This window comes from Erpetoichthys calabaricus, chromosome 11, assembly GCF_900747795.2.
Source record: "Erpetoichthys calabaricus chromosome 11, fErpCal1.3, whole genome shotgun sequence".
Taxonomy (NCBI): Eukaryota; Metazoa; Chordata; class Cladistia; order Polypteriformes; family Polypteridae; genus Erpetoichthys; species Erpetoichthys calabaricus.
Window position 1 is genome coordinate 85,119,938 of NC_041404.2, and position 137,883 is coordinate 85,257,820.

The window sequence follows — 137,883 nt, forward strand, 5'->3', positions numbered from 1 at the left end:
ACTGCTGCTCACTAATCATGACCTCACTTCTTAACCTTGCTTCCACTACTCTTTCCCATAACTTCATGCTGTGGCTCATCAATTTTATTCCCCTGTAGTTACTGCAGTCCTGCACATCCCCCTTATTCTTAAATATTGGCACCAGTACACTTCTTCTCCACTCCTCAGGCATCCTCTCACTTTCCAAGATTCCATTAAACAATCTGGTTAAAAACTCCACTGCCATCTCTCTTAAACACCTCCATGCTTCCATAGGTATGTCATCTGGACCAACGGCCTTTTCAATTTTTCATCCTCTTCATAGCTGTCCTTACTTGTTGTCCTCCTTGCTAATCCATTGCACTTCCTGATTCACAATCTCCACATCATCCAACCTCTTCTCTCTTTCGTTCTCTTCATTCATAAGCCTTTCAAAGTACTCTTTCCATCTGCTCAACACACTCTCCTCGCTTGTGAGTATATTTCCATCTTTATCCTTTATCACCCTAACCTGCTGCACATCTTTCCCAGCTCGGTCCCTCTGTCTAGTGAATTGGTACAGGTTCTTTTCTCCCTCCTTAGTGTCCAACCTCTCATACAACTCATCATACGCCTTTTCTTTAGCCTTCGCCACCTCTCTCTTCACCTTGCACCTTATCTCCTTGCACTCTTGTCTACTTTCTGCATCTCTCTGACTATCCCACTTCTTCTTTGCCATCCTCTTCCTCTGTATACTCCCCTGTATTTCCTCATTCCACCACCAGGTTTCCTTTTCCTCCTTCCTCTTTCCAGATGTCACACCAAGCACCCTTCTTGCTGTCATCCTTACTATATCTGCTGTAGTTTCCCAGCTGTCTGGTAACTCTTCACTAGGGATGGGAATCGAAAACCGGTTCTTGTTGAGAACCGGTTCCCACTGTTTCAATTCCTTGGAATTGTTTGCTATTTTTGCAAACGATTCCCCTATCGCAGGGGTAGGCAACGTCGGTCCTGGTGAGCCGCAGTGGCTACAGGTTTTCATTCCAATCCAATTGCTTAATTAGAAACCAATCATTGCCAATCTCAGACCTTATTTAATTTTATGGCTTGTTAGTCTGTGCAATGTAAGGCTCTTATATCGTAGATTTTTTTCCTTTCCAAGGATATCATCCAAATGATATGAAGCCTAAAACAGATCATTTTCAGTCTGTCACATTTTTCTATTAAATGTTTTATTAAATCAAACAGTGCATGATGAACACACACAGATGTAATTGGAAAAAAGCTAGCTGGAGAACTGCTGGCTGCTTTGTCTTTTACATCTTATTGCTAATAAGGAGCAATTAAAACACTGAATGCAGCAGTTTAAGATTGAAATAAGCAATTAAGGTTGGAGAACCTTAACAAGCGAGACCACTAAAATGAAGCATCAAAATGTCACTTAAGCAATATGTGCTTCATCAGCAATAATTGAGTTCTCGTTAAGGAACTGGGTTGGAACAAAAACCTGCACATACTGTGGCACTCCAGGACCGACGTTGCCTACCCCTGCCCTATCGATTCCAGTCGCCTCGAATGACGTCACCGTGTTGCGTAGCGTCATTTACCCAGCAGGAAACATGGCGCCTAAACGGCACAAATGCTGAAAGGTTTGGTTATACTTTACGAGAAAGGTTGACAGCAGGGCAACTTGCAAAGTAGATATTTCATCAAAGGGAGGAAACACTTCGAATATGCAAAAGCATTTGCACACAAAACACGCGATAACCTTAAATGAATGTTGTGTTCTTGATCCGCTCCGGACTAGTGAATCTCAACCCAGCAGCAGCGGTAACGTTTGCAGGTCCTCTCCAGTTAATACGGCAGGTAACTAATCAACTAACATTGCATATTATGTTAGCGCGATTTGCCTTATTGCAAAACCTGCTATTACTGTGCATTGCATTTAGATGACCATGACGAGAGAGACAGACAGAGTCTGGCTGTCTCAGATGCTGGCAGTTCTCGCTGCAGTCTACCGGTAGCTTCTCCTTTCACAGAGGCGGGGAAAAGTAAAATGACACAGGCTAGGATAGACGAATGTCACCGAGAAGTGACTAAGTTTGTGGTAAAAGGCTTGCACCCATTTGCCACAGTAGATGCCCCCGATTTTTGGTAAGTGAATGTGTTTAATTGTAGGCTAAGTCAGGGAATGTCAAATTTGCGTGTTCTCCTCTTACCAGATGTTTCATCTGTTTCCATTTCTGAGCTGAAACGTGTTGAAGGCAGCCGTCACTGCAGATGGATGGGCAAGTTTTAGTCAAGATCATTACCTCACAGTAACGCTGCATTATGTCAGGAATGGCCAGGCTCAAGAAAAAGTCCTCAAAACCAAACCAGTGTACCAGGCACAGACAGGGACAGCTGTAGCAGAGGAGACTGATGAGATCTTGGAGGAGTATGGTATCAAAGACAAGGTTGTGGCAGCCACTGTTGATAATGCGGCCAACATGGATGTAGCTGTCAAAATAGTTGATGGTTGCAGAATTGCACTGTGCACAGTTCCATTGGACTTGAGTTGATTGTATTTGTTGCTGGCTGATGTAGTTTTATTTTTGAGTGCTCAGCTCATATATACTTTTAAAAAGGAGAGTGTAAATGTTACTGGACATTCTTGTGTAATTGCCACAGAATAATTTATGTTATACTTTGTTATTGCTACAGAAGAATATTTATTTTATTATTATTTTACATTTACACATTTTTTTCTGGGGACCCCGTGGCACCCCATCGAGGAGCCGTAGGCTGTGGATCTCTTAAGATCTCACTGTTGGGTTTGTAAGGTCATGCTACTCCTAAATTTCTATCATGTTCAAAGATAAGATATAAAACAAAGTTCTAAGTTAATCGACCTGTGTGTTCTCCTTTTTTAAAAATAAGAATCGATAGGAGAATCGATAAAGAATCGAATTGTTAAACAGAATCAAAAATGGAATCGGAATCGTGAAAATCTTATCAATTCCCATCCCTACTCTTCACTGCCACCCAGTGCCTGTCTCATCTCCTCCCTAAACTCAACCTTGCAGTCTTCCTTTTTCAACTTCCACCATTTGATCCTTGGCTCTGCCCTCACTCTTCCTCTTCTTGATCTCCAACATCATCCTACAGACCACCATCTTATGCTGCTTAACTTCACTTTCCCCTGCCACCACTTTGCAGTCTTCAGTCTTCTTCAGATCAACTCTTCTGCATAGGATGTAATCTACTTGTGTGCATCTTCCTTCACTCTTGTACGTAACCGTATGTTCCTCCCTCTTCTTAAAATTCATATTCACCACTGCCATGTCCATCCTTTTGGAAAAATCCACTATCCTTTGACCTTCTTCATTGCTCTCCTTGACACCATACCTACCCATCACCTCCTCGTCTCCACTGTTCCCTTCACCAACATACCCACTGAAATCCTCTCCAATCACCACTTTCTGTCCCTTGGGTACACTGCTCATCACTTCATCCAACTCACTCCAAAAATCTTCTCTCTCACCCATTGCACACCCAACTTGCGGTGCATATGCACTAACAACATTCATCATCACACCTCCAATTTTCAACTTCATAATCATTACTCTGCCCGACACTCTGTTCACCTCCAGAACACTCTTGACATACTGTTCCTTCAGAATAATCCCTAACCCATTTCTCCTCCTATCCACACCATGATAGAATAATTTGAATCCACCTGGCCTTACTCCCCTTCCATTTAGTCTCTTGCACGCACAATATATCATCCTTCCTTCTCTCCATTATATCTGCTAACTCTCTCCCCTTACCAGTCACACTGCCAATATTCAAAGTTCCTATCGTCAGTTCCACTCTCTTTACTTTCCCCCTCTCCTCCTGCCTCCGGACACGTCTCCCCCCCATCTTCTCCTTCTTCTTCGGCCTACAGTAGCCCAATTTCCGCCAGCACCCTGTTGGCTAACAGTACTGGTGGTGGTCACTGTTAACTCGGGGCTCGACCGATCCGGTATGGAAATTTGTATTGTTGTCTGCATATTGATTTGGCATAATTTTACACCGGATGCCGTTCCTGATGTAACCCTCCCCATTTATCCAGGTTTGGGACCGGCACGAAGAAACACACTGGTTTGTGCATCCCCTGTGGCTGGGTTTGTTATATAATACTATACTGGTAAAAATAACGCATGCTATTTAGATGTTTGTGACAAGTGGTGGGCAGGTATATCCTCTTACCTATTAACAAATGGTTTGGCAGTCAATTTATCATTACTGTTTTAAGTGGTTTTTAATTGGTGTTTTAAAAAAATTTTAACTAGACGTGAGATTTTTAAATGAATGTATATTTAGCATAAATAAAAATAACATGGGTGGCATGGTGGCACAGTGGTAGCGCTGCTGCCTCGCAGTAAGGAGACCTGGATTCGCTTCCCGGGTCCTCCCTACGTGGAGTTTGCATGTTCTCCCTGTGTCTGCGTGGGTTTCCTCCGGGTGCTCCTGTTTCCTCCCACTGTCCAAAGACATGCAGGTTAGGTGCATTGGCGATCCTAAATTGTCCCTAGTATGTGCTTGGTGTGTGTGTGTGTGTGTGTGTGTGTGCGTGCTGGCGCCCAGCCGTCTGGATTTGTCCCTGCCTTGCGTCCTGTGCTGGCTGGAATTGGCTCCAGCAGACCCCCGTGACCTTGTGTTAGGATATGGCAGGTTATAGCATGACTGACTGACTAAAAATAACATTAGATCCTCTCCTGAGGCAGCTTAGAACATTCCAGGGTTAATGGAGGTTCCTCGCCTCTAGCACCCGCCACAAAGACAATTTCACATACTACAAAAAGTAATATTTTTCTAGATAAGAGCATATGATGGAAAATTGGAAAAAAATGATCAAAATGCCAAAGTTGAGGGTTACAAAAACATTACAATGTAATGAGGGAAGCGTATTAATTATTTTGCATAACATCTGGAGGGGCTGTGCCCCAACTGCTCTTAAAGCAGTAAAGCCACTGATTAAGAAAAAGAATGAATTATCCTTTAATTAAGAACATTTTGACTCATTTTACAATACCAATTTTTAGCAGTCAGAATTCCTTGTTAACTTCGCTATTTACTGGGACTCAATGGGTAAGTAAAGTTGCACTCGAGGGTCGCAACAGCCTGGTATTAACCCAAATATCTCTACTGCCTCAGAATGTCAGATGCCCCACTGCAGATGTTTCCTTGGCGGTGGTCTAAAGCGGCGTGAAGAGCGTTTGGAGCAGCAGAATGTCGTTCGCTTGTATTGGTAACTTTTTTGATGGAAAATATGATGCGAAAGCAAAAAGATTCATGCTTATTGTCTAATGTATTTACAGTAACAGCTTCACCAGCTTGCCTCTTTAGTTTATTTAAAACAAATCTTTTGCTTTACGCACAAGAAATCGATAAGGCGAATGCAGTTACAGGAAAGCATCAAATCCGAGCATGGCGAGCCAAGGCCACGCCCCGGTTACCCGAGAGACTGAGTGTAAACAGAAGGAAGTGGGGAGCAGCATGGCCGTCAGTTTTAACGCGAACCAGGTGTGTAATATAATACGGATTTAATTGTGATCGCTTTCATCTGTCATGATTTAAGACACGTAAATATATTGGGGCAGTTGAATGTTACAGATATATGTTTATTATTTAACAGGAATACAATTAGCAACCCATTTCTGCGGTGCAGTTCTGCAAAGCAACTGCACAGCCTGTGTGTGAAGTAGATCTGCAACTTGTATCTCTTGGGCTTATGAATCGTTAGATTTTATTCAGAGCGGAACGGCAGACCAGTGATTAGGCACTGTGATTCATGGACAGATTGTGTATATTTTAACTGTTATTTTTGGTCACTCCTGTGGGGGTGTTCATTCCTGTACCCTGTGGATGGCGCGTTGTTACTACGGTTTCAGAAAACGTTGGACAAATAAACCTCATTTCGACTTTGATTGGGGGATCTTTCATTTTGGCACTGCTGTCCAATTTGATCATTGACACTTAAGAAACATTAGCAACACCACTTGAGCCCATCTGTCTATTAATTTTCTAACGGCTGTGCTCAGTTTGGGTTGGTGCCGAACTAAAGTCTATTCGAGCACCCATACCCATCATGGGATAATTTAGCGTTTGCAAACAACAGAAAAACGTGCATTCAGAACGTAGTAGGAATCTTAGGGCTAATGGGAACGGGGGTGGGAGTCAGCATGAAAACTCCATGCTGAAGGCAGCTGGCGCTGCTTCCACTCGAATTCCTGTACATTACGTTAACATGTGTTTTGCTTATTTCCAGTTTGAACATGCCTTCAGTCCCCGGAAACTCCAGAACTGGACAATACCGAGGCGTCACAAGGAGGTAAAGGTACTGGGTACAACGCGGATCTCGAGGTGCGCATGTGCACTATGCAGCCAGCTTTCGGCGATTTCCGTATTGCGCACCTTTTGAGATTAATAGCTCATTAGTGGAACTGTCCAATTTAATTAAGCGTGCTTCAACCGTCTGTAAGGTATATTTTTCCTATTGTTTGCCTCAATGTCTGAACTCATCCTGATTTTTCTCACCTAGAACCCGGCCACTCTGGATGGGCACACCCAGTTCATTGCCGATGACCGCGGTCATTTGTTGCCAGGCTTAAGAGGAAAGGTCAGTGCCGGTTCTTTTAATATTACTCAATAGGGGGTCGGAGAGCAGGACATTTTTTCCTGCAGTCACTGTATTACTGTTACTAGATAAAGTTTATTGCATGTAATACAATTTTTACTAGTGACAGTGATGAAACACAAACAAAAAGACACACACAAAAGCATGTAACAAATAAATATATATATATATATATATATATATACACACACACACCCACGCATACGTTCTACTGTATGTACACTCTTAAAAATAAACGTGCCAGAGTGTTTTTTCATTGCGATGCAATTGGTTGCAGGAAAACAAAACAAAACATCAGTTTGTTGGGATCCATAATAGGCTCCATACATAAATGGCCATGAACAGATGGTAACAGATTTGTGAAATCCCAGTGGGTCGCTGAATTTAAAAAGACTCTTGCTGCATATGTACAGTAACACATGCTAAATTCAGGTTTTCTTAAGCTTTTAGTGTCCTGCTGGGTAGCCCACCACACATTAAATGTTTTTTCCTACATATTACAAAGTTTTTCAAAGCAGGAAGAACCAACTCCTTGTGCAAAGAATCCTCTCCAGAATGAAATGGTGTTTTGTGAAGCAGTGGTTCTACAAAGAACCAGAAAACCCAGTAAAGAACCATAAAGTACCATTGAAGAACCATTATTATTAAGTATGTACACTGTGTGCATGTGTGAATATGAAATATATATATTATACACACACACACACACACACACACAGAGTTAGGTCCATAAATATTTGGAGAGAGAACTTTTTTTCTAATTTTGGTTCCGTACATTACCACAATGAATTTTAAATGAAACAACTCAGATGCAGTTGAAGTGCAGACTTTCAGCTTTAATTCAGTGGAGTGAACAAAACGATTGCATAAAAATGTGAGGCAACTAAAGCATTTTTTAATACAATCCCTTCATTTCAAGGGCTCAAAAGTAATTGGACAAATAAATAACTGGAAATAAAATGTTCATTTCTAATACTTGGTTGAAAAATCTTTGCTGGCAATGACAGCCTGAAGTCTTGAACTCATGGACATCACCAGATGCTGGGTTTCCTCCTTTTTAATGCTCTGCCAGGCCTTTACTCCAGCGGCTTTCAGTTGCTGTTTGTTTGTGGGCCTTTCTGTCTGAAGTTTAGTCTTCAACAAGTGAAATGCATGCTCAATTGGGTTAAGATCAGGTGACAGACTTGGCCATTCAAGAATTTTCCACTTCTTTGCTTTAATAAACTCCTGGGTTGCTTTGGCTGTATGTTTTGGGTCATTGGGTGGCGTTTCATGATACAGATGGACAATCAATTTGACTGCATTTAGCTGGATTTGAGCAGACAGTATGTCTCTGAACACTTCAGAATTCATTTGGCTGCTTCTGTCCTGTGTCACATCATCAATAAACACTAGTGTCCCAGTGCCACTGGCAGCCATGCACGCCCAACCCATCACACTGCCTCCACCGTGTTTTACAGATGATGTGGTATGCTTTGGATAATGAGCTGTTCCATGCCTTCTCCATACTTTTTTCTTGCCATCATTCTGGTAGAGGTTGATCTTGGTTTCATCTGTCCAAAGAATGTTTTTCCAGAGCTGTGCTGGCTTTTTTAGATGTTCTTTAGCAAAGTCCAATCTAGCCTTTTTATTCTTGAGGCTTATGAGTGGCTTGCACCTTGCAGTGCACCCTCCTGTATTTACTTTCATGCAGACTTCTCTTTATGGTAGACTTGCAGTTGGGAGATCTGGGGACCTGGGTTCGATTCCCGGGTCCTCCCTGCGTGGAGTTTGCATGTTCTCCCCGTGTCTGCGTGGGTTTCCTCCGGGCGCTCCGGTTTCCTCCCACATTCCAAAGACATGCAGGTTAGGTGGATTGGCGATTCTAAATTGGCCCTAGTGTGTGCTTGGTGTGTTTGTGTGTGTCCTGCGGTGGGTTGGCACCCTGCCCAGGATTGTTTCCTGCCTTGTGCCCTGTGTTGGCTGGGATTGGCTCCAGCAGACCCCCGTGACCCTGTGTTCGGATTCAGCGGGTTGGAAAATGGATGGATGGATGGATGGATATTGATATGCCTATCCCCTGGAGAGTGTTGTTCACTTGGTTGGCTGTTGTGAAGGGGTTTCTCTTCACCATGGAAATGATTCTGCGATCATCCACCACTGTTGTCTTCTCTGGACATCAAGGTCTTTTTGCGTTGCTGAGTTCACCAGTGTTTGCTTTCTTTCTCAGGATGTACCAAACTGTAGATTTTGCCACTCGTAATATTGTAGCAATTTCTCGGATGGGTTTTTTCTGTTTTCGCAGCTTAAGGATGGCTTCTTTCACCTGCATGGAGAGCTCCTTTGACCGTATGCTGTCTGTTCACAGCAAAATCTTCCACATGCAAGCACCACACCGCAAATCAACTCCAGGCCTTTTATCTGCTTAATTGATAATGACATAACGATGGAATTGCCCACACCTGCCCAGTGAAATAGCCTTTGAGTCCATTGTCCAATTACTTTTGAGCCCCTGAAATGAAGGGATTGTGTTTTTTTTAAAAAAAAAAAAAAGCTTTAGTTGCCTCACATTTTTATGCAATCGTTTTGTTCACCCCACTGAATTAAAGCTGAAAATCTGAACTTCAACTGAATCTGAGTTTTTTCTTTTAAAATTCATTGTGGTAATGTACAGAACCAAAATTAGAAAAAAGTTGTCTCTGTCCAAATGCTTATGGACCTAACTCTGTGTGTGTGTGTGTGTGTGTGTGTGTGTGTGTGTGTGTATATATATATATATATATATATATATGAATCTGTACAGTATTTATCATCGGTAACGGTAGAACCAACAAAGTTCTTCAGTGAAAATGCACACCATTGGCCATCTTAAAATGCATCATATTCAACACTTTAGAGGTTTAATATGTTTGTCATGTTAACATACATTATAATAATGGCTCAATGATATGAATTATTCATCTCACCAAGCTGTTATTATATTAATGTGTTTTAGCAGTCATAAAGAAATGCAAGATAAGGCTTACTTTATTAAAGCTCATCTGACATCAATCATGAAAAGCAGATAAGAAAACTCTTTAGATGTTTAAGATCAGTGATAGTTTACAGTTGTCAAATATGTGGGAGTACTGGTCGTTGGAATTATTGGACTGTATTCGGCTAAGAGCCCTTTGAATGTTTACTATAATACCTTCTCCATTCCGAACTTTATTGTGCTTAAGTGGCATTTCTCAAACACTCCTATTGCTGGGATGAACCTATCGGGCAGGTTTAGGAGGAGGATAAATGACTCTCTATGGTGTGTTACGCTGTGTTTAGTTTACTTCAGATGCTGAATGTTGGATTTGGGAATGACATCACACCTGAGTTGATTGTTTGTTTGTTTTTCAGTAAAACATTAAGAAAAACAATTTGGACACGGCCATGAAAACATTCGCTGTTTATTCCATCTGAATAAATTTGCATATCTAAAACACAACAACAACATGACCACAGATAGAAGTTGGACAGCACTGTGTGAATGACTGATTTAATGAGACACAAATAGACAGAAGTGCTAATAGACCGTATAATACTACAGCCTTCACTTAAGTGTGTAGCGTACGTCTCAAATTTTGAATTGATGTCATGATCTGAAGTTGGACAAACTCGAGTTTAATAGACCAGCTGGGAGTTTCTGAATTTGAAAATTGGACCTAAGGGGCTGTTTCAGTTGAACATTTAGACTAGGAAATCGGAAATTCCTACTTACCACTTCAAATGGAATGCAGCATTAGATGATGCCTGGTAAAACAAGAAAAGGAAATTAACTCGACCAGCTTTTGGTCTTACATGTAAAGTCCTTGCTAAAGATTTTGGTTTGGAAGATATTTTTACTAAGTATAAAGCAGTAATGGCTAGACCTCAATGGTTGATGGTGCATCCATCCGTGGATTTACAACTGATATATAATTATTTACCTGTGAATTTAAAAATATGAGAAAGCAAGACACGCGAACTAACAATGAACAAGGGTCAACGGTGCTGACTTCTTAAGCGAAACTGATAATGTAATCTGTTTAAATGACAGAATAAAACAGAAAGCCAGGGGAAAATTCATCAGACATCAAAAGATGTTAATATGCTTGCAGACAGTGAGAAAAGCACTATATAAATGAAAAGAATTATAAATAAAATACATGACCATTTAAATACAAAAGATGAAAAAGAGAATTGTGTGAAAATCAACATTTTTAGAACAATGTGAGACCATACGTTTTGTATGATGAAACACTTATAGTCATTTTTTGGTTTTTGAAAGTAGTATTGAATATTCATTCTTCTGCATAGATTTTTGTGTATGAACCAAATAAAATTAAGATAAAAAAAGGATAACAATGGAAGTCGAAACAGGATGCTGCAAATTTGAAGTCAGATATGCTATCAACTAGTATTGTACAAAATGGCAGACTGGCACTAAAATTGTCCTCCTGCCTATTAAATGTAAAACATCCTGTGATTTTTCTGCTGGTTTTTTTTCCTCCTGGTTAACTTTTTAGTGAAGCTGGATGATCCTGAACATGAGAATTCCATTATTGTAAGCTGCAAATGACCAACAACGTTTTGTCAATCAGGGACATGTTTACATAATATGTTATGTGTATTTACAAAGGAGTTATTTTTGCATTATAATGGCACCATTTTCTCTTTTTTTGGTAAATCTGCTTGAATATAGGTGTCTGGTAGAAAAAAAAAGTAATAATATTTAATGATTGGACCGGAAACTGAACCCAGGTCCAGGAAGTTGTAGGTCAGCAGCTCTAATCTCTAGGTCACTTAATTAAATAAACCAGTATGGCACTGAGTTCAGTTCTACTGCCAATCAAACCAAGCTAGATACCATCTGCCATAAGTGTCCATTAGCATGTGTATATGAATAATGAAGGAAACTGTGATAACTACTATATCATCTATTACAGCTATTTCAAACTTAACACTTAAGTTTAAGTATAATGTTGTTTATGTTACAATTTCTAATGTTAAGATCTCAAAAGAAGTCACATCATCTAAACTTTCTTTAGATGCTTAACCTCCATGGCATTAACCCTGAGCTTCTCTGAGGCTCTCAGGATATAGCTGCTATGATCCAATATACAAGTGTTAAGCCCAAATCATGCTTGGGATGGTATTCTGCTGCCATCGAGTGGTTAAAATAACATTATGCTGCAAAACAAAATCAAATGCGTTTTGCCACTCTAAAAGGTAACTCACCAATATTCAAGATTTGGTGGATGCTTCAGCCAAAACAAAATGGCATGTAAACGTGAAGATGTAAAACTGATGTCACTATGGCTCGATTCAACTAATGGTTCAATGTGAATTGGTCATCTGACATTGATACAACCGAACCACCACGATATGCCTGAGGAGTTCAGTTGCCGAAAGTTTAATCGTGGCGCAAGTAGGTGCATGGCAAAATGGCACAATAACTGCATACAAGTGGAAGAACAGGAAAGATGTTGGCCCCTAAACACTGTCCACAATGCAGCAACTTTCAATGTTTGTGTGATGGGAAATGTGGAATTCACTAAGCCTTACACGGTGGCAGCCTAAAACATCACAAAGGGCATGTTAGTCATATGGATCAGACACTGACATTCCACCTTCTCATCCACAAGCAAGAGAAAAATGTAAGAAAAGTGTGCAAAGAAACATGATTCTTCTGTCACAATTGTGACATGGGGCTGTGTGTTTCAAAACATACAAGTATACCAAACCTGCATCAGTAAAGCAGTGGATACGAGACATTATATATATATATATATATATATATAAATACAGTAGGAACAGTGACTTTTTGGTATTTGTATTTGTTACACACATTTTTCCAGGGGTAAACATAGCGCTAAGGAGGTTAAATCTCATTTTTGATGCATCATTCAATGTGTGCTTTCTTAATCTGATGTGTGGAATTTATGGAAGAAGGGCAAGCTTTCAGGTGAAGCCTTAACTAAATTTTAGAAAGAAAATAGATGCGTTGTTGCTCTTGGCAAATAAACTGTAATTAACCATAAATGTTTTATTTCCTAATAAATTGATGTTTTAATGTGAAGGAATTACTTCTGTATGCTACACACTTAAAAGTGAATTCTTGTTTATGTAGGCATTTCAACTGGATGACCTGTGAAATCTAATTTTGGTTTATCTATGGAGCCAAAACCATGTTGTGTTGTTGCTTCTGAGCAAAAACTAAGAGGACAAAATTCTGATATAAACATAAATCTTATATTACAAACTGTATTTTATGTGACCTAGATGGTGTTCTGAACATTAAACATTTTAGTTGCTGTATTTTGGGATATAAATCTTTCTCCAAGTCTAGAGCAGGGGTGGGCAATGTCAGTCCTAGAGAGCCACAGTGGCTACAGGTTTTCATTCCAACCCAATTGCCTAATTAGAAACCAATACTTGCCAATTTCGGACCTTATTTCATTTTATGGCTTGTTAATCTGCAATGTAAATTAAAAATTTTTTTTTTAATTTTATTGTAATCATTCCATACAAATAGATCAATTTTTACAAATGGAGAAGAAAAAGAAATAGGAAGAGAATCTGCTTCCTCAGTGGTTTAAGGGCTTATTCTAAAATATAATTGATTAGATCCTGCCAGGTTTTGAAAATGTTCTGCACAGATCCTCCAAGTGAGAATTTGATTTTTTTCCAATTTCAAATAATATAAAACATCAGTTACCCATTGGCTTAAAAGAGGAGAGTTAGGATTCTTCCAGTTTAGCAAAACAAGTCTGTGTGCCAAAAGTGTAGTAAAGGCAATCACAGTTTGTCCTTCTCCACTTTAAGCCCACTTGGGAGTACACCAAACACAGCTGTTAATGGGTTAGAAGGGATTGTGACACCAAGGCTGTCTGAAAGGCATTAAAACATTTTTGTCCAGAATGATGTTAATTTGGTGCAGGCCCAAAACATGTGACCCAGTGAGGCTGGAGCTTGACTGCAGCATTTGCAGGGTGGATCTTGCAATGTAAGGTTCTTATATCATAGATTTTTTCCTTTGCAAGGATGTGATCCAAATTATTTAAAGCCTAAAACATTAGATTTTTCAGTCTGTCACATTCTTCTATTAAGTGTTTTATTAAATCAAACAGATGTAAATGGAAACAAGTTAGATGGAGAACTGCTGGCTGCTTTGTCCTTTACATCTTATTGCTAATAAGGAGCCATTAAACAGTGAATTTAGCTCTTTAAGATTGAAATAAGCAATTAAGGGTGGGGAACCTCAACAAACAAGACCACTAAAATGAATCATTAAAATGTCACTTAAGCAATTACTGCTTCATCAGCAATAATTGACTTGTCATAAAGAAACTGGGTTGGAACAAAAACCGGCAGCCACTTCTTTACCACTCAAATGTACAAAAAGAGTGTAGGACTGGGAAGCCTGAAAGACATGATATTCTTTGATTATGCTCATATTTTTGAATCTCTCAACTTTTTTTTTAATATTACAAACTGTAGTTAACTGCTATAGATGGTGTAAAATCTACAACAATAGTGACATTCTTATAAATGGCAGATCGAGTAATGAACTGACCAATAATTTCAATTAAATTTATCTTCCTCACAAAACCTTCTATAGGATCTATAAAACATTTTGAAGTTTTTACTTTATATTACTCTTTCCAGATAGAACAATCAAAGGCACTCAAAGAAGTATGCAGTAAAAGTAGCAGTTTTTAAGATGATCATAAATTTACTATTGATTTATCTCAGATACTTGTTGAACAACTGCTCGTCTCTCTCTCTCTCTCTCTCTCTCCCTGTCTCACTCCAACAATCCCCATACCATTTACAGAGTACAGCTTGGGGCTCATTTTCAGGCACATGGGATATGCCTTGTTGTATCCCACCTTCCCACATCAATTACACAGCCCGATCAGAGGATGCAATCATCAAGCTGAAAAAAAGAACTGAAGAAAACACACTGATCTGCAAAAGGAATGGACACAGTGGAGTGAAGAGAAATCCGGTAGGAAATGTATATATAAAGAGTATTTATTATTATTCGGTGTGCTTTTAGACCAACATTGACTCAATGTGTCCACTATTGTTGGGATTGACTCCACCTCTACAAAACCATCATAAGTGAGGACTGGTTGTTGGGAAGATTTTCGAAAATTGAGAGTAATGGAGTTTAATGTGATGTTCCACCTTCACACATGAGAACTTAATCAAGTAATCCAGTTTCAACCTGAAACAAATACAGTAGTCTGATTAAAAAGGTTAAAATCTTCCATAACAGGGCACACTCACATAACATGGGCTAACGTAGTTTCCAATGCAGCCCAGCAGTCACATCTTTGATGCAGGACAGTGGGGATTTTGGACCAAATCTCTGACAGAATTGTTACTGCAGAATGTTACATTTCAGACAAAAATAAACTGCTCAAAAAAATTAAAAGAACACTTTGAAAACACATCAGATCAGAAAAAAAAATCATGCTGGAGATTTATACTGATATGGACTAGGTAATGTGTTAGGAACAAAAGGATGCCACACCGTTTGATGGAAATTAAAATTATCAACCTACAGAGGCCTGAATTCAAAGACACGCCAAAAAGCAAAGTGAAAAAATAACACAGCAGGCTAGTCCATTTTGCTGAAATTTCATTGCAGCAACTCAAAATCGTACTCAGTAGTGTGTATGGCCCCCACGTGCTTGTATGCATGCCTGACAACTTAGGTGCATGTTCCTAATGAGATGACAGATGGTGTCCTGGGGGATCTCCTCCCAGATCTGGACCAGGCCATCACTGAGCTCCTGGACAGTCTGAGGTGGAACCTGGCAACATTGGATGGGCTGAAACAATGTCCCAGAGATGTTTTATTGGATTTAGGTCCAGCGAGTGTGGGGACCAGTCAATGGTATCAATTCCTTCATCCTCCTGGATCTGCCTACATACGCTCGCCACATGAGGCCGGACATTTTTGTGCACCAGGAGGAACCCAGGACCCACAACACCAGCATAGGGTCTGACAATGGGTCTAAGGATTTCATCCCGATACCTAATGGCAGTCAAGATCAATATCCCAGAAGTTTCACTGATTTGATGCTATACTCCAATTAAAAAGGATTCCTTTAATTTTGAGCAGTATTTATCAGTTAAGTGCAAAATGAAACAGATCTAATAATCCATTTGTCCCTGCTCTTTATTTAGAGAACACCCATGAGGACTGAAAGCCAGCAGCCACAAGCTTCATCTGTGCTGCCGGATGCAAACAAACCGGACCTCAACCCTCAGTCAAACTTGGAGCTAAAGACACCATCTGCACAGCCACCAAACTTGAACTCTGCCAATTGAAATGGTAATAATGAATGTCTTTTTCAGAAATGTTATAGTAAAGGAAATAAGAAATAGGTCTTCACACCATATGCTCCCTGTTGGAAATGCAGAATATTTTCAGTGTATATTCTAATATTTTAAAAGTTTATGCTATTATCCATTCTCTATAGATGACAAAATACCAATCTACTGAGACGGACATTCAAACATTAAAAACCTTCCTTAGAGGTATATTTAGACTGTGTCCACATTTCTGGAAAAAAAAACAATCTTAACTACTCATGATTTTGTAATGTCACTATGTCAAATATAATGTTAATTTGATATATTCTATGGTTTGCACTTGTTTCAATGCATTTTTTTTTATGAGTTCTTAAAAATAATAAAGATCACTTTACTGTATAAGAACCTACAGATTCCTGTTCTTTTTAATGCAACTTGTATTTTTCATGGCTGTTCAGTTTCACGTTAGAAAGTCATTTATTTAACACTGAGTGCACTATGGGGGACCCTAGTGCCATTTATATCCAAAGACCTCCAATGTAGTGTGTCCTGTCTGGTGTTCATCCTTACCCCGAGTACCTGCAAGATAACTCCAGGGGTCAGTTAACATGCTGCGAAACTTAAGGCAACTAATTACAGTAGTTGAGTATACTATAACAGAGGGAAGGATAGATAGAAATATTTCAGTTTTTATTAAATGTCATATAAATTCCATAGCGCAATTTAATAGGGAGATATAATGAGAACAATAAGGCAAAACTCTTAACATTTTAACATTTCCATTGGTTTGGGGGCAATTTTAGGTTTAAGGGTTTTAGAAGGAATGGAATGATGACCTGGATATCTTACATTTTTCTGAAATGGTAATAAAGTCTGTAAATAAAATGACCTTTTCTGCACAACAGAAAAAATAAACTTTATTAAATTGTTATTACTCCTTTGAAAGGATACCATATGTCTTGGCAATTAAACAAAATTATCACCAACTGTATACAGACTAACTGATTACTGAGTTTACATCCAGCCAGTAATACACAATACAAAAAAGAAAATTCTGGAAAATGCACAGCTGTGCTATGGAAGTGTTCATTTATGTCAGAATTCCTTCAGTGTGGATGAGCCCTATGTTACCCACTGATCTGAAGAGAAATAAATATGCACGAGAAGAAGAAAAAGTATTTTTTAAAGGATGGAGGAAAACATTTTAGAACTTGTTTGAACTGCCAATATTCACATAATTTTTGTGGATTAAATGGGTATATATCATAACTGTAGTGTGCCTGCAACAGAATAACTTAAAGGATACTTGTCGACCAATGACAGCTAAGGTACAGAACAATGAAAAGATAAGAAAAAAAAGACGGCAAGACAATCAATCATTCCCATCGGAGGATACTGCCTTGGTAAGGACACATTTTATAATGAACTTACATGAATTAAAAGACTTGTTGGGGTTGAAATTTGAAAGGTGCTGCAGGAGAACAGACAAAAAAAAGCACACATACACACAAAGTATGAACATTTACAATTTGATTGTGTGCCAACTATAATTAATACAAAGGGGTTTTCAAGTGCAGTTTTATTTTCAATTGTCATTACAATGTAACTCAAATAGTAAAATGAATAAAGTTCTATAGGTTTTAAAATACCTAATTAAGGTATTAACCATTTATCTTCTGCTGTCATACCATCTCAAACAACCAAATTAATATAATTTCATAATAGAGCAATATCCTTAAATAATAAGATGGCTCATTCCAATCACTTGGGAAGAGACGTTTTTTTCCCCATTTGATTTCCCAGATTTACTGTTTTCTGAATACTGTGCCTCTCAAAACAAAGTAACCATTATTGAAATTCATTGCACATGTCAGAGAGAAACCATTCTCAAGTTTAAACTGTGTCAGTATAGGCTGAAGGAGGGAAAAACAAACAAAACAAAAATCAAAAGACTTGGTTTCAACTCTAGTTCACATGGCAAATGTATTAATAAAAGAAGCAGCAAAGAAGGCTGATTCTGTGGCCAGAGGTAATTTTTATGGATAGCCCCCTCCCACCCCAAACAGAAATCAAGGTGCACTGATGAGGTTCAAAAAAGTCTCTGTGAACTGAAGATACAGTCTCTTGGTTGGTTTAATCTCATTTATCTTTTTTTTTTTCTTGAAACAGTTTTAAAAGAAAACTTGCTGTTTACTTTTTATATACTCCACTGAGTATAAAAGGTTCATCTATTCAAACAGAGCACAATACCGTCTTGAATGTTCTCAACCTCACTCAGAGAAAATGGGTTTTTTCTTTTATTATTCAATAGACTTGAAATTCTGTTTATTAAACAAACCTTATGCCAGGTCCTTAATTCCCGAACCACCAATGATTAAATTACGTAGCAACTTTCTTCGCCCTGCCTGATAATCTTCTTCATCAACATTTACTAGCAGTTTAATAGCTTCATGGCCCACAGCTTGTTTTAAAGAATCTGTTATGAAAACACCTTTAAGAGCTTCTAGCAATGAACCATTGATGTAATCCCTCCAAAATGCATCTAAATAGGTCAACTCAGAAAATTTGATATCACAGATGATAGAGCCGAGGTCACGTGATTTCAAGATGGTGTTGGCTTGGTTAAATCTCTCAAACTGTCTTTCCAAGGCCTCTTGCTTATTGGAAAACACATTTCCTTGCAGGGCTGACTCATGCTGGCAGTATTCAGCACGTACCCGCAAACGAATATCTGAAATGAGAAACAGTGAAAATTGTCAGATATGATCGTGAACAGCATCTGCTGTATAATATTATACACAACATATAAAGGGGATGAAATTGTAAAACATTCATCAGCGGTTCCCAAACGTTTTCTGTTCACGGCACACTTAATTTTTCACAGTGCCCCAAGTTAAACCATAGAATAGTTTACAGTTCTATAATACATACCTGACAGTTGCAGTGTGTAGCTGACTAGGATGACTGACCGTTTCAAATTAAATATTGATGTTTTTGTATGTTGTAATTTACTCAAACTAATTTATATTCTTTTTAAACTTAATTGTTAAGAACCAGCAATAATCTTTTATTTGAAAAGATTCAAAAACAAATCACTAAAATCAGTTTATTAATGGGAATAATTAGTAAGACAGATGAGCCTGTTGTTCCTACATATCTTTTCAAATCTCGGAATCATACTGGAAACAGTCACCCTCATTTCCCGATCTATGTTGACTTTTGCACGATATTTTCTTTTTATTACAGCAACTGCCGAAAATCCAGCTTCACATAAATATGATGTCGCAAAAGAAATTAAGATTTGATGAGCTTTACTACTTAGCAGCAGATATTCAAAATTCAGTAAGATCCATGCTGCCACATTTTACCTTGAGAATATTGTCACAAGACAGCTCAATAAGATTTTCTTCTTTTGCAGAAGTAAATTCAGATCCATATGTATCTACAATTGTTGCCTGACATCTGGATGACTTCATTTGGGTCCGTTCTCAAAATGATACTGTTTGGTCTCCTCAGTGGCACATCTTTTATTACGAATAAACTGATCACAGCACTGGAGAAACATTTAACTTAGAAAAAGTGTTGGAAATTGGTATTATTTCTATATATTTTAAATTTATTTTTGGATTTGTTACGATTGAAAAAGACGTCCAATATTGGAATATTTCATAGCACCCCTGTAGGCCAGTATATAGGCGCACAGTTTGGGAACCACTGTTCTACATTACTTCATAAACAGGAATTCATGTGCTGTATTTATTCCTGGGATTTCAAACCACAAACATACACAGTAGTTCAAAATGCCTGAAGAAATGGATCAAATACTAAATTTGCTACTTCTTCTAATGACTAGCAATGTTGTTCTACCACCATCAAGACATTGCGGGCTACAGCACTTCCACTCGTATTTGAGTGGGAGATGCTGATGAGTACCAAAAGATTAATTAGGAATCCACTGACCAAACTACTATTTATTCACACACAGTACTGCTGGTACTGCAAAGAAAAAAGGCATTTAATGTAAAAAGTAAAACCAGAAAAGCAGCAAATGGTGCAGCAGGTAAAATGTGGTACGCATTTCTCAGTAATGATGCATTTATTTCCACCTTCTTGCAATAACCTCTAGATCAAGATTGAGATGGGTTGGTAGTGGGGCTTATTTCAACAGCTGTAGTGTACTCGGCACAAATAAAGTGAATACCACAACTAAGAGGAGGTGCAAATCTTTTCCAAAAAGTGGAGGTGGGAGAGGTAACGTATTGCTGTAGCAATGAACATGACTTCGAAAAGTTGTAAGGCATTTCCTGACTTATTTGCAAAAGAGTTAAATGCTTTTTGGGAAATCAAGACATACAATTTACAAAGGTTTCAAAGGTTCAAAATGTTTCATATATTATCAAAAGGCTGCACTTTCAGTTCTTGTTAAAGTGAGTCAATTGTTTAATCTGTATGACTGCCCAGGAAAGCACATTGTATATATAAATATAAAAAAAAAATTTCTGGGACATTACTGTCTAAAATAAACAATGATTGTTACATGGTTTGATATTGCTTGTATAAGGTACAGTTTGCAGGTTTATGTTCTATATAAGACACTTCTCAAACTGCTCTAGTCTGATACTCAAGTTAGAATATTTTAATAAGCATATGGAAATAACTGCATTAAAACATGCTTCCTATAGCTAGAACCTCCTCATGGATTAAGTATTCCTGGCACTTCTTTAAAGTTCCACACTCTCCTTTTCTAAGTCACACCATCTGGTTGGAAGCATCCACCTGCTATTAAGAAGGATGGGTGGATCTATATACTGTCAGAGAACACCTTTTTTAATTGCATTTTGCAACATTTTGGTATTGCCATTATAAAAAAATGAATTGGTTCTGAAATTTCTTAGATCAACAGTAAAGCATTAAAAACACAACATTATCAAAATGCCAGCTCTGTAATACAGAATCCCTGTACTTTTCTGATCCCTGAATTCTTTACCTTTACAGAAGAGAAGTGTTCATTCCAAAACAAAATTTGCTTCAAATGATATAGATACACAACAGTTTTTATATTTTAGGTATACAGTAATCCCTCGCTATATCGCGCTTCGCCTTTCGTGGCTTCACTCCATCGCGGATTTTATATGTAAGCATATTTAAATATGTATCGCGGATTTTTCGCTGCTTCGCGGGTTTCTGCGGACAATGGGTCTTTTAATTTCTGGTACATGCTTCCTCAGTTGGTTTGCCCAGTTGATTTCATACAAGGGACGCTATTGGCAGATGGCTGAGAAGCTACCCAGCTTACTTTTCTCTTTCTCTTCTCTAGTTTCTCTGATCCTGACTAGGGGGATTGAGCAGGGGGGCTGTTCGCACACCTAGACGATACGGGATACGGACACTCGTCTAAAAATGCTGAAAGATTATCTTCACGTTGCTATCTTTTGTGCAGCTGCATGTCAGCTCAAAGGGCACGTATTGATTTTTGCTTGAAAAACAAACTCTCTCTCTCTCTTTGTCTGCTCCTGACGGAGGGGGTGTGAGCTGCCGCCTTCAACAGCTTTGTGCCGCGGTGCTTCGCATACTTAAAAGGCAAACAGCCCTATTGATTTGTTTGCTTTTGTCTCTCTCTATCTCTGTGACATGATCTGCTCCTGACACGCACTCATTTGAAGAGGAAGATATGTTTGCATTCTTTTAATTGTGAGACAGAACTGTCATCTCTGTCTTGTCATGGAGCACAGTTTAAACTTTTGAAAAAGAGACAAATGTTTGTTTGCAGTGTTTGAATAATGTTCCTGTCTCTCTACAACCTCCTGTGTTTCTGCGCAAATCTGTGACCCAAGCATGACAATATAAAAATAACCATATAAACATATGGTTTCTACTTCGCGGATTTTCTTATTTCGCGGGTGGCTCTGGAACGCAACCCCCGCGATGGAGGAGGGATTACTGTAATCCAAACTATGATATTAAATAAAGGCTACGATGTACATTAAACCCCTATTTATCCTCTTACTTAGCCCTGCTGTTTCAAAGCATCATTGTCCTTTTTAAAGAATTCTCTAACCACATACAGTAGAAAACAGTACTATATTTATACAGGATTGTGTTATGTAAATTTTATAGCAATGTGTTCCTAATAAAGAGGTACACCTTGCTAATACTGGACTGGGCCCCCTTTTGCCTTCAGAACTACAATAATTCTTTGTGGCATTGATTCAACAAAGCGCTGGAAACATTCCTCAGGGATTTTAACCCATACTGACACAACAGAATCATGTAGTTGCTGCAGATATCGGCTGTACATCCAGAACACAAAATCTCCCGTTCCACCATATCCCAAAGGTGCGTTACTGGATTGAGATCTGGGGACTGTGGAGGCCATTTCAATACACTGAACTCATTTTCATGCTCAAGAAACCAGTTGGAGATGATTTGAGCTTTATGACATGGTGTGTTATCCTACTGGGAGTAGCCATAAGAAGATGGGTACACTATGGCCATAAAGCAATGGACATGGTAAGCAACAATACTCTGGTTGTACAGGATGACTCCTTCAATTAATTTTTCTCTGTTTATTACTCCATGTTCTTTAATGTAAAGGCTAATACTGCAATCATCTAGCCCAATCACAGCAAAAACAGATATGCGTTACCTTATGTAATACCTTGCATAAGAACACTGCAACTAAATTACTGTGACTGGCCAATTACTGTGACTGGCCAATTTACCAAGACTTTTGCAGCAAACATCATCCAATATAGGTCAGTGACCAATCGATCGGTTATATGCATGATTTTTTTTTTTTTTTCTTTAGAAGCCTCAACTTACAAATTACAAAAACTTTTTCAATAGATAACTGTACAGTGCTTCACTGTATGAAAGGATTTTGACCACTTACTAACGTTGTCTTTCGTTCAGCATTTTCGGTACTTCATTATACTGTACAGAATCATATTTTTTTAGGGGGTATTTAAGTATATAAAAAATATTTTATATTTATATATTTTTTTTCCTTTTCAAAACCAGTTTAAAACATCCAGTACTCTGTAAACTATTAGTTTCCCTTCTTTTCTAGCATTGTTTTCATCAAAATGAGGGAACAATTATGGGTCAAGGGCAGTGCTCAAAAGCATATATGGTAACCGAGATGGCTATGGTTGTCTCATCTGTTTTACTACAATAAGGTTATCTATTTTTTTATTCTCTCTCAGCCTCATATTTTTATATTAGACCTGAAGCCCTTCCAAGTCTTATTAGTTACTAATTTTTGTATTATAAACATACATATTGGGGTACAGCTTAATTTCTTTACAAAAAATATAAAGGTTACCATATAGATGGAGCTCCATCCACAGCTTATATCAAACTTAAAAGATTTTTTTTATTCTAGAATTCTCTCTCAAAGAATGTACTTTTTCAAAAATACTTGATACACAGTGAAATTAATAAAACTGGCACAATAATACAATAGCAAGTCCGTCTGTTTCGATTGCATTTCTTTGTGTATCATGCTGCCTTTGTTCAACAGACATTATATCCCTTACATCTGTATTTCTTTGGTTTTTTTTTTTTTTTTACCTTTGTTCATTGAACATTCCTGTCCTCCACTGGACAACATTATGCCTGGACACAGACAGAGGACATTTTGTTGTTTTATTTATAAATATTATATAGACAGAGGTGGACAGATAATATAAATATATATAAATTATATAAATATAATTTTTTTTTTTGCAACACTGAATTTTAAAGACCATAAACATCAGCACCACATCATCTAATAAAAGGTATATATGTTACAAATTCCAACCGACAGGTTTTTTTTTTTTTGCTTGACCACAGGAAAATCACTACAATTAACCAAATACAAGTAACTACTTACCACAAGTTTGTTTTTCCTTGCTGTCAGATGTATTATGCGCTCTTTTTCTTTTCCGACTAGGTGCACTAGGAATCTGCTTCACCCTGCCTGAACAAACTTGGGGTCCCGTTGGAGAACAACATATCAGTGGCTGTGGACCTGACACAAAAATAGAAACACACAAGGAAAGTATCACAATCTGGTCGCAGGCAGAGAATGAACTGAAATATACCTTCTTTTTAAAAGAGTTCAACAGCAGTAAGTCATACATATATTAAAATGTACTCCTGGTCTACTATAAAAAATAGGGTGATTACAGTTGATAACTTGCCTCACACATACACAATATAAAACAAATACAGTACATGAATGAAGTACAAATAGCACATTGAAAAGTCCATCTAAAGGGGTATAGAATTTAATATAAAAACAATGTTTACCCTTTACAAAAAGAATTTATTTATTAAAGAAAAAAACAGTTCTCAATAACCTTTCATTTAGATTAAAACTTTTTGAAAAATGAACCTATTATTTAGCCATCTATGTCAACTTTAAGTAATTAGTATTTTCCAGAGATCATAGCACGAACTTTGTGACTTAAGAGGACCACAAAATAGCAATTCAGACACAAAAAGCACATATGGGGCACTGCGGCAAGCTATTACTAACTTTATCTCATAAGTACACATGTCCCAGCATAGCCAGTGAAAGAATTGTTTTCTCATGGCAAAAGAAACAAAAGAGAGGTTCTCATATGTACACTGACAAGGGACCAACCGATAATATCAGGCACCAATATATAAGGGCTAAATTTGGTCTCTACATATGCATCACTTGAACCTCATTGATAGAATGATGGTGAACCTCTTTGAAGAAAAGCATACAGGCTATTTTTCTAGTATAAAAGTTCTCAGTTTGAAAAGCCCCCTTGACTGACATGCTCATTTTGTTACCATCATTGGGCACGTGCTTCAAAACTAAACTTTACGTGCATTCACTGTCCCCACAACTGACAATAAGACTTTTTTTTACAGAGAATGCATAAAGTCATAGTTTATTTACTGTAACAATTTAAGTTCACAATTTTTCTGTTAAGGTGCTGTGTTCTGTGTCTCCACAGCGCCTTCAAAACCTTTCAAAATGGCCACTGCACAGGTTCCTTCAAGCGTGCATAAGGTGTTCTCTCTGTAACAATGATTGCTGTTGTTTCAAAAGGTCATTTGTTTATCTCGTTTATATATATATATATATATATATATATATATATATATATATATATATATATATATATATATATAAAACTGAAGTTTCGCTTTCAAATAGTTATGCGCTTGCCTCTGTATGCTGCAGCAAACGTTTGGTAGAGAACACATACACTATGAACATTTACCCTATTCAAGTGCCTTTTTTCTTATCAAAGTGATATGCAGGTCATGATTTGGTTTAATTCTGAAATTCCCAGTTTGCCAGAATTCAAAACAGCAGTGATTTCGCTTTCTAAAGCCTATACAACTGCCTATAAGTTGTATTGATTGCACAATAAGACAATCTGTCAGTAAACACATTAACCTTTACTGTAAACTGCAAACTTTGTTTTCAAACTCCTAGCTCTCTCTCAAACCAGGAAACTGAAATCCTTGGCTCTTTTCAAAAGATTCCTTACGTGTTACTCTGGAAGAAATCAATCATTTTTATGCAAATAAACAGCTTTCTAAAGCCACCTAACTGGCTGTGAATGTATTTGAATTTATTTGCATTTCATTGTGTAGATCAAAGAAATCTTCACAAGTAACATCTTTACAAAGGAGTGATGTTTTACTCAGAGCTGTAATAAAATAATGTCTTATTATATAACTTTATAAAATAATGTTTTTTTCTTTGTTACATCCTTTGCGTATTATATGTTCCTCACAGGCACTGTATAAACTACAAGAAATGCTGTCCACTGAATCATGTGTCTCCCTGTATCGAATGGCATTTCGTCTCTTTTCAGTGAATTAAGTCATTTGGCTCAGCTCATGAGGAAAAGGAAGATCTGTTGGCTCACAAACAGATTTTTACTCAGGACAAGTACTGTTCATAAATTTCACTACAATTTTCCAATATTATGACGATATGTTAAAATGCATTCTTATGCTACATTTGCAACAGTCACTCATCTTGTTTTACTGTCTTAGCTTATTTTCCTTCCTGCTGTGAGAAGGAAGTGTCAGTACCTTGACAAGTGGAAGATTTTAACTTTCCAGAAGACTATCAAGTCTACTAATCAGGTACTCTCTTTCAGAATTCATAATATGTGCAAATCAAACTAGTATCTGGTTAAGTCTGTGGCACAAGCACTCCTGGTTGTGTAACAGCAAAAATGTTCATTAAATACTATGATTATATGAAGATACATGATGACAGATAGCTCTCATCTTATTTTGCTTATTGCATTTACATTCTCAGGATATGTATGTGTACATAGACTTATTTATTCATTGATCTGTTAAATTTCTTGCATCATATCATCAGGAGAGTGCTTAATCTGACAACTTTGTCAGTGAAGTTTATTGTTTATATTTAAATCAACATAGGCTATGTTAAATTGATTCTTATGAAGATAATCAGGAACTTGTGCTCACAGCATCTACAGTCTACACTTGGGGTGGGGGTGGGGGGGGAGAGACACGCATCAGACATCTGTGCTTGGGTTCTTAACCCTTTATGTACTAAAGGGTTTTTGGCAATATTGCACCTAAATAACATACCCAAAACTAAACGGCTATTACTCCGCTTATGTATTAAAGGAGCTGAAACACTTAATTTTTTAAAAGAAAGTATTTATATTATTAAAAACCCTTGCTTACACCAATATCAACAAACACAAAACAATTTGGAGCTTTAGGGATTTCTCAGAAAAACTAGATTCTACAGTACATAACCAAGACATTTTATGAAGCACAATCCTGGAATCAATCTCCTTTAGTGCCCCAATCTGTCAGCCATCATTGTAACAAGTTTAGATGTATTATCCCATAGCATTGCAAAGTTATACTGTCTGTCACAAGGTCCTCCCCTTTTTTGGAAAAGTCTCTTGCACCTAAACAATCCATCAAAAAAGTATTGCAGATGTAGTGATACTTTATATTTATCAGAAAAAACAAATCGACAGACACACACACACACACACACTATATGTCACTCTGGAACAAGTAAGCAATTTGTAACTAAATAAATAATTACTCATCTAAACCTTAATTTTCAAATTTATTTTTTGTGTCAGTCCAATTTAACACTAGGTCTTGGTAAAAATACAGATTTTCCGATTAATCATTTTTTTTTTCCCATCAAACAATTCACTATGGATTCTAAAAGTCTGAAGATCAAGCCTGTGCATCTCCATCCTGCTCAATGTACCTTGTGATAATAATTAGACAAAGACATCATAAAGATTTCGGGCAGCCACCCGTATATTGTTTTTCCAGCTGCAAAAGTTTAATTTTAGTAGCGCAATGTGCATAGAACAGAGTCCAAAACAGAACTGCTTATCAGAGACAAAGATGGAGGCTTTAAAGGGCCCCAGCACCAGAAGTGACGTCAGCAAAGGGCCCCAGCACCGGAAGTGATGTCTTCTGATCTGCCGGAACCTTGCAGGATATTCCGGGAAAGGTCTGTAGGGAACTGAGAAAGACAGTCGGCACACTCCGCTGCCCCCTGGTCGGATGTTTTACTACAATTACTCAGGCCCTTTAGCTGCCTCCTACTCGCATGTATGTGACAACCTGTTAAGGCTTTCTACAGAAAAGGCACTTTACTATCTCATTGGCACCTTCAACTGTTGCATTATGTGTGGACTCAGTACAAATTCAAACGGTACATCAGTAAAGAACAAATGGATAAAAGAAAAGCCATACATAAGCTGTGCAACTTATAAGTTAATTATTGTAGTAACACAAAAAATTTGACAAATCGTTTATCCTGATGTCACCCAGAAACAAACTCATTCGACATCCAAACGAGCATATCCAAAACAATCTACACTGAACACAACTGATAGCTCCAAGCTTCCATTTAATTTGGCTAGTGCCCAAAAAGTAATCTATAGCAGTTTTTATCTGCAAAGATACAAAGCCCTGAAAAATTGTTGAAAAGGAGGGCTTTCAACAAATGATAGTTTTTTGAACTGTGGTATGCTATACCAAACAGAAGACAAATGAGTGAAGTTACTGTACCTAGAAATTATGAAGATCCTAACACTAGCAATGCATTGCCACGTCTCTCAGATCAGTGGAAAGAGTAGCTCTAACTTGTAAAAGATAAACATGCTGGGCAGCAGATTCCTTCAATCAGATGTCAGCACATGAAAAACAACTCGGCACCTGTGACAGATATGTTGCAGACAAGTATGATGCATGCCAGTCACACAGGGAGCAACACACAGGGAGCAATGTCGCTCCTTGTATGCAGTGCTTCTGAGATGACTGGCTGTAGCTCCAAAAACATTTCTAGCATTTCCAATGCACTTTTACCACATCACATTGTGTGGTGGCAAGTCCAACAGACATTGCTTCTCTTTAAGCACGTGGCTAGCTGAGCTGCTACAGTGGAAAAAAAGTTTGCACTGCACCTCACCCAGCAAATGCAAGCGGGCAATTGCTGGAATTTCCAGAGCATCCTGCAATATCAAAGTGATTGCGTGTGCAAAACAGCTGATGTAAAGTAGCTCCAAAAGCTGTACCACACAGATCACATTAGCAGTGTTATTGATCATGATAGCCGGATCTTTTTCTTTTATGTTCCATTCATCCAAATCCACTGTCAACAGGCATCAGCACTAGACCCTAATTTTAAAACGCTTTCTTTTATCAAAGGAGGAACTGTGAGGACACATTTTCAAGATTTGCTAGCATGATTGCTACAAGTGAGCAAATGAAGATATGGTTAACGTGTAGAATTACAGAACAACACAAGTCGTCCTGCTGTATCTTTAATTTCGACTAATTCAAGATTTTAAATGTCCAATAGGGGAATAAATTTGGCTAACAGTTTAGTTGAAGAGTCTACATGGAAATTCATAACACACAAATAGGTTATTTAAGATGCAGTATTTGACTATTCTGTAATAATTTTATTCACAAGATGATATAAATGTTTTATAAAGTAGATGCCATTGCATTGTATTAAAACATGAAACCTCCCCCATAATGTATGGACTCTGATGTGGCAACACAAATCATAAATTATGGTGAATTTTGAATGATTACAGTGCTGTGAAAAAGTTTTTTTTATATATATATATATTATATATAATATAGTTGAATAACCTCTTAAAAAGCCAGCACTTCAAATGTATCACTGCACGCTAATTCAGTCAAGATAAAAGTCACTATACATAGTGAAACATTATATTATGTACACTAGATTGGGGATTTTGTGTTGCAATTCAGACATCTTCTCTTGCCTTCTGTTGCAATTGCCCCACAGAAGTTCAGCGTTTTCTTGTTAATTTTTCTTGTTGTTGCCTTTTTTCTTGCATTTCACATCTAGGATAAATTAAGTACTTTCCAACATTCTCATACCTGCTTCTTCCAGTGCTCAGTTATTGGGTGGGGACAATGCCTTTACTGGCAGCCCTAGGCACAGGGCAGGAAACAGATAGCCCTGTGCACAGAACTAGTCATAGACATATATGCCTAACTAGTGTTTCTCAGCCATTTTTGTGTCTCCAGGTTGCGAACAAAAGAGACCCCCACCCCCTCCACCAAATTGTTCAGAGCTGTGAGAAATTTTTAATTTTTTTTTTTAAACTTATTGAATTTATTTAAAGGATGTAACATTCCATACAATCAAGTTAAACTTAAAACTAAATTCAATTCAACCTCCACCCACGAGAAATAGAGCAAGGCCAACAATCAGAGAAAAATGTTTGAGAGTAGTACAGTTGAACCTCGGGTCACGAACGTCTCAGACCACATACAAATCGGGTTACGACCAAAAAGTTTGTCAAACTTTTGCATCTGTTCACGACCACACCCTCGGGTGACAAACAAGCCAGTTTCCCTTCCGGTTCGTACACGCCGATGATTTCCGCACATGTTCAGTCTCTCCCTGTACCTGTACAGTACATTATTCTCAGTCAGACGTGCATCGCGCAGAAGTACTTTACCTCAAAACTGTAATCTCCTCTCCACCCAGTTCCTCCTCACTTCCTTCATGCCAGAACTCGACTCATGCAAGGTTAGTTTTCTTAGTTGTTTATGGTTAGTTTTTGTATAAATTATGGATTTTTCAAATGTTCATTTTTTTCCCTGTTCTTAAAACTCAAAAAAAAAAAAAAAAAAAAAAAAAAAAAAAAAAAAATGTTTACAGCGATCGGTTCGTAAGGCTATTAGTGTGAACTCTTGCAGTGCTAGTTTTCTTTGTTCAAGGTTCTCTCAGTGTCATTCAATGTTTTTACATTTAGTTTACTATTACACTGTGCATTCTATGGTATAATTAACTATTTTTGTGCTTAAAAATCTTTAAATTAAAAAAAAAAAAATTTACATTCAGCTCATACGGTCCGGAACAGATTCATTGTATTTACATACAATCCTATGGGGGGAAATTGCTTCGGGTCATGACCAAATCGGGTGGCGACCAGAGTTTTGGAATGAATTACGGTCGTGACCCAAGGTTCCACTGTATAGAGGGAAAGGAGTCTCTCCCCAATATAAGTGCTTATTTTAAATTATTATTGATTAGATCCTGCCAGGTTTTTAAAAAGTTTTGAACAGATCCTCTAAGAGAGAATTTTATTTTTTCCAATTTCAAATAGTATACAACATCAGTTACTTACTGACTTAACAAAGGTGAGTTAGGATTCTTCCAGTTGAGCAAGATAAGTCTATGTGCTAATAGTGAAGTAAAGGCAATTAAAGTTTGTTTGTCCTTCTCCACTTTAAGTCCATCTGAGAGTACACCAAACACAGCTATTAATGGATTAGAATGATTTTTATCCCATTTCTAACCATACAATGTTCATAATCCCACTCATCCACCAAGGCTACACTTCACTTTTATTTCTTGTTCGTAATTGTTTCCAACTTCCTTTTAGTAGGGTTAGTAGGCAAACAACTGCATGCACAATTGATGCTTTTGATAGGGAATGAGGGTTTGCCGCATGTGTGTGTGTGTGTGTTTGTGTGTGTGTGTGGGAGAGTTCCTCATATGAAACAAGTACGCTAAGAAACACTGCACTCCAAGATGAAACTAAAAAAGCCCTGCTCAGTATACTAACAAGGAGAACATACAGCAGACAGCTTCTGGGTATGGTCGTTAAAGCCATGAAACTTGAACTGAAAAACTGCACTCCGACTATGGCATCAAGTCCTTCATTAAATGCGTCATCCTCAAAGTATTGTGATCAAAACTTGATTCAAGCTTTGTGCGTAACAATAGGTAAAGATGCTGTCACAGAAGTCATTTCTTTTTTTATACACTCAGCTGTGGCATGTAATACGAATAGACAATTATAGACAAAAATACATCACTGGAATAGGCGGAAATTCAGCTACCTAAATGGTAAGACATTCACAGAATATCCTTTGAAGTCGGTGAAATCACTACTAAAAACTGATTCACTTAGTTGGGACATGGTACCTGCTTTAGGGTAAACCTGTGCAAAACATTTTAAAAAAGACAGCAGAATTGGGGTGGGCAATACTGATGGAAAAATATTCCAATATTTTCTGGATTTTGTCTAATAAGTAGACATTATTTTGCACCCTTTAAAAATGTGCTTTTAAAAGTCTTATTTTACTAGCTCCTGTTCACTGTTGTTAACAAGATATATTAACCTTTGCTTACTAATGATATTAATGGAAGCAATATATTTAAGGAAAACATTCTTCATTTACTTAAAACTGAAAAATTCAACTAAAAACAATATAAGAATATTGAAATCACTAAGTATTATTGTGATCAAGCAATTTCTAAGTGGTGAACAGGATTAACTTTGTAAAAACAAAAAAAAAAAACTTATAATAAAAGCAACACATACTTCCCCTTCATGTAAAAAAAAATACATGAATCCAAGGGGAAAAAAAATAGTAGTCAGAACAACAGGGCAATAATAAGCATTCATCTGTTCTGCTTTAGGGTGAATTATGAAGCATCGAAGCACAAACCAAAATGTAACATATTGTACTTTAAGTCACCAAATGCAAACTTCAAGTTCACTCAAATATAACAAAAAAAAAAATAGACTTTGCGCCCTAGGAACCAAGTTACCTGAACTATTCTATAACATTTCAGTAATTATTTACCACTCTGATGATGATCTTTCTGATCATAAAATAGGTCATTACGATAGCAACTGACGAGAAGAACTCAATTAATTGCAGAATTACAGTATTTGAGGGTTCCTCTAGCATGCCTTTTTCTCTTGCATGATTTGGCTCAAAAACTAATCAGCACATTATCTCATAACTGGCTCAAGATTCAAGATCCATCGAAAACCAGAGATCGCAATTTGATGAATCTTAATAATTTGCTCCTCCCACATAGATGACAGGTTATGGTGGGGAGGGTTCAAAGTTAAAATAAAAAAAATCATCCTAATGATAGCATTTAATTTGCACACAAAGTAGTCTAACTAGGTTACATGTAGTCTTACTGTGATAGATGTATAATGTAACCATGTGGAGACAACCATGAGTGGAGAAAACAATTGGATGGCTTGCTGAGTGTTAAATTTCTAAACCAATCCAACATGTCATGAAAGTGGAACTCAAAGTATGGGCAGTGATTTTGAACTGCAAAGAGCAATGGTGCTCTTGTTAATTTGAACCAACAAAGGGCAAACATCTGATTACGATAAACTAAGTTTGTGAAAATATGAATTGCAAAATATGCATTCCATATAAATGATGCATCACATCCTGTCAAATGAAGGTTAAAAGAACTGCCATTAAGAGAGTTGGCAATGAAGAACCATAGGAGATGCAGATTTCGGTACTCAAAACATTCCTTTCAAAAATCTGCCCAATGACAAAAGTCGAAGCACCCAGGAGACTGCACGGCCTCCATGTCTCATGACACGTCTAAACAAATAACTAAAGGAAGTTATCTTCTAATTGGAAATGCAAACATGCCAGGTTATATACTGTAGGCACAGCACTTTTAACACTTCGTATATCTGTAGACCACAATGCTCATCTACAACTCAGTTTGCCATTATAACATCTAGTGATGCAATAGTCAAAATGACAGAAAAATACAGAATCTAATAGAAGCACTTGTTAAATGTGTCTCCTCTATCACAATGCACTACCTAAATAATCATTAGGCTTCAGTTACCTGTGCTACTGAGCCCATGAACTGATAATAGCAATTTTAGCTTTCTGTTTACTCTCAATGTCGAGTCTTTCATTCAGTTTCTTTTGCTTCCACCTTAAACCCGGTAGTTTAAATTTTACTGGTCTGAACGAATTGGGGGTGGGCGTTTAGGAAGAAGTCCTGTGCATGTAGCCTTTGCAAAGCAGGATTTCACAGCTACTCATTATAAACCTTTTAATGGGTTGTCCCAAAATGTATATTCTTGTTTGAGAATCATGTCTAAGCTACATGAGGCAGTGAATGCATGGACTCTGAAGGAGAGTTTTTAAATTGTTTTTTTCAAAGTGAGTGACATACTCCATAACAGCAGCTCAAACATCATTAAAACAATTAGGACATCATCAACGACAATACATATCATATACCCCTACTGCAGATAGAAAAACAGAAACATGATTTATTTTAAAGAAGATACTCTTGGGTATGAAAAAATACCACTATTGCTTTTAATTAACTTGTGGGTTTGTTGAATGTACACAAACAACTTTGAAATATGGCTGTGTCATGCCGGTAGGACACCTCATACTTAAGTGGTTTATAAAAAGAAGAAAAAAAAAAAACCCCTCACATTCATTTAACATGTTAACTTAAAACAAGTACATGACAAAAAATTATACACCTTATCTTCTTCTTCTGTTTTGCGCTAGGAAAACTTTATACTTTAAAACACACCGACAGACTTACAAAAAAAAAAAAAAAAAGTTTCCTATTTATAGCTTACCTTTGGTTCTATAGGCATCTATTAGTTTAATTTGTAGATTCTTAGTTGCTTAGAAAAGGCACTGGTTGTTGAGTGTAACACAATTTTTGAAAAGTTAAAAAAAAAAAAAAAGAAAAGAGGCCCCTGACAATTCCAAACAAGCTGAGCAAGATCAAACTAATGAGTTAACAAGTTCGAAAAACCCAAAGTACCCAAAACTTTTGCAAGTTGTATTTTTTTCCCTGTCTAAGTTGCATTTAGTATTTTGTATAAATATCAACTAAATATGTAATTTGGCTAAGGGAGTCCAAATGTTTGTGTGGAACTGGTGATCCAAAAAAAAAAAAAAACAGCTAACAGCAGCATCACTGCAAAATCAGGTACTATAATTTCTAGATTTTCAAACATTATCCATAATATACTAAAAGTAACATGCAACTTTTATATACAATGTACAATAGCTTGAACTGACTCATACCTGTTCTTCGTTGTTGTGTGGTCCCATTGTTCTCACCATTGCCTCTAGGTGAAACATATCGGACTGATGTTTCCTCCAAATACTGATCTACTGGATCTGGACAAACTAAAGGAATCAAACATTTATGTCAATTTATTTGCTTACCATAAATGCTACATAATATACATTATTAATATGAAAAATTTTAATTTTTTTTAGCATCCATTTCAATAGAAAGGAGAATATCGCCCAACCCCCCAACATTTTTTCAGGATATTTTATTTGCACATTACTTCAATTAACAACCTACTACCATCTATGAAAGAGTCTATTCCAATTAACAGAACATATTCTCTCTCTTTCCTGAAGTGAATTTTAAAAATTCTACATATGCAAACAGGTGATGAAAACCAAAGTTGTGAACCATATACTTTGCACTATATAGTACAATCCCTCTTAACCGGCCACCTCGGGACTGGACCCATGGCCGGTTGCCGTTTTGGCCAGTTAATCCGACGCATACTTATTTTCATGTAGAAAAATATTTCTAAGGTATGTACTGTACCTCTTTGACGTTCCTGAAGAAACCATATCCACAAGGCTTCATCCACGATTTCGCACATGGGTTTTTTTTCACGTACAACAACTGCACAGTGTGGTGTAGCGGGTCCACAGCTCAAGTCAAAAAGGCCACTTTTTAAATAAATCACTGCACTCGCGGCTTAGCAAGTATGTGTGGCCGATCGGTTCCCAGGGAATTCGTGATGTGGGCGATCCTAGCTTAGGTGCACAGGTGAGGAGTCATCTGCATTTGTAATTGTCCCCATGATAAATAGAAGCGCGAGGCGGCTAGGGGGAGAACAGGAGGTTAATGGAGAAGGAAGCAGATAGAGGAAAGCCGGTGCAGGAGAGCGAGCGAGAGAAGATTTGATGGAGCAAAGACAGGCAGCTGGAAGGTGAACCCCTGCAGATGAGTGTTTGGCTGACACTCGGTGGGGCTGAAGAAAGCGGTCACTACAGCTGAGCGATCACGGAGCTGGAGTGACCGGTATTAAAGACGACTTCCCGTCGAAAGGCAGCGGCAGTTGTGGAGGCTTTGTGCTGGTGTAGCCCCAGCATGAGCACACCGGCTGCTGTGAAAGAACCCAAGTTTGGATCCGGATGGAGCCCGAAGTAGCCAGGGATCAGAGGGATACCGGACCAATGTGGAAGGCAGCTGCACCTGCAGGTAGGTCGACTTCCCTGTTGCGAAGCCCGATGGGAGAAGCAGGGAAGCCATCAGGTAGAAAGAAGAAGGCACCGTGGAAAAAAGGAATATGTAAACAGAAATCACATCTGAAAGTAGGAGCCCTCTCACCTTCCAGGAAAGAAAGAAGTGCATACATAGAATATAAAGAAGAACTCAGGATTAATTTTTTTTTTTTTTTAATTTTATTAGGACGGTTAATCCGTCGGCCGGTTAATGCGAGGCCAGTTAAGAGGGATTGTACTGTATTTCTTACTCTGCTAGTTGTCCCCAGTGGTGATGAGGAGGGGAGGGGACCAGGCAATAATTCTCCTTTTGAAACTGGCAGAGCTAGGGCCTAGATAATTGCTAATGCATCCATCCAATCCAATTTAACTTCTCTCAGGGACACTACACAGTAAGGATCCTTTCCTGTTTTATACAGACTGTGGCACAATTTTGAGTCTTTCACAAATAAACTATTTTACCTTAATGATTACTAAGATGTCCAAAGTATTTGGCAGATAAAGTACATTTTTCCAAGGGGCCTACATACAATCAATATATATATAATGCTTGGGAACAATTAGCAAAAAGGTAAATGGTTTAACAAAGCAAAAGTTTAAAGTAGACCTCAACAAGCTTAGTTTGGCATTTACTCTCAAGACTAGATGAAACTAGCAGCAAACAAAACAAAATCTTGCTGTAGATTTACAGAGCAGTAATGGTGTATACAGGTTCACAAGGCAGTACTGTTTACATATACAGGGTGAGGCAGAAAGGACAGACATTTTTCACAAAATCACAAAATCGTTAATTTTTTCTTACAAAGAAATTTATTGAAAGATTTGAGTTCATATTGAAAAAGCATTTGACAAAATCAAGTGTAGAAAACAACATCTCCCATGTGGTGTCCGTTATCACTGATGCATTTCTGAAGACGTTCATGGAAGTTGGCCTCCACTCTTTTCAACATCGCTCAGTCGATATGGGCAACTTCCACGTGAATGGCTTCTTTCAGTTCCTCCAATGTACGGGGCTTATGCTCGTATACATGTGCATTGAGGTGACTCCACAAGAAATAATCGCACATGGATAAGTCAGGGGACCGAGGAGGCCAATGAATGTCACCAAACCTGGAAATGAGGTGACCAGGGAAGAGAGGCCGAATAACATCTATTGATGCACTAGCTGTGTGGGCTGTCACCCCATCCTGTTGAAACCACACACGTCGGATGGGAATACGTTTCGGTCGTAATTCAGGTAAAAAGGAGTTGTTTATCATCTCAATATAGCGCTCCGAACGATTACAGAGGCCAAGTTCAGAAGAATGCTTCCGAGCAGATCGACTTGGACTGCGCAGCAGGGCTAGTCGTATGCTTTCCACATTTTCAGGGGTATGTGCCATTCGTGTAGCCCCCGGCTGTCTTTTGTTCATTAGTGTACCTCGTGTACAAAGTGCTTTAACCCAACGTAGGATAGTATTACAAGCGGGAACAGCTTTAGTTCTGTGGATATTGAAATGGCAACGAAACTCACGCTGAACTGCGGTAATAGATTGGTTCTTGACAAAACAGTCGTACGCAAAAGAGCGGTGTTCTATCATCCATGGCTCCAACTAAAAAAGAAAATAAAAAAAAATGCTAAGACTTCGCGAACCTAACGCCACCTACCACACATCTGTCACTCCACCTAGTGGTGAGTTCTAGCCATTTCAAAGACGCCCGTCCTTTCTGCCTCACCCTGTATATATTCCCCATTCAAAAATTTGAACATTTATGTAAATGTCAAATTAAATCTTCTTTCTTTAGTTCATAAAATAAAAAAAATGCCATCATGTTAGTTTGTTTGCTGTCAAAGTTTTTTCTGTTAACAAAATATGTAATCTGTCCAAACTTTTGCATGGAAGAGCTGCTACAAAATCTAAGCACATTTTTTTTTTTTTTTTTTAATTTTTAGTGCATTTTTTGAATAAAATTGTGTCACTTAATCTTATATATACATACATATCCATATTACTAAACGAGAATGGTAAACCGGATGGACGCAGGGACATGGGCCGTGGACGCAAAAGACGTAGTGCGCAGGCGCCACACAAAGCCCCCCTCCAAGCACCGGAAAATGAGAAATGATGCGCCGCGCCCATAGCACACAAAAAAAAAGGAGTCGGACGCGGGCGCCACACAAACTCATGGCACAAAGCGCCACACGAAGCCCATAGCACACGAAACGGGACACACACAAAAAAGAGGATTCAGACCCACGACACACAAAGCACCCCTCCACTAACAGAAATAAGAAATGAGGCAACGCGCCCCTAGCACACCAAAAACAAAGGAGTCAGACGGAAGCGCCACATAGCACACGAAACGGTACGCACACAAAAAAGAGGATTCAGACCCACGACACACAAAGCCCCCCTCCACTAACAGAAATAAAAAATGAGGCGACGCGCCCCTAGCACACACAAAAAAAAAAAGTCAGACGCGAGCGCCACACAAAGCCCATTGCACACGAAATGGGACAGACTACAGACAGCAGACGAAACGGGACGTACACAAAAAGGAGGATTCAGACCACCGACACACAAAGCCCCCCTCCACTAACAGAAATAAACAATGAGGCAACGCGCCCCTAGCACACAAAAACAAGGAGTCACACGCAAGCGCCACATAAAGCCCATGGCACACGAAACGGGACAGACTACGGATTTCACACACTAACATAAATAAGACATGAGACACAAAGCACCCCTCCACTAACAGAAATATGAAATCAGGCAACGCGCCCATATCACACAAAAACGAGGAGTCAGACACACACCCCAAAGTGAAACGGGACAGACTACGGACTCCACACATGGTCACCCATCGAGCCCAAGATTGAGGCTCAAAAACGGAAGAGCAACCAAAAGCGAACACTCGAGATCATACATAAACAACAAGAGACCGGACTACAATACATATACAGGCGCGACACCTGATGGGTAATAATACGAAGAAACGAAATGTCCGTATTAAACATACGTCATCTGAACACGTTCAAACTGTACAGCATAGGTGAATCTCATTACAATGATGCACTATTAACCATACAACCACAGAAAAGGCTCCATATTAACAGTGAGTGCGATCCTCCTTATTACTTATCCATATTACTAACGATAAAGAACAAACAAGTCATGAATTCACGATCACAGGTACAAAACGATACGGCTCGAGTAACGGGACCACAAACACGAACCCGCGACACACACAATGAATGTAGACGCATGCAGCGCGCGTCTCAAAGTGCTGAAGCGAAGCAGGCACGGGTTCAAAAGGAAAGAGCTCAAGTCACAGAGATACAAAAACGGGAGCGACAGGACAAAATAAATGAACGCAGATGTCTACAACGCGCGTCTGAAATGCTGGAAAACAAGCAGGCAAGGCTCCAAAACAACAGTTAATTATCGCATCAGCTACAACCGGAGTGGCAGCTAATTTGTTAATAAATGGTCGCACATGTCACTCCTTATTCAAAATACCGGTCCCAATCACAGAAACATCGGTATCCACTATGAAAATGAACAGTAACAATGCACGTGACATCCGTCTTGCAGAACTGTTAATTATAGATGCATGTACAATGGCATCCAGTCACTTACTCAACACCATTGATAAATTTCTACAAATGTTGATGAATAATAATATTCCCTTTGGAGGAAAGGTACTTCTATTAGGAGGAGATTTTAGACAGTGCTTACCTATTGTTCCACATGCCGTGCGCTCAGCTATTGTTCAGTCCACCTTAAAATACGCGGACAATTGGCATTGCTTTCAAAAGATACACTTGGTACAAAACATGCGATGTCCAGATCCAGAATATAACAATTGGTTATCACAACTGGGAGATGGGACACTCACCAATACAGATGGACTTCACCCAGATATTATTACAATTCCTCAAGCCTTTATCTGCGACAACTTAGTTACGGAGATATTTGGAACAGCAATCTCATTAGCCCAAATACCCCTTTTAACACAACGGACTATATTATGTCCAAAAAATATTAATGTTGCTCACATAAATAACCAAGTCATTGCATTACTTCCTGGAGAGGCACAGCTCTTTCTAAGCTCTGACAAAGTTGACTCTGATGACGACAATGACCATCTTAATTTACCCTTAGAATATTTGAACACTATTAACCCAGCCGGATTACCACAACACAATCTTAACCTTAAAATCGGACAAATATTCATGCTATTAAGAAACCTTAACACTAAACAGGGTTTATGCAATGGTACACGTTTAGTCGTCAACACCATGACACACAATGTTATTGAAGCAAAAGTTCTTACAGGATCACATGCTAACAATACTGTTCTGATTCCTAGAATTGACCTTTCAAGTTCTGACCTAGAATTACCTTTTACACTTAAATGGCGACACTTCCCCATTAAACCTGCATTTGCCATGACCATCAACAAATCACAAGGACAAACCATGGACAAGGTTGGCATCTACCTCTCTGAGCCCGTATTTGGACATGGACAACTTTATGTGGCCTTCTCACGAGTTCGCCGTTCATCTGACGTTAAAGTTAAGGTTATAAATGATCCATGCCAAGGAAAACTCATTCAAGGACAAGACACCATCCCCAACACCAGGAGTTGGCGAGCGAAGCGAGCAGGGGGCGGAGCCCCCTAGTACATATATATATATATATATATATATATATATATATATATATATATATATATATATATATATATATATATATATATATATACACACACACACACACACATATACACACAATTTCGGTTTGTTTGTGCTAATGCAATCTTCTGTATTGTTATCAGCTACAATTCTTTGTTTACATTTAAGCTGCTCTCCAATACAAAATTTGTTGGCTGTTCTAGCCAACAAAAGGATTTACTACTTTGTTTAGTAATATCGTACACTGCAGCGGTTAAGACAAGCAACCAAGTGCAATCACGAGAGCTTAAGACCGGTATGCCACAAGACAAATATGTGCTCTGGTCATGCACTGATTTTCAGTACACTGTGGTATATCTTGTTTGCTCAAAGGAAAAACGTGTGCTCCAAATTGAGAATATGCAGATACAAAAGTATGTCAGTTAACTTTATAATCAGTTTTTGATCATTCAGTTTAAGTGATGAGATTTGCAAACCTTGCATGACTCCATCAACCCAAACACCCATAAATAAATTTAACGCAAATATAAAGTCGGTTCAACTACCCCTAGTGTTTTAAGCTCTATTCTAATATGCAAAAAAAGAGGAAGTATGGTAAAAGAGAGGAATGCGTGAGGGGTAAGACTGAAAAGAGAGAGCAATGCAATTAAATGGAGGCAGTAAGAAATTGATAATCAGGAGAGGCTTCTCATCTGAATTCATTAGCAGAACAACAGTGACTGGTGGATTCTGGTTTATGGTCATGAATAACTGAAGAATAAGGAATAAGCCGTTATGGATTCTATAGGATGCAAAACCACTGAAACAAGACACAGACTCTGTAAAGTTGTTACATGTTACTGACTGTTTGACACTACACTGTTCGCTATTGTTGCTGGTGCCTTCCATTATTCATACATTCCAGCAACATAAAATTAATGACTTCTTGTTGCTGCTTCTTAAGACGTTATATAGTTGTAATTAGCTCTTTGAGTTGAGTGATGTGGCTGCTGCTGGATAAAAGTTTGTAAAATTACTGTGTTTACCAGTCTTGATTTCACATCTCACTAATGTGTTTTATTATTCATTTTCTGTAAATATAATTGTACTCTCCAATCTTTCAGTACATTACTAGCATTCATGGTGGATTTCTGTTTAAGCAGGGTCACACAATATCTGAACTGAAAAGTTAACCTTCCATTTTCACGCTTAGTATTAACAATACTGCAAAATTCCGATCATGGCCATTATACTACCCACCTCTAGGCAAAACTAAAAAGGTGGAAGAGATGCAATTTATGTAAAGCCGAACTTAAATGCATGTCTTCTTAAATTAGATGGTGATGCACCGCTTAGAGAGGATGTTTGGATTTGACTAGAAAGCATTATGGGGAGTATTGTTCTCAAATGAAGACAATAGTTTCAATTTACATCTACTAAGACTATGAAAAAGGCACACACTGCATACAGTGTAATGGTCATTACCACTGGATAGCTGAGTTTCAGAGCATTCTAATGATGTATAGTTGTCTATGACTGGTCAATTGCACTATATATCATCATTCTCCATATGTAAGTTCTGTGACCAGAGCTCTTTCAATTCAGCTTCAAGTACAGGCAGTGTTTTTTAGCATAGCAATGGGTAGTTGTTATACTGTACTAGTGCCTCTTGAACTTTCATGTGAAGACCCCGACAGAAGGGGCTGACAGCATCATGCAGTATTCTTTATCCCATTTCTAATTGTGCTTGCTTCAACCCCAACTATTTCACCAATGGCAGCCCAAGAAAAAACAATTTTGAAAGTAAAGGTTTGGATGTGCACATAATTATAAATATTTTAAAAAGTCGTTTACTTGTTGCTTCAGAGTTGGGCTGAGGAATATATCAAATACACTCGATACATCATGGCTTTTTCAACAAGGGATGTAATAAATGACTATATTGCATACACTGAGCACACATTGTCATGCAATTTTTATTTTTAACCCTTTGGAACCCAGCAGGCTAGTTTTAGTGCCAGTGGCATGTCAGGATATATCTGAAAGGCCGGTATAATGACTCGCCTATCATCATAATCCTGCTGACCTGAATAACAGCCTGTACAATATGTGTGTTATGCCACTTTAGTCTCTAAATGTTGAAGTCTGCAGCCATAGAGGCATATTCTGGAAAGGCCGCCTCACCTCTCTGCCATCAAAACCCGACCATCTGGAATTACGGCCTTCTCTATATTAGCCAACACAAATACTAGTGTACAATTTAGTTATCTTTTCAAGTTATAGTAATTTTTATTTTTTTATTTTTATTTTTTTTTAAAGATGCAGGACAGTTTTGTTTTTCCCAATAGGTTTCAAGAAAAAAAATGGAAAGGATTTCAGTTATGCTTTAGCATGGGAGCAACACAAAACAGATGGTTAGTGTGCACAGAGACACACAAGCAGGCAAAGAGGGCTTTTGTCCTTTTGTTCCACAGGAGGTTTCTTTCCTCCCTGGACTTACCTTAGGACATCTGCAATACAGTGTGACAGGAGTACCACCCTGAACAAACTACCCACCTGTCACTGTCCCTGGTGCTGGTTTCACTGTGCCTAATGGAGCTCAGGATGCAGTGAAAATCATGTGAAGTATTCTTGAGCATTGCTTTTGGCAGTAAAAACTGTTTTGAAGCATATCATTCAAAAGTGCAGTTTTGGCGTTAGTTCCTTACAATGTATGGTCAAAAATGATGAAAACTGTGAAACTTAAAGTAATAAGACTGTTTCTACAGTATCAATCTGTTGTTATAACACTGTGGCCAATCATTATATTACCATTATATGATAAAATTTAACTTTTATAAATCTATCTGGTTTTCAAAATAGTTAAAAATTGTTTGATTGCCTTGGATTACAGTGTAAAATGCTGGGGAGAGCATAGTTCAAAGGGTTAAGATACCAGCATGAAACACTCTTAGCATTTAGCTCTGTTGCCACAAACAATATGCACAAAAACTGCACTTTAAATTTATGCTGTTTTGAAACATTTCTTGTAGTATACAATTGCCAAGTTTAAATAAATACTGTTTTGTTAAATTTAACTTGGTTATGATTTTTCCCCAGTAGTCCATGCAAGTTTAAAAGAGTTCCAATAGAAATCACTAATGAATATAAACAAGAATTATTTAATGAAGACATTTGTTGCAGCCTGCAAGGACAACTAAAATCATCATATTGGTGTGATTGTATCAATCGAAAGGGTTAAATCAAGAATTTATGAAGTGCTTTAGAGGAGATTTCAAAATATTGAGAGATATATTGTGTATCGTGAAATAGCCTAAAATTATTGCAAAATTATTTATAGGCCATATCGCCCATATTACTTCAGAACGATATATAATTGCAACTATAACACTCGTTTTGAGAGATTGCTTAGGTGCAAGAGACAATGTTTCTAAAAAGGGACACTATATTTTCAAGCTGTAGAACTTTGCACAGTTGTGGGATATGCCATCTAAACTTGGTGCAATGATAGCTGACAGATTGGGGCACAAAAGAAAACTGATTCTACGAATGTGCATCATAAAATGTCTTGGTTGTGTACAGTAAAATCCATATTTTGGAGAGAAATCCCTAAAGCACAACAGTGGTTTTATTTAGATAATATTGCTAAAAACAAAGGTTTTTAATCATACAATTACTTTCCTTTAACACTAGAATTACCAGAGCCTACGAGAAAACTCGTAAATCCGGCCCACCTTAAATTCGTTCGCACCTCTCTGTCAGCGTCTTTTGTCCTGTAAATGTGCCGATTAAGACAAGCAGCCTGCTCTTCCATCCCCCATCGTCGCAGAACGTTCACTAAGTTTTCCCAGCTCATGCCTTGTTTGATTATCTGGGAGTGAACTACTAGAGTTTACTAATACTAATTCTGCGTGAGCAGGAACACTCAATAAAACTGAATTAAAAAAAAAAAAAAGTGCCGGTGAGTTACGAAGAAGGCAGATTCACCAGCTTTTGTGTGTTAGCTTTTATCCCTTGCTGCTTGTCTTAATCGGCACATTTACAGGATATAAATATTACCCTTTGGAGGAAAGAAAAAAAAAAAGGGTGATCAGGCTCATCCAAGTAACTAACTGCCAATAAACTTAATGTACATCACAGGTAAATTAATGGAAGCAATTATTAAGGAAATAATTAAGCTGAACATGTCTACAAGTGGAAAATAGTCAATGTCGGTTCAGAAATGAAAGGTCAAGTTTCACTAATGTGCTGGATAGTGCTGGGCGGTAAAATTCTATATCACGGTATTTTTCAAAATTATACCGGTTTCACATATATTTTTTTCTCATGCATGAGTGGATGTTAACCACATTTTCCACTGCAATTACTGACTAAGAATAACCTATTCCACTGTCATGAGAATTGTACATTTACAAAAACACATTTTAATGTGCACACATACAGGTTTGCATGGCCCCATAAAGTGATTTCAAGGGGGTGGCTTAATGAAGAGAAGGAATCGCATCGCATGACAGATGCAGTCAAAATATAGAGCCTTATTATTGAACAAAGTTTGCAAACAACAAACTAAAATTTTGACAACATATTTTCAACCATCCAAAGAGCCATTTTGACTTAGTAAAATATCTAGAGGTGCTTGTCAAAAGTTGTATTGCACTGAACATGTCTTAGAAAAGGAATAGTAAATATTTTTTGTAAACCAACTACACTTTGTTAATGTTAACAATCTCTGTCCACTGAGACATTAAAGTGACTTTTTAAACAACTTTACCATCATTAAACTGCATAATATTTAAACTAATAAATAATAACAATAAATAAATATTAGTGCAACTTCCAGTAATAATGCTATTACTTCGAAGACTTCAAGCCCTGGGGCATCGATCGATCGATCAATAGATAGATAGATAGCTTTATTAATCCCAAGGGTAAATTCACATACTCAAGCAGCAGCACACTGATACCAAAAAAAAAAATTAAAGAGTAATAAAAATGTAGGTAAAAACAGACAATAACTTTGAATAATGTTAACATTTACCCCCCCCCCCCAAGTGGAACTGAAGAGTCGCATAGTTTGGCGGAGGAACGATCTCCTCAGTCTGTCAGTGGAGCAGGACAGTGACAGCAGTCTGTCGCTGAGGCTGCTCCTCTGTCTGGAGGTGACACTGTTTAGTGGATGCAGTGGATTCTCCATAATTGATAGGAGCCTGCTGAGCGCCCGTCGCTCTGCTACGGATGTCGAACTGTCCAGCTCCATGCCTACAATAGAGCCTGCCTTCCTCACCAGTTTGTTCAGGCGTGAGGCGTCCTTCTTTATGCTGCCTCCCCAGCACACTGCGTAGAAGAGGTCACTTGCCACAACCGTCTGACAGAACATCTGCAGCATCTTATTGCAGATGTTGAAGGATGCCAGTCTTCTAAGGAAGTATAGCCGTCTCTGTCTTCTCTTGCACAGAGAATCAGTATTGGCAGTCCAGTCCAATTTATCATCCAGCTGCACTCCCAGGTATTTATAGGTCTGTAGCCTCTGCACACATCACCCCTGATGATCATGGGGTCCAGGAGGGGCCTGGGCCTCCTAAAATCCACCACCAGCTCCTTGGTTTTGCTGGTGTTCAGGTGTAGGTGGTTTGAGTCACACCATTTAACAAAGTCCTTGATGAGGTTCCTATACTCCTCCTCATGCCCACTCCTGATGCAGCCCACGATAGCAGTGTCCGCGAACTTTTGCAAGTGGCAGGTAGGGGTGGGCGGTATGACCAAAATTCTATATCATGGTATTTTTCTAAATTATCCCGGTTTCACGGTATTGGACGGTATTTTTTTCCCCATGCATGAGTGAATGTTAACCACATTTTCCACTGCAATTACTGCAGTAGACTGGCTAAGAATAACCTATTCCACTGTTATGAGAATTGTACATTGTGCAAAAAAACATTTTAATGTGCACACAAGTATTAATACAGGTTTGCATGGCCCCATAAAGTGATAGTTTTCAAGGGGGTGACACTAATGGAGAAGGGATCACATTGCATGACAGTTGCAGTCAAAATATAGAACCTTTTTATTGAACAAATTTTGCAAAATCTTAAAACTATGATTTTGACAACATATTTTCAACCATCCAAAGAGGCATTTAGACTTAGTAAAATATCCAGAGGTGCTTGTCAAAACTTGTATTGCACTGAACATGTCTTAGAAAAGTAATAAATAGTAAATATTTTTTGTGAACCAACTACACTTTGTTAATGTTAACTATCTCTGTCCACTGACATGTTAAAGTGACTTTTTCAACAACTTTATCATCAATAAACTGCATAATATTTAAACTAATAAATAATAATAAAATAAATAATAGTATTATTACTGATAGCTGCACTATTACTTGAAGACTTCAAGCCCAGGTGCATTACACAGTATTCACCAAATTAAAATAAAATAAAATAAAATAAAACAAGTACAACTTTGTGATGACATCCTTACCAACTGTACCATCATTTAGCAAACTGCATTAATATGGACCTTGCTTCAAGCTAAGCTATATACATAAAATAACTGCAACTTGCATTTACTGTATAATGCTATTTGTGGTATTGCCCTACGGAAGTGCATTAGGGCCACGGTGAAGAAAAAAAAATACAGTAAAGAGGGAAGAAAAAAAAACAAACTACCGGTATATGTCAAGAATAAAGTCGACATGCTGACTTTATTCTCGACATTTCCACTTTAATTTTGACGCTTATGTCAAGATTAAAGTCAACATTTCCACTTTATTTTCATAGTTTACTTCATAATTAAAGTAGAATGGCATAAACTAAACTTCATCCTAAAATCAATGTTTAATTTACTTGATTTTCTCAAACCCCGTCATAAGTTAATGCAGCACATTAAATGCTTTGTGTTGTGTTCCCCGACCCAGTTGTTAATCACTATGCTTCTTAAACTGACTTCCTATGCACTAAGAGGAGGCAGCAATCACCGCACCGAATCCATTCATTTCATGGTATTCCTGCTCTCTAAAAATTTTGAATGCTAAGATAAATACTTGATATTTTCATGATGAAATGCATTAAAGCAGGTATTAAACAACAACGGTAGTGAGGCGGTAGTGCTGCTCCCTGGCAGTAAGGGGTCCCCAGGTGTACGTTCAGTGTAGAGACCTTTATGGCAGGTGTGACGAGGCTCCAAAAAACTGGATGTATGAATGGGTATCGCACAGGTTTAACTTAAATATTGTGTAAATGTTGGGTTTGTGATCTGGTGGTCGGAGACACGAACACAGAATTCAATGCATGTTCTTCTGAGCGGGCTTTCTTTATTGCACGCGTGCTGTCTCTATCTGATGTACTAAAACCCCAGTTCCTATCCGTCCTTTTTCTTTCTCCACATAACCAATCACCACACGATAAACGTCTTTGTGAAATTAAAACTAGTTATAAACTTAGCCCGCGGAGAGTTCAGAACTTTAAAAATATCTTCGTTATACATGTTTAATTATGCCATCCATTCAGAGTTGCGCCCATCTCTGAGCGAGTCGCCAGCACATCGAAGGATGAATACAAGCAAAACATACACTAGCAGGGTCAATATAGCACAACAAAACCCCACATCCTACATGACTTTGAAAGGAAACTGAAGCGCCGAGTAAACCCACCAGAAAAACATGCAAATGCAAGGCAGGCACGCCGCCATGCCCCCATATGATTAATGCGTGCTTTAATGCATTTCACCATGAAAATTATATTAAGTATTTATTTTAGCATTCTAAATGTTCAGAGAGAAGGAAGATCATGAAGTAAATGTATACTGTGAGGCGATCGCTGCCGGCGCCTCCTCTTAGTGCAAGAAGTCGTCAGTTTAAGAATCACTTAACACAAAGCATTTAATGTGCTATATAACTTATGACGGGGTTTGAAAACATGTCGTCACACTATTACACAGTACCCAGGTACATTACACTGTATTGAAAACAAATAAAACAAGTACAACTTGGCTTGCAGTATTATCCAGTAGTATAGAAACAGTATTTACACATCTGACCTTTTAAAACGAAAGTATCTCCAGGCTCTCTGTCCATTTTCACCACGCAGCATTCCTATGCTACTGCCCACTATTTGGTGGTGTAGCAGTGAAAAAAAGCCCTAGTGCAACAAATCTGTGTTTAGCGGTGTAGCAGTGAAAAAGGTCCCTACTTGAACAGTTTCCCGCTGCGCCACGTTCCGAACGTCGTTTAGGCAATTTAAACTGGGGTTGCGGTATAAGAAAAATCCATATCATAAAAAAAATAAAAAACGGTTTTCGGTATGAACCGGTATACCGCCCAACACTAGTGCCAGGACTCCGAATTGTATTGGAAGTCCAATGTATTCACCAAATTAAAATAAAACAAGTGCAACTTGGTGATGACATCTTTACAAACTGAATCATTAAGGCAAACTGCATTAATATGGACCTTGCTTCAAGCTAAGCTATATACATAAATAATAAAACTGCAACTTGCATTTACAATGCTATTTGTGGTATAGTCCTACGGAAGCGTATTGGGATCACAGTGAAGAAAAAAAAATACGGACACCGTAAAGAAAGAAAAAAACTGTCGATAATAAACTCGACATGTCGACTTTATTCTCGACATTCCCACTTTAATCTGGATTCTTATGTCGAGATTAAAGTCGACATTTTCATTTTATTCTCATAGTTTATTTTATCATTAAAGTAGAATGTCGTAAACTAAACTTCACCTTCAAAGCAATGTTTAATTTACTAGATTTTCTCAAACCCCGTCATAAGTTAATGTAGCACATTAAATGCTTTGTGTTAAGTGTTCCCCAACCCAGTTGTTAATCGCTATGCGATTCTTAAACTGACTTCCTCTTGCACTAAGAGGAAGCGCCGGCAGCGATCGCCGCACAGAATACATTCACTTCGTGATGTTCCTGCTCTCTGAAAATGTAGAATGCGAAGATAAATTTTCATGATGAAATGCATTAAAGCAGGTGTTAAACATGCATGTTAGTGCTGCTCCCTTGCAGTAAGGGTCCTCAGGTGTACGTTCAGTGTAGAGAACTTTGTGGCAGGTGTGACGAGGTTCCAAAAAACTGGACATATGAATGGGTATCGCACAGGTTTAACTTAAATATTGTGTAAATACTGGGTTTGTGATCTGGTGGTCGGAGTCACGAACACAGAATTTAAATGGATGTTCTTCTAAGCGGGCTTTATTGCATGCTTGCTGTCTCTGTCTGACGTACCAAACTCCCAGTTCCTATCTTTCCTTTTCCCTTCTCCACATAATCAATGACCACACGATAAACGTCTTTGTGAAATTAAAACTAGTTATAAACTTAGACCACGGAGTGTTCAGAACTTTAAAAAAAATCTTCGTTATACATGTTTAATTATGCCATCCATTCAGGGTTGCACCCATCACAGCAAGCATTGTATGCAAGGCAGGAGCAAATCCTGAACAGGGTGCCAGCACGTCACAGGGTGAATATGAGCAATACGTACACTAGCAGGGTCAATATAGCATAACAAAACCCCACATCCTACATGATTTTGAAAAAAAACAAGCTTGCCATGTAAACCCACCAGAAAAACATGAAAATTCAAGGCAGAGAACACCCGGGACCCCCTTGCTGCGATGCAGCAATGCACCCTCCACGCCACCGTACCCCCACATGATTAATACATGCTTTAATGTATTTCATCATTAAAACGATATCAACTATTTATCTTAGCATCCTAAATGTTCAGGAAGCAGGAATATAATGAAATTAATGTATTCTGTGTGGTTATCGCTGCCTGTGCCTTCTCTAAGTGCAAGAGGAAGTCAGTTTAAGAAGCACATTTTGATTAACATGGATCGGGGAAAACTTAACACAAAGCATTTAATGAGCTACATAATGTATGACGGGGTTTGAGAAAATCTAGTAAATTAAATATTCATTTTAAGATGACGTTTAGTTTATGATGTTCTATTTTAATGACAAATGATAATAAAGTAAACATGTCGACTTTAATCTCGACATAAACGGCGAGAATAAAGTAGAAATGTTGAGAATAAAGTCAACATGTCAACTTTATTCTTGTCATAAGCGTCGAGATTAAAGTGGAAATGTCGTGTTTAGCGGTGCAGCAGTGAAAAAGGTCTCCCCTTAAACAGTCTCCCGCTGCGCCATGTTCTGAACATTGTATAGGCTATTGAAACCAGTGTTGTGGTATAAGAAAAATCCATATCATAACAAAAATAAAAACGTTTTTTGGTATGAACCGGTATACAGCCCAGCACTAGTGCTGGAATACAATGACGACACAACAAAAGCACATGAGAGGTGCATACTAGGGGTGTGCAAAAAAATCGATTCGCAAAAGAATCGCAATTTTATCTCTACCGATTCAAAATCGATTCATACAGGACACAAAATCAATTCATATTTCCCATTTTATAACGGCACGAGTTTAACTATTTTTCCGGATAGGAGTTGGTCAATCCTATAGATGGAGCTATGCCAGTTTCTGCTCAGATAGTAATCCTTGGTGTGAGATAAGAAGAAAGTGAGTGCGTGCAAGCGCAAGCATTCGATGGACGAGCCATGGAAAACGCAGTGGAAAAGAATATTCAACCTGGCCCGTCCTCATTTAAGGCAGACGTTTGGGCACATTTTGGATTCTACAACATCGATGGCAAGAAAGAGATTGATAAAACTCGTGTCATATGCAAGCTTTGTAAAGCTAAAATCAAATATTTTGGAAACACTACGAACCTCAGGACTCACATGGCATGTCATCATCCAGAGGATGCAAACGAAGTTCAGCCAAAAGTAAGAAACATTCTAGGAGATCAACGCACTCTGCATCAATGTTGCAAATTTCCAACCAACTCTGAACGAGCGAAGAAAATAACTCCAGCCATAGCCTGTTTTATTTCCAAAGATCTGCGTCCCTACAGCGTTGCTGAAAATGAAGGCTTTCGGTACATGCTGAAAACAGTTGAGCCTAGATACGCTATACCAAGCCGTCGGCTTTCTGCTGAAAAAGCGATACCTCTGTTATACGAAGTGACAAAGAAAAAAGTAACAGAAGCGTTGACGAAAGCAACAAGAGTAGCCTTAACATGCGATGCATGGACATCAAGGGCAGTCCAGTCGTATGTAACCTTTACCGCTCACTATATTACAGACAACTGGGAGCTTGAGTCACGAGTTTTACAAACTACAGCAATAAATGAAAGCCACACAGCCGCACATATAAAGGAGAACATTCAGTCTGTCGCACAGGAATGACAGCTCATAACCACTGACCTGGCAATTGTTACCGATAATGCTGCTAACATGCTAGCTGCTGCACAGCTGGGAAATTTTCAACACGTTAAATGTTTCGCACATACCATCAACCTCGCCACACAGAGAGCTCTGTTTCATGTCTGCTGGGGAAAATTCGGAGAATTACCAGATTTTTTCATTGCAGTGCCACTGCAAATCATGTCTTTAAACAGAAACAGAAACTTCTGGAGCTGGCACCGCACAAGTTGACAACGGACGTGGCTACACGATGGAATAGTGCATTCAACATGATCGATAGATTCCTGGAGCAACAACCAGCCATTTGCGCTGCGCTTCTCTCTGCTAAGAAAATGTGCAGCCGGCATCTGCACACTAGACGAAACTGACGTCGCCAACGCAGAAGAAGTTGCTGCAGCCCTCAAGCCATTAAAAGAGGCAACAAACATAATATCTGAAGAAGCCACGCCGACACTGTCTGTGATAGCCCCACTACATGCGCAGCTACTTCACGAAACAAAAGCAGGATTCTGTGGTGAAATAGCACTCGTCTGGAAAATCAAACAGGCAATTCATGAAGATCTGGCCAATCGATACACGAGTCTGACAGAGAAAAATATGCTCCACATATCTTCAAGCCTGGATCCCAGGTTCAAAACACTGCCCCTTTCTCTCTCAGGATGAGCAAAATGACATACATTATAAGGTGATTGCTGAACAGGCAGCACTTGAGGTAATTTATTATATTCTTTAATAGTAAAAGTGAAAAACACTAGTTGCATGACAGTGGCATGACAATATGCTATTAGCAAAACCACATACACAATGTGTATGGTTGTGAAATTACCATTGACATGTAGCACTTTAAATGTACCACAATAATATCTAGTTATTGCTTAGTTTGATTGATATATATATATATATATATATATATATATATATATATATATATATATGTATGTATGTATGTATGTATGTATGTATGGTATATACAATAATTAATAACAACACTAAGTTTCTAATTGAAAGATAAAGGTTGATTGATTGCATTTCTGTTTTCTTTTATGGTGCATTAATGCAGAATGAGGAGCCAGACATCCCAAATGAAGTGCTGGATGATGAAGGCCCCCCTGTTCCCAAAAAAAGAAATACTTCCCTGCTGAATTCACTGTGCAAGACTTTCACTGATGTCAGAGTTGTTCCTAAATCCGCTGGCACCAGAGCTGAGGAAGAGATGAAGAAGTATTTGGAAACTCCCTCATTGTCATTCTCAGAAGACCCCCTAACTTGGTGGAAGTCTCAGGAGACTGTCTTTCCCCTCCTTGCAAAATTGGCTAAATGCTACCTATGCATTCCTGGTACTAGTGTTGCAGCAGAGAGGGTATTCTCAACTGCTGGGGACATAGTAACTGCACAGCAGAGCATGCTCACTCCAGAACATGTAGACCAGCTTCTGTTTCTACAAAAGAACATGTACATTCCAGTAGATGGTGGACTTTAAACTCACTAATGTGCATACACCTGAATCTAATCTAATCTAATATATTCTGATCTGTTGTCAGTTTGACTGTAGTTGTCACAGTTCAAAAACTTGTCTGCTGAAATGGAAACGGTTTAGGTAAAAAGAAAATGTTCACAATTAATTAATATTTTGGATATTACACTTATTACAGCACTTTACAGCCCAATGTAGCAGCATTTTTATTTATTCTGATAATGGCACTTTACAACTAACTATAGCAGCTCTTATTTGGTTTTATTTAATCTTCTTTATAAGTTGTTTAATTTAAGTTGAAAGTTTGCAGTTTATATTTGCAACAGTTTATATTTTTGTAATGTGACTTCAAATATTATCTCAGGGCTGTATTTTGCATCAGACTGATGGAAAATAAAAAATAATAATAACGTTTTGAATCGAGAATCATTTTGAATCGAGAATCGGATTTGAAGCGAATCGTGAGCCCAAGAATCGAAATCGAATCGTTAGATTTTCTGAAAAGTGCACCCCTAGTGCATACATTATCTTGATTTTAAGAAGGCTTTTGCTAATATACCACTTGAAAGGTTGGTGGTATGTGGTAATTCAAGGCATGGTGATTAGGAGGATACAAAATTGGGTCAGGTCATGGTGGTGGGGTACTTATTTTATAATTGGTTGATGTTACAAACTGTCCTTCAGTGATCAGTGCTGGGGGTCACTGCTCTTTTTAGCATACATACTCTCAAGAGGTGGAAGGACAGAAAATGTAAAATCAGCTAAATTGTTACATAATGATGCTTTGATTGATTGGCCACTGATCTAAAATTGGCCAATTTCCACCCAAAATGATTTTACCAGTGATTTGTAAAATGGCTGATCTAATAATATTTTTAAAGGGAATTAGCTTTTTTAAACTTTACAGTAATTTAGTTGTATAGTGTTCCTTTATGCAAAGTTATGGTACTTGAGGAAGTACATTCATCATTTTCCTGTCGCAACTCCATGTAAAAAGTGTGGACAGTCAGATTTATGGGGACAGTGAAGACAGGAATACTGGCTTTTACATTAAAGAAATATTCACTGGACAACTCCTCACAATCCTATGTGGAGTGGAAGGAAAGAGACACAACGTCTGGTAAAAAATTAAGTTAAACTCTTAATGAACCTTTTTGTTTAGTTCTTTAAATTAAGAAGGGACAATCATGGTCTGAGTGCAAATGGTGAGATAGCTGTGTTCACTACAGTGGGTTACATTTTTAAAGGAAAACTCCACTCAAAAATGATTTGATGTTTTTTATAAGTCACTTACTCCATTTAGTAGTAGTGATGTCTTTGAATATTTTTTTGAAAATAAATAAATATAAAAATAGGATTAGGCAATACTAAGTAACAAAGAATAAAGTACGGTCTGATGGCCAGGAGGACAGAAAAAACAAAAACACTCCAGAGGGCTGAAGAAAAAAAAAAATCTGCAAGCGTTCCGAGGCCACGAAACTGACAGCCCCCAACTGGGCATTCTACCTAACACAAATTATCTAAAACAGTCCTCATGGTTTTTAGGATTCATGTGGAAGAATTAAATGAAGATTACAACTTAAAAGTACACCTTATGAGAAGAATCTAGGAGTCATAGTAGATTAATCAATCTATACAGTATCGAAAAAGTGCGCAGAAGCAATCAAGAAGGCTAAAAGGATGACAGGTTAACACAATGTGGGAATTACAGGTAAAAGGAGGCTATAATTAAGTTGTATAATGAATTAGTAAAGCCTTACCTGGAGCACAGTTCTGATTTCCATATTACAAATAAAGACATAGTAATAGTGGAGAAAGTAGAGTGTTGGGGAATATTCTAGAAATAAGAGGGATGAGCCATGCAGAAAGATTAAAGGAGCGGAACCTTTTCAGTTTACTTAAACCGAGATTGAGAGATGACATGATCGAAGTGTTTAAAATTCTGAAAGGAATTAGTACCTTAGATCTCAGTCGTTATTTTAACATAAGTTCTTTAACAAGACCACATGGGTATGATTGGAAATCTGCTAATTACAAATTTTGCAAAAATGCTCGAAAGTTTTTCTACACAGAAAGAATTGTAGACACATTATCAAGTAGAGTGGTGGTGGTACTTCAGAGACCTTCAAACCTTTAATGACTTTTTGGACAATCTAGGTGAACAGGATGTATAAGCTTGCTGGACTGAACAGCCTGTTCTTGTCATAATTGTTCTAAAATTTTTAAGAATCAATAGCATAAATAAGTGCACTTAAGAAGCACACAGAAACGGTACATTTATTATCTGATATTGTAACAGCATAAAAGTGACAATTACAAAAGTTTTTTGCATTGAAAATACAGTGGTATTCTGCCAACTTTATTACTTAAAAATCCATCAAATTCATTTATTAAGTGAGATACTTGTAATCCTGCACCAAAATTCATTATCTGCTACTCATATTCACAGGTGAAATTGTAGCACCGGCATAGGCATACTGAAAAAAAACTCTTTTGCTCAGGACACAGAATTTAAAATCACATTAAAACTATTTTAGTCAGATAGCAAGTCATAAAAAGCATTTATTTTTACAATAAAATAAAATGCTCTATGCAGGTAGAGCCTTCAGCTATAAGTTACCAAATCTCTGAATGACCTACCCACTAATACAAGGTAATACTCATTGATTTATGTTAAAGGAAAATTTTAGCATAGTATATACTTTGTAATTGCTGCTTAAGCTGTTTCACATTTCTATCGTACACTACTTTTCAACTGTAGGCTTTTTTGCCATAACAAAAAAAATTTCTTTCCTATAAGCTTTTTGTTTTCTGTGGTGACACTTGTATCTTGAGTGGATACATGACCCCATAATATGGGTCGATTTACACAAATAACCCTGGCCATCTGACCATAGTTTGTAAATTTTAACATTAAGTTTCTGCTCTAGAGTTTTTATACTCTCCTTTCATCTTTAGCTATAATTTTTGCAATGCACTTGCCATGTTCATGTATGAAAATGTGCAATACAAATAAATATTGTTGTGCCAAAATGAAACTTAACTAGATATGGAATAATCCTTTTCAGAACAAAACAGACTTTGTATTGTCTTTGAATTTAAAGTACAGTGGAACCTTGGTTCACGAACGTACAAATCTGTTTACGACCAAAAAGTTCGCCAAACTTTTGCATCTGTTCACGACCACACACTCGGGATACGGACAAGCCAGTTTCCCTTTCGGTTTGTGTGCGCCGATGATTTCTGCACATGTTCAGTCTGCCTCGCTCGCTGCACAGGGAGAGAGAGCGAGACACACACAGAGACCCGAGAGAGAGAGACACACACACACACACACAGGCGCGAGAGAGAGAGACACACACACACACAGGCGTGCGCGTGAGAGAGAGAGACACACACACACACAGGCGTGCGCGTGAGAGAGACACACACACACACACACATACATACATACATACAGGCGTGCGCGTGAGAGAGAGACACACACATACAGGCGTGCGCGCGAGAGAGAGACACACACACACAGGCGTGCGCAAGAGAGAGACACACACACACACAGGCGTGCGCGAGAGAGAGACACACACACACACAGGCGTGCGCGAGAGAGAGAGACACACACACACAGGCGTGCGCGAGAGAGAGAGACACACACACAGGCGTGCGCGAGAGAGACACACACACACACACAGGCGTGCGCGAGAGACACACACACACACAGGCGTGCGCGAGAGAGAGAGACACACAGGCATGCGCGAGAGAGAGAGACACACACACACAGGCGTGCGCGAGAGAGAGAGAGAGAGAGACACACACACACACAGGCGTGCGCGAGACAGAGACACACACACACACAGGCGTGCGCGAGAGAGAGACACACACACACAGGCGTGCGCGAGAGAGAGACACACACACACAGGCGTGCGCGAGAGAGAGAGACACACACACACACAGGCGTGCGCGAGAGAGAGAGAGACACACACACACAGGCGTGAGAGAGAGAGAGACACACACACACAGGCGTGCGCGAGAGAGAGAGACACACACACACAGGTGTGCGCGAGAGAGAGAGACACACACAGGTGTGCGCGAGAGAGAGAGAGAGAGACACACACAGGTGTGCGCGAGAGAGAGAGAGAGACACACACAGGTGTGCGCGAGAGAGAGAAAGAGACACACACAGGTGTGCGCGAGAGAGAGAGAGAGACACACACAGGCGTGCGCGAGAGAGACACACACACACAGGCGTGCGCGAGAGAGAGAGAGACACACACACAGGCGTACGCGAGAGAGAGACACACACACACACAGGCGTGCGCGAGAGAGAGACACACACACACACAGGCGTGCGCGAGAGAGAGAGAGAGAGACACACACACACACAGGCGTGCGCGAGAGAGAGAGACACACACACACACAGGCGTGCGCGAGAGAGAGAGAGAGACACACACACACACAGGCGTGAGAGAGAGAGAGACACACACACACAGGCGTGCGCGAGAGAGAGACACACACACAGGTGTGCGCGAGAGAGAGAGACACACACAGGTGTGCGCGAGAGAGAGAGAGAGAGACACACACAGGTGTGCGCGAGAGAGAGAAAGAGACACACACAGGTGTGCGCGAGAGAGAGAGAGAGACACACACAGGCGTGCGCGAGAGAGAGAGAGACACACACACACACAGGCGTGCGCGAGAGAGAGAGAGAGACACACACACAGGCGTACGCGAGAGAGAGACACACACACACACACAGGCGTGCGCGAGAGAGAGACACACACACACACAGGCGTGCGCGAGAGAGAGAGAGAGAGAGAGACACACACACACACAGGCGTGCGCGAGACAGAGACACACACACACAGGCGTGCGCGAGAGAGAGAGACACACACACACACAGGCGTGCGCGAGAGAGAGAGACACACACACAGGCGTGCGCGAGAGAGAGAGACACACACACACAGGCGTGCGCGAGAGAGAGACACACACACACACACAGGCGTGCGCGAGAGAGAGAGAGAGACACACACACAGGCGTGCGCGAGAGAGAGACACACACACAGGCGTGCGCGAGAGAGAGAGACACACACACACAGGCGTGCGCGAGAGAGAGAGACACACACACACAGGCGTGCGCGAGAGAGAGAGACACACACACACAGGCGTGCGCGAGAGAGAGACACACACACACACACAGGCATGCGCGAGAGAGAGAGACACACACACACAGGCGTGCGCGAGAGAGAGAGAGAGACACACACACACACAGGCGTGCGCGAGAGAGAGAGACACACACACAGGCGTGCGCGAGAGAGAGACACACACACACAGGCGTGCGCGAGAGAGAGACACACACACACAGGCGTGCGCGAGAGAGAGACACACACACACAGGCGTGCGCGAGAGAGAGACACACACACACAGGCATGCGCGAGAGAGAGAGAGACACACACACACAGGCATGCGCGAGAGAGAGAGACACACACAGGTGTGCGCGAGAGAGAGAGAGAGAGAGAGACACACACAGGTGTGCGCGAGAGAGAGAGAGAGACACACACAGGTGTGCGCGAGAGAGAGACACACACACAGGTGTGCGCGAGAGAGAGACACACACACAGGCGTGCGCGAGAGAGACACACACACACAGGCGTGCGCGAGAGAGACACACACACACAGGCGTGCGCGAGAGAGAGAGGGGGCTAGACACATATGGCAGAGAAGGCAGTTAAAGAATGCACCGGGCTTGATTTGGTTTTCACTTCTGTTTACAGCGATCGGTTCGTAGCGTGCATTGTTGCAATGTTACGTTTCTTGGTGGTTTATTAAATTACGGATTTTTCAAATGTTCATTTTTTCCCCTGTGCTTAAAACTCATTAAAAAAGTGTTTTTAGCGAGCGGTTCGTAGCACTATAGCGCTAACTCCTGCAGTGTTAAGTTTTCTCTGTTGTTCAAGGTTTTCTCAGTGTTATTCAATGTTTTTACATTTAGTTTACTATTACGCTGTGCATTCTATGGTATAATTAACCATATTTGTGCTTAAAAACTTTAAAAAAATATATATTTACATACAGTTCGTATGGTCTGGAACGTATTAATTGTATTTACATACAATCCTATGGGGGAAATTACTTCGGTTCACAACCAAATCGGGTTACGACCAGAGTTTTGAAACGAATTATGGTCGTGAACCAAGGTTCCACTGTACTGTAAAATTTTTAGGTATATAATACATATGTCTGGGTGCGTATTAAATGTTTTTCATGCTACATGGTATTTACTGTACCACATTAAGGTCATGAGCTTTACCATACACTATATATTTTCCATTTCCACAACTTTTATATCGGAATGTTACTGTACCAATTCATTACGTTTTAAACAGGTTAATGTAATTAGGTTAATAAAATGAGATCAGAAACAAATACTTTATGGGAATTCTGTTTGTTGTAATTGTTAAAATGTGAAAATGAAACTTTTATTTCTTCATTCTTTAACCAGGATCTTTACAGTGAATAACAGTGTTTGAAAATGTTGCTTAGAGAAAGAAAAAAACCCACACAAAAACTTTTTCATGTTATACCATGCAGAAAGTGGCAAGCTGAAGTCCTGTTTGGTTACAATATCATTCTGTCCCATTAGCAAGGAAGAAAGTGAATGCTTTGCAGTGGCTCTGTTCAATACAATTGTATGTCAATATACTCCAAAAAACCAGCATACAGAATTCAAAGGCACCAACAGACCAAGCAGAAGCAGCACAAACTTCATTTTGTCACAGAGTAATATATACATATTACTTAAAAGTTTATTTCAGAGTAGCTAAATTTCCAACTGGTCTATGACACTGAAAGTGTACAGTGCATCCGGAAAGTATTCACAGCGCATCACTTTTTCCACATTTTTTTATGTTACAGCCTTATTCCAAAATGGATTAAATTCATTTTTTTCCTCAGAATTCTACACAAAACACCCCATAATAACAATGTGAAAAACGTTTACTTGAGATTTTTGCAAATTTATTAAAAATAAAAAAAATTGAGAAAGCACATGTACATAAGTATTCACAGTCTTTGCCATGAAGCTCGAAATTGAGCTCAGGTGCATCCTGTTTCCCCTGATCATCCTTGAGATGTTTCTGCAGCTTAATTGGAGTCCACCTGTGGTAAATTCAGTTGATTGGACATGATTTGGAAAGGCACACACCTGTCTATATAAGGTCCCACAGTTGACAGATCATGTCAGAGCACAAACCAAGCATGAAGTCAAAGGAATTGTCTGTAGACCTCTGAGACAGGGTTGTCTCGAGGCACAAATCTGGGGAAGGTTACAGAAAAATTTCTGCTGCTTTGAAGGTCCCAATGAACACAGTGGCCTCCATCATCCGTAAGCGGAAGAAGTTCGAAACCACCAGGACTCTTCCTAGAGCTGGCCAGCCATCTAAACTGAGCGATCGGGGGATAAGGGCCTTAGTCAGGGAGGTGACCAAGAACCCGATGGTCACTCTGTCAGAGCTCCAGAGGTCCTCTGTGGAGAGAGGAGAACCTTGCAGAAGGACAACCATCTCTGCAGCCAAACCACCAATCAGACTTATATGGTAGAGTGGCCAGATAGAAGCCACTCCTTAGTAAAAGGCACATGGCAGCCCACCTGGAGTTTGCCAAAAGGCACCTGAAGGACTTTCAGACCATGAGAAAGAAAATTCTCTGGTCTGATGAGACAAAGATTGAACTCTTTGGTGTGAATGCCAGGCGTCACGTTTGGAGGAAACCTGGCACCATCCCTACAGTGAAGCAGGTGGTGGCAGCATCATGCTGTGGGGATGTTTTTCAGCGGCAGGAACTGGGAGACTAGTCCGGATAAAGGGAAAGATGACTGCAGAAATGTACAGAGACATCCTGGATGAAAACCTGCTCCAGAGCGCCCTTGACCTCAGACTGGGGCGACGGTTCATCTTTCAGCAGGACAACGACCCTAAGCACACAGCCAAGATATCAAAGGAGTGGCAACAGGACAACTCTGTGAATGTCCTTGAGTGGCCCAGCCAGAGCCCAGACTTGAATCCGGTTGAACATCTCTGGAGAGGTCTTAAAATGGTTGTGCACCGACGCTTCCCATCCAACCTGATGGAGGCTGAGAGGTGCTACAAAGAGGAATGGGCGAAACTGGCCAAGGATAGGTGTGCCAAGCTTGTGGCATCATATTCAAAAAGACTTGAGGCTGTAATTGCTGCCAAAGGTGCATCGACAAAGTATTGAGCAAAGGCTATGAATACTTATGTACATGTGATTTCTCATTTTTTTGTTTTTAACAAATTTGCAAAAACCTCGAGTAAACTTTTTTCACATGGTCATTATGGGGTGTTGTTTGCAGAATTCTGAGGAAAAAAATTAATCCATTTTGGAATAAGGCTGTAACATAACAAAATGTGGAAAAAAGTGATGCGCTGTGAATACTTTCCGGATGCACTGCATGTGTGTGAATTGAATTGTTGGGGGGGGGGGGGGGGGGGGGAACCGACAAATAAAATACTTACCAGCTTGTCTTCGTCTCAGAGTCACATATGGCAAAAGGTCATGCCGTGTAATAATCCTAAGCAACTGCAGTACATGTCTGAAATTGGTCTCATCACACCTGCCTTGGCGTTCCAGGGCTAAAAAGAAGTCTCTTCCATTTCTTATACCTCCACGTTCATACTCGTCAATTACGTCAACAAACAGGAATGACAGCACCCTCACATCCCGATGTGTCAGCTGCGCTCCAACTATCTCAAACATTCGATGTAAAGAATATAACCCATGAGCTTTGTCAACTGCTTCCTCGGGCCAGGGTTCAAATCTAGAGCTTTGCGTTCTCCTTGAGAACTGACTGCACCCATTATTTGAATTTGTTGCTGAAGCCACACCTCCCATTGTGGAAGAGGCAAACGTAGTGTTCAGAGATGTGTAATAGTTAGAGTTTCGGGCAGGGTTAAGCTGGTTGGTATTGGGAGATAAATTCCTTGTAATCAACCAATTTTGTGAATTGTTCATGTGGTCCTCATGATTACTTTGGTTTCTTGCTGCTTGAGATATCATCACTTTGTATGGACCACTAAAAATCTGTCACCTTAAATCTTGAGTTAAAAAAAGAAAAAAAAAACCTTGCAATTCTGTGGAGGCACAAAATTCTTGTCTTTAGTCTTCTCTGCAAGGATCTGTCAAAGAGAGGTTTAAAAAAAAGTGAGACATGATAAAAAATCCATATAAATTTTCTACTTAAAGCATGAACCATACAAAAGAAATCCAGCTAAAGACTGAAGCTGGTGTATTTTTTTAAATTATAGTATACTACAATAATATTTTGTTCTCATTAAATAAAACACATGGAAAGATTATGCTACATACTTATAGGTTGTGTCATTACATTTACAAATAAATGCTATATAAACCTGCAAGAACAGGTGGCAACCAAATTTTCTAATTAAAAAGATGAAATGTTTGCCACTTCAATTCTTGTTAAGATAAATGCATAAACATCACACCCAGAAAACATCTGCAGTTAAACAGACATGAAAAACATTATTTAAATAAATAAATAAATAAATAAATAAAACTGAACTGGTCAGTCTAATCTGTTATTAATGCTTAGTGGTTACACTGGACGTATACAGGAAAGCTGCTATACAGTATATACTCGTGATCATTACTCTTGCAGATTAAGTTTTCTTACAATGTCATGTCTGAAGTAAAGTACTGTCTGGACAGCATTAGTCTTGCACCGACAGATGCATTAGTAAAAAAAAAAACGATTGATTATTTACATCTTCAATGGACATTACTTTGCCAACGTTTTGAACTATGCAATTGAATATTTGTACCCTAATTGGATACAAATAGGCTATAAAGGCATTGTCTTTACACTAGTAACTTTAAAGGCATCTTTAGCAGATATAAATCAGTATACATTTTCCTCTTGCAAATTATCCCTGTTCAACAAGGTGGATGTACAGGATTTTTCTACACTTTATGCATTTTAATGATAATTAAAGGTCCACTGAGGAGACACCTAAAGCATATTAACAACAGAGGGCAAGTGAAGTAGAGGAGGTTCTGCAAAACTGAAACTTTTGAAGTTTTGACAAAAGCTGCAAGAGTGCTGTGGTCAGTCTGGATACATGAATAGAGTCAAGATTTGTGGGACTGTTCAATGAATGCAACTACATAAAGTCTCTGAACGTGTCACCTCACATTTTTCTACATCTGTGAAAAGGGTAAATCCCTTAAAATGAATGTTAGACTTTTGCTAGGTTATCATGCCACTGGTGCTGGTTTTAACACCTTACACAACATTCTTAGAATGTGTAAACTTTCAGTAACCAAGTGCATCTGATAAGTGTGTTGAGGTCCAAGATCAGCTCTGCAGGAGATGAGATTTCCACAAGGAATGCAACTCTGAAATTGTGGGAGGCTATGAAAGGAAATGGGGATGGGAATTTGGAGTTTACTAATTGCAGCAGTGCTATTTATGGATGGATGATCCTCATCACTGCCTCAAAAGAAGTACCGTTAAGTTTGCGGTTGGAGTTGATGACCAATGAATGTGAAGTCAAAAAAATTACTTGTCCTTTGAAATGAAAATTTGAAGAGAATACGGAAAACATTTTATAAACATTTATTCACAATGCAAGAAATTCAGCTCAGGATTCACAGAAATTCAAATTTTTAATGCACAAATTGGTGTACCTATGTATCTGCTTGGTAAACACTCTTCATTGCTTATTACAAGAAGAGTCAACATCTTTTTTTTTTTACAAACATTATTTTACAATTATACCAAATTTGTTACTAAGCAATTGATTTTTTTTAATTGTTTACATTTTGTTAAGGCCATATACACAGGACATCAGCTTCCTGATGCAATTTCTCTTGACCAGAACACTCAGTTGTGGAATACAACAATCAACCAACCGTTCAGTGAAGTTGCACAAATATGCTGCAGAAGTCGAGGAGACAGGGCTTGTGTTTAAAGCTTCCCTTTATAATTTGGGCCATCCAATTGGATGAGTTTCACACCAGGTGGCGGTGTAAAGTCAGTTCTTGAAATGGGGTAGTGACACATAGGCAGTTCCTGGTAGTTAATGTATGTGTAACATTAATTGTAAGGTGAAAAATGTCCATTCGCACCTTCAAGGTGAAGAGTACTATGCCCACCCAGTTTTTTATGTAAATTGTGTATACCAGGGTGCCTTTGGGCCTCAGATGGGATACTACACCCCCTTCCATGCACAAAAATGAGTACAATGAAAGTTCTAACCCCCCAAAATTCACCCACTGGGAAAGGAATTTATTACCGGAGGATCTCTGTAGTTTTAGTCCCAATCAAATAGCCCAAATGATAGATTTGCTGACATGCCAATTCACACAGGACTAATTTAACCTTGGGTTACTTTTTACATACTTTTTATAAAAGGCAAAAAGTCAGTGTAATTTTTACGTGAACATGCATTCCACTAAAATTTATAGACAAGACTAAAATTACAGAGTTCCTCCGGTAATAATTACCCCACCTACAAGGGTAAAACTAATCCCATCGAAACAGGACTCAAACGTAACTTTGTTAAATTTAAGGGTTAAAAACAGGCTGAAGTATGCTTTTATGTCCCAGATTGCTTAGTGAATTTGCATTCATTTAATTTCATTATTAGACAAACTGACAGCTGTCAATTCTTGACTGTGTTTAGAAATTTAACCTTCTAGGCATTACATGTTTTTCTCAAAAAAACATGTAAAAAGCATTACATTTTTGGGCTTGGAAAATTAAATTTTTATTAAATATCCTTCTACTATAAAACATGCAATACACTAAAAGTACAAAGTCAGAAGTATTGAAAGTATAATGACACAAATAACAATAGTGATAATGATAACAGTAATAATTATAAAAAATAATATGATCTGCACACTGCACATGTGCAAGTGACACATCACTTTTGGATTCACCGTAATCACTTTTTCACTGACCATTTCAGTTTCAATGCCTGAAGACAGATTAACCTTATCACTGCTGATAAGACATTTCTTACGAGATACCATTATGAGTCCAGGAGAATATGCAGCTACTTTGTTGCATGGGTAACACTCAGACCTGATGCTTACACAAGACACACCTATACCACTGCAAAAGTACCACTCCATACTAATGCTGTTGGCGTTTTTACAGTCTGAGTAATCCTCGGGTCTTATGCGAGATGCATCTATACCGTTGTTGTTACTCGGACTAATGCTTATAGTACTGTTTTTAAAGCCCAAGTGATGCTTGTGTCTAACTCTAAGGAGGTTAAAGAAACAAAAACTTCACTTCTTTAACATGTTTATAGTGGGCTAACTGCCCTTAAACCTTAATCTAAAAAAATCAGTGACACACACATTACAAAAATGCTCAAGGGTAACTTGAGCATTATAAAAAATTAACTGTAGATGACAGTCCAGCAGAAAGAAAAAAAAAAAAAAAAAATCAGGGCTTTGTAGGATGCCATTCTCTATGATGCCATTAATTCCATTTTGCTTTAAAGGTCTTCCTGAAATGACATTTGATTTTGTCAACAGTTTAAGGTATTTTCAAAGTAAATAATTTCAGTGTCATTCTCAAACCAGTTTAGTCCAATTTAGAGAAAAAAAAAAAAAAAATGCAGAGAAGCATATAAAGAAAACGTGAACTTTGCACAGTTAACCAGGTGCCAGATTTTTGAACCTATTCTTTTAAAGGCATTCAAATAGTACACTAATACATGACTGAATAATTTGAATAAAGGTTAATTTAAAAGTTCAGGTAAATACAGGTTTCTGAATAATTGGCATCATGCACTTTAAAAGATTCTGTTCAGACCAGGGATGTCTTTGGTACTTCGGTATCAAGTCGACATCAAAATTCTGAAAACGTAACAATACCCTTTTTTTTTATATACACAGTATTATTCCTACCAAGTGAAAGTCGGCACTGCACTCACAGGTGATTTTAAGTACACAAATTACTTTGAAAGGCACAATAATATGAAAATGGCTAACAATGGTGATGATCCATCCACCCGCCGATTCATTTTCTAAACTTGCATATCCAGAGCAGGGGTACAATGGGCAGAGGAAGAAACAATCCTTGGGCAGGGTGCCAGTCCACTGCAGGGTGAACATCAACACACACACTTTAAACATCATCAGTCCATCAGAACCACATTAACACATGTTGTAAAGAAACAGCAGATGTCATAACTGGAAATGCATTGTGTTTGAGGCAGGAGAATTTCAGCCCACGATTGCAGGAATTAGGGATGCCCCAATTTTTTTTTCTTTAAGGCCAATACTGATCATTGATTTCATGTTACTTGATCAGCAGATTCTGATTTTTTTTTTGTCTTTAATATCCCTTTAAAGAACATTTTATACTAAACTCCTGCATAACCAGACAAGCAGAAGTCTTGTGTACTATATTAAAGTATATTTTTATAGTTAAACTATAGACCACGGGTGTTAACTGTTCATTTTTATTAAAATTAAATTCTGTAGGATTATTGATCAATAACCATAAAATACTAAAATACTTTTCTTAAAATACAGTACAGTGATCGACAGAAAGATAGTTGGTCTTTTTAAGCATTCGCCACAGCAAACTCCTGTCTCAAGAATGCATGAACAGAAGTTGGTATGTAACCAAAAATTCTTCAGCAAGATGATTGCTACTAAATGGAACAGCCCATTCTATATGATGCAAAGACTGCTGGAGCAGTACAGAGCTCTTGGGAATATGCCGCCGATTTCGAGTTGCTTGAAACTTAACGTTTAATCAGCGGCGCTTGATCGAGAACATAATCACACACATAGTCCCATTTGAACAATTGACAAAAGAAACTCGCAAATATGAAGCCTTGGATTCAATTGGATTCCCTTAACGCATTAAAATGACTATTAACTAAACACACACCTATGGAGGTTGTAGTCAAAACCAGTAAAAGTGCTATATTGGAGGCTGTAAACAATTGTTTCAGTGAGATTTACAGAGCCCATGTACCGTGTTGCCACTACAGTAGAACCAAGATACAAAGACTTATTTCGATGCAGAGAGGAAAAAAAAAAAAAATCACTGGCACTCAGTTGCAAGTTCTGATGGGGTCAGCATCAAACAGAGCAAAGAAGCAACTCTCAGGCAGGTTGTCCACAGCAGAAAAGGGCCAAGATAACTGATGAGTTGTTGTGAGCATTCTTTAACTTGTACAAAAAAATTCTTGAAGAGAACACACAAATAACTCTGGAAAGCAGTCAGATGGCAACAGAAAGAAGTATAAAAATACAGAGGTAAACAGCCTTTAGACTATCTTTAAATCATTATTTACATTTACATTTACATCATTTAGCAGACGCTCTTATCCAGAGCGACTTACAACAGTGTTTGTTAGTTTTTTTCGCATACCCCTTGGGGTCAGAGCGCAGGGTCAGCCATTGTACAGCGCCCCCTGGAGCAATTACAGGTTAAGGGCCTTGCTCAAGGGCCCAGCAGAGTAGGATCTCTTTTGGCACTGACGGGGATTCGAACCGGCAACCTTCGGGATACCAGCACAGATCCTTAGCCGCAGAGCCACCACTCCGCCCCTATTGCACTCCGCGCATATTATTATAAGCAATAACAATTCTTCCGGATTGAATAAAACTATTTTAGCGCAATTTTAAATGTTTTAAAAAAAATAATCTTTGATGGCCAAAAAAATTCAGAAGTTAAAGAGCAGTTGCTAGTTTTACCTCACACTAATGTCACCATTGTGTTACTTAAGACATGCTGTACACTACAGTGGGAGTTTACAGACCGGCTTTTGAATGTAACTTTTAGTATCAGCCAACACGTATTTCTAATTGTCAACCTGTATTATTAGTAAAGTAGTAGGCATTCTCAGTGTTAAAACCCCTTTTTAAAGGCAACTACTTTCATTTAGTGACTAAGCTAACTATAGCCTATGCGTCATGCTTTTCAATGAAAAAGCAAAAATTTTAATAAAAAAAATATTTTAAAAAACACACAGTAAAGATGTTCATTCAATCACCCTAAACATTCAACCTACGTTATAACTTGTTTTTAATATGAAGATTCAAATCTTAATCGGACAGCACTGGTAAAAGCAAAATAGTACGAAAGATGGCACTGAATATATGCAGTACAAATATGCATGTTTAAATACTCAGCAGATGCAGGGATTTTTGTCAGAAATACCACTTCCAAGGAATAAAAATCCACTGCATTATCAGAACAGCAGCTGGAATTCTCCATCATTGCCCAAGTAGCGCACGCGTTATTATCAGCCCTGTTCACCAGCATGGGGAGCGAGTGATCATTCAGTGTGGCTTCTAGTAGGCACTTTCCCACGGCAGCAACTTAGTTTACAGGAACCAAGGAGTTCCTGAATGAAGTAGGTCCTGGGCCTCTTGTGGTCCCAGGCCACTTTGTGTGTTGTGTCCCCACTGCACAAAGTAACTGTTGCTTTTATGTAAAATATGCAACATGAAAAGTACAGTGACACGGTGTGAAGTAAGGCACATTCGGGAGTTGACAGGAAACCCCTACCCCATCTTATTGCTTCAATGCGGTGCATAGCATCCCACACCAGGGATGTAGCTATGAACAGTGATGCGGTGTGAAGTATGGAACAAGTATGCTTTGTAAGATGGAGCCAGTATTTATGGTCAACCAATCCGCACAATCTATATATATAATTCTCTAAGCCGCCGCCAGAGCGGCACGACACCCATGAAAGCACGCAGGAAGGAGCCACGCCCACACCCATGAAAGCACGCAGGAAGGAGCCACGCCCGCCAACTCTAAGACCATTGGATACGACGAAAACTCGCACAGCCACGCCCACCAACTCGGATGGACGCCTCGGAAAACACGCCGTCAGTTCTGTTTGTCTGTGCTACAGTCCACACGCAGCTCTGAACCACGTTGACTTTTCGGTTACGACGCACGACCACGTGCAACATCGCAAACTTTTTTTACATGCTACATACAGCAATTTGCATCCACGACAAACATGCGTCTTCTTAGATGGTCCTGCAGGAACATGGAAAACGTTTCCCCGCCCACCAACACTCTTTATTCCCCGGCCCGCGTTCACTGCATCCGCGACAAACATGCGTCTTCTTAGATGGTCCTGCAGGAACACAGAAAACGTTTCCCCGCTCAGCAAAGCAGGACTATGTAAGAAGAGGCATGTTTGTCGCGGATGTGAATTGCTGAATGCAGCGTCTAAAACAGTTTGCGAGGGGTATCCCATGGGATCCTTAAAACAATCCTTTAAAACTGAGGTTAAAACACAATGAAGGAAGCAGTCTTTAAAAACCAATAAGCCCTGTGCCTCTGTTTCATTAGCGTCTCACCTGCTTCACCGATGCAGGCCCTGCAACAGTCGAGACGCTCTCTCAGCAGCTGACTTTGTGTGTCTGACTCCACTGTAGGCTGCAACAAAATTATGAAAGTACGGGCACATTTGTTTCACACAAGCTTTGTGTGTGGGTGGGTTGGTGTTATTTAGTTAATTAGTTACTCGAAGGATTTCAAGATTTAATATGCACAAGCGGTAACACTGCAAAAGCAGCCCAAACCAGAAAAGACGGCTGGCAACAAGTGGCAGGCAAATTAAACGCGTGTGCATTGTACTTACTGAAAGCAGCATTACGGATTTTGCAAATGTTCATTTTTTTCCCTTCTGCTTAAAAAAACTTTTAAAAAGCGGCGTGATTATGCGGCGTATACTACGCTGCGGGTTGGTATGCAGCATGTAAAACAGTTTGTTTGTCGCGGATAATTTGCCTTTTACTATTACACGAAGACAATTTCCTGTTAATACTTCGTTACATTGATATAGCAATCTTCTCAGTATTCAAAGCACTATCCACACAGGGAGAAACCAGGAAGCGAAACCCACAATCTTCCACAGTCTCCTTTACTGCAAAGCAGCAGCACTACTACAGCGCCACAAGGCAGTTAAAGAATACACCGGGCCTCGATTTTGTTTTCACTTCTGTTTACAGAGATCGGGTCATAGATAGCACTGTTGCAATGTTACTTTTCTTGGTGGCTTATTACATTACGGATGTTTCACATGTTCATTTTTTTCCCCTGTGCTTAAAAGACATTAAAAAAGTGTTTCTCAACTGTGACTCCAGAACATCTCAGTACGTAAGCTATATTAAGCGTCAACAACGAAGACTCGCTACACCTTAATCTACAAGTACTGACACTTATCCCTACAGACGAAGTAACTTTCACCAGCGTGGCCTTCTTCGTCACAGACGATCCCGCTTTCAGTCACGGACAATTATATGTTGCTCTCTCCAGAGGTCTATCTTTTCATTCACTCACAGTGGTATCCACAAACCCACCCCATTTGGATAACTGTGTTGTTCAGGAAGTGTTCACCCATCAATACATAATTATACGCCGCGGGTTGGCTAGTTCAATGATAATTCAGCTTGAGCTAAAAGTACATACTCTGGAGTTGGATCTAAAGAAAGTGCCAGGATCTATACAAATGGCCCAGGTTCCTGAGGTGAGAATGATAGAAAAGTTCCTAAGCTTAAAAAAAGTCCCTCAATAAAAGTTCCTGCTGTGGGAAACAGCCTAATGTAATCAACAAATTTATTCTGTCCAAAAAAAATTAAGTAGTATTTAAAATTACAGCGTATAAAACCAACAATCAGATAGCCAGCTAAATGTGGTTCAGCAGAAGCCATTTATTTTAATAACTAGACATTAAGCCCATTACAATAAACGGGCGCTAGAACAGTAGTGCATAAACATTAGTATTTTGCAAGAAGCCTAAAGTAAATTAATAATAAAAATAAAATAGAAATGTATATGACAATACAGCAAGTATAATTAATATTACATTTATCCTCTCCACTGTGGCTGTTGATTGATGTGTTGTGTCTGTTTGAAGATCTCTTATCCTGCCTCTCTTTATTTTAGCTTGTTGTGGCGTCACTCCAGCAAGTACTGTGCAGTTCCCCAGCAAGTATTTTAATCTGTGCTGCCGTGCAGCTGATTATTGTATGTGTGGAGTCTCCCCAGCAACGGATTTTATGTGCGTGAAAATAAATCTACTTTTAAAAGTTATCCTATTGTAATATCCTGAAAATTCGTATATTTAGCAAAACCCCTTCAACGACTGACACTTTACCTGGCCAAGCTTCTTAATCGCAAATCTGACATCCTCAGATTGAACACTTTCACAACAAACAACACTAATCCCACCTCTTTGGGGAAGCTGGTCTCCACATCTCAGTACCCAATTGGATTTTTCTTGACTTATGTTGTAGGTGTTACCTCATTTACCGAATCCGATTGGATCGGGCCGCACGATATTTTATAGGTCCCGCCCTCTCTGACTTGTGTGACGCGTCAGGCGGCCTTTGAAGCATGTGCTAGAGGCGGTGACTCTGCCACTCATTCTGCCCTTCCCTGTACTTCCGCCTTGTCCGTAATATGCGTTTAATTTTCTGTCACAACAGTGGGCAATCAGCAGAGTCTCCCCAGGAACTGATGTAATTAGCTGTTAATGGCGACAAAACTCACTGTTACGTCACAGGCATTCCCTCTCTGCTTGGAGGAATGTTAAGACTCATTGACTCTGCATCTAATCCTTGCGTGTGCTTGAGTTACGAAATGTAAACAAATGTAAATAAAGGCAAGATGGCATCGACATCTCACAAGGGAGCTAAGCGAGTGCAGAAAATACTCAGCAGATGATGTTTTGCGCATTATCGCGGAGTTGGACTCTGATTTTTCAGAATCTGATTGTGTTGACAGTGATCAGGAGATCGCGCAAGAGAGTGAGGAACTGGCATCAGCTGATGGGACACTAGCCAATGCTGCCCCAGCTGAGCGCATTCGCGCACCCGAAGAACCTACGGCAAGGTTTGTGTGGGAGGAATACCCAGACATTGTTCTGTGGGAGCCAAACTGGCTACTGGACTTCACAAGACAGCATGGCTTGATGTTGGACATGACATTACCAGCCGCTGGACTACTTCAGGCTGTTCTCTCCTGATGCTGCTTTTCAGCTACTGTCAGATGAGACACAGGTAGGCAGAGAAATTTTTTGAATCACGGGCTGCGCTTGCACCGCATTCTCGTTTTTCAAAGTGGAAACCCACAACAAAAAATGAGACGAAGGGCATTGTGGCATTACAAATAGAGATGGGACTAGACTTGTGATATAACTTCAGGGAGCAGTGGTCCAAATGTGCTTTGTACCCTGGTGGCTTTGGACAGTTTATGCTGCGTGATAGGTACGTGCTGCTGCAAAGTTTTATTCACTTCTGTGATAACCAGAAGCAAACACAAGGGGTGAGCCAGGCTATAACCCCATGTATAAAGTTTAGCCCCTGCTTGACATTGTGGAACCAACATATAAACAATTTTATGAACCTGGCTGTGATATGTCTGTGCATGAATCTATGATAAAATACAAGGGACACCAATATATGCCAGGCAAGCCCACAAAGTATGGCAAAAAAGGATTTTGTACTGGCAGAAGTAAACACTGGTTTCTGCCTGAAAGTAATTACATACAGTATACAGGAAAGTATTTCTTTCAAAGACAGAACTGTCCCTTGACAAGTCAGGTTGTGCTGGAATTGGAGCTGGTGGCACAGTGAGGGTGAACAGGGGAGACAAGCCTTCACAGTAGAAGCCAGACAGGCTGAAGATGAAAAGAGGTGACAATATGGTTTTCATGCGGGCAGAAAACTTGGTGGCAGTGTCACAATGTCAAACGGGTGACTTGTCTCTCTACAGTACACACTAACAATACATGTGAGAAAGTGCAGCAACAGACAATTGAAAAGGAAGCACCAGTGCAACACATATTGTAAGCAGTCCAATGTGGCAATGCATGCAATTGGCTGCTTTGAGCGATATCATACTTTGTAGGACTTTGCTGTGTAACATGTATGTGATATGTATGTGAAATCATAGTGTATGCAGGCTCATACAACATGCAAGACAGTAACATTTGTCAAAAGTAAATATTTTTTGTTGATTTGATATGTTAAATCATTGCTTTGTGTTCTTTTTTAAAAAAGTTGGTTTTTGGAAAAATATTCAGCCCTGGGATAAAAGAAACAAAAAAAAAAAAAATAGCCCTAAAAGAGTTAAGTGACTTTTACTTATTCCGTTCCCATTGAATCATTTTACTCTTTCAATTTAATTTTTTTTTCAAGGTGGTATTTAACCTCCTTAGCAACAGACTCGAGTGTCACTCAGGTTGTAAAACCAGTGCTGAAAGTGCTAGTCCAGGACATCACTCGGGCAACTGTATAGACATGTCTCACGTAAGCATTAGACCCCAGGATTTTTCAGGCAGTAAAAGTGCCAACAGCGTTAGTGTGGAGTGTTGCTTGGGAAATGATTTAGGTGTGTCTTGCATAAGCAACAGGCCCGAGTGCTACTCAGGCAATGATGCCGACATGTCTTGTCCTAGCCTCATAATGGCGTCTTGAAAGAAATATTTTCAGCAGCCCAGGTGTTGCACACTCTTGCCAGTGATACGAGCAGTGATGACGAGGTGAATCTATCTTCAGGCAGCGAAATTGAAATGGACAGTGAAATCGAAATTTCCCATGAAACCAATTGGTAGCCAACAAAATGTGGCAGATGTTATTTTTAACAATTGCATACAAAAGTGAAGGGTTCCACACTGTACAAATAAATGTTACAATTATCTGTGATTCTTATTCAAACAGATCTTGTCTAATTTTTCTCTGCATTTTATGAACATGTATATCAGCATCGGTACAAAGACATTATTGGATATTGGCATCGGCCAGAAATTCTCATATTGGTATTATAGAAAGTAGTACATTTCAGTTATAAAAATCAGAAAATAAATTTACAATGTGCACATGGAAAGATAAATAAGGTAGTCTATGAAGATATAAACTCCATGCTGAAATCTCCGTCAAGATTGTAACAACGAGGATAAGTTGTGCCCTGTAAAGATGAAGGGTAAAAACTCCAGAACCTTAAAATTCACGTATAGAGTCATCACAAATTGATCTACAGCCTATTTCTTAATGTCACCAAACTAAATTTTACAACTAATATTTGGACTTCATGTCTCCTGTGTCAATGCAGTCTAACTGTGCAATGTACATACAAAAACTGAAGAGTAACTCTCCACTGCCAAGAATTCACAAGCTTGCATACAGCTGAAGCTTTAGTTGCTTCATGAACATTACAAAAGAGAAAATGCGTGTCATACTGCACAATAATGCTAAGAATATTACAAAGGCCATGAGAGATGCTGACTTACCCAGTCAACTATGCAGGTCACACACACTTCAACTGGTAGTGAGCGAAAAGAATCCTGTTTCAGAGTGTCATTTCTGATGCAGTGGCTATAGGACAATGCATAACTGGCCACATCACGCATTTTTCCCTAACTTACTCTCTCTTATTTGCTTATTCAAAAACAATTTGGCTATTCACAAAAAGGTTACAGCAGGATGTCAACACAAGGTGGAACAGTACATATTATATATGTTACACTCTCTTCTAGAGCAAAAACAGGTATTGCTGGCCTATGCAGCCAACTATAACACCACAAACTTCTAGAAAGTGGAAATTAATAGAAAATATAGTCTCCTTCTTTGCACCTTTTCAAGAGAGAACAAGAGAGCTTTGCTTATCAACTTTGCTGCAGATGTCATTATGTCCATCAGGCCTCTAGAACGTCAAAACACACCCTTTTACAAAGCAGTTCAACAAAATCGAGCAGAACAGAATCTGAGTCTCTCTATGTAGTGACTGTGACACTCAATCCAAGGTAAGACAAAAGAAGTTTCAGTCTTTAACAGTGAATGTAATATTGTCACTAGTTAGGATTTATTACTTTTGAGGCTCTGCTTTTTTTGATCTTTAACTTTTAGGGTGGATTTTGACTTTTGTTGACAGAAGGGGTCAATATCTAGGGGCAGAGTGAAAAAAGGCTGGAAAAAAAAAAAAGGTGTAAGCATCAATAAAACTCACTGTTGCATTAGAGCTAGACCCTCTTTACTAAGAGGACTGTTTGACTCATTGACTTGATGTCGAATTCTTGTGTATGCATGAGTAGCGAAGAGTAAACATCATCTAGAATGGAATCAGTATCGGGTGACAGTGAAGCAAATGTGCAAAGGCAAATACACTGTGCACATTATTTTTTGCGGGTTACTTCTGAATCAGACTGACTTAAACCCCGATTTTGATACAAGTGATCTGCAGATCGAAAGCAAAAGTCAGGTACCAGGTATCGGTCCCCAGTTGATCATGCAGCTGACATACCTTTGGCAACGTTTGCTTGGGAGGACTACACAGACTCTTATTGAACTCCAACTTTGATGTAAATGATATGGAAATCAACAACAAAAGACAGGTACCTGCATCAGCTGATCGGTTGCTGGTTGATCGTAGCTTTGAACATGCACATGAAGCAGATGAACCTATGGCAAAATTTGCCCTGGGAGGACTACAGAGATAAGAGATCTGTGGGAGGCAAACCGGCAACTGGGTTTCACAAAAACGCGGCATGTTAGTGGACACTATGGATTACCAGCCATTTGACTATTTCAAGCAGATTTTTTCCCCAGAAATTGCCTTCAGCTTATGAGTGGTGAGACAAACAGGTATGTAATAAGAATGTGAATTTACATACTGTGGGGGCTGATGGAACATAAAACAGAGTGAGATTTGTCATAAATAAGTATTTTATGTTGATTTATGTGTGGATCCATTGCTTTGTGTGCTTTTTTTAAAACAGTTTTTTGGAAAAATATTCAGCCCTGGGACAGAAAGAAAAACAAAATAATTAGCCCTAAAAGAGTGAAGATAGTAAACACAAAGAATTATGGGACACAGGAAAACAAACCTGTACCTTTGTTGTGGAACAGCTGCCTGCTGTAATTGTGTCCTTGATATTCAGAGAGGATTTACAGTTACGTACAGTATTAGTGTTTGTTGACGGTTTTATTTTTATAATTAGTAACCATGCCTAAAATGTTCTGACTAAAGTCACTACTATTTCAGTGAATGTGTAGATAGATGGAAGAAAAATAATGCTGGGATTTATCAGGATAGTTCATAAATATAAAGTTAATTAGTTATAATTTGTAATCAACCATCGCATTTGTTTGCTGGGCAGAACATTATAAGCATAGTTAATGAAATTGTAGACCTGGATAAAATACTAGTATACTGCTTGGGCTCGGAGTCTCTTTCACTGACCATCAGGATGTCAGTGTCAAAGGGCCATCAAGTGTAATTTGGTCTTTTTTCTTCTTGTTTGAAGTGAGCCAGTGTTTGAAAAAGGAAGCATTATCAAACTGCTCAAGTGAAGGGCCATCTATACTGATCCTGACTAAATCCTACACTGAGCGAGTTTCATACTTTTCATTTTATTCTGTTTTGTGCTGAATAGCAACCTTCACACTGAGCTGCAGAACAGACAGAACAAGACTAATCTCAACAATATGTATAATATTGTGGAAATCTGTGCAATAAGGCTCATTTGTCAGTAAGACTTTTCACACACTGATGTAAGTCTGAGAGTTGGACTATAATCAGAATTTTTAGAAATCTCTATTCTGTTTGTATAGTCTTGACATCACATGTATACTACAACAAGAACACTTGGTACCAGTAAATTAAAATGTCAATTTCATTTTCTCCAAAAGTAGTTAAATCATTTGCCCATGAATCATGACAGAAGACAGAGAAGTCATGAATAACCTCAGATCCACACGAGCGTCCCTCTCTATATACAACCCCTTATATTTTCAAACCGGCTTTCCAGTCTGACTAGCTATTTTCTCAACATGCAATAGAAGGTCATCTCTAAAAACTGAGACCTGTGCCTAAGAGTAGGATATTCTGAAAGGTAATGCTTGTATCTGTGCTACTCACCAACTTTCCCCGCTTTTTAGTTTTCAGTCTGCCTGTCTGAGATCTGTGTGTTAACCTGGTGCACTAAATTTGAGTTCTACAACAAAGCCTTTTTCCGTGGAATACTACCAGAGTTAAAAGTTTAAGAACAAGGAACCATGTATGGCATGAAAGTGGATTAGTACATTTATCTTAATGATTTGTCTTTTAAATTCCTTTGTACAGAGTGCTTGGGTGTCAAGTCATGAATTATTAATTATTATTATTGCTAATATTTTACTCAATTGTATTTCCTCGTAAAATGCCACTTGTTAGATGACGAGCGCACTCTATGTTCGGTTACCAATAAATGATTCAGTGAGAACTCATCATTAAAGTTTACTGACCGAAGTCAATTACGGAATACACCAGTTAAACAACAATAAATGTGTAATAAACCTGCAACCTTAAAAAACAGACTTCATGACATTACTGTGCATTATGGAAACAGCAGGCTGGTGGCTGAGCGTGCAGGTTTACTGACGGATAGTGTGGTATCTTGCCCAAAGGATGCATTAAATCAAAAGATAAAAATCACAATTACGCACAAACATAAGGAGATCTGATTAGGTGCACATACACTATGATATAGAAGGGACACTGAACTACACAGAGTACAGATATCTTCATAACAGAGGACCTACATGATGGTTTGATGTATTTCAAATGTTTTTGCAGGTCTTCTGTGCATTTTGATGATTTTTGGCATCATATTCATCCCTTTATCATTCTGGCAAAACCTGAACTAGCCTCTTCTTGAAATTCACTATTTGGGAATTTTGTAGTTAGAAAGGTTTTTGCCCGCGCATCTTCAAGTGTGACAATTTTCACTGCATGGCCCTTGTATCCATCTAGATCTTGCTGTACTCCGGAGCAGATACGTCAAGTATAAGCCAGACATCTTATATAAGTGTGAACACCGAGTGACTGTTTGTACAGCAGAACACACTGTGGAAGACCAAAGGAACAGATGGTCTTCAAAAAAGGCAGAGATGGTTAAATTCTTAAATAAAACCCTAATAAAGATCACCTTAATAAAGAATAGGCTAGTTAGCTAAAGAGAACAATAAATCTGTCGTTTTCTTCTTGCTGTACTAGTCTGCTGCCTTGTTAAATATGTAATTGAACATTTTATTAAAAATTCGGGGTATTATTAAAACAAGCCTATCATTTTGTTTTAGCTGGTTTTTGTTCCATTATGCATGTATGTATGTATGTATGTATACAGAATGTCCAAGAAGCTGTTCCAAGTATTATAGTTTGTAAAACATTTTATATTAGGTCAGTAAATGATTCTCATTCAACAATTAATTTCTGTAAATAAAAATTAAACAATACCTGTGGTCTAAATGTTATAAAAAACAAAACCTGTAATATTGTTATGAGTTGTGAAGCTTATACATGGCTGGTGATGCAGAGCTTTGCTAAATAATAAAATCTATTATATAAAAAAAATCCTGGGACAAGACTAGACTTTTTCAGAGAGATAATTTCATGTCTCATGAGACAAAACTTTGCGCCAAGAGATTTAACCACGCACGGGACCAGAAGTAAAAGACAGAGTAGATGACAAAGTAGAACATCATAAAGAGGTTCAAAAACAGCACAATACACATGCAGAGCAGGTTAGAGATAATGAAAGTACCAAAATTCAAAAGTCTTAAAAAAAAAAAAAAAAAAAAAAAAATGACAGTAAAGATCGCAATAGTGCAAACCAACAGAAATTATTACTCTGTGAAATGACGGAACAGCAAAAAGAAATCAAATAAAATACGGACATGGGTGATATGACAGATGTATGTAGATATTGTTCAGATTTAAACTTTAAGTTGAAGACTTGTAGATCGTCTAATTCGTGTTGCCACCAGGGAAAAGTAATGTTTCTTCCCAATGAAGAGGTGTATCTGCGAGGATTAAAAGATTTGTTGTTTGGTGAAAGCAAAATCAACATACGCGAGCAGCAGAGATGCAAAGTGGCTGTCGCATAGTGCAGGCCGGGGGGATGGCGAGCACCCCTAGTCATTAATTTTTTAAAAATCTGTATCGGTATTTGTTTAGTGATCAGTTGATCCTAATTCTAATGATATAGAATCTGATCGGTATCAGCTCTAAAAACACTGACTGAGCATCTCTATTGCGTTTGTAGAAGGGATGCAACATTTTTTTTTTTTTTTTTTTAAATTCTGTTTAAAATTTGTTGTAGCCAGTTAAACACTTAATATATTAAGATAGGAATCTGCAATTATTTTTATCTGCAGGCCAGTTTTATTTTGTGCTGTTTATTCAGGGGCAATTTGGACAAGAGGTGCTTTGCTGCTCACCTGATTTTTTAACTCTCGCCACAAAGTCAGCTGCCATACCACATTACTTTCTTTTATAAAGAGCAGTGTTAAATTTATACTTCATCACATTTACTATACAATATAAAACGCTATAACCTTTCTGTGCTCTGTCCCATAAACACTGGCACTATACCTCCATGTGCTTATACTTACAGTATAGTTGTGCTTCAGAGTGTGAATTTAGGATGTCAAAGCTCATCTGAAGCTCAACAGTAACAGAACATCACGTTGACAAGCTAGTCTTTCTTGCTAAAAATGTAGAAGTTAGAAAGACTAAAAAAAACACAAAAATGCAATGTACAATATCTGCATTTATGCAAAGCCTTTGAGTATGTTAGTCATCTGTGTTATTTTTCTGACAATTATTTACAACAGATCACATTATTGTTTTAACTTGAATGTTCACTTCACGTTTAACACTATAATATATACTGTCCAGCTGAGGCAATGATCAGTGACAACAAGAATAGTCAAGTGACTGGCCACAAATCATCAAATGGCTCCAAACAACTACAGAAATGCCCACAAATCTCTGAACTGCAGTGGTGTCTTTTTTTTTTTTTTTTAAATCTTGCATACATCACAAGAAAGCTGTCAGGCACATAAATAGTATTCCCAACAGGAGGTGTGTTAGATTTCTGTGCTATGACTGTAGCGGAGGGAAGATAGTCTGATCAGAACACTATACACACATTGAATGGGAGGATCACAGGTGTGAGGTGCAACAAACATCACTGCCGTGATTGCGGGTGCCAAGTGACTATTGTTTCTCACTCTATACATAGCTCTTTTAAACAGCTCATTGGTTTGCCCCTTTGAGTCCTCTGAACCTGGTTATTTGCATAATGGAATTCCAATACATAAATGTTGAGTGATGCACGGCCTTGTGGGCAAATAGGAATGTCACTGCACTGTGTACATTAGATAATAAATCTAAAACGAACCGGTAACATTTAAATTTACACAAATCATTAGGAAAAAAATTTCTGATCAAAATTATTTCATATCTGCAAAACACCATATGATTCCACCCTTTTGAAGATGAAGGATGAAGATTGACAATGTTAGAAATAAAAATGGGCTCCTTCAAAAATTAAATTGTCAGCAGCTCTCCTTGTCATAGCATTACATAGACTGGGTTACATGACAGTTTAATCTAAAATTAAAAGGTTCCTCCGACTACTGAATAAACATTTATCACAGCTGCTCTCATTTGTAAGACAATTTCCAGCTGAGTTGATCATTCCAATAAAGGGATGCTCCAATCAACTGGCCAACAATCAAAAGTATTCCATTTTCACTCTAAAAGACATGAACTGTGATCAGTAAATTGGCCAAAACTATTTTTGGATGATGCAAAAATATGTAAGCCAAATTTGACATTAACAAAACACAACATGTGTTTGCCAGTCTACCTGCAAATGTATGTGTAAAAGAAATCTCTCTTAGAGGAATCTCCATGAAAACTTTCAACAATGACAAACTTCATTAGGCATTTGAAAAAAAATCAACACACCAAAGAAAATTAAGACTAACACATGCAAAGGTTGCAACAAAAAGCAAGTCTGCTCTCTCTCAACCTTCAATAACTGCAACACCCTTCATGTGGTGGTGAATGATGGAGTCCTGTCACAGTATGTCATTTGTGATGAAGTGGCTATAGGAAGATGCATTGTTGGCCACTTCAATCATTCTCTCCAAGCTTACATGTAATTTGAAGGTTTTCAAAAACAAATTGGCCAGCCAACAAAAAAAGGTACAGGACACAGATACAAGGTGGAATAGCATATATTCTATGTTACACTCAACTTCTGTAGCAATAAAAGCTTGTATCTTACAAAACTGCCAGTTTGCCACACTAGGGCCCATCATTCCCAACCAGGTTTATTTTAATTTACCTCCTCTTTTAAAAAGCATTACCTACCATATTTAACAAACTTCAGATGAACCTGCAACCTCAATACTGTAAATGAGTGGTTCTCAAACTGTATGCCATGCATATTATGGAATTACAAACGCTCACATCCCAACCTTCAATCTTAAATGGAGATAAACTGCAAAGGGAAGCCTCCCATACCTACAGTGTTTCCTTTCTTAATATTCTTGTCCCCTTTCGAGGCTTGGTTAACTCTACTCTAGATCATCCACTTCATGCAAGCGCAGAGTCAGCCCAAGTTTTAAAAACATCAAAACAAACTCCTCATGAAGATTTAGAACAAGATTCTGTAGCACAGAACCTGAGCCTCTCTATGCAATGGGTATGATACTTGATCCAAGGTAAGGCAAAAGATGTAGTTGCCTTTAACAATGGATGTGATGCTGCATTCAATTGTGACATTTCACCTACCCACCTCTGTGCATCCACATGAAATTTCAGACTATTCGGAAAAAAATGCATGGTCCAACTTTAGGTGTAAATCACACTACTCAGCCTCCCTGGGAAGATCTATGCCAGGATTCGGGAAAGGAGGATCCGGCTATTGGTTGAGCCTCAGATTCAGAAAAAACCATGTGGATTTTGTCCAGGCACAGAACACTGGAACAGATTTTTAACCTCACAAGGATTCTGGTGGGTTCAGGGGAGTATGACCAGCCAGTTTCCATGTGATTGGGAAAGGTGTTGCGTGCCATTGTGTCTCGTAGGGGGTGGCTCCACATTATGGGGTACTGGGTCTGCTGTTGTGAACTATCCGGGCCCTGAACAACCAGAGCAAAACCTTGATTCACATTGCAGGCAGTAAGTGAGACTTATTCTGGGTAGGTGTGGGACCCCGCTAAGGCTGCCCTTTGTCACCTATTCTATTCATAATTTTTATGGACAGAATTTTTAGGTGCAGCCTAGGAGTGGATGGTGTCCAGTTCAGTGGCTTCTGGATTGCATTTCTGCTTTTTGAGGATGAAGTCGTCCTACTGGCTTCATTGAGCTGTGTCCCTCTATATGCACTGGAGAAAAGTTTGCATCTTGGTGTGAAACAGCAGGGTTGATGTTCGGGTTCTCCAAGTCCAAGGTCATGGTTTTCAGCTGGAAAAGGGTTAAGTGCCCTTTCCTGGACTGGAGAGGAGGTGCTGTCTCAAGTGAAAGAGTAAGAATCTCATGATCTTGTTAATGAGTGGGGGAAGAAAGGAACTGGACATTGACAGGCAGATTGGAGCAGAATTCGCAATCATGTGGATGCTGTATTGGTCAGTTGTGGTGAAGAAGAAGCCAAGCTGAAAGGTGAAGGTCTTGAGTTACTGGCTGATCTGCATTTCTACCCTCACCTATCCTATAGTCACGAGCTGTAGGTAATGACTGAAAGGACTAGATCACGGATGCAAGCAGAAGAAATGACTTATCTTTGCAGGATGTCCAAGCTCAGCCATAGAGATTGAGTTCCTCTTGAATGTCTGCGCTAAGTAGAGATGCTGCTGTTCTACATGGAAAGGAACTAGTTGAGGTGGTTTGGGCATCTGATTAAGATGCCACCTGGATATCTCCCTGGGAAGGTGTTATGGGCAAGTCCAACCGGGAGTACACCTTGGGGCAAACCCACAACACGCTTGAAGAGATTATATCACTCGTCTAGCCTGGACCCAAATAAGCAGAAGAAAATGGATGGATGGACTAAGGTCAACCTTACATCACAACTCCAGTGAAGTAGAATAGTCTCATTTTCTATGAATATTCTGACTCATAGCTCTGAGTTCATATGGCACTTACATGGAATTTCCAACTCTGAAATTCATATTTACTGTTTGTTGAACATCAATGTGAAACCAGCATAATATGGTAACTACATAAGATTTACATATGCAGTGAGGAACATAACTATTTGAACACCCTGCGATTTTGCAAGTTCTCCCACTTAGAAATCATGGAGGGGTCTGAAATTCACATTGTAGGTGCATTCCCACTGTGAGAGACAGAATGTAAAAAAAAAATTCAGGAAATCACATTGTATGATTTATACAGAATTTATTTGTATTGCACTGCTGCACTTAAGTATTTGAACACGTGAGAAAATCAGCGTTAATATTTGGTACACAAGCCTTTGTTTGCAATTACAGAGGTCAAACGTTTCCCGTAGTTCTTGACCAGGCTTGCACACACTGCAACAGGGATTTTGGCCCACTCCTCCACACAGATCTCCTCTAGATCTGTCAGGTTCCAGGGCTGGCGCTGAGCAACACGGAGTTTCAGCTACCTCCACAGATTTTCGATTGGATTTGAGTCTGGAGACTGGCTAGGCCACTCCAGAACCTTGATATACTTCTTACGGAGCCACTCCTTGGTTATCCTGGCTGTGTGCTTCGGGTCATTGTCATGTTGGAAGACCCAACCACGACCCATCTTCAGTGCTCTGACTGAGGGAAGGAGGTTGTTGCTCAAAACCTCACAACACATGGCCCCATTCATCCTCTCCTTAATACAGTGCAGTTGTCCTGTCCCCTTCGCAGAAAAGCACCCCGAAAGCATGATGTTTCCACCCCCATGCTTCACAGTAGGGATGGTGTTCTTGGGATGCAACTCCTCCTTTTTCCTCCAAACACGGCGAGTGACATTTAGACCAAAAAGTTCTGTTTTGGTCTCATCTGACCACATGACTTTCTCCCATGCCTCCTCTGGATCATCCAGATGGTCACTGGCAAACTTCAGACGGGCCTGGACATGTGATGACTTGAGCAGGGGAACCTTCCGTGCAATGCGTGATTTGAAACCATGACAGTGTTCTACCGACAGTGACCTTTGAAACTGTGGTCCCAGCTCTCTTCATGTCATTGACCAGCTCCTCCCGTGTAGTTCTGGGCTGATTCCTCACCTTTCTTATCTGTGATACCCCACGACGTGAGATCTTGCATGGAGCCCCAGTCCGAGGGAGACTGACAGTCGTCATTATCCTCTTCCATTTTCTGACAATTGCTTCAACAGTTGATCTATTTTCACCAAGCTGCTTGGCAATTTCCCCATAGCCCTTTCCAGCCTTGTGGAGGTCCACAATTTTGTCTCTGGTGTCTTTAGACAGCTCTGTGGTCTTGCCCATGGTAGTAGTTGGAGTCTGACTGACTGTGGGGTGGACAGGTGTCTTTAAAGAGCTCAGACAGGTGCTACTAATTTAGATTACTAAGTGGAGTAGAGGTGGACTTCTTAAAGGCAGAGTAACAGGTCTTTGAGAGCCAGAATTCTTGCTGATTGCCAGGTGTTCAAATACTTACGTGCAGCAGTGCAATACAAATAAATTCTGTACAAATCATACAATGTGATTTCCTGAATTTCTTTTTACATTCGGTCTCTCACAGTAGGAATGCACCTACAATTTGAATTTCAGACCCCTCCATGATTTCTAAGTGGGAGAACTTGCAAAATCGCAGGGTGTTCAAATACTTATGTTCCTCACTGTATATTTCATGGCTTTGCTAACTTCAGCGCAACTGTACTTTTGTTGACAAAAGGCAGTTTGCTGTAATCGTATTCTTGACATTTAGTGGAAACTTGCACTGTGGTTATATATCATTGGTCGGTGCTTTATTTTTATAATTAGGAAGATCTACATTAAATGTTTTGTGTCTCTTAATAGTATTTCAGTTTAAGTGTAGACAGATTGGGGAAAAAAGATACTGTAATTGACACAGATGGTACCTACATATAGACTGCTATTGAGTAAACAGTGATTAGTCAACAAATTGTGATCTATCTTCGCATTTGGTTGTGGAACAGATACAGGCTTAGTTCATGCAGATGCAGGCCTGAATAAAATTATATAAAACTAAATGTCTAATAAATGTTATGTGAAAAGTCATACAGAGTAACATTTTGTATAAAAAAAATTATGGAATATAGCTCTATCGTAAGACTGATCTTTCTTTTAATCTCCATAGGAGCCGGTCAACATCATCAGAGATTAAGCTCTACATCTGTGAATCTCTTATCCTGTGAGTCACAGAGGCAATGGCTTTCTGGAGGAGCTATAAAAGGTGTTTTCTGGCACTGGCAAATGCAGCACAGGTCTATCTTTATGCTGCTTATACTAAACAGATGCTTGCTGTCTACACTTGTACAACAAGACACATATGGGTGAAGAGAAACAGACTATCTTTAAAAAATGCAACGATGCTTATATTCTTAAATTAGAACCTACCCTCAGTGATTAACAAAGAATAACCTAGATAGATAAAGAGCCCAATAAGGCTGTCATTTTCTTGTTATAATAGACTAAGGGCCTTTGCCCCCTGCTCGCTTCGCTCGCCAACCCCCGTATTTGGTTTTCTGGATACACACTTTTAAGATTTTTTTCTTTGAACTGTTGCTATTTCATTAGTTTCACTTTTATTTCAGAACTTCTGTAAAAACAATATTTGTAATCTTACGAGTCCCAATATGCTGAATCTTTTTAAAGAGGTCAGGATAGGTTTCGCTGTTTGGAAATTCAGCATAGACAAAACGATCTACGTCATCAGCAGTTACTTTTTTACTTTGTAAAAAAAAAATTAAGAGTTCTGCATTGGACTCCTATCTGTAAAGTCGTGCTATTTTCCTCTCACAGTTCCAAAAGTACATGGGGTTACCAAGGTGATACCCCAGCTTTTGTCTAGGTTTTTGTACAAGGGCTAGACAAAACGTTTTTGACTCCTGGGGTAAATTTAGGTTTTTAAATAAGCAGACAGATAAATATATATACATTAACAAAGTAACCAATAAATGCATGTGCGGTAAACTCCGTTTTTGAAATTCTCAAGATTCTTTATTTGTCACATGCATAGTTATACAAGACAACACGCAGTGAAATGCATCCTGATCCGCTTATCAAAAACTGTGCAAAGTTAGAAGAATATCAGTTAGATCAACAAAAAGTCATAGATTGAAAGATAACAGTATAGTAGAACATAATAAATAAGTAAAATTATGTGAATTAAGTAGAATTAAGTGTTAAGGTGCAATAGTGTAGTAATTATTGTGCAAAACCAAAGTTAGACTGGTGCATAGTTAAATGAGGCAGTTTGTTTGCGCTACTGCGATCTTTACTTTTTTATATTTTCTAATTTTCCTACTTTCATATCCTTTAACTTTCTCCACATGTGTATAGCGCCGTTTTTTTTTTTTTGTTTGTTATTTTTTGTGCCTTTCTAATTTCCCTGGTTTCATAATCTCTAACATGCTCTGCATGTGTTTAGCGCCAACGTTTGTAAACATCTCTATGATGTTCTACTTTGTCATTTTACTCATTATCATTTATTTAAGAGCCGGATTGGATGTGCTTTTTTTTCAATTCCACTTGTTCCGGGCTGATAATTACTTTCCTTATTTTCTGAACTTGCACCTCGATTATTCTTTTTTGCTCTTTTTTCTGTCCAACGCATTTGAGTCTCTTTTCTCCGTGCTTTTCTTTCTTCTTCGTTTAATCGTCGACGTTTCATTTCTACCCTATTCATTTAATTTCTACAGTATTGACCTTATACACTTTATATGCACCGACAGCCCTGGAGCTGTGTGTGCTGCATGACTGCCTTCACACTACTGATTTCTTTTTTTTGATATTGCTTGTAAGTAGGGTGTGTCCTGCAAGACTCTCGTTCTATGTTCCCATGAGACGCACCGTGGCAGGTCTCTTTCGTCTCGCGGGTCTTTAAATTATCTTCCGAGAAGATCACGTATCGTAGACGATCAGGACAGGGAACAGGGTTTCTTTTTATAATAGATATTGCTAAAAAAAACTTTACAATGGCAATAAAATGTTCAGTAGAGTATGATTAAGACAACATTTATTTTGTTACCATATGTATATATTATGGGAACTGCTCTGTGTATATATTGTATTTTTTAACCTGTTATGGGAGTATTATGGTAAATTAGGTTTAAGATTAAGTCAGTGATTAATTACACAAGTAGCACCTGTGGTCTACGTTTTAATTTAAAAAACCTGAACACAAGAACCACCACCAAAGAAATTAATATCGCCATCAAGACAGGTCAGCCCCAATGACCTGGAATCAGTGATAACAAAAAAAAAAAAGCCTTACAGGAGCATTCCTATTCCATTAATTACTGTAATATCATCTGGAGGAATGATAATCAAAATATCTGTTTGTTGCTGGTCAAGCAAATTTTCACTTAATGCACAGATTAATTTTGGCAACTCTATATTAAACAACTGAAAATGTGTCCTGCTTGTACTCTTAACATTTTTCGTTTTTCTGTTTCATTTGCAGACTGCATTTCAATCATCCAAAAACACACACACACATTTCACTTGGGTTTCTTCTGCAATGTCTTTTGTAATTTTTAAAATAATTAGTGTGGGGACAGACTCCAAAACGCACTGCATGCGATTGGAAAACAACACACAATATAAATATTTGTATACAAAAAGAGATTACAAGGTTAAGAATTGTTAAATTCAAGGGTTGTTTCAGGATACCATACTGCACTAGTGGCAATAAAACACATGAAGGTTTGGAGCAGTTCAGGAACAACTGTTCATAAACAATACATAACATCTGACTCACACCGTCGCATTTGCGCAGACCTACCATGTTGACCAATGACGCAACTAAACTGAAGGAGATGTAGACAAAGCTAAAGCCCTGAACCAATTTTTTAATAATTTAACGAGGACTTGTATATTGAATCTCATCGTACCATACTAGTGATGTACCGATATAGAAATTCTGGGCGATAACGATAACCGATGGATGATATATTTTTTTTATTTACTTCAGGTTTGAATGTTTTAGTTATGCTGAAAATGTATTATGCATTATCAAAGAAACAACAGTAGCATGTGAAACAAAGATTACCTTTTTTTATTAACTTTCCGACTTTTATGCTCTTATTTCCAATAGATGTAAGCATCCAGTACTTTCTGTGTGGTGAAAAAGAGCAAGATATGGCCTGTCTCTATAGAAAAAATACTCCAGGTCATGTACAAAAATCTGCTTAATGTACACATTCTGGGTAACTTAAGCATATCAATACACCATGTCATTACAGGAATGGCATTGGGTATATTAACAAAAAAATGAATGCATTTTTGCATTCATTTTTTTAATGGCACATTCTTTGTTCCATAATCAGACATACAGTATTACTTTAAGTAAAACTAAAACAAAAGGTACAATGAGGCCAGTAACCCTAGTCTTAAGTTGGCTTCTTTAAAAAGCACAAACGGTAGTTTTTTCTAACAAAAAGAAGCATTTCTGCCCTTTCAACAGCAAGACTGCTTCTTTTTTTCATTTACTATATTTGACAACCCCTCCTTTAACCGCCACCTTATCGTGGTGGAGGGGTTTGCGTGTCCCAATGATCCTAGGAGCTCTGTTGTCCGGGGCTTTATGCACCTGGTAGGGCCACCCAAGGCAAACTGGTCCTAGGTGAGGGATGAGACAAAGAGCGGTTCAAACCTTCTATGATGAATGAAAACTTTGGACGCTGTTTTCCCTTGCCCGGACGCGGGTCACCGGGGCCCCACTCTGGAGCCAGGCCTGGAGGTGGGGCTTGATGGCGAGCGCCTGGTGGCCGGGCCTGCACCCATGGGGCTCGGCCGGGCACAGCCCGAAGAGGCAACGTGGGTCCCCCTTCCCATGGGCTCACCACCTATGGGAGGGGCCAAGGAGGTCGGGTGCAGTGTGAGTTGGGTGGTGGCCGAAGGCGGGGACCTTGGCGGTTCGATCCTCGGCTACAGAAGCTGGCTCTTGGGACGTGGAATGTCACCTCTCTGAAGGGGAAGGAGCCTGAGCTAGTGCGCGAAGTTGAGAGGTTCCGGCTAGATATAGTCGGACTCACCTCGACGCACAGCTTGGACTCTGGAACCAATCTCCTTGAGAGGGGCTGGACTCTGTGCCACTCTGGAGTTGCCCCCGGTGAGAGGCGCCGAGCGGGTGTGGGTATACTTATTGCCCCCCGACTTGGAGCCTGTACATTGGGGTTTACCCCGGTGGACGAGAGGGTAGCCTCCCTTCGCCTTCGGGTGGGGGGACGGGTCCTAACTGTTGTTTGTGCGTATGCACCGAACAGCAGTTCGGAGTACCCACCCTTTTTGGAGTCCCTGGAGGGGGTGCTAGAGGGCATACCTCCTGGGGACTCCCTCATTCTGCTGGGAGACTTCAATGCTCACGTGGGCAATGACCGTGAGATCTGGAAGGGCGTGATTGGGAGGAATGGCCCCCCCGATCTGAACCCGAGCGGTGTTTTGTTATTGGACTTCTGTGCTCGTCACGGATTGTCCATAACGAACACCATGTTCAAGCATAGGGGTGTTCATATGTGCACTTGGCACCAGGACACCCAAGGCCTCAGTTCGATGATCGACTTTGTGGTCGTGTCGTCGGACTTGCGGCCACATGTCTTGGACACTCGGGTGAAGAGAGGGGCGGAGCTGTCAACTGATCACCACCTGGTGGTGAGTTGGCTTCGATGGTGGGGGAGGATGCCGGTCAGGCGTGGTAGGCCCAAACGTGTTGTGAGGGTCTGCTGGGAACGTCTGGCAGAGCCCCCTGTCAGAAGTAGCTTCAACTCCCACCTCCGGCAGAACTTCGACCATGTCCCGAGGGAGGTGGGGGACATTGAGTCCGAATGGGCCATGTTCCGTGCCTCTATTGTTGAGGCGGCTGACCGGAGCTGTGGCCGTAAGGTGGTCGGTGCCTGTCGTGGAGGCAATCCCCGAACCCGTTGGTGGACACCGGTGGTGAAGGATGCCGTCAAGCTGAAGAAGGAGTCCTACAGGACCCTTTTGTCCTGTGGGACCCTGGAGGCAGCTGATAGGTACCGGCAGGCCAAGCGAAATGCGGCTTTGGTGGTTGCAGAGGCAAAAACTCGGGCGTGGGAGGAGTTTGGGGAGGCCATGGAGAACGACTTTCGGACGGCTTCGAGGAGATTCTGGTCCACCATCCGGCGTCTCAGGAAGGGGAAGCAGTGCAGTGTCAACACTGTATATGGTGGGGATGGTGCGCTGCTGACCTCGACTCGGGACGTTGTGGGTCGGTGGGGGGAGTACTTCGAAGACCTCCTCAATCCCATTAACATGCCTTCCAATGAGGAAGCAGAGCCTGGGGACTCAGAGGTGGGCTCCCCCATCTCTGGGACTGAGGTCACCGAGGTAGTCAAAAAACTCCTTGGTGGCAGGGCCCCGGGGGTGGATGAGATACGCCCGGAGTTCCTCAAGGCTCTGGATGTTGTAGGGACTGTCTTGGTTGACACGCCTCTGCAACATCGCATGGACATCAGGGACAGTGCCTTTGGATTGGCAGACTGGGGTGGTGATCCCCCTCTTTAAGAAGGGGGATCGGAGGGTGTGTTCCAACTACAGAGGGATCACACTCAGCCTCCCTGGAAAAGTCTATTCAGGGGTCCTGGAGAGGAGGGTCCGTCGGATAGTCGAGCCTCGGATTCAGGAGGAACAGTGTGGTTTTCGTCCTGGTTGCGGAATAGTGGACCAGCTCTATACCCTTAGCAGGGTCCTGGAGGGTGCATGGGAGTTTGCCCAACCAGTCTACATGTGTTTTGTGGACTTGGAAAAAGCATTCGACCGTGTCCCTCGGGGAATCCTGTGGGGGGTACTCCGAGAGTATGGGGTACCGGCCCCCCTGATAAGGGCTGTTCGGTCCCTGTACGATCGGTGCCAGAGCTTGGTCCGCATTGCCGGCAGTAAGTCGAACCCGTTTCCAGTGAGAGTTGGACTCCGCCAGGGCTGCCCTTTGTCACCGATTCTGTTCATAACTTTTATGGACAGAATTTCTAGGTGCAGCCAGGGCGTTGAGGGGGTCCGGTTTGGTGGGCTCAGGATTGGGTCACTGCTTTTTGCAGATGATGTTGTCCTGTTTGCTTCATCAGGCCGTGATCTTCAGCTCTCTCTGGATCGGTTCGCAGTCGAGTGTGAAGCGGCTGGGATGAGAATCAGCACCTCCAAATCCGAGACCATGGTCCTCAGCCGGAAAAGGGTGGAGTGCCCTCTCAGGGTTGGTAGCGAGATCCTGCCTCAAGTGGAGGAGTTCAAGTATCTCGGGATCTTGTTCACGAGTGAGGGAAGAATGGAGCGTGAGATCGACAGGCGGATCGGTGGGGCATCCGCAGTAATGCGGGCGCTGCATCGGTCTGTCGTGGTGAAAAAGGAGCTGAGCCGCAAGGCAAAGCTCTCAATTTACCAGTCGATCTATGTTCCTACCCTCACCTATGGTCATGAACTATGGGTAGTGACCGAAAGAACGAGATCGCGAATACAAGCGGCTGAAATGAGTTTCCTCCGCAGGGTGTCTGGGCTTTCCCTTAAAGATAGGGTGAGAAGCTCAGTCATCCGGGAGGGGCTCAGAGTAGAGCCGCTGCTCCTCCGCATCGAGAGGAGTCAGATGAGGTGGCTCGGGCATCTGATCAGGACGCCTCCCTGGTGAGGTGTTCCGGGCACGTCCAACCGGGAGGAGGCCCCAGGGAAGACCCAGGACACATTGGAGGGACTATGTCTCTCGACTGGCCTGGGAACGCCTTGGGATTCTCCCGGAAGAGCTAGAAGAAGTGGCCGGGGAGAGGGAAGTCTGGGCATCTCTGCTCAAGCTGCTGCCCCTGCGACCCGACCTCGGATAAGCGGGAGACAATGGATGGATGGATGGATGGATATATTTGACAAAGCTGAAAAAAGGCACTCAATGTCTACACTGGTAGAAGGTGTCAATAGGTACTCGAGCACTGCCTTCGCCAAGGTTGGGAAACAGGCTACATTGCTTTTCCAATACTGGAGGGCGCAGTTATTTCTGGAGATAGGGGGCATGATGAGATAGTTATTCAGCTGGAAATAAATACAAAATTTTAATTGGCTGATAACAATACAGTTCCCGATATATCGTGCATCTCTATACCATACAACAATATAGGAATTCAATTCAATAGAAGACAGCACATATTTACAGATGATGACTGGCTTCTAAGTTGATTTAGATTTCCAAGAGCTATGGTCTTAGAGCTCTTGATATAATTTTTAAGATGAAATGCATCAAAGTATGTGTATAACTTCATTTAAATAATGTATACACCCGTTGCATGGCAGCACTCTGATCCCAATCCAGGTGGTTCATCATGTGGTGGGTGTGGCAACGCGCGGTAATCAGTAAATGCTCCCAACCTATACTGTTAATAATTAAATGTGTGGGGATGGTGGCGTAGCGGTAGCAGTGAGCTGCCGCCCTGTCCAGTGACTGGTCCTGCCTCGCGCTGTATACTTGCTGGGATTGGATGGAGAGACAGATGGAATAATTAAACATGTACTACGAAGATATTTCAGTGTTCCTTAAAAGTTCTGAAGAATCTGCGTTCTAATATTACAGATGGTCTGACATTTATTAAACAGCTTATTGTGTGGCGTTTGGTTACATGGAGAAAGAAAAGGGAAGAAAGGAATTGGGGGTTGGTACGTTTGAAAGAGACAGTACTGCTGCATTAAATTATTTCATCAAGGGTCGCGCACATCCCAGCAAGCATCTTGTGGGAGGCAGGAACAATCTCTGGACGGGGTGCCAGCTCATCGCTAATACTGCGCCACCGTGCCTCCATGTTTAATGCATGCTTTAAGTCATCTTGAAAATGATATCAATTATACATTTTAGTATTTAAATTGTTCAGAGAACTGTAATATCATGAATATAATGTATTCTGTCCCCCGTCAGGCATAAGAGAAAGCCCATTTAAGAAGCATGTAGGGATTCACATAGAAGAACACACACAATATGAAGCATTTAACGTGCTACTTTAGTTACGATGGGATCGAAGAAACTTTAGTATAATTTAACATTGATATTAAGATGAAGTTTGCAAGGTTCTACTTTAATGACAAAATAAACCAGATTAAACTGGATATTTCAACCTCCCCTTACTGCGTCCCCATTTTTTCTTTTCTCTGTAGCCTAATACAATTTCGTAAGACACATAGGGCTACGACTCACCTTTTCATAGCAAATTTGATATTCGACTACTGGCAGTCCCTGGGTTACGTACGAGATAGGGAGTGTAGGTTTGTAGTTAAGTTGAATTTGTATGTAAGTAGGGAGAGGTACATTATTTTAACAAATGCTATTGTTGACCGACTGTAACCAAGTGCTCTGCCAATGAATGATGGAATTTCACCTCTTTCTGACCTTTTTATTATTTCTACTTTATTTTCAACTAGCTGATTACCCAGTGGCTTCGTTCAGTGAGTGCAAGGGAAAAAAATAAAATGTAGTCTATAAGTTATTAAACAGTAAAACATTACTTCTTAAATGTTAAAGATACATTGAGTACTACTGCAGTGGTTTCGGGTAAACTATATTTTAAAGGCAGTATAACACAACAGGTAAGTAGTACTAACAGCAGCTAAAATGTATTTGGATCATCTCTCGGTAGTAGATCCCTTTTGAAAGGCGCTACACGACCACTGTGGTATAGAAATTACATTTTCTATGTGATCGTCCAAATTTCTGCTTGACAACCTTGCACTGTATGTCTGTGATTTAAGAGAAAAATAATTCTGATAAATGTGGACGCTGCCCTTCCGTGCTTAACGGGCAGAAGGTCCAAACAATTCCCAAGTCCAACACTTTACATGAAGAGGTCTGTACATCTTCTTAGATGTAAACTCTCCATCTTCTTAAAATAATTGATCACAAAAGCAACCTTGAATGTTGCGGGGTTTTAGTGACCCAAACTCACCTTAAGGGACAGTAAGTAGTTGTGCAGGGCAATTTACAAACAGAGCCCTGCTTCGATGGCGCCGATTACACTCATTCACAAAGATTTCCACTCTCCCAGGAGCGGATGGGGCACTTGAAGTGTCACAAACAGTGGGAGAAGAGAGGACGCTGCCCAAAACTGCAAAGGTCTCGACCCGGTGGAGCAGCCCGACCTTCTGCGCCTCCCAGCATCCACTTTCTTCTCACGACCCCTCGCTGCTGATGGCGGTCTCATCTTCACATTGTTTACAGCTCAGCGCAGTTAAAAAGTAGAAAGACAGAAAGCTGTTTTCCTCATCTCTTCTACTATCAAGTACTGCCAACTAAAAAAAAGTTACAATATCAGTGTTTCCGCAACAGTCACGTGGACGAATAAATAAAACTTCTCTGTCAGAACGTGCCTAGCGGCGGACGGCTCAGCGCTGTAGTCCAGAGAGCAGAGGGCTGGGAGAGGGCGACGCGGGGCGGACTTCTATGGGATAGATCGTCATGTTTGTGTTTACTTCTTTTCAATATCAATAAAATAACTCTCACACAAATAATAATTCGTAAAGACGATATAAAAATGGCGTCCACAAACAAAGTGATTAGTTCCTGTATCATAATATGTTCTGTGGTCATACATAATTTCCATATCGCGTGGTCATACGTAATTTCTGTTACAAACGCGAAAAGAATTTTTTATTAAAGTAATCCCTCCTCCATCGCGGGGGTTGCGTTCCAGAGCCACCCGCGAAATAAGAAAATCCGTGAAGTAGAAACCATATGTTTATATGGTTATTTTTATATTGTCATGCTTGGGTCACAGATTTGCGCAGAAACACAGGAGGTTGTAGAGAGACAGGAACGTTATTCAAACACTGCAAACAAACATTTGTCTCTTTTTCAAAAGTTTAAACTGTGCTCCATGACAAGACAGAGATGACAGTTCTGTCTCACAATTAAAAGAATGCAAACATATCTTCCTCTTCAAAGGAGTGCGTGTCAGGAGCACAGACTGTCAGAAAGACAGAGGAAAGCAAACAAATCAATAGGGCTGTTTGGCTTTTAAGTATGCGAAGCACCGCCGGTACAAAGCTGTTGAAGGCGGTAGCTCACACCCCCTCCGTCAGGAGCAGGGAGAGAGAGAGAGAGACAGAGAAAAACAAACAGTCAAAAATCAATACGTGCCCTTTGAGCTTTTAAGTATGCGAAGCACCGTGCAGCATGTCGCTTCAGGAAGCAGCTGCACAGAAGATAGCAACGTGAAGATAATCTTTCAGCATTTTTAGACGAGCGTCCGTATCGTCTAGGTGTGCGAACAGTCCCCCTGCTCACACCCCCTACATCAGGATCAGAGAAAGTCAGCGCAAGAGAGAGAGAGAGAGAGAGAGAGAGAGAAAAGTAAGTTGGGTAGCTTCTCAGCCATCTGCCAATAGCGTCCCTTGTATGAAATCAACTGGGCAAACCAACTGAGGAAGCATGTACCAGAAATTAAAAGACCCATTGTCCTCAGAAATCCGCGAACCAGCAAAAAATCCGCAATATATATTTAAATATGCTTACATATAAAATCCGCGATAGAGTGAAGCCGCGAAAGGCGAAGCGCGATATAGCGAGGGATCACTGTGTATATGTATATATATATATATGGTGATGGTTTTTCTCTTTTTATATCACCAGCACTTGCATCAGATTTGTGTTTCAGAGACGTTGTTGAAGGGTGAAGACAAAAGGTTAAGATGAGCTCTTCTGCACAACACTGTACAGCTATCACAGCAGGAAGGCACCAGTCGTCAACACGTCTGATGTATAGGGAGGTCCAGATCTAATTATGCAATTTTCATTACGCTATAACTTATTCAGTTTATTACATAGAAAATCACCCGAAAAATCCCGGAGCATCGAGAAGTGTGCGAACTGACGACATGAAGAATCGTCTTTGCGCCAAACTGGAATCGTCCCTGCATAAATCAAAGTCATCCAGACGATCTGGATCCTCATAATTAGATCTGGACCACCCTGTACTGACAAGAGACAACTTCCTGCTATGTGCGTAACAGTACAAGCAGGCTTGCTATTGAGAATGAATGGGGGCAGCGAGGGGTGGTTCATCACCAGCCTACCTCACAGTCACCTCCACTACAGTAAGCTGCCTACAGCGTACGCAGCACCACTGCCCCCATTCAACACGCAGCCATCTGAGGCACACTACAATGCTAACCCCCGCTGACCCGTTCAGCCACAACCGGATCACCGCTTGCAGCATTACCAGCCACGCACCTAGAACGAATGGGGCAGCCGTGTGTGGTGGGAGGGCAGTGAAACCGCTTGCCGGCTGGGAGCAACCTGAGGGACACTACACTGCACGAGCAGCGAAATCACCCCCCTCCAGCCTCCGTCCAGCCACTGCTTGCAGCGGCCGCAGGCCGAAGATGACGGAGCGGCGGTTACTGAGGCGCATGCATCGCAGCTGCGGCCCCGTTTGTACAGTGCATCCGGAAAGTATTCACAGCGCATCACTTTTTCCACATTTTGTTATGTTACAGCCTTATTCCAAAATGGATTAAATTCATTCTTTTCCTCAGAATTCTACACACAACACCCCATAATGACAACGTGAAAAAAGTTTACTTGAGGTTTTTGCAAATTTATTAAAAATAAAAAAACTGAGAAATCACATGTACGTTAAGTATTCACAGTCTTTGCTCAATACTGTGTCGATGCACCTTTGGCAGCAATTACAGCCTCAAGTCTTTTTGAGTATGATGCCACAAGCTTGGCACACCTATCCTTAGCCAGTTTCGCCCATTCCTCTTTGCAGCACCTCTCAAGCTCCATCAGGTTGGATGGGAAGCGTCAGTGCACAGCCATTTTAAGATCTCTCCAGAGATGTTCAATCGATTCAAGTCTGGGCCACTCAAGGACATTCACAGAGTTGTCCTGTTGCCACTCCTTTGATATCTTGGCTGTGTGCTTAGGGTTGTTGTCCTGCTGAAAGATGAACAGTCGCCCCAGTCTGAGGTCAAGAGCGATCTGGAGCAGGTTTTCATCCAGGATGTCACTGTACATTGCTGCAGTCATCTTTCCCTTTATCCTGACTAGTCTCCCAGTCCCTGCCGCTGAAAAACATCCCCACAGCATGATGCTGCCACCACCATGCTTCACTGCAGGGATGGTATTGGCCTGGTGATGAGCGGTGCCTGGTTTCCTCCAAACGTGACGCCTGGCATTCAGACCAAAGAGTTCAATCTTTGTCGCATCAGACCAGAGAATTTTCTTTCTCATGGTCTGAGAGTTTTTTCAGGTGCCTTTTGGCAAACTCCAGGCACGCTGCCATGTGCCTTTTACTAAGGAGTGGCTTCCGTCTGGCCACTCTACCATACAGGCCTGATTGGTGGATTGCCGCAGAGATGGTTGTCCTTCTGGAAGGTTCTCCTCTCTCCACAGAGGACCTCTGGAGCTCTGACAGAGTGACTATCGGGTTCTTGGTCACCTCCCTGACTAAAGCCCTTCTCCCCTGATTGCTCAGTTTAGATGGCCGGCCAGCTCTTGGAAGAGTCCTGGTGGTTTCGAACTTCTTCCACTTACGGATGACGGAGGCCACTGTGCTCATTGGGACCTTCAAAGCAGCAGAAATTTTTCTGTAACCTTCCCCAGATTTGTGCCTCGAGACAATCCAGTCTCGGAGGTCTACAGACAATTCCTTTGAATTCATGCTTGGTTAGTGCTCTGACATGATCTGTCAACTGTGGGACCTTTAATATAGACAGGTGTGTGCCTTTCCAAATCATGTCCAATCAACTGAATTTACTACAGGTGGACTCCAATTAAGCTGCAGAAACATCTCAAGGATGATCAGGGGAAACAGGATGCAACTGAGCTTCAATTTTGAGCTTTATGGCAAAGGCTGTGAATACTTATGTACATGTGCTTTCTCAATTTTTTTATTTTTAATAAATTTGCAACAATCTCACGTAAACTTTTTTCACGTTGTCATTATGGGGTGTTGTGTGTAGAATTCTGAGGAAAAAAATGAATTTAATGCATTTTGGAATAAGGCTGTAACATAACAAAATGTGGAATATGTGATGCGCTGTGAATACCTTCCGGATGCACTGTATGTCGGATGTCCGTAACCTGGGGACTACCTGTACTTATTTTTTTATTTCAGGCACTGTGCAACTTTCTGAACTTAAACTTCCTAGTTTCTTCATCACTCTGTATCACTCGATCACCTTCCTTTTGTTGTTTATAATCACTGCTTAAGCCAACAAATAGTATGTTTTTCCTTGCCTCCACTTCGCATTCGCTGAAATTCCCCCCCCACCCCACATGCCTTTGCCATTGTCTTTTAACCACACACTGAATAGTGAATGTGATATTTATATTGATTTGCATATTAAAATATGCAAAATTATGTGAAGGATTCGAGGTGGGATGGCAGGCAAGCACACGTGCATAACTTTTCACTCAGACCAAGATTTATGGAGCTGAACTATCTGCACCACAAGGCTTACTGTCACCTGAACAAAGCTGGCAGTACTGCGAGGATTAAATTTTTTGATTTCTCCAATGCCTTCAATACCATTCAGCCATCCCTGTTAAGGGGTAAGCTCAGAAATATGCAGCTGGATGAAGCTATATTGTCCCGGATAATGAACTCTCTGTCCAGCAGACCATAGTTTATGATGCGCCAGGGCTGTATCTCTGATATGAATGTAAGCAACACAAGGGAACAGTCTTGTTCCCTTTTCTCTATACACTTCGTACTATAATTATGACACCAGGTCAGGTCACTTGCAAAATCTCTCGGTTGATTCTAAACTTATCAGGTATAACAATATGGGTGATGATACAGAACAGAGGAGTCAGGTGAAGAACTTGTTTATTGGAACAGAAAGAATGGTTTGCAACTCATCAGCAAAACCCAAGGAACTGGTTACTAACTTTCACCACACAGAGTCTCTATGTCCCGGCACTATTCAAAGAGTGGAAGTAGAGGAGTCCACTCCTACAAGTACTTGAGGCACCACATTAATGACTAGTTGGACTGGTCGGGAACACAGAGGAAATATATTAGAAAGGCCAGAGCAGGCTTTTTTTCTTAGGAGACTGTATTCCTTTAATGTGGGTAAAGATAGCCTTCACATATTCTACCACTTTGACAGCCAGTGCAATTTTCTATACCACGGGTGTCCAACCCCGGTCCTGGTGGGCCACATTGGCTGCAGGTTTTCATTCCAGCCATCTTCTTAGTTAGTGAGCCATTTTTGCTGCTAATTAACTTGTTTTGTCTTAGTTTTAGACCCCTTAGTTGTTTCTTTTTCCTTAATGAGCAGCCAAACAATAATGAAATAAACTTGAAGGTGTTGGCCATGTTGGTCTGTTCAGGTCACCAAAACATCTTGATGGTGGTCTTAAAAAAAAAAAACAGAAAATCAACAGTCTGCGGTGGCAGAACAAGAGCAGCAACAAGTCATGATATTCAATGACGGCTTTAATTGACAGCAAGAATTGGCTTCTTATTAAGAAACTGGTTGGAGTGAAATTGGCTGGAGTTTGAAGCTCCAACTTAGCCGGTCATCTGTCAACTCATTTCACATCTCATTTCTGTTTAGTTTCTTCATTAAACGGCAGCCAATCAATTCAGAGGACTAAATCCTTAAAAACACGGCTCTTTAAAATGAAGGGAAAAGGAGTTCATTAGCAGTGAAAACTGCTCGCTGATTAGGAAAAGGGTTAGAATGAAAACCTGCAGCCACTGCGGCCCACCAGGACCAGAGTTGGACACCCCTGTTCTACACCATGGTGTGCTGAACCAGTGACATCACTTCAACAGAGACACACCAAATCAACAAAGTAACTGAAAGGGCAAGCTCTGTTATGGGATACACTGTAGACCTCCTGGAAGTAGCCGCAAAGGACAGAATCAGAACAAAACTGAGTGCCATTATGACTAATGCGGTATATATTGTCTATGTCACACTAACACTTTCAGCCAACAAATTATTCAGAAGTCAAGAAACTGGGCTCCTTTATACTAACAGCAATACACCTATAAAATGCATTACTGAGACTAACTACCAGGCCAGAATTTTCTATTTTTTCATTTTCTACCTCTAAGTCATTCTGGTGTTTGTTCAAACCGTAGTGTGTGTGCATGCACATACATTTTTAATGAGTTTCTGTAAAAAGCCAAATTTTCCCTAGAGTCAAATAAAGTTTTATCGGACTTACAGAGATGCACAAGTCAGTGTCTTAGGTATTTTAAAGAGATAACACAGTAGTGACATGCTTAGATTCAGTTACATATAATTTTTCAAACTGGACACAATCATTGAGGTTATGTAGTTTAAAAATATTTAAAGTGGGGGGAAATAAGTATTGAACGTTCCGACTTTTTTTTTTTTTCTGCAAATATATTTCTAATGAGGCTATTCACCTGAAATTCTCACCAGACATTGGTATTAAGTCAACATATAAAAAATTGATAACATTAAAGGCTATAAATAAACGTATGTGTAATAAAGTAAAAATGACACAGGGAACAATTACTGAACACACTACAAAAAGCAGTACAACAAGGCAAGCCACCAGCTAAAATCCATTAAGTAGTTAGAAAGTAATTCCACCTCCTATCTGTGCAAACTGATATTAACTGGGTTAGTACATATTGACGGTCTAGAAAATAGTGTCTTGCTACCAAAGTGTCACATAAGAAACATCTCATGATGGGTAAAAACAAAGAGCTCTCCCTCCCAAGACTGAGTTATCAACATATTTCAAAACTTCTGAATCTTCCAGTAAGCACTATGAACTCCTTTACTGAAGAAAAACCATGTTGAATCTTGTTTAAAGTCTGCCACACAATATTTGGACAAGTCTATGAAATACTGGGACAATGTTGTCTGGTCAGGTGAGACCAAAGCTAACCTTTTTGGCTGTCATACTACACACCATATTTGGAGGAAAAATGGCACTGCAGACCACCCGAAAAAACACTATACCAACAGTGAAGTTAGGAGGTGGAAGTATCAAGGTGGGGGGCTGTTTCTCATTTCATGGTACTGGCAGACTTCATGTAATTGAAGGAATGATGAATGGGGCCATGCAGCAAAAGATTCTTGAAATTAATCTGCTGTCATCCACCAGGATAATGAGACGTGAGCGGAGAACAACAATGCAAAATGTAAAGCACAGGAAACTCTCAATTGGTTTCAGAGAAGGAAAATCAAGCTGTTAGAATAGCCCAGCCAATCTCCTAGCTTAAATCCAATTGAACAGCTCTGGAAGGAACTAAAGATCCACTTTATTACACACTAGCAAAATACCCGCACTTCGCTGCGGCGAAGTACTGCCTTAAAATTTTTATTAAGAAGAAAAGTAAACCTTTTCAAACTGAGGTAAAATATACAAATAATTATTTGTTAAGGATCTCTTTGTACACCACGTTGTCAGTTCGGCCCTCCGATTGTAATATGACCAAGCTGTGCACTGAGCTCACTCTTGAGCATGCAACGTACAATTGGCCATGTGAAAAGCAATCTTGCCTCAAATCAATGCCAACATTTTGTAGGGTCTATCCCTGAGACTTATTGTCATTGCGAAGAAGAGCCTTACTGGAAATTGGAGGCGTATGAATTGAAATGAGTTTCATCGATAACTTCGCATCCAGCTTTTGAGAGTTTAAACATTCATAACCATCAAAGTGTCCACCACTCAAATCGTCACCTGTGAATCTAAGATGTTTAAGAGGCATTGGCGGTTGTCCAAAGGTGTAAAATATTTGGCCATTTCGGTACACTTGAAAGTGACAACCAAACAATTCAGCGGCAGCCATCAACTCACATGGAGAACCATAGGTGAAGGGCTTAAGCATTTCACTCTTATAGTGCTCCTGTGTAGTACAATTATCTCCTGTACCATCATCAGTCCACACCTTGAACCTGTCCCAGTCATTCAATACATAAGACACAATGTTCCTCCGGATATCAAGAGTGAGCCTGATATGGCCATGCAATATGTAACACAGAGAATGGAAAAGGCAGTCGCCATCTCCGGGCATGGAAACCACTCGGTAAGTGACAGTTCTTTGATCGATGGTGATCACCTCGATAGACATGTTAATGGGGGTACGGTTGGAATGATAAAGGATATGGGTACCTGAACAATGTAAACCAAATCTAAAATAAATACACAATAACTATAATCGTAATAAATGAACAATAAAACAGCGGAGAAGCCGTGGATTAAATAAAAAGGCTGCAGTTATCAGCAGGGAGACGTGAATACTGTGCCGAAGCAAGGAAGGGAATGAAGAGACTGGAGCGACAGATGGCCTATTAGCGTACCGCATTTGTGCTTCCTTTTCATCGTCCCGGACGAAATAAAGTTGCAAAAATTTGTGTTCGTCAGTCGGCATAGGTAAAAGACTACCAATCAAGTGATACACTTGTCCCTGGACTTTAAATGAGGGTATAAAATTTCTCTCAACGATTTGGTTAGCACCAAATGACGTCATTTGAAATGCGCTGTTGTACTTTCGACTGTTGTTCAAGAAATGCTCACTTTGAGGATGTTCGCCATTTAACAGGCCCTCATGAAGGTCAGGAAGCTTATGTAAAGGAGTGAGAAAGACTTTACCACCATTACAGCACAAACCAGGAGACTCGCATTTCCACCTATGAGCTTGACAATACTCACAGTCAACATCCATAGATCCAATGTGTACTGTTTTGTTGTTTTCATATGAGCCGCTTTTCATTACTGGGATTGTACCTAGAAACAGAAGCTCTATTAACTTGTGGATATTTAGCGACAGCGTCTCTATGAACTTGTGGATTTTTCTGTGAGTATTTGGCGGCAGTGTCACGAAGTTGTTACCGTCTAGCTACATCAGAAAATGTACGACGACGTCTGACACGCCTCCTTTTTACTGTTTTCTCACAGCTTCCAAAATAAGTATGTACATCGGTTTTGGTTTGCGCAGGGAAGCCGCCTACCAAATTTCGTGAAGATGGGGCCATAAATATGAAAGTTTAACATGGCGGACGTTGTTGACCGTTATGACCGTTACACGTAGAATTTCGAAATAAATCCTGCTTAACTTTTGTAAGTAAGCTGTAAGAAATGAGCCTGCCAAACTTCAGCCTTCTACCTACATGGGAAGTTGGAGAATTAGTGATGAGTGAGTCAGTGAGGGCTTTGCCTTTTATTAGTATAGATTCCTTTACTCGTGGCCTTTAATGTTATGAACTCTTTAATATTTGTGAATTGACTTTGTGAATTGATATTTGTGAATTTGAGTTAATACCAATGTCTGGTGAAAATTCATGTAAATAGCGTCACTGGAAATATCTCTATTATAAAAGGAAATCCCGAGACGAGACTTTTTCAAAGAGATAATTTCAAGTCCTGCGAGACAAGACTTTGGCCATGAGACTCTCCTCTCAAACATATTCAACCACGCACATAGCCCTCCCACCTCTCATCCATGTGAATGCTTTTGACAGACACAGTTCCTGCTCTCATAGCTCTTATAAATTAAGTTTTCCTCACTTTGTCCAAATCTTATTGAAGAATTTCATCCAGAAGGGTAACAGAAGAAACGAGTACACGGGCAATCCTAGCACTGAGAAACAAAGACAAACGAATTAACGCAAAAATTGTTGATCGGTTGTACGGCGAATTGGTTAAATGTATCAATAGACTATGCTGAAACAGTTGGTGGTGACTGTGCGGAAGATGAAAACATCAACTTACAATATCCCAAAGAATATCTACAACCGTTAACACTGTCCGGTCTTCCATTGTTTCAAATTACTGTTGAAAGAAGGATGTATCCAAGAAAGGTAATGTAGTACATCTCCCGCACATAACAGACACCAAAGTAGATCTTGATATGCCATTTGTATTAAAACGTTAGCAGTTTCCTGTTAGAATATCTTTTGCAAAGACGATTAACAAATGACAGAGACAAACAATCGAAAAACTCGGGTTTGTGTATTAGAGAGTATCATCATGATGCAAGTCCAAACAGTTTTACAGGAAAAGTTAAAGTATTTGCATGTTAATTTCAAATCCAAAATCGTATAACGCAACAAATATTTCTAATGCAACATGAAACAATTTACTTTCAAATTATTACGTTTTACTATTTTTTAATATGGTTAATTACTCGCCGTAATGTAAAATAGTTCTATTATGCATAGGTAACAATTCCCATGAAAATAATAAGTTTAAATTGTACATCCGCATGCCCATACGTGAGCGGCTGAACCACAAAGCAGCAAGCATGTAGCACTGGCCTGGGGGTTGCCGAGCAAAGTGAGCAAGGGGCAAAGCCCTCTAGGGGGGTATTTTTCGTACATGGATTACTCGTTAAACCGGATGTAATTGTTGACGATTTGGCATGATCCTGGATCTGTCGGTTTTTCGAAACTCTTGCTGGATGTATTGTCATAGCAACACATCCAAATCCTCAAACCTGCTCGGAGTAGGTTTGTTCTATGTAAACAAGGATTAGCTCACACACTTAATCAGTGTCCGTGCATGTAATTCATTAAGACATGGCTTCACTGTTCAAGAATGTGCAACCAACTGATATCGGTGCTTAAATTATAAGAAGAGAATTTCATATAAAAAACTTTATTTGCGCGATCTGCAAGATCCTTTATTGCTCCCGGAGGAAATTCTTTTCAAAAGATACTGCTTTAGCCGAGGGGGAATATTGTACCTCAAAGATTTATTAGCACCTTATATTCGAAGTCAAACTAGGCAAAGTCGGGCTCTCACAACCACACAGACAGTATGCATTTGCAAGCGGAACTTTTTTATATATACTGTAGGCGATGCGGAAAATCTATCTAAAAGTCCAGTTTGCCAGGCAATTCGCAAAGTCTGTTTGGCTCTGAAATATTTCCTTCGGGTTTTCATAGTGTTTCCTGGACACCTGTGTGTGCAGACAATAAAAGAGGTGTTTCATGCCTTTGCAGATAGGCAACACACAGGAAAAAACACCCACAGTTCCATGAAGAATCTCACAATCAGCCTAACATTCTCATTACTCAGGATTTCCAAATGTGATTGGGGCACTGGATTGTACACAGATCCGAATAATCAGACACAGTGTCTTCATGAAATATTTGACCTTCGTCAATATCTCGTTGGTCAGACACAGGTTCTAGGGATATGACATTCCCTGCAACTGACCCAGCAAAAAAAGAGGGCTATATGGAACATACCTATGGCACACATCAATGACAAATATATGCAATGACCATCCTTTACCTGAAATGAAGTGACCACTGCATCCTGCCACTGGTTCTGAGGAGGAGCTTTGCCCTGGAATGCCCTCAGAAACAGGGCGATGGGCATTTTGCTGGATAGACAACTCTTCTGCAGGGGTTAGGTCTGGACCGCGTGGACCTCCACCTGTTTTTTGCTTGTCTGCCTTCTTATTAGCTTTAGAATTAATGTTTTTTATATTATATATGATTCTTTATGTCAACAATTCTTTAAATAGTTATATACCAATATTTACCAGTTTGAAGTATATTCTTGTACTTCACTTTAACCTGCTCCCATGTTCTCCTTGTGCTCACGTTTGATCTGAAATTATGACATATTAAATATGAATTTACATGCATATTTAATATACCGTCTTTTTCCGAAAATAAGACACTGTCTTACTTTCTTTTTTGGTCCAAAATACGCACTAGGGCTTATTTTCGGGGGAGGACAAAAATAAAAGTATATTTATATATTTTTATTTAATATTTATTTATTTTACACAGAATACAGAAATTAAAATTGATTCAATTACAGTCATGTCATCTTCTTCTGGAACATCGTCATAAATCAAGATTTACACCCCTGGAGTCTTCCACAATTCCCTTTTTGTACTCGACGGAATAGCTCTTTCGTTTTGTACTCATTTTAACTGCGGTTAAAAATTATTCACTTTATAAAAAATAAAATTACGTATGAGGAAATAATCAGACTTACAAGACTGAAATGAACAAACACTGTATCTGCACTGTCGCTCAATGTAGACTGCTGCCTTAACGAACAATTATTTATAGTGTGCGCCAACGACGCGTTCCGTCGCATTCCGCATATGCATGCCCCCCTCCACCCCCTCCCCACCTCATTCGACCATACTCTGCGATACGCGCGACGCAGTACAACACAGCAGAGCAGAGCGGACACAATATTTATGTATTCATGCTGCCTTATGTTGTATTTTTAAGATAAATTCCAAGAATTAATTTGAAACGAACTGTAGAGGTAAACAATGAATTTCTCGGAATATTTTATTTCAAACATTTCTCTGAAATACGAGTATTAGGGAAGCTAAACATACTTAATAAATCAACAGCATTTTTTAACGAATTCTTTTTTTCACATTATTTTAACTAGGGCTTATTTTCGGGGGAGGGCTTATATTACAAAAAGTTCCGAAAATCTCGATAGGGCTTATTTTCGGGGGATGTCTTAATTTCGGAAAAAGACGGTATTAAATGTGAATTTCCCCTTGGGATTAATAAAGTATCTATCTAATTAATCTGACACATAGGAAATGAAATGCTGCATTCAGTAAGTACAATGCACACTACTTAGTGTTTAATTTGTCAGCCACTTTTTGCCAGCCGTCTTTTCTGGTTTGGGCTGCTTTTTTAGGGTTACCCCTTGTGCATATTAAATCTTGAAATTCTTCATGTCCTTCGAATAAAAGGTCTTGCTCCGCTTGTGTGAAAAAAAAAAAAAATACGCCCGTTCGTCATTTTGTTACAGCCTATCAAAGACTTGCTGATCATGTTTTCTAGACTCAATATATATGAGCGTTTCAATCAGCGCGGACACGCGCATTCATCTCGGATGATTAGATCCAGCTAGACTAATCTACTACACGGCTGCGTTTGAAAAACCGACTTATTCCAGATGAGTTTCACTGGCATTAACTCATCCAAGATGAGGCATCTGATCTTGGATGATTTAAGCGACGTACAGAAAATACCCCCTAGTACTTACTGAAAAAAAATGTTGACGCATTCAATACTCATTTCCCCCACTGTATACAAGGTTTCAATCGACCTCTGGTACCCTGATGTGAAGGTTCAGCCCAGAAACGGTGTTTCCAAAGAGATGTCTGATTTGCTTACATCAAAGTTTAAGACTTCAGCTCTTATCAATTATATGCTTAGTTGAAATTTGTTATGGAAAATGTAATTGCTTTGATGCACTGCAACACTGTCACAGACTTACTCTTATTGATGTTTTTCATTTAACATACAAGCCATATCATTAAAAATCTGAAAGTGGAATAATTCTTTTAGAAAAATGAAGTGTGCTAAATGCAGCTTGGGTTGGGAGTATTGCAGCAATCTACCACGTCAACAGCCCTAGCAAGGAAAACCAATGACTAAATAATCAGATGGAAAAATCACACAGAGGATGAGCCCAATGACGACTGTTACCAATCAAAATGCTTGACAGTAAAGCTTTTGAAACTTAATTTTCTTGAACCATGACCAAACTACAAGCCCTGTCACCATACAAAATATGTTTACCAAAAAGATGCAAGAGCTGAAAACCCAGGTAGCTGCTGCTGATATAGATACAGTGGAAGTTTTCAGAGTTGTCACTTGTGACATCTCACCATCTGACTATTTTTGCAGAGAGGAAAATTAAATTAATGCATTAGATTTAATTGTTTTCACAAAATAAAAAGCAACAAACGCAATAAGCATGTATTGTGTCACTCCAAATACAAAGCCACCACAAAAAAATTACATTTCTAGCAAATTTGGATTTTTCTTAAATTATTAAATAAGAGGAGAGGTATTATCAACTTCCCTGCTACACTGATGACAATTAACAGGAGAAAAAAAAAATTGTACTTTCTGGAGCTATGTAACTTGCTCTATTATTGCTGAATACAGTGATCCCTCGCTATATCGCGCTTCACCTTTCGCGGCTTCACTCTATCTCAAATTTTATATGTAAGCATATTTAAATATATATCGCGGATTTTTTGCTGGTTCGCGGATTTCTGAGGACAATGGGTCTTTTAATTTCTGGTACATGCTTCCTCAGTTGGTTTGCCCAGTTGATTTCATACAAGGGACGCTATTGGCAGATGGCTGAGAAGCTACCCAACTTACTTTTCTTTCTCTCTCTCTTGCGCTGACTATCTGTGATCCTGACGTAGGGGGTGTGAGCAGGGGGGCTGTTCGCACACCTAGATGATACGGACGCTCGTCTAAAAATGCTGAAAGATTATCTTCACGTTGCTACCTTTTGTGTGCAGCTTTTAAGTATGCTGCACGGTGCTTCGCATACTTAAAAGCTCAAAGGGCACGTATTGATTTTTGACTTTGTTTCTCTCTCTCTCTCTCTCTGCTCCTGACGGAGGGGGTGTGAGCTGCCGCCTTCAACAGCTTTGTACCGGCGGTGCTTCGCATACTTAAAAGCCAAACAGCCCTATTGATTTGTTTGCTTTACTCTGTTTCCTTTGAAGAGGAAGATATGTTTGCATTCTTTTAATTGTGAGACTGAACTGTCATCTCTGTCTTGTCATGGAGCACAGTTTAAACTTTTGAAAAAGAGACAAATGTTTGTTTGCAGTGTTTGAATAAAGTTCCTGTCTCTCTACAACCTCCTGTGTTTCTGCGCAAATCTGTGACCCAAGCATGACAATATAAAAATAACCATATAAACATATGGTTTCTACTTCGCGGATTTTCTTATTTCGCGGGTGGCTCTGGAACGCAACCCCCGCGATGGAGGAGGGATTACTGTACACTGCTGTTAATTTCTCAAGTGGGTTACTTTGTACAGTCGACTTCTAACGTTAAAGCATAGGTTATATTTCATTGTGGGACCACCGTTCTCTCATAACTTATCCTGAAAACAGGCGAACAGAGAATATACGGGGTCACCCACTGAGACAGAAGGAGAGAGAAATCATCATGAGAGGCCTCATCGTTCCAGAATTAGGTAGTTTACAGGGGCCTGCTACAAAGATAATTTAAACAAACGGAATGGCCAAAATGCAACTATCATCAAAAATTGCCGGAGCAAACTTGCCCTGGCAAAATGAAGCATCGCTATTTACCACTATCAGTCAACATCAATCAAACAATACAGAGGTGACGGCTCCAGGTTAATTCTACCAACATCACCAGCCCAATGTTAGTCCCTACAGCCCCCACGAACAGAATTGTTTCTTTAAAGAAAAGGCAACACTCAATTGCTCGAGGGAGTTGATCTGACGTGTTGTTCACACCGATATATTTTTTTTGCCCACATATACTTGTCACTCAATGCTGTTGACTACAGAATAATGCACTTTAATGTTTTAAAAGCATTTAGTATTATCAGTAAAAGACATATGGCTACAAACTCCGCTTTTAACCAACAAGGCCCTCTATTGGCCTTAATCACTGCTTAGCAATATGTCGCGACTACAGCCGAGAGTTTATCATGTCGACACTCGCACCAGGATGTCAAACCATTGCCTCTGGCTGTCATCTTTACACAAAAACACAACACAAAGTTTCGTTTTAGAACAGTCATCTTGCGAAAGTGGGAATTAAGTAGTGTGTAACATAAAGACACACGAGTGGAAAGCGCAAAATACCAAATGCACAAAATACAAAGCTTTAAATGCCCCGACGCTTAGTGAATACAGTGTACCTCACCATATTAACCTATAAGAAATACAAAACGCCGTGACCGAACTCATTAACGGAGTGTTTTTGCGCATCCAATTTTCACTTGTGTTAACAGAAAAAGAAAAATGAACTTGGTCGTACCTGGCGTTCGCTTTTCTACGTTCAAATCCGAATAATGAAATGGGTACATTCAAATATAAACATACATAATAAAACGATACTTACAATGCCAGTAACCCATCAATTTAAACCCGAACACTGAACGTTTAACTTGTTATCCATGGCCATCTTCTATTTTTTACGAGTGTCTTGGCGTTCAATTTAAAAGAAAAATTACTAGCGCATTTCCTCTTCAGTGCGCTTGGCGACTTAATCCGCTTTCTTATAGTGGGCAATTATTTACTCGTTTTCACTCTCTGATGCCTGCTTTTCTTGCCGTTTAACAGCCTGTTTATGGGGCCCCCTTTCCTTTCGTATTATTTTAATGTTTCCTAACGTTTTACCTCCTTCTTAACTAAACCCCTAAACAAGTAGCCATCTTGGCTCCACGGGTAAAATGAAGGTACATCCGGGACACCAAATGGTGATCTAATATCCGGGTATTCCTCATACGAAGCAAAGGGAAAACGGCGTCCGACACATTTAATATGGGCAAAAGGGAGGGGAAACTGGAGGGGGTAACATCCGGGATAAAAGGGGTTAGGTAAATCGTTGATTTTTTTTTTTTGCAAGAATGTTTACACCTGCTTACGTCAGTCTGATGGTGACGTAGAAGCAACATCCGGGACTTAGGGCGCAATGACTCATTTACAACGGTGGATTTGCAACGTTGTTGATGACTTCTAACGTACTAAAGTTGAAATAACTTTTGACATAGTTGATGATTGTAATAGTGAAATGAAAAAGAAATAGCTAAACGTGGGACTAACCTTGGCATGGACTGGTTTTAGAGCTGTATAAGGGATAGAAAACTTTAGAAAAGGAAAAAAATAAGGCATGCATCATGTTACCTTACTATTGCTGAATTAGTTTGAAATGATCTCGCATGTACTTTGTCCATACACTCTAAAACAGTGTAGTCATGTAAATCTTTTTTTTAAAAACATGTAATGTTCACATTTAACCAACAGACTGTTTTGTACATCTTTATGTTTCTCTTGTGTGTTATTTTTATCATCTAGCTATCAATAAAGTTTTAGCACCTTCAGATTTGTAACATATTGAAATCAGATTGCTTAATCTTTAAATATCCCAAAAATGTATGTTTTTCCAACAGGGTGTGGAAAAATATATTTAAATAATAAATATAAATAAATAATCATCCTCGACAACCAGGCTAGAGGAAGCTTGTTCATGTGTCTTTAATTTCTTTTCATGAAGAGGGAGCACCCCACCACAGCAATTTGTTAAGGGAAATGTTCCCTGAGCAGAGATGCCACAGAATGGTAACAGAGCAAAGTTACAGTCCCATTTTTATAAACAATTGACTTTACATAGCAGTTCTGAATTAATTCTTACACACCATCTAACATTTACTCTGATTGGTTCATTAGTTTACATATCTCTTATACACCCAAATAAAAGTCTAATTCTGCTACATTCTTTGTATGTAGCAACTATCAAATTCTGCACTTGCCACTTTCTTTCATCATCACCTAGAACAACCTGTCTCCCTGTTGCTTACACACCCTTCATCTGGTTTTCTAATATGCTTGCTTAACACTTCATGCTGCTTATTAAGATACATGCTATATTTTAATATAATTACACCTTGATCTCCTTTATTTTCTTTCTTTTCTGTTCCTTCTTTCTTTAAGTCTGTTTTAGAACTTATTAGGCCATCCAGTCTTTGGACCTTTTTACCAAACCAAGGCATCTAGACACAGCTGACAAGCCTGATCCTTAGCAATAAACAGAATATTTGCAAATGATCCTATTGTAATCTAACTCTAATAATATGTTGTGTTTCATTATACTGTAGCTGTTTCTTTCAGGAAGTAATATCAATATTAAAAGTTGAGCTAAGTGCAATCTTTCTCTAATATTGAAGTGTTTTTTTCTGCTGTTGCCTGTTTTGCATTGTCTTCATGGGAATGAATAGGCAATTAGCAAAGTCTGCAAGATTAAAGAACCCATTTTTCAGAAAGCAGGTGCTCCTGGCTAAAAGCAGCCAAAGTAAACACTCTATTTATTTCTTTATTTTTTCTAGGCAAAACGTTTTAGACCATTGATTTGCATAGTCTCCAGCCAACCAATAATAAAAATGAAAAAAAAAAAATGACAGAAATTTTGACAGCATAGAATCTCTACTGTCCATGACTGAATATCACAATTTTTTACTGGGTATATTTCCATGGCCTCTAAAAGAAAGACTGTTTTCCCAGGAATCTGAATATTCACCACTTCCGGATTAAAGTACTAAAATTGCTCAAGAAGATGTATTGCCACATAGATAATAATTGAATAAAAGTAAAAGTATCTTACGTGGAAACTACTCAAGTAAAAGTAAAAAAGCAAGCTTGGTAAAAAAACATTTAATTAAAAATTAAATTTAGTTACTTAAAAAAATGAATTAGTTAATATCCTAAAAGTTCCAAATATACATTCAATAAGACTGCTTTGTTCTTTATTTACATTTTATTGAGAAAATAGTTTTCATGTGCATGAACATAGTAGAAAACCTTACATCCAAAACTCTAACTGTCATTGTTTTCTATTCTCTATAAGAATTGACTGATTAAACTGATTAAATGCACAAATTCCAAACAGAAAACAAATATGACAGAAGGATCCAGTGTAATCACTTTGTCTGCAGTATTCTACTACAGTATATTCAACATATGAAAACATTTTTACTTTCAAACCAAAATCCAAATAAACAGCTCAGAAGCTGTAATTATTATTGTATACTTCAAGCAAACTGGACACTTTATGTACTACAAACTGACTCATAATCTTCTGCCCTATAATAAGATTTAAATTTATTAATACAACATATTTTACTAGGCATACACTATACTAATTATAATTTGTAATCAATAATAAGGCTGCTATATTAAGTTGCTGACCCCGCCCATCTCAGCCTAATTCACTAATAGTGCACATCACTGTATTTCAAATAGTGAGACATGCAAAAAATGTCATCAACCCAGCCACAGGGGATGCACAAACCAGTGTGTTTCTTCGTGCCGGTCCTAAGCCCAGATAAATGGGAAGGGTTACACCAGGAAGGACATCCGGTGTAAAATTATGCCAAATCAATATGCAGACAACGATACAAATTTCCATACCGGATCGGTCAAGCCCCCGGTTAACAATGACCGCCACCAGTACTATTAGTCAACAGGGTGCTGTTCTAGTATTGTGTTCTGCTCACGTTCTAGTATTATTAAATTCAACGCGTCTTTCTTTGAGGAATTCTCTGACTTGATGTCAATCTTAATTACGAACTATGACACACTCTTAATAGTCGGCGACTTTAATTTTCATATAGATAATCAATGTGACCAAAAAGTAAAAGAATTTATGAACCTCCTGGACTCTTTTGATTTGAGACAGCTCGTTAAACAGCCTACACATAAAGCAGGTCATACGTTAGACTTAGTGATTACTAAAGGACTAAAAGTTGATATAAAGCAGGTCATTGATATTGGTCTATCAGACCATTTTCTTCTACTCTTTAATATAGAAATAATGATAAAAAACACTCATGAGAAGCATATTGTTAAAAAACGCTTCTTTGACTCATCAGCAGCTTTAAAACTTTCAAACATTCTAACCAATCAGTCCGTTTATAGTGCCAACTATAATAGCGAGGAGAATGTAAATAGTAAGGTGGAAAGATTTAATACTAAAGTGAGGGCTGCTGTTGACTTAGTTGCACCTGAAAAGACAGTTAAAAAATCTTCTAACATTGTTATACCATGGAAGACCCAAAGAGTGTCTGATTTAAAGAGAACATGCCGTAGAGCTGAGCGTAAATGGAGGAAAACTAAACTAACTATTGACTATGAAATATTAAAAGTTAAAATAACAGAATACAATAACACAGTCCGTCTTGAGAGGCGCTGCTATTTCTCTAAGATTATAAATAACAATGCTAGTAATCCCAGAGTCTTATTTTCGACAATTGATCATCTGTTAAACCCAGGTAACTCAAAGGAATGCCTCCTAAGTACTTCCAGTAAAACCTGTGAAGCTATCGCTGTATTTTTCAATCAAAAAATTAATGATATTAGAAATAACATAGTATATCTCCCCAACACTAAGGATCCTCCTAAACCCCAGTACCCCATAATAAACAAATTAAAGTCTTTCACTAGGATAGATTTACCTGATTTACATAAAATAATTTCTCAAATGAAACCCTCCACCTGTGCCCTTGACCCAATACCAACAAATTTTTTCAAAGAAGTATCGGGCGTGCTTATTGATAATGTTCTTGACATAGTAAATTCGTCATTAGACACGGGGGTCTTCCCAGACTGTCTTAAGACTGCTGTAGTTAAACCCCTACTTAAGAAAAATAATCTCGATCCCTCTGCTCTTGAAAATTATAGACCCATCTCTAACCTGCCTTTCTTAAGTAAAATTCTAGAGAAGGCAGTCATTATGCAGTTAAATGAGCACCTCAATAAACATGCTATTCTTGATAAATTTCAGTCAGGTTTTAGAACAAATCACAGCACAGAAACTGCACTCGTTAAAGTAGTAAATGACTTGCGGGTAAATGCAGACAGAGGCCATTTATCTGTTCTCATCCTCTTAGATCTGAGTGCCGCATTTGACACCATTGATCATAATATTCTTAAGAATCGCCTTAGTCAATGGGTGGGCCTCTCTGGCAGTGTCTTAAATTGGTTTGGATCCTACCTGGCAGGGAGAAAATTCTTTGTTAGTTGTGGTAATTATAACTCAAAGACACATGATATTCTATATGGTGTTCCACAAGGCTCTATCCTGGGTCCACTGCTCTTCTCAATCTACATGCTTCCATTAGGTCAGATTATCTCAGGGCACAACGTGAGCTACCACAGCTATGCTGATGACACACAGCTGTATGTATCAATAGCACCTGATGACCCTAAATCTCTTGATTCGCTAACACAATGTCTAACTTGTATCTCAGAATGGATGAATAGTAACTTTCTCAAATTAAATAAAGAAAAAAATGAAATCTTAGTGATTGGCAATAATGGATACAATGAGGCTATTAGAAATAAACTGGATGCATTAGGATTAAAAGTCAAATCGGAGGTAAAAAGCTTAGGGGTAACCGTTGATTGTAATCTGAATTTTAAATCGCATATTAATCAGATCACTAGGACAGCATTTTTTCACCTAAGAAACATAGCAAAAGTTAGACCTCTTATATCATCGAAAGATGCAGAGAAATTAGTTCATGCGTTTGTTTTCAGTCGGCTAGATTACTGTAACGCACTCCTCTCAGGTCTACCCAAAAAAGACATCAATCGTTTGCAACTAGTGCAGAATGCAGCTGCTAGAATCCTTACCAGGAAAAGAAAATCCGAACACATTTCTCCAGTTTTGATGTCACTACACTGGTTACCTGTGTCATTCAGAATTGACTTTAAAATTCTGCTTATGGTTTATAAAGCTTTAAATAATCTCGCCCCGGCTTATATATCGGAATGTCTGACACCTTATATTCCAAATCGTAACCTCAGATCCTCAACTGAGTGTCTCCTTAGAATTACAAGAGCAAAACTTAAAAGAAGTGGTGAGGCGGCCTTCTGCTGTTATGCACCTAAAATCTGGAATAGCCTGCCAGTAGGAATTCGCCAGGCTAATACAGTGGAGCACTTTAAAAAACTACTGAAAACACATTATTTTAACATGGCCTTCTCATAATTTCACTGTAATTTAATCCAGATACTCTGTATATCCAATTCATTATAATAACTATTCATTCAAAAACTGTACTAACCCCTACTCTCTCTTCTGTTTCCTTTTCCGGTGTCCTGTTGGTGATGGCGTGCGCCACCACCATCTACCCAAAGCACCATGATGTTCCAACAATGATGGATGGATTAAAAGCCAGAAGTCTGTATGACCATCAGCATCAAGTGACTCCGTGAAAAACCCGAACTATAAAGAGGACTATTTCATTTATGTTAGGTAGAATGCCCAAAGGGGACTGGGCGGTCTCGTGGCCTGGAACCCCTACAGATTTTATTTTTTTCTCCAGCCTTCTGGAGTTTTTTTTTGTTTTTTCTGTCCACCCTGGCCATCGGACCTTACTCCTTTCTATGTTAACTAATGTTGTCTTATTTTAATTTCTTATTTTGTCTTTTATTTTTCTTCTCTTCACTATGTAAAGCACTTTGAGCTACTTTTTGTATGAAAATGTGCTATATAAATAAATGTTGTTGTTGTTGTTGTTATTTGGTAGCCAGAGTATTTTGTAAGTATACTGTCTACTTACTAAATATGCCACTCCTGTATGTACAGTACTTTACTTTGCACCTTTGAATCTTTTAAGTCTATCTTCTTCCAAACATGTTTTTTAGTGGATTTCACATTTTTTATCATATTAACCAATTAATATTTTGGATCTACTGTACCTTGTCCTCACCTGAAAAAAATATTGAGAGTATATGGTGAGTTATTTATCAGGGAGCTGAGACATAAATTTTCTCTGTTTTCTATATGTCTAGGTTTATGTCAAGTGTGACATTAAATATACCTACATATACATTATTTGGAGTTATGACAGCCACCAAAACTACTGATGACAACATTATTTGATATCTTTTCATACCAACAGAGACTGTCCCAATATGTATTAAACTTAAAATAAATATCTATGAGACCCTTTCATTAATATAATACACAGTATTAATAGTAAATTAACACACCATTTATTTACTTGTTACTGGCTATTGATGGAAGTATGTGGACATTTTTAATTGGATGAAACTTTTAAAAATAGCTATAAAATATTCTCCACATCCAAATCTGACAGACCAAGTAATTGGATCTTTATAGAAGCCAGCCACCTGGGCTGAGCTGAAAAAGAATCAGTAGTGTTGAGTGTATAGATAAAGAGGTGTGTGCCTAATGTTTAATTTCTTCACCAATGTGGATCTGAGCTTCTTCTTCTCATGATGATATAGTATTTTAGAATTCAACAAAGAGTAAATTAAAATTTTCCTTTTAGTGTTTTTTTTAATTATTTTTTTTTTCAATCTCCAGCTTGACTAAGCATAAAAGAGTATAATTGTTTGCTGTGGATACAAGTGAAGATCTATTTTGTGCCGTCTAATCAGTCGATCTATGCAATATACTGTCTTTTTATATAAAAATTCATTTAAGTTAAACTGGAAAACTTTGAAGAAATATTGTAAGGATGGATAGATGTTGTAGTATTATTACTAGGATGTTATCTTTGGACAGGCATTTGAATTTATTGGGTGGACTAAATTCAATATGAAAAGAAGTCAGTAGCAATGCCAAAACCTTTCTGTCTGCCTCTACAACAAGGAACATTGGTAACATGACAAAATGTTACACTGAAATGTAAAATGTGTTCACACGCAATAGAAAGTGCAGCAATGTATTTATGTGACTTTTTACAATTTGTGACATTACCCTGCACTGCGTCAACTTTTTCCCAGGAGAGGGTGCTATAATGTCAGCTCTAAAATTGCCAGAATGAACTAAAGGATGAACTGTGTCCAGGGCCGGATTTATATGAAAAGAGGCCCTAGGCTATTCCACTTATGAGGCCCTTTCACCTTCCATTTTTAAGTTTGTAAATTACATGAGAGATAATAAAATACATCATTACTGTGATATATACTGTATCAATATGTTAAATGAAACATGTTGTGATTGGTACTAACCTGTGTGGAAAATTAACGCGTTGATCTTAACCAATACATTTTTATGTTTGTTTATTAGTCATATGCGTAGAATTTCTCCTTATTTTCGGTTCAGTGTTTTAGTGTTCACTGTTTTTAGAATAGTGTAATTTTAATTTTGCTAACAATTTGAATGTAGGCCCCTCTTGATCTTGAGGCCCTAGGCTGAAGCCTAGTTAGCCTATAGGAAAATCCGGCCCTGACTGTGTCAGGTTTATTTTTGACTTTTTACCCAAGAAATACAGCACTTCTACTTCTTTTGGCTGCTCCCGTTAGGGGTTGCCACAGTGGATCATCTTCTTCCATATCTTTCTGTCCTCTGCATCTTGTTCTGTTACACCCATCACCTGCATGTTCTCTCTCATCACATCCAGAAACCTTCGCTTAGGCCTTCCTCTTTTCCTCTTACCTGGCAGCTTCATCCTTAGCATCCTTCTCCCAATATACCCAGCATCTCTCCTCTGCACATGTACAAACCAACGCAATCTTGCCTCCTACTTGAGCTGATCCTCTAATGTACTCATTTCTAATCCTATCCATCCTTGTCACACCCAGTGCAAATCTTAGCATCTTTAACTCTGCTACCTCCAGCTCTGTCTCCTGCTTTCTGGTCAGTGCCACCGTCTCCAACCCATATAACATAGCTGGTCTCATTACTGTCCTGTAGACCTTCCCTTTCACTCTTGCTGATACCCATCTGTCACAAATTACTCCTGACACCCTTCTCCACCCATTGCACCCTGCTAGCACTCTCTTCTTCACCTCTCTTCCACAACCCCCATTACTCTGTACTGTTGATCCCAAGTATTTAAACTCATCCACCTTCGCCAACTGTACTCCCTGCATCCTCACCATTCCACTGCCCTCCCTCTCATTTGCACACATGCATTCTGTCTTGTTCCTACTGACCTTCATTCCTCTCCTCTCTAGAGCATATCTCCACCTCTCCAGGGTCCCCTCAACCTGCTCCCTACTATTGCTACAGATCACAATGTCATCAGCAAACATCATAGTCCACGGGGACTCCTGTCTAATCTCGTCTGTCAACCTGTCCATCACCATTGCAAATAAGAAAGGACTCAAAGCTGATCCCTGATGTAATCCCACCTCCACGTTGAATGCATCCGTTGCTCCTACCGCAGACCTCACCACTGTCACACTTCCCTCGTACATATCCTGTACAACTCCTTACGTACTTCTCTGCCACTCCCGACTTCCTCATACAATACCACAGCTCCTCTCAAGGCACCCTGTCATATGCTTTCTCCAGGTCCACAAAGACGCAATGCAACTCCTTCTGGCCTTCGCTAAACTTCTCCATCAACACCCTCAGAACAAATATTGCATCTGTGGTGCTCTTTCTTGGCATGAAACCATACTGCTGCTCACTAATCATCACCTCACTTCTTAACCTAGCTTCCACTACGCTTTCCCATAACTTCATGCTGTGGCTCATCAATTTTATTCCCCTGTAGTTACTGCAGTCCTGCACATCCCCCTTATTCTTAAATATCGGCACCAGTACACTGCTTCTCCACTCCTCAGGCATCCTCTCACTTTCCAAGATTCCATTTAACAATCTGGTTAAAAACTCCACTGCCATCTCTCCTAAACACCTCCATGCTTCCATAGGTATGTCATCTGGACCAACGGCCTTTCCATTTTTCATCCTCATCATAGCTGTCCTTACTTCTTCCTTACTAATCCGTTGCACTTCCTGATTCACTATCTCCACATCATCCAATCTCTTCTCTCTCTCGTTCTCTTCATTCATAAGCCTCTCAAAGTACTCTTTCCATCTGCTCAACGCACTCTCCTCACTTGTGAGTACGTTTCCATCTTTATCCTATATCACCCTAACCTGCTGCACCTGCTAAGTGCGGCAGGTGGTTATAAGTGAGATATTTCAGAATTTTGTTACAAAGATATTCAGCATCATGCTGACTTGCATCAAGTAAACCACTTTCTTATTCTTCTGGAAAAGAACTGCAGACAAATGTCACAGGTGTCTGGTCACACTTATAGGTAATCTAACTTAGACACCATTAAAATATCCGACTATGCCACCCAGTTTTATTAAGAGACTGGGAACTCCTGAAATTTACCAATAATAGCACACAGGTTTCTTTAAATTGGGCGGTGAGTAAACACACAATGAAAGACACAACAGTAATTTCTGGAAAAGGCAACAGTAAGTTCTATTGTACAAGACAATATAAGGTACATTAAAAAGATAAACGAACATTACAGAACCTAAACATATCAGGAATTAATTTCCTTTTTTTAAAAGGAAAATACTCAGTCCACACTCTAAAAGTCCGTAAAAACAAGAATTGGAGGATACAACCTTTAGTGGTGCAGAGTCCAGTTTGGGCACTGTGTTACCCCAACACTTAATTGTTCATGGATGCACTCTGTTCCCCAGCAGAAGTTGTGTCAAATTGTTGACTCCCTGTCAGCGTCTCTTCGTTGTTCCTTTTTCTTCCACTCTGGGCTCCTTGTGTGGCTGGGACCTAGGCACGCCTCATTCCTCGTCTGTCAGCTTCACTTGGTCCTCTCATGCGGCTTCCCTCTTTCGCTGGACCCACAACTGGCATCTCCTTGTTGAGCTGTCTCTTCCTCCCTGGAAGTAAATGTTGCCGTCCTTGTGCCTCACGTCGTGCCAGCCAGGTACCCTTGTCTGCCTGCGAGCCCCTGTGCCCTGTCCGAGTGTCTTGGCAGCGTTTCCTGTGGACTCTCCCTCTCCTGCCTTCTGCTGGCCAGCAGTTTATATTTACTTCACCCCTCTGTTGTCAGTCCTGGACAAACAGTTTAATCAATGGCACATCTAAATTGCCTGGGTTTAACAATTAATAAAAACACAAGTTAACAAAATGTATGTATGTATGGTTACCAAACATTAATAAGTACAGATATGCTGATTCGGGACCAATATTTCCAAGCCAGGTAAATACAGACATTCTACCAAGGCCAGACTTCAAAGCAGTGATTCCCTTGCAGGACAGCAAATACCACTAATAAGTACAGATATGCTGATTAGAAACCAATATTTCCAAGCCAGGTAAATACAGACATTCTTCTAAGGCCAGACTTCAAAGCAGTGATTCTCTTGCAGGACAGCAAATACCATTAATAAGTACAGATAGCCTTTTAACTTCTCACCCCCCAGTCCCAACAGTGGGTGCCTAATTGAGCCACCCAGTGCACAAAAAAAATGTAAAAGTGTCCCCCTCTGACACAAATCTGATCAAAACTTACAAATTTTCCATATTACAGACATCACTTTTTATGGAGAATTCATGTGAGACCGCATGTTCATACTTTACTCTGATTTTGATTGGAACAATTTCACAAGGATTTCAATTTCATGTTAAATGACATTCTATGTGTATTTACATTGTTACTGATTGTTTTTAGGATGGTTGCATGTTTTGCATCTTTTAAGGTGATGTACTCAAAACACTTTGTCGTTAGCCCAGTTTCATCTTCCTCTTGTTAACTGCTGTACCAAGTTTAGTACAAGAAACTGACTGACCTCAGCAATGCATTCACATAATATGTTTTTTTTCCATCTAACGTTTTCCAAGAAGACTTGTTATACTTTTACTAGTACTCTGCACTAATATTCTCTCCAAAAAGACATTACTCTCTTTTCAGTTTAATCAAACAAAGATTAAGAAACATGATTGAAGTGTTTAAAATTATGAAGGGAATTAGTACAGTGGATAAAGTCTGTTGTTTTAAAATGAGTTCATCAAGAACACAGGGACACAGTTGGAAACTTGTTATGGGTAAATTGCAAACAAACATTTGGAAGTTTTTTTTTACTCAGAGAATCATAGACACTTAGAATAAGCTACCAAGTAATATTCTAGAAAATAACACTTTAGGGACTATTGTTCTAAAATAAGAAAGACACTAGTAGCATGTTTTTGAAAATCACTCTCTCAAGTAAAACACATTCTTAATCTATGAAACAACTATTAGCGATTGCATCCTCTTCATCACCACTAAAACCAAACCTGCAATATTAAAACAGAAACCTGCATGTTTTATTCTGAAAACTGCTCGAGAAAGGCACTACACTAACCTCCTAGGTTCTTTATTTTGATGAAAAATAAAGAAATACCTCAATACTATAGTTTATCTTATTAGCCTTGTTTTACATGTGCATCTCTCACACCTGGAAACATCAGAATAGGTAAGTGGTATAGTGCTGGGAATCAGAGTTTGCTCCCAGTTTTTCTGCTGGACCTGGGTTAGACAGGAACATCCCCTAACCCTTTGACGATTGCTAGTGTCAGTAAACCACAAGGTAGTTTCAGTGAGATAATAGCAAACTTTATTTAATCTAAACCCATGTTTATTTGCAGAAAAAACAGGCATATCAAATACTCAAAGTTAAAATGTATGAAAACATACAAGCTGAAAGATTTAAATCATCATCTATACAGCAGATGGTCTGCCTTGAGGAGTTTCAGAGTTTGTCGTCCTTTCTTAAACCAGTGCAGATGTCCATTTCTTCTTTATCCTGCTAAGATGTTCCTTTAACATGCAAGCCACTGAACAGTCTTTTTCCTTTTAAACTTGTATTAGTATGAGTGAATTTTAATTTTGCAGGTTTTGTATCTTATAAATTCTATTCCTTCCATCCCCTGACAGCATTATGCTTCCTTTTGTCTTCAACACTGTCTCCCTCAAATATTCAACACTGTTATTTGCATATCTCTTAAACTCTTATATCAAACAGTGCTCTTGATCCTTTCCTTTAATACAATACCCATTGATGAGATAATCGTTTTAGAATAGTACCAGAAAAGAGACTAAAAGTTGCATCAGCTGAAATCAGACAACTGATAATTTGTCAATGGTCGTTACTTGTCAGTGAAGCTACTCTTATCATTACCATGTAGTTCAATAACAAGTTGACTGAAAGGTCACAAGCACTTATTTCACAATTTCTTACAAGCTCATACACACTGGTTATTTTATCTGACCTTAAAGCTTGTCTCTCTATTATAATAAAAAAATCCTGGGACGAGATGAGACTTTTTAGCCTGGGACGAGACATGACTTTTTCAGAGAGATACTTTCATGTCCTGCAAGACGAGACTTTGTGCTAAGAGATGTAACCATGGCCTGGCAGTGACATAGCTGGGGGGGGGGGCAAGGGGGGACATCTGTCCCCGGGCGCAGCATCCAGGGGGCGCCGAATTGATGTTCCCCATTGCATTTTGGCAAATAGGAGGGGGGTGCAAAATCTTCAGTTGTCCCCGGGCGCTGAAAACCCTAGCTACGCCTCTGTGCCCTGGGCCAGAAATAAAAGACAAAGAGTAGATGACAAAGTATAATGTCATAAAGAGGTTCAGAAACGTTGGCACGATACACATGCAGAGCAGGTTAGAGATAATGAAAATACTAAAATTTGAAAGTCTCAAAAAAATGGTAGTAAAGATTGTATTAGCGCAAACAAATGGAAATTATTACTCGGTGAAATAACGTAACAGCGAAAAGAGATTGAATATATTGTTCGGATTTAAACTTTAAGTTGGAGACTTGTAGATCGCCTAATTCGTGTTGCCATCAGGGAAAGTAGTGTTTCTTCCCAATGAAGAGGCATATCCGTGAGAATTAAAAGATTTGTTGTTTGGTGAAAATGAAATCCACATACGCGAGCGGTAGAGATGCGAAGTGGCAAGTGGGGTTGGCAAGCAAAGCGAGCAGGGGGTGAAGCCCCCTACTACAATTTAATAATTATGGTACTATATTAATATTTGCTTTTACATTTGTATATATCCTTTCATCCTTCTTGTATGCATTGCATCATGTCAGACTGAATACTCCAGCCAAAGTCAAGACTGGTACTACTTATTTTCTAAATGTTTTCTTATGAAATTCATATGTTTGCCACTAGAAACTATTTATGAAAGAGTTGTGATTGCTGAAACTACTACTGTGTCATTTCTTAAAATAGTGTAAACTTGACCAGGTAAAACTTTGTGCAGTGCATTGCAAGGCAAGTGAACTTTATTTATATAGCACCTTCTTTAACTAATTTTAATCAAGGCAGCTTTACAAATAAAATTAAGGAAACAAAATACTAATTATGGGCCTCATGTATAAATGGTGGGTATGCACAAAAATGTTGCATACTCTCGTTTCCATACTTAGAGAAGTATTAAAACTAAACTTTGTGCAAAGCCACACACATTTTCATGGCAGCCTCACACCGTGCATATGTACTTTTCTGCTTGGTTTTGCAAACTGGCAGCACCCAACGTCAAAGCAGTGCTACTGTTTCTGTGTCATTTACCTTCTTTTTCATAATCACATCCATGACACGGGATTTATCAAATACACCGAAATTAATTGCATATCGTCTACAAATTGAATACACTTGATTGTAATCATTCTGTAACAATACAATGGTGCACAGAATGGTCAGACTATTCCAAATACCATAGCTGCTTTAGCGTTGTTAGAAGACATCACAAATGAAAGATTTAGAAGAGAGTGCATATTTATAGATGATGATGACTGTCTTCTGTGTCGATTTTGATTACCAAGAGCTATCCCTCTTGATTCTGTCTGCTGAACTGGGGCCGGCTTCACAAAGGCAGACTTTGAGGAAATGTGCTCTACCTGCTCCTTTGCAAGTTCTGTCCACTCTCTGGTTTTTAACCACAGGAGCTTTTCAACATGAATTTGCTGACCAATCGGGTATTTCATAATCATCATTGAGTCACACCATGCCACATGTATAGGATGGTAGTATCCGCTTGCCATCCAGATTTATAAGATTTCCTTACACTGTGGTTGAACTGGGAAACATCAAAGCACAATTTGCAGTAACATCCATTTTTCTAAATATAATCAGAGCGGTCAACTACACGCACATTAATAGCCAGGGATGAATCACCAAAAGAATGGGCTGGCATTACATCATCTATAGCAGGAGCGCCTGTAAAAATGGCAACTCTGCGCTGTCATAAGCACCTTTTTTTCAACTATTGTGACAAAAGGCAAGCAGTCCTTTTAAAGACAGAGTCACCTCAAAGAGCCATGTAAAGAGCACTGAATCTATCCGTTGTGGCGCTCATTGTCAACACTACACTATAAAGGTGCCTTCATAGAATGAATTTACTTATGTAAATAGAAAGCATTTCCACTCTATTAATGTGCTGCTCTATACTTCACAGAAAGTGTGTCATATAATGTGGCATACAATTGTGGCTTGCCTGTACCTAAAGAGATGCGGTATGATCAACCTGACCCCGACCCACCAAATAATCAGCCAAATCGGACAGTGTTACAACTTCATTTGAATGTAATTAGCAGAATGTAAAAACAGGTAATCAGATGCAGCATTTATTTTTTAACCAATTTACTTAATTTGTGGTCAATATGCTCCACTGACAGATTGAGGAGATCGTTTCTCCCCCAAACTATGCGACTCTTTAATTCCACCCAGAGGGGTAAACGTTAACATTCAACATTATACATAGTTATTGTCTGTTTTTCACCTGCATTGTTATCATTCTTTAATTTAATATTATTTATTGTATCAGTATGCTGCTGCTGAAGAATGTGAATTTCCCATTGGGATTAATAAAGTATCTATCTATCTATCTATCTATCTATCTATCTATCTATCTATCTATCTATCTATCTATCTATCTATCTATCTATCTATCTATCTATCTATCTATCTATCTATCTATCTATCTTATATTCCTTAGTTCATTAGCCACATTTCTTACAGCCTCCACTATTGCATTTTATGACTCCAGAACAGCATCCATCAGCACACAGCCTAAGGCAGAGGTGTGTGCGCAGCCAGCTCCCGAAGATGTGCTGGACACAGTAGCACCATCACTGCGCGGATTTGTGTCCTTGACACGGGGGTCAATGTTAGTAATATTGTTTGAAACAGAATAAACAGATGGTGGGCTGCTACTCACCTTTTCACATCGACTTTGATATCTGACCACTTTTTTATTTCGAGCACTGTGTGACTTTCTGAACTTGAACTTTTGAGTATCTCCGCCACTCTGTATCAATCAAATTCCTTTTGTTGCTTACACCACTTTTTAAGCCAACAAATAGTAAGTTTCTCCTTGCCTCCATTTTACATTCACTGAAATTCTTTTTTATACATACCTTTACCATTGTCTTTTATTAAAACATTAAATGAATGGGGCTATTTATATTGATTTGCATATTCAAATAAGCAAAATTCTGGGAAGAGTTGGGGTGAGGCTGTAGGAGCATGCACATCTGTTAAATTTCATGTTAATTGGGATTTATAAAAGGGAAGTGCGTGGAACTTAGCATGCACACAGTTTTATGCATGTGGATTTTTTTGTGCATACGCACATTTCCAATTTTGTCCATATGCCATGTTTTAGTGTGAATTCTAAGCACGATGTTATACATGAGGCCCTAGAAGGCAGCTTTACAGATAAAAGCAGGCAAAAAAGTACTAATTAAATGCCAGATTAAAAATACAAGTTTTAGTCTGAGATTTAAAAACTGTAAGTCTTAGCATTATAACCAAAGGTGGTAACCAATTTTTAAGCAGCTGAGTTGAGTGAGATCACACACATAAGAAATCAAAGCATGCACTGATTTCTCAGCATCATTAAGTGACAACATATTTCTAATCTGAACAAGTTTTTGTAATGAAAACTAGTAGTTTTATAGATTTGAAGTACACAGGACTGAAACAACAGAACAGTCATCAAAGCAAACAGAAAAATTGTTGAGATTACCACTAATATTCATAGAGCAAATTAGTAAAATATCAGTTTTGAGAACGAGAAAGTTTGAAATAGCATCCAGATCTTAATATCAATTATACATTCATTTCTTCTTGAAATATATTGTATCAGTGGAATTGTGCTCTTTGTTTATGGATGATACTCCCCAAGGGTAACATAAAGTATAAAGAGAAAAAAGAAGAGTTCCTAATACGGACTCTTGAGAAACACCATACTGAGCTTTAATCCTCTCAGAGCAGCTTAAATTAACATAAACAAACTGAAACTTGTCCTTCAAAAAGATCTAAATCAATCAAGAACTTGACCACCAATGACTACTAAATTATCAAGACTATCTAAAAGAATATTATGATTATTGACAAGTGAAGTGAATAACATTGATTATCTCATTACAATGGCACATATCAAGGTGTAGGTATGCAGCAAATGATCAGTGATTTCTTGAAGGTGATGTGTTTGAACCAGGTAAAGTGGGTAAGTGCAAGGATCTAAATGACTTTGACATGGGCCAAACTGGGATGACTAGATGACTGGTTCAGAGCATCTCCAAATCAGAAGGTCTTGTGGGGTGTTCCTGGTATGCAATGGTTAGTATCTAACAAAAGTGGTCCAAGAAAAGACAACAGACGAACCGGTGACATGGTCATGGACACCCAAGACTGGTTAATGTGCATGAGTAGCGAAGGTAAGCCCGTCTGGTTCGATCCCACAGATGACCTACTGTAGAACAAATTGCTGAAAAACTTAATGCTGACCAAGAGGGAAAAGTGTCATAACACACAGCTTGCTGCGTAGTTCAGACTGGTCCAAGTACAAATGCTACCCTCTGGCCACCATCAAAAATGCCTACAACGGGCACATAAGCACCAGAAATGGACAAATGATGAACTGGTGACAGGGTAATGGGTATCCCAGGCTTACTGATGTGGGGAACATAGTCTAGCCTATCTGGTCCAATCCCACAGAAGAGCTACTGTAGCACAACTGCTGAAGAAGAGAAAGGTGTTAGAACACAAATAGCCACAGACCGGACAGAGTGCCCAGGCTGACATCTGTCTGCCACTGAAAGCCTCTACAATGGGCAAGTGAGTGTCAGAATGGTGACTAGTCTCAGAGATTCCTTGGTAAACCAGAAGTCCACCACCAACTCTTTTGTTTTGCTGATACTGAGTTATAGGTGGTTCTCCCTGCACCAGAAGACGAAGTTCTCCACAAGCCTCATGTACTCCAATTTGTCTCCATTATTAATACAGCCTAATAAAGGAGTCATATGAGCATTTCTGTAGACGGCAAGCACTTGTATTGTACTAGAGGTTTGTTGTGTAGAGGGTGAACAGGATGGGAGACAGAACTATTCCCTGACATTCTCCAGTATTACAAAACAACATTTCTGGGACCAGACACTGTTTATTTTCAACAGTTGGAAAACCTTCTGCAAACTCAGGGAAAGGCAGAACAGATGCTAAACAGCCCCAAAACCCTACACCCTGGGGCTGATTCCATCCAGCCCTGTAGCCTTGTTCATGCAGAATTTCTCCAGCTCACTCCCCACTTGATCAGCAGAAACAGACATTTCAGGAAGTGGCAGGGGACTGGAGACTACAGATGTGATGTTATTGAAGTGGGAATGTAATGCAAGTAGAGATGGTAGTTGGGATTTGGGAACTCTCTCTGTCTGCACTAGTAGGCTAGTTATGGTGGAGGAGTCTGAGTCCTCCTAATGTGGAGTTTGCATGTTCTCCCCATATCTGCATGGGTTTCCTTCGGGTGCGCCGGTTTCTTCCAGCCATCCAAAGATATGCAAGTAAGTGGATCGGTGATACTAAATTGGCCCTAGTGTGTGGTTGGGGTGGGTGTGTACATGTGTGCATGCCCTGCAATGGACTGACTCCATGTCCAAGGTTTGTTCCTACCTTGCACCCACATAGTATATACCAGGGAGAATCTAAAAGTAAAGACAACTTGCCCTTTAATACTGGCAACTGTGAACAGTTATATGACTTCTCCACATAGTCTTCCTGCAGGTCGATGCACTTCTTGTATCGCTCCACTAACTTCTTCATTGCATGGCAGAAGAAGATTTTCGGCTGCTCCTGAATCCAGGTCTGTACTGCTTCCTTGACCTCATCATCAGAGGTAAACCTGTGACTGTGTAGAGCCTGTTTAGGTGTACCAAAGATTTGATAGTCGCATGGCGCAAGAACAGGGCTGTAAGAAGAATGTGAAAGACATTCAAACTGCAGATGCCTCGACCATTTTGGATGGTACATTGGGATGTATATTGTCATGGAGCAGCAGGACTGTTTTGACAGCATTTCGTTTTTTGCTGTAAATTGCAGGTTTCATTTTTGTTCTTACCATAGCACAGAACATTGCACTGGGCGGAGTGGTGGCTCTGAGGCTAAGGATCTGCGCTGGTATCCCGAAGGTTGCCGGTTTGAATCCCCGTCACTGCCAAAAGAGATCCTACTCTGCTGGGCCCTTGAGCAAGGCCCTTAACCTATAATTGCTCCAGGGGGCGCTGTACAATGGCTGACCCTGCGCTCTGACCCCAAGGGGTATGCGAAAAAACCAACAAACACTGTTGTAAGTCGCTCTGGATAAGAGCGTCTGCTAAATGATGTAAATGTAAATGTAAATGTTACTGATTGTCCATGTTCCTGAAAATGTTCCAGAATATGGTCCTTCATTTCCCAAAAGAAGGTCATCATGATTTTCATGTTATTTGAATTTCTTCTCTACTGGAGAAGACAGTGTTTCCATTTGATGTTTTATCTCTTGCTTTCAGCTCACTGTAATGAACCCATGTATCATTTTCAGTGACAATCATCTCCAAAACACTTAGGTCTTTTTTATAACATTTCAGGAATTGGGTTTCAACCCTGATGCATTGTTGCTTGTGCAGACTAGTAAGCTGTTTGGGTATCCATCTTGTGCAAACTTTAAAGTACCCCAAGTCATCATGCACTATGGCAAGTGTAGATCCATAGCTGGTATCCAAAAGTGCAGCAATTGTGGACAAGGTAATCCATTGGTCTTAACTGATGAAGGGATTTGCCATGTCGATGTGGGTTTGTGTGTGCGATTTTGGTGGTCAACCAGATCAAACGTCTTCTGTTACACTTCTTCTTCCCACTTTAAACCTTTCTATTCATTCATTACATTTCCATTGAGTCATAAGGTTTTCACCTCCGTACTGAGCTAACATCCTTTGTTGAATTTCAGCATGTGTCACTCTCCCTGCCAAAAGAAATCTTACCACAGAGATTCCATGTCCAGGCTCATTTGACTTCAGCTTCTACTAGACTAATAGGAGAGTGCTGCACTGTATGTGTTCGAACTACTCATAAGCCATTGCGTATGTATTATATTGTGCCAACTTTTGTCCATTATGGTTACCACATAATTTTCAAATTGCCCTTACTAGTTTGATGATGATGTTGAAACAGATAAAGTAACAAGAAACATCAATGCAGTGCAGTACTCACAAGAAAAGATGCCAGACAGAGACTGAATCCGAAATGAATGGCTTTATTTTGAGGTAAAGCACAATACAAAAGAAAACCAAGAAGTAAGCAAAATAATTATTAGGCCCTGAAACTGAACCCTAACTAACTAACCTGCCAATGCAATGTGCTTTATGTAAACCAGTACCAGGGAATTTCTCAAGACAAAGTAGATAACCCCATAAACACCTAAGAAAAGGACACTTACTGTAAGATCTAAATCAATCAAGAACTTGACCACCAATGACTACTAAATTATCCAGACTATCTAAAGGAATATTATGATTATTGACAAGTGAAGTGAATAACATTGATTATCTCATTACAATGGCACATATCAAGGTGTAGGTATGCAGCAAATGATCAGTGATTTCTTGAAGGTGATGTGTTTGAACCGGGTAAAGTGGGCAAGTGCAAGGATCTAAATGACTTTGACATGGGCCAAACTGGGGTGGCTAGATGACTGGTTCAGAGCATCTCCAAAACAGAAGGTCTTGTGGGGTGTTCCTGGTATGCAATGGTTAGTATCTAACAAAAGTGGTCCAAGAAAAGACAACAGACGGACCGGTGACATGGTCATGGACACCCAAGGCTGGTTAATGTGCATGAGTAGCGAAGGTAAGCCTGTCTGGTCCGATCCCACAGATGACACTGTAAGTGTCCTTTTCTTAGGTGTTTATGGGATTATCTACCTTGTCTTGACAAATTCCCTGATATTGGTTTACATAAAGCACATTGCATTGGCAGGTTAGTTAGTTAGAGTTCAGTTTCAGGGCCTAATAATTATTTTGCTTACTTATTGGTTTTCTTTTGTATTGTGCTTAATCTCAAAATAAAGCCATTCATTTCGGATTCAGTCTTTGTCTGGCATCTTTTCTTGTGAGTACTGCACTGCATTGATGTTTCTTGTTACTTTATCTGTTTCAACATCATCATCAAACCCATAAAACACAAACATAAAACACATTTAAGGAGTCTGTTTTGTCATAGTAGTGTCCTAGGGTGATGTTATTCTCTCCTTTATACACTTTATTATTTAGACCTTTAGAATGCTCCTAATCCCATACTCTTACTGCACATTTTCAGGATTATCTGTTCCTGTACTTTAATACTTCCCCTTCCTTTTATATCTGTAACCCCAGGCAAATGCAGTAGATAGAGTACCAGAATAGGCAAGAAAAAAATTACACATTTATTCATGCATTATAAATGCATCTTCAAATTAATCTTCAAATGTTATAACTAGTGCCATTACAAAAAACAAATAGAATATAACATTGCAAACCATATGACCTGATAGTGCTAGATGTGTAATTTCAGATGGCATATAAACTTGTACTTACACTCGATTCTCTTCTCAGTCATCTCAGTATCTGCATAGAACCAGACAGCATGGCCTGTCTGAATATGGCTGCCTTTAGAGAGTTGGTCTTCTTAGGATGGAAAATGGCAGAGACTAAGCCTTTGTATCAGCCTTAATTTAAAGCAATCCTGTGAAGATCTCTAAGACTCTTTGGGATTGCCCACCATGACCTAGTCATTCTGGCCCCCTAATCACACACTGTATCTAATTAGCTATCTCTCACAGTAATTCACCACCTAATAGCTAATGTGTAGTGAGCATACTGGACCAAAAAAGGCTGCTGTCCCTCTTTGGATTCTACACATTAGTGGCGGTTGAAGTGGTTCCCAGCTCACTGAAGTGCTTTCAGTACTGAGAAAAACACTATATAAATGTAAAGAATTATTATTATCTTCTTTAGGAAGTGTGAACGCTTGCCCTGTATTACTTACATTCCTATCATTGCCATCTTGCTCAGAACTTGTAGCTTCTGTTTCTGGAACATTTTCTGTAACTGGTATGAATATTTTCCATTCAGCTAACCCAATTTCAGTTTCAACTTCTGGTTCAGGTTCTATACTATTAGTTGATAACTAGTTGCCTTTTCTTTCATCTGTACCAAGAACATGCCATCACATATTTTTTTAGAACTCTAACTGGCACTCAACTTAAATCTTCCCCATTCAAGTGGATTCTGTCTAACAGACTCTGGTGGAGCATACATTTTCTAGCTGTACATATCTCCTTTTGTTTCTTTCTCATAATTTTGTAAAAAGGTTGCTTCAAAGCTGACCATGGAGTCCTTACCTACCTATTTAGAAACAAATTAACAGGAACTTTCTGTGTTGTGGCATTAGGTGTTGTACGATAGGAAAACAAGAAATTATCCATCTTTTGTTTAAATGACTTCCTGAAACAGGCTTGTTTTTCAAAGTCTAATTTGAATGGTTGCAGCATTCTTTCCACAGTTCTATTGCTTGGTAGAGAATAGGCTGCTGAAGTCTGGTGCCTCTCTGAATTTAGTTTAAGGAACTGGGCAAACACAGCCAATATGAATTGTGTTCTATCCTGTCTTCAGGGAGATCATAGGCAGCAAATAGTTTTCTGAAAACCTAATCTTTTCTAAGTCTAATCCACTAAAACCAAGAACATCTATTTTTTTCACAAAAATCCAAGCAAAGCCTCTGCCAGGGCTTTGAATGCACAGGCACTTTCTTTGGAGGATTCCTTTTTTCCTGGTAGAATATGCATACAGCCACCCACTCCTCTATCTACCTATCTGATTTTGGCCACCAAAAATAACTCAGAGCTATCACTTTCATGTTCAATATTATTGGGTAACCTGTCCAGCAAAGTACTTCTGTAATGAAGATGGCATTACAACTCTCAGCCTCCAATGTACACAACCTGATACTGAAAACTGGAAGTGCATCTATGATAGAAAGTCTGAATTCCAAACTTGAAGTTGGACTAGTCTCTTTGAACAACAATCATAATAATGTACCAGCATTTGCATTCTCAATAAACCTTTTAAATAAATATTTTATATTGATATGTTGCCAGTTTTAATAGCCATCGTTGTAGTCTCGCTGCAGGTAAAGTGGGAATTGCTGTTTTGTACCTTAATATTAGTCTGTTTGTTTACTGTAATATTTGCCTTAATATTTGTATCTAACCAGCCGAGACAGGAACCATGTCTCTCTTCAGGTCGCTACATTAGCTCCATGTAGCAGCACGCATTAAGTTCAAATCCCTGATGCTTGCCTACAGTATAGTCAATGGGTCAGCACCTGAGTATATGGAGACACTGATGAAGTGTTATACTCGTTCTAGCACACTTAGGTCTGCTGGGGAACAGCGTCTGGTGATGCCACCTGTTCCTGGCATTGAGTTTCAATCCAGACTCTTTTCCTGTGTAGTTCTTAGTTGGTGGAATGGAATGCCCACCTCCATCCGAACTGCTGACTCCTTCAATGTATTTAAGAAGCAATTGAAGAACCATCTGCTCTGTGAATATCTAATTGATGAAAAAAAAACAACTTTGCGATATTTTTATATTTTTGGTTAATTTTTTAAGCTTAAGTTTAGCTGCTTTAGTGATTGTAATCTGTGATTGTAAATGTATGTTTTTATGTCTTTTCACTTGTGGCCATCAACTTTTGTTACCCATCCTATTACACTTGCTGAACAAACAGGCCCTAGCCTAATATTACTCGATTGTTTACACTTTTTTGAAAGTCGCTTTGAATAAAAGTGTCTTCTAAGCATATAATTGTAAATGTAAATGTAATTAGTGGGTAGTGATCAGTGACTAAAAAAATCTTTTCTATGCAGAAACTCATGAAATTTTAAGAAACCAAAAACAGTAGCAAGTGTTTCCTTTCAATCTGCAGATAGCTTTGCTTTGCCTTACTGAGTGTGTGGAAGGCTTATGCTTTTCTTTTTTGTACCCTAGGAATTCACAAGCTTTATTCCTTCAATAATGTTTGTGTCCTAAATACTTCAGTTGATTCTGAAAGAATTAACACATTCCCAAATTGGCCTTAAATCCATATTGCCTGAGTCTATTTAACACAACTTCCATATTCCTTAACTGTTCCACACGGAATAGTTAGCCAGTCTTGCAAAAAACATCTTGAGCTATTAGTAACATCTTGAGCTATTAATATGGAGTATCAAATCTGTACACTCCCATCTGCCTTAGGAATACATACAATTGGGGCTGCTTGATCTGCGTTAGATTTTGGGATCAATTCACTCTGTTGTTCTAACAAGTCCAACTGTTTTTCTGCTGCTTCTTTGATGGAATAGGGCAAAGGCCTTCCATTACAAAATGTTGGCATAACATTTTCAGATGAATACAGTTTTTACTGGGTGCCTTTTACATACCATATTTTCCAATCAAAAAATAAAAGCACACTTCTGTAGCAATGCCTCAGTTGGACCACTAACCTAAAATTTACCAAACATTTTAAGTCTCAGATGAGGAAGCTAGTCTCACTCAATTAAAGCACACCCACCCCTTTTAGTGTAAGCAGCACTAAAGGACCCTGCTGACCCTCATTTTCTACTTTCACAAATAATTTATGAAGAATTCTTATATTGTTGGATGTACTCTTTTTTAAAAACAATATTTGTTGTGCACAATAGAAAAGTCTTAAACATACTATAGTACAATTTGTCTGCAATTATAGACATTGCAGCACTGGTATCAATTTACATTTTGATTTTTACACCGTTAACATCCAACAGAACAGTATAATATACAGTATGGTTTTATATACTCACTATACATCACAAAATGTTCATACGTAAGAGGCAACTGACCTTTACATACATTATTTATACATTTCTTAAACTTCTTATTACTAGGAAGGTGTGTCTTATTGACCTCTGTCGGAGGGTATGGGGAAAATAGTTGTCTACTGTGATGCAAGGGCTCTTAGAAGTGATTACACTCTTAACATTACTGTTTTATGCTGACACAGTACATACTCTCAATTGGTAATTAGCCTTACGTAAACCACCTATTGCAGCTGCTGCCTTGTTGTTTACATCCTAGAAATCCTTGAAAGAAATTCTGGCATCCCAAAACAATGCAGTTGATCCAGCTTTGTTCTAGCAACATGCAAAGTCTTCCCACAAACTTTCAGCATCACTGGCACTTGTTCCCTGCCATACTTGTACAAATGTTCCACTTACCTATACTTGTTACACTTAAAATAGCACATATTCTGCTCATGGTCAATCCCAAAACAACAAAGCAGTTTTCCTTCAGCCTTTGCTCGATAACCATGCTGCTGGTACTATCCCATTTAACAGGATGGAACTATTTAATGCTCACAGCGGTACCTTCATACTTTTAGCAGATATCCACCAAATTGTTCCAGGTTAACTATTTTCCCTAAGCAGCCTTTAGCAAACAAATTGTGGCTCAACATTAGCCAACCCACAAATTAGCTGGTCTCTCAACTGTTTCCCTAAGTTATTTCCAAACTGACAATGTTCTACCAGTCGCTTTAGAATCACTGTATATTGTGACACATACACCATTACTTGCTGTTTTCTGCTGCAAAACACATAAAGTTCAGCCTCTATATCACACTTTGGTTTATAACGTTCCCTGAAAGCGGTGAATAGTAAGCTCATTTCTTTTGTGGTTTTTGATGCTGTTATATCTTTTAGTAGCACAAAGTTCTTAGACACAATTATGGTCAGAAACACTACCTTTTTCCTTTTTTCGGCCACAGCTTTTGTCACAAAGGAATTTAATAGCAACTTTTCAAAGTATGAAAAAGTCTCCACCATCTTATTAAATTTTAGTGCTGCAGTGATACTACTCTTATTAACCATTTTCACTTTCTTTTCACTTTCAGCAAGCAGCTGTCATACTTAGCAAATGGCACCACCACTCATCCCGCCCTCGCTGCAGGTGAAGTCTGTTGTGTATCTGGTTGACATAGACAAGGTAACAGTGCAGCACTCACAAGAAAAGCTGTCAGACAGAAAGTGAGTCAAAATTCAATGGCTTTATTCTGAGATAAAACATAATACAAAAGAAAACCAAGAAGCAACTTACACCAGTGGTTCTCAAACTGTGGGGCGCGGAAGTAACAAAAAAGGGGGTGCGAATGTTGCCATATGTGGCGTAATTTCGCTATTCGTAGGAAAATTTTAAAATACTAGGCCCTGGAACTGACCTCAAATAACTAAACTCTGGACCAGGGCATTTTCCAAGACCTTTAAATTTAAAACACATTTAGGGAGTTCTATCCTTCACCTTTTGCCTTACATCAAGCTTCTTCTTCAGCACAATCAGCATAGCTACAATCATTTTTCCTAGACTCCTTCCCAGGTGAGCTTTGTCTTCCTCCTCTCCAAACTTCAACTTAACTGGGTGAGGTGGAGCAGCTTCTTAGTTTTTATGCTGAAACCAGGAATGTTTCTGGTGCCACAATACTGCAGAGATGGAATACTTCTGGGTCAGGTGGAATCTCCTTAAAACAGGGAAGCATCCTCCTGGCAGTTCCCTCTGGCAGTACCCTAGGAACCCAGCCTGTTCACCCATCGAAATATCATTTTTGTAAGAAGTCACCATCTGTGCCTCCAACACTGTGTGATTTCAAACAGGAAAGAAAACGTTCACTACAACTAGGATGTGTATCTATCTATTGGAATTATCCATATAGTATATAACTTGACATAATATTGTAACATTTTTGCACCTAACATACCTAAAGGTGCAGCTTCATTTTAGAAGGCTGGAAAACAGGCCACATAATACTATATATTTCAAAGTCAATCTAAACTTCTATAGTGTAATGGTTATCTATCTGCCCATTTACTAAAAGTGATGAATCCAACATTTACTGTATTTTAAATAGTACTCTTAAGTAGAAAACATCATGAAAGCTACACAGTACATTGGAAACAGGGACAAATCTTGAAACCTTGTGGTAGAAAAACTTTGTATCTAAGCTACATTATAGTGCATTCTAAATTATGTACAGAACAAATTCAATAAAAATACTTTACACTATGACTGAATTTCCTTCATGCTGCAGTTCCCTTTTTAGCATGTTTTTCCTTTTGCTGCTAAGCTTTTGTGATGTTTGGCCTGCTACTACTTTTCTTCATGTTTAGACTTTTTATACTGATTTATACTTTTTGAAATCCATAGCTTTTTCAGCTCTGGAGGACCATACAAAACTGTTTAATTGTTTTTTAAAAAATGTTATAGGGTTTCACAGTGTTAAAAATAGTCTCCTTCCTTAATTTGCTTTATGTTATATTTTATATACATATTCTTACTGACATTTATAACATAAAGTTTGTCAAATAATGTTTGTTAATTTACTTGAATATTATAACTGAAGGAAAAAGAGTAAATATTCTATTACTTTATATAGGTGTCATATTTTAAACAAAATCTGAATCATAGATAAAGACCTTTGATAAGAATGGTGATAATGAATACATTTTTGTACATGTTGGGAAGGGTTTGTTTCAGTATGTACAGTATCCTTTACTGCGCACCAGTATTGATTATAACTATCCCATTAATATTATATGATGACAAAGGCTACATGGTAAAATAGCAATTATTGAGCCTTGATGGATGCTGATTTCCATCCACCATTAAACCCCGCTGACTAGATTAGGACCTGTTGCTGCAGCATCATATGCAAAGCATGAGATATGGCACCAGTCTATTACACTCCTGTACAAATATTCATAAAGGACATAGGTAGAGCCCAGAGCTGGAGCAATCCTGCCTTTGGGATGTGAAAAGAAAACCCAGACAAAAATCCATGCAGACTTTAGAAGAATGTTCAAACTACATACAGTCAGTGACTAGGGCTAACCACTGTACAGCCACGTTATATTATATTATATTATATTATATTATATTATATTATATTATATTATATTATATTATATTATATTATATTATATTATATTATATTATCCATCCATCCATCCATTTTCCAACCCGCTGAATCCGAACACAGGGTCACGGGGGTCTGCTGGAGCCAATCCCAGCCAACACAGGGCACAAGGCAGGAACCAATCCTGGGCAGGGTGCCAACCCACCGCAGATATTATATTATATTATATTATATTATATTATATTATATTATATTATATTATATTATATTATCCATCCATCCATCCATTTTCCAACCCGCTGAATCCGAACACAGGGTCACGGGGGTCCGCTGGAGCCAATCCCAGC

General features: G+C 39.3%; 2 protein-coding genes across 2 annotated transcripts; one reads left to right on the forward strand and one right to left on the reverse strand.

Annotated features, from left to right (window-relative positions):
• Positions 1–5,306: 5,306 nt before the first annotated feature.
• Positions 5,307–16,209, forward strand: cfap126 (cilia and flagella associated protein 126). Its single transcript, XM_028812561.2, has 5 exons — positions 5,307–5,508; positions 6,254–6,316; positions 6,527–6,604; positions 14,451–14,624; positions 15,815–16,209. The coding sequence occupies exons 1-5, from the start codon at positions 5,413–5,415 to the stop codon at positions 15,956–15,958; spliced, it is 555 nt and encodes a 184-aa protein (XP_028668394.2). The 5' UTR covers positions 5,307–5,412; the 3' UTR covers positions 15,959–16,209.
• A 624-nt stretch (positions 16,210–16,833) lies between these two features.
• dedd (death effector domain containing) lies at positions 16,834–110,251 on the reverse strand. The gene is made up of 5 exons (XM_028813484.2): positions 109,862–110,251; positions 61,529–62,188; positions 34,337–34,441; positions 23,820–23,957; positions 16,834–18,674 (listed from the first exon to the last, which is right to left on the reverse strand). Exons 2-5 carry the CDS (start codon positions 62,067–62,069, stop codon positions 18,283–18,285), a joined length of 1,176 nt encoding a protein of 391 aa, XP_028669317.1. The 5' UTR covers positions 62,070–62,188; positions 109,862–110,251; the 3' UTR covers positions 16,834–18,282.
• Positions 110,252–137,883: the final 27,632 nt, after the last annotated feature.

What these genes read in the sequence shown, in the direction of transcription:
- cfap126 (XM_028812561.2), top strand. Translation starts at nt 5,413, where the DNA reads ATGGCGAGCCAAGGCCACGCCCCGGTTACCCGAGAGACTGAGTGTAAA. An exon ending in TCAGTTTTAACGCGAACCAG is followed by an intron (nt 5,509 to 6,253) that starts GTGTGTAATATA and finishes GCTTATTTCCAG; the next exon opens with TTTGAACATGCCTTCAGTCC. An exon ending in TGCCAGGCTTAAGAGGAAAG is followed by an intron (nt 6,605 to 14,450) that starts GTCAGTGCCGGT and finishes TACCATTTACAG; the next exon opens with AGTACAGCTTGGGGCTCATT.
- dedd (XM_028813484.2), bottom strand. Translation starts at nt 62,069, where the DNA reads ATGATATCTCAAGCAGCAAGAAACCAAAGTAATCATGAGGACCACATG. An exon ending in CACACAACAACGAAGAACAG is followed by an intron (nt 23,958 to 34,336) that starts GTATGAGTCAGT and finishes TTTTTGTGTCAG; the next exon opens with GTCCACAGCCACTGATATGT. An exon ending in CAAGGAAAAACAAACTTGTG is followed by an intron (nt 18,675 to 23,819) that starts GTAAGTAGTTAC and finishes TTCTCATTTCAG; the next exon opens with ATATTCGTTTGCGGGTACGT.